Source organism: Lates calcarifer, linkage group LG12 (genome assembly GCF_001640805.2).
Source record: "Lates calcarifer isolate ASB-BC8 linkage group LG12, TLL_Latcal_v3, whole genome shotgun sequence".
Taxonomy (NCBI): Eukaryota; Metazoa; Chordata; class Actinopteri; family Centropomidae; genus Lates; species Lates calcarifer.
In genome coordinates this window covers 26,537,092-26,678,336 of record NC_066844.1, presented here as the reverse complement: position 1 = coordinate 26,678,336, position 141,245 = coordinate 26,537,092, and the positions used below count along the sequence as shown (strand labels likewise).

Here is a 141,245-nt window from a genome sequence, read left to right as displayed (position 1 = left end):
GCGTCAAAAACGGTCAAAAAATGTCATGGTATAGTATGGCGTCAAAAACGGTCAAAAAATGTCATAGTATAGTATGGCGTCAAAAACGGTCAAAAAATGTCATAGTATAGTATGGCGTCAAAAACAAAAAATGTCATAGTATAGTATGGCGTCAAAAAACATGAAAAAATGTCATAGTATAGTATGGCGTCAAAAAACATGAAAAAATGTCATAGTATAGTATGGCGTCAAAAAACATGAAAAAATGTCATAGTATAGTATGTCGTCAAAAAACGATGTCAAAAAAATGTCAGTATAGTATGTCGTCAAAAACGGTCAAAAAATGTCATAGTATAGTAAGGCAAAAATGGAATTGAAGCTTTTGATAGTTTCTGTGATTAACATGTTCTTTCTCTGCAGGAGGAGGAGGAGCAGGAGACCACATCACCTGAAGAGGATATCAAAAGTAGTTTAAAGTTGTTAAGAGATAAGATATTTAGAGATGTATAAGACTTAAATAAGCATATCTCTGTATGTGTTCAGTATTGCATTAACTATGAGGTGAGAACAAAACACACAGTGTTTCCAAGTGGTAAAACGTTTAACATTATCTTTGGTGTGGTTTGTTACATGTTGTCTAAAACAGAATTAATAAAGTTTTGTAGTTTAAATCTTGAGTTGAGTTTTTCTATTTTACATTTGATATAAAACTGATGGGTTGCTAAAGAAGCTGTAATCCAAACCCTAACTGACAGTGGCTGAGAGCTGTAACCCTAGCCCTAACCTCCAGCTTTTTTTTGTCACTTGTAGCCAGAGGTTAGGGTTAGGGTTACTGGTTTTAGCCACTGTTGGCCAGTGGTTAGGGTTAGGTTTTTTTTTTTTTAACCACTTTTAACCAAAGGTTAGGGTTACTAGTTTTAGCCACTGTTGGCTAGAGGATATGGTTACAGTTTCTTTGACCATTTGTAACCAGAGGTTAGGGTTAGGGTTTTTAACCACTGTTGGCTAGCGGCTAGGTTTAGGGTCTTTTGAATCATTTGCAGCCAGAGGTTAGGGTTAGGGATACTGTAACCTGTAAAACAAGTGGCTAAAAGCCGTAATGCCAACCAGCTAAAATTGGCCAAAAAAAATGGTCAAAAAATGTCATAATATACTAAGGCATCAAAAAATGTCATAGTATAGTAAGGTGTCAAAAATCATCAAAAAATGTAAGGCGTCAAAAATGGTCAAAAAATGTCAGAGTAATGTCGAAAAAAAAAAGATTTAAAAAAGCCATAGTATGTTATGAAAAATGTCTGTGTATTGTGTCATTAAAAATATCACAGGATATTATGTTGTTAAGAAAATGCCATAGCATAGTATGGTGTGAAAAATAGATTCAGTGACAGGAGTTTCAAGCTAATGGTAATACTAATGCTTGCTGCTAGTGGTGTTTAATATTAAACATTTGTTAAATGTTGTCTGGAATAAAATCATTCACACATCTTCCTAAACTTATGAGTTGCATTTATCATGATTCTTGTGTTTTCAACTTTTTTTTTTTTTTTTGAGACCTAAATCGAAACATTTTGAAAATATATTTGTTAAGGTTTTATATTAATTTTTTAATGGTTTTCATACTTAACTTTTAAAAGGTTTTACACTTGTTAATCAGACATATTTTTTGACTGACAGACTGAAAAGAATAAAATAACACTGACCTTCTGGAAATGTCTTCACGTCTGTCGCTTCTCTCTGTGACTTAATGGTTAAAATTTGGATCCTATAGAAAAAAACACAACAAACATTAATGTAAAGAATATGAAATTAACATCAAAATAAAAACACAGAGACTTTCTGGGTAGTCAACTTCAAAAAATGCCTCAGTCACAAAAACACAAACACACTCTTACCCACACGACTAACGGCTAAAATGGGATTAAATTATATCATTATAAAGTAATGCTAATACTAACGCTTGCCGCTAGTGCTAGCGCTCTTTGATAATGTTAATGTTAAACTAGCCGCTAACTGTTTGCCTTATCTTCTTGCCACAGGTGTGTTCAGCGTCCAGTCTCACTCGTGTTTGACTTGACTTTGTTTTTCCACCTCTCTACGCTCCTCCCAGTAGCTCATGACCAATTAGGAGACACTTCAGACCAGTGACGACATACATCAGCTAACACTGGCAGAAAAACGCTGATTGGCCGGCCAATTCTTTCAATTCAACCACCTCTAATTGGTCTTAATATACATCTGCCATAGAGACGTATTAAAAGATCTGGCATGGATATACTGTTAGAGCTGAATACCGGATCAAAAACGGCGCCCATTCAGTCCTATCAGAGTTGCTCGCCTGGTGACATGTGATCCCTCATAATACACCAATGTCTATCTGTGACCCCCCATCATAAGTTATGGCCTAAATGCAGACATGAGGAAGGAGCAGTATTTTTTAGTATAAGTATTTTTCTCTTCTCAGATTGTTTTAAGGATTTTTTTTAGATCAGGAGAAGTAGAAGCACACACCCTGCTGTCACACTCCAACTAAAACCACTACTAGTAAAGGTAAAAATGTATAATTGACTGTATGAACATACTTAACACATTTGAACTTTCTCAACATGTTCTATGGCAGAAAAAGCACTCTTACATCCAAATAATAACAAACACAGCTACAGAAGTCATGCAATAATGTTTAAATAAGCATACGTACTTTACATTTTAAGCTAATTTAGTCCAGTTGACTCAGATGTTTAACTGTATCCTGACTGAAAATCACTAAATCAATGCTTACTGAGCAGAGACGGACACACTGACACTGAGCCACTCCAACTAAATGTGGGATTTTCTCTAAGCTGTGTCTGAATCTTTACATCCACATGACCCTGATTGTGGTTAAAAAGTTATGAATTCTGGACAAAAATAGAAAATAAATTCTGGGGAATTTCATCAGTCACCTTTTCCTCTGTGTGGGACTCTACCGCCTTCAGCAGCTAAGGAACTAGAGTGAACTTCTTCCCCTATTTTTTTCTGTGGGAGGCAGTAGTTCACATTTACATCTGTATCATACTCAGATATGAAAATGTAACCTTTTAACATTTACATTCAGTGCTGCTGTCCCCCCTGCAGGCAAATAAATGTTTCACTCTCAGCTAAAAAATAGACTATATCACCAAACCACAAACGTGAAGAGGAGGTGTGAAATTAACAGCCTACATGTGGAGTTTTGTGGCTGGGCTGAATAAAGGTCAGGGGCTGTCTCGCTGCTGGAGCCGTTTTTTTCATGGCTTCCTGCCAAAACATCCCACCCTCTCTTCTTTATCTCACATCCTACTCACTCTCACTCCTCGATTCTCTGCCTTTGTCACTTTGTCTGCGTGTGTTTTGTGTGTGCATTTTTTCCTCTTATGTTCAAGAAAAAGGTGTAAATGTCACAGGAAAGTCACTTCTCGTACCCATCTGAAAGCAGATCAGCATCAACCACAGACTTGATTCAGCATTCTGCAACATACAACTATAAAATATTTAAGGAACTATGCTATACTTTTCCACATAAACGCTCATGTAGAATTAGATTTCTGATCTTGTGCTTTTCCCACCACTTCCTTTTTAAGTTGGGCTTTTGTTGAGACTTCCATCTGCTTTTGCACAGACATGCAAATTTACATGAGAAACAGAAAGGTAAACAAGAGAGGAAAAAAACGGAATAGAAGAATGTCTGTGGCTTTCTCTGACGCTTGGTGCACTACATGTAACTTCAATCCATGTACTATAATCCAGCCTGTTCCTCCCAGAGTCTTCTCCAGTCGTTCTGTTTGGTTGACTGGCCTTATCTCTACAGCACATTCCCTCTCAAAACACAGATAACTGCCAACAATGAAAACTAACACACTTTATTAGAGAGTTTTTTTTTTAGTCTGTGTTGTCTACAGCTGCTCACATCGGTCAAACCACGACATTATGAGAAGCTTTTATTGAGCACCAAGAGCTGTTTTTAAACTGAATGAAACACACTGTAAAAAATGGCTGGTCAGGAGGAACGGAGTCGGACAGGCCTCGTGTACGCAGTGACTGCTTCCTCGGAGGCAACATCACTAGTGTGACAATATATATGTAGCTCACTAAAGCTAAAGTGTTAAAGTTATTGTTTTATCTTTGCTGTGTTGGAGTTTGGACTGCTGTAACTGAGCAGGAACAATACCTGGCAACCACGACTAACACATGGCTGACAACAGTGATTTGAAGAGCACCTGTAGCTACTACTTCAAAAAAGTCACCTGATAAACTTGAAGGGTTGTGAGATGATTAATGGGAGAGGAAAAACAAAGCTCTGATTCACATATTTTTGGACTTTTTTTCTAATCACTGATCTTTTATTAGATATCGGACCATTTGAACTTTTATTGAAATGAAACCATGTGAGAGGTTTGGAGAGAAAAGTCACTCTGATGAAGCTTTTAACAATCAGACATTCTGATATTCGACCCTGTGGACAGACTGGTTTTTGTAAGACGTCAGAAGCCAAACAGGTTGGAAACTACTGGTTTAATATTAAACAATGTGTCGTATTTAAAAGTTTCTTTGCTATCTAAAAACTCTGCACAGCTAACACCCAGTGAGATTGGAGAGCTATGGCAGGAAGCCTCCTGTCAGCTGACTTACGTGCCAACATACATTCATACACTCTACATTGTTCTGATGTTGTAGTGCTGCTCATGTTGTTGTGTTGTCTGTGATGTCGTCTAATATTCAGCAGCTTTCCCACATCCAATCATTCTATCTACTGTAATGATGATCAGCTGCTTCTCTGTTAAACTTTATTTCTTTTGATTGTTTTAATCAAAACATTGTAAGCATTTGGTCACTGTGTTCTGATTTAATAAGTGTGTCATACATCAATAATAATTCATTAATAAGTCATTTACTGATTGTAAACATGTATGTACTGATATCCATGCACTAACGTTCAGTTATGAATTTAGCATGTTTCAGATGAACTCTAATGTTTCAGATGAACTCTAATGTTTCAGATGAACTCTAATGTACCTGTATCTCACCATCCCTGCTCCATGACAGTCGCACTCAGGTGATTGACTCTGAAATCCTGCGAGAAAAAACAACAAAAACTAACAGAGCAGATTAAACTACAGAGTCACCAGCCTGCACCTGCAGAATAACTCTATTTAATCCGTATGAATATTAGCTGCTGGCTTTTAAACGCGTGCACTGGGCTCAGTTACTCATACCCCAGAGAGGTTTCATGATACAGCTTTTCTAGGAACTAACACGGTTACACCTTTAAATACCCCCTCCCTTCACTTCAGCCTTTACTCTCTGCGGTTGCGCGTCAGCGCTCATTGGCTGCTGGAGATAATCGGTCAACAGAGGACCGGAGGGAGACAGGAGGGCACAGGGCAGCATGTTTACAGCTGCGTACAGTCTGTAAACCATCGACCCGCTTTACTTAATTTCATCGGACGCGTGAAACTCGTCTGAAGGACGTCGACGATCATGTTTCTGCGCCGCGCAGGGAGTGTGTGTGCAGCGGCTCTGGATCGGGCTCTCAGCTCACCGGGCTCCAAAGCAAACAGACTGAGGCACGTCACTTTGACATTACGCAAAGGCCACACGTATCAGTGTCGCCGGTCTGTGTGTGTGTCTGTCGGAGTTGTCGATTCAACACTTGCGCACCTGGAAAAGCAACACCCGGACCCACCTCCCGTGCAGACCTGGGAGTCGTCTGGTTTTGTAATCACGGACTGGAGACACTTGGACCGGGTGGCCTCTGTAGCGGTGAATCTCGCTCCGAGCGCGCAGAGAGACGGCGGGTGTTCAGATAACATCAGGCCGCCGCTCGCTCAGGCACAAAGTAGGAGGAGGAGGGGGGAGCCGGGGGGTGGTGTTCTGTTTACAGGTAACTGGGGAGTTTCCAGTCTCTGCTGCACCGGGACCATGAACATCAGAGCTTTGTCCACCGCTCCTGCCGCGAAGAAGAGCGACGCCGCCGAGGAGCAGACCACCGCCGGCAACAAAGGGGTAATCACACTGTTCAGCTCAAGTGTTTGTCTAACTCCCAGTGACCGGTTCATTAGAGCACACAGGTCCGAGTCCGTGTCAGCGCGCGCACACACACACACACCACACACACACACACACAGGCGCGTTCAACTGGTGGTGAACACGCGGGTGTGTATGTGTGTGTGTGTGTGTGTGTGCGTGCGTGCAGGTGGCGCCAGGGTCGAAAACAAAACCAGAGAACTACAGAAAGCTGTGGCCCGGCTCTCTTCAGGCTCAGCCTTCGTGCACGCAGCCGGGCTCGTTATACAACAGAGCAGGACGCGCGCTGCCGCGTGGGCTGTCGACATTTTACAGGGAATTCACAGCAGTCCGTGCATAACTGATCTGTGTGAGTGTGAACCTGCAGGAGAGCTGAGACAGCACGTGCTGACTCACACTCACTCTCACACACACACACACACACCTGACTGTGTCACTCTGTTCAGCTCCTTCAGCGAAAGTGAAGGAGAGACTGAGTCAGTGTGTGTGTGTGTGTGTGTGTGTGTAGGATGTAAACTGAGCAGTCTTGCAGTGAACTGTTCTTAGACGACACAACAAACACCGCGTGCTCGCCCCGAGCTTCACTGAATTACACCGTTATTACCTAGAAGAGGCTGTACTCAGGCACAGCGGTGCTCTCAGCTAAATGCTAACATTAGCATGTAGCAGGTATCCTGTTCATCAACTTCAGATTAAAGTTTCTGACAGTCAGTGGATGTTTCAGTCTGCAAAGTGACCAACATTAACATCTATAACAACCCTGACCCCTGACCCTGACCTCTGACCTCTGACCAGGCTGGTACCAAGAGGTTAACCTTAACTAATAACCTCCAGTCGATGGCAAAGTCAAACACTGCGGCACATAAAAGCTAAATATACATGTTTGACATTTAAAAACAAAACAAATTTAATGGATCCTCATGAAAATGTTAATGTAGTTTTTTTTGTTTATGTCTAAACATGAATATCGTCCAAATATTTTTGTTATATGACTTTAATAATTCTGAGACATCTATTAAAAACACATGTGAAGCTCATTTTAAATCTTAAAATGGATCACAGCCTAGATTCATCCTGTGCTTCTTCTCATGTAAATATAAATTAGAATCCTGTCTGCAGACAAACAAACTGATTCAGGTTGATCGTCTCTTCTGCAGAGAGCAAATTAAAAGTTCCTTAATCAGAGAATAAATGAAACTGATGCAGACAGACTCGTATTCACTGTTTGTTTCTGTTGGAGCCTCTGACAGGAGGGATTCACGGCCTCATTATTTCCCGCTCTGTCTGCGTGCACGTGAGTGTGTCTTTGTCTGTCTGCACGTCTGCATGTGTTTTCATGTCTCTGAAAAGCTGTTATCAGACACAGCAGTCCCACTGTTCCCCTCCCATACACCCACCCTGGCACAACTCCCTTTGGCCGCTCGCTCACATGACCCTCCCATGCTGCTGCCTGCCTTTACTTTTAGCTCGGCCTGACTGGCCTCTGAAAAGCAAAGGCCTGCTCCCTCGCCCACTCAGGCCTTTCTATTGTCCATTGTCGGCAGGCCAGCGAATACGTCACCAAGACCGGGGGCTTCTCCCGGAGCGCTCAGACTGACATTTAGCAAAACAGATCGCAACAAGGGGAAAAGATGTCGTTTTCTTCTTCATTGTCTCGGCCTCTTGATGAATTGTCTGAGGCCCACAGGGGAAGAAGAGATGCACATTAACAACACTCCTGTCTTTCCTGTCGTCTTTCATTTTCTGCTGCATTATAATCAGTCTACTTCCTGCTCTCATCACTGCCTAAAATAAGAACATGTCTGTTAAAGAGGTCACTGTCGACTGTAGTCTTTGCTCTTAATAAGTTGTCTCAGCTTCGTAGGCACTATGTCAATAGTTTGTCTTAAAATAGATCAATTCCATGCAGGCCCAGGCCATTTCCTGTTTTCTCAGAGAGCTTGTGTTTCCTCTCGGCTGAGGAGATATTTGAATAACAAGGCTACAAACGGACACGATGCCCTGCTGCCAGCCGCTCATCACAAAGGAAAAAAATAGAGAATTGGCAATAAAACTGAGATGGTCTTTATTTTCACTCCGTGTGCTCATCATAACCTGAAGAGGATCCATAAAAGAGGCTTTGTTGTAACTGCATCACCACAGATTAGTGGTGGTTAGAGCAAGCGATCAGTACACCTGGCAACAGTAACGGTCTCTAAAACGTTGAACCTGTTTGCTCCAGGTTGTGAGTTTGAAACCAGCGCAGCAGCTGATCTGTGCTTCAGACCGACACTGTGTCAGAGGTCGTCGTCATGGCTGCGTTTCAATAAGAAAGATGAACAAAAAGTCGACTTCTTGTGTAAAGCTTGAGGCTCTGAATTAGCATATTTCAATATGCTGAAGTCTAATGTTTTATTTTAAGCTATGAAACGAGCTCTTCAGGACATGCAGAGCTTTCTTTTTCCCCTGTGACTGATCGATCGGTTGAAGAGAAGGTATGATAAAGATGTTCCTTCGGTTGACCACAGTCCTACTGAAAAACCTGCTGCACAGGTTCCACTGCATCAAACATGACTGCTGCTGTAAAATCCAGCGCCTGCAGGCTGTTGTCAGACGGTGAATGAAGTTTATTTACATCCTCTAAACACACTGTAGTTTTTCTCTGCTCTCTCAGCTGCTGTGAGTCACATATCGACACCATCAGAGCTCTGAAGCAGCTCTGTTGTCTGCTGTGGTCGTCGTATGTTGTAGTTCACTAATCTCTTTTATTACCAGCACACGCTGCAGTGACCTGCCTGCTCCCTGCTACATGTCAGACGGCTGGATTGTGTTGATGCTTGTTCATCTCGGAGAGTGGTGTGTGTGTTTGTGCACTTATGAGAGGCTCTTTGTGTGTTTAAGGGAGTGTGACTGTCTTTGTTTGTGTGTGTGTGAGATGATGTTAACTACCTCAGCCACGCAGCAGCAGCAGCAGCAGCAGTCTGTTTAACCAGTCGTCTCAGCTGCTCCATGAATAGAGGAAGCTCATGAAAGTTTAGTTTGACCTACTTGGATGACCCTGACTTTGAAACAGATGACGCACAATCACAACACACTGCTTTTTTTCCCATGTTATGATGATACATTCATTTCTATTTATGGCCTAGAAAGGAAAAAAAAGGATGTTTGTAGCTCAGTTTGAACAAAGTGTCTCCTGCAGAGAAATCTGGCCTCACTTTTTTACAAAAATGAAACTTTTAGATTCTGTTCATCTGTGAAATGAGCAGAGCTTCAGTAGAAGTCAATTATCAATCTAAAACTTGAATTGCTCTATATAGTATATCTATATATTCTCATTCTATATTTTAAATAGAGTATGTAGGTTTTGGACTATTGAGTGAATCTGTCCTGTTAATTCACTTCCTCTCTGTCAGTCATATCTGTATTTCTTCTGAATGTACAATCCGTCCTCTGACTGTCATCCTCTCCTCCTCTGTGACTGATTCTCAGCTCAGTCCTCCATTTCATTTTATCCTGTTCACTCCTGCTATTTTATTCTCTCTGTTCAGGACGAGCAGAATTTAAAGGAGGCCTCTTCTACATCCACGTCTACAGAAAAGGCCCCGGGGGAGCCCGAGCCGGAGGGAGAGAAACCCACCAAGACCCAGCAGCTAAAGAAAGTCTTCAAGGAGTATGGAGCGGTGGGAGTTTGCTTTCACATCGGGATCTCCCTCATGTCTCTGGGAATGTTCTACCTCCTTATATCCAGGTAACGGAACCTTGTTCTACAGGAGCGGCTGCAGATTAGGGACTGACCAAACTGCTAAATATCTAAATATGAATGAAATCAGCCGGTGTACGTGACACATGGAAATAACACAACTGTTGATTCGTTAATCTCACACATCACATTTTTTGAGTTTCTCGGTCCAAACACTGAAGGCCATGGTTTAAATTACTGATTTAATCTGAAGCAAAGTTCAGTTTGTTGTTTGCTGCCCCGACAGTGACGTGATCCACTAGAGAGAAGACGTCTCACTCTGTCAGATTTGTCAGAACTAAAGAAACACTGTTCATTCACAGCAGTGTTACACAGTGGAGGTTCAAACTGTCTACTGACAACATCATGCAGAGAGCACACAAACTGCCAACAGCCAAATTTAATGTAGCTGTCATCTAGTTAAAGACAGAATTAACAGTGAAAGTGACAGCTGATATGACGCCAACAAACAACGCTCAGCACCAGCTGACATGAGGAGCTGCAGCTGAGAGGTTTCTACACTGCTCTCTGCCTCCTGTGTGTTTAAACTCCCCAATTAATATTTCACTCTCACACACTAATGTTCACTGACTTATGCAGTGTACAGGCCAGTCAACTTAAAGGAGAGGAGGAGGACAAAACACAGCAGAGTACAGAAATGGAAGCATCAGTTTTCATCAGTCTAATGAAATGCATCTGGATCGGCCTGGTTCTGATCCTCTGGGTCAGATTAAAGTAATGACTCAGGATCAGCAGATGCCTGCCCTGTATTAAAGGACTGAGAATGACATCAAGGCCAAAACAAGCTTTCTTGGGAATGAAAGAATCATTGTAGATTTAAGTGAGTTATTCATTAATCAAGAAAATGATCAGCAGCTTAACTGATAATGAAAAGAGAATCAAAGAGTAACCTTGTAAAAAAAATGAGGTGCTTAGTCATTTTAAGGAGAAAGTCTCTGCACACAAGGAGGAAAGATTTCTCTGTTGATCATAAACCAGATCAGAGCTTGTTGATCACACCGTCCAAATGTTTCCCTAAATGAAGAGTAGGAAATAAAAGTCAATGAGGGCTGAGAGAGAGAGAGAGAGAGAGAGAGAGAGAGAGTGCAGGACGTCGCGGCGGCAGACAGATTAAAAAATAACTGTGGAAAGCGATCAGACATCACTTAGAGATACTATCTAACACTGTGAGAGCGTGAGTGGAACATTTCCTCTAAACCTAAAGACGTGCACAGGAAATGACTGACCCAGGGGCAGCTTTTACACCCAGGAATGCAAAATGTCTGCTGCAGATTGGCAGCAAATGGGACCAGTTATATGCTCTAGAAAATTTCCACTCAGTCAGCCGTGTTGTAGCGGCCCTGCTGTTGTTGAAATACGACTACTGCCTGAACACTAAAATCATGTGGAGCTCTTGAATAAAACATGAGGTCATTTTCTCGACTTGCAACTGCTTTTCAGACTTTTAACTTTTGCATAATTTGACATTTTCACACTATTTCCTGTGTTTTGTAACCTTCTGTTGATGCTGATCGACAGAGAGAAGCCAAAAGCAGCACAGCACACCCAGGGTTTTGGCCAGAGTTTCAGTTTCAGGCCCGTGTTCGTCGCTCTGGCCTCGTGCCAGGGTCTTGAATACCAGAGAGACTTGGCAGAGATTATCTGACAGCTTGGAGATTTCCTCCTATGGCTGATAATGACCCTTGAACTGAAAACTGACTCTGCAGCCAGCAACTATTGAGCATTATCACTGTGTGGCCACAGAGCCCAGGCATGTGGCCCACTAATTCAGTGCTGTGTGCTGGGTAAACAGTTGTCGGGTGCAGATGGATCCTTATATTTAGCTGACTAAAGTTTGCTGAGCACAACTGAGCTGTTAATTTGAGAGAGAGAGGGGCTGTATTGACTGAAACAGCTCTAGACCTCGTGTTTTCACATGCTTTGCATATTTATTCCCTGCAATAGTTCAGATGAAAATACCACAACTGTACAAAACTGCCCGCCAAAGGCAGCGTTACATGAAGCTCTTTGTTTCAATTTCACACACTTCAACTCACAGTGCTTCTTATGCTAATGTGATCAGTGTAAATGGGTCAAAAGGCTGTAAAAAATACATTATGAAACATTGATTGTACACAGCTCCCTCTGGTGGAGATAAAGGTGAACTGCTAGAGAGGAACTCTGCTTGTTTCCTTTATTTTAAATCTCTTGAAATCTTGACAGGATGCATTTTGAGCACTGCAAGTTATATTATTATTATTATTATTATCTACTGGTTTTGTATGTGTTATTTTATCTTTTATTTATATCTTTAGTCTGTTAGTTTAATATCATTTTAACTATTGTTTTATTTTTTATGAAATTAATCAATAATCCTAATTCTATCCACCGATTTATCCACTCACATCCAGATGATAACTGATAGGTGGAGCTGAGGTCAGACAGACACCTGGTTAACACACACTGCGTACAGTGAGCGGTCTCCATTCTTTTAATAAAACTGGAGGATGTGAGTGATTGCCTGATATGTGAATTCAATGCACTTCTAACCAGTTCTCTGTGTCATTTGTCTCCGCAGTGGGATCGATATGGCAGCCATGCTGTGCAAACTGGGCTTCAGCGAGGCGGTCGTTCGCTCTAAAATGGCGGCAGGAACGAGCACGTTCGTCCTGGCCTACGCCATCCACAAACTATTCGCTCCGGTTCGCATCAGCATCACTCTGGTGTCTGTGCCTCTCATCGTGCGCTACTTCAGAAAGACTGGTCTCTTTAAACCGCCTACACCTGCACCCTGATGACCCTCCTCTGTTCCTCCGCTGCTTCATTACGACACAAACATCCAGACTGTTAATGGTCATAATTAAAATGTCTGTATATATAATTACACATTTGCCTTCAGCTACAAACGCCTCATCTTCTCTCGTTGCATTTGTGAATTCAGGGAAAATCTTTCCTACATTAGTTCCAGTTGTGACAGAATCAAACGTGAAAATGTTTCTGTATAATTTAAAAATAAGGAGTGAACTGGCTCTACTACTGTGTTTGGAGTTGTGTGTTAAATGTGTATTCACGAAGGGGTGGAAATTATTTCTAAACAATCTGAAGTGTGATCAGGGATTTTAAGTTTTAGTCCTGAGCTCTTTCAGTGGGCAGGTTTTTCTCTTAATGCTGTGAAGGTTCCCCACAGGGACGAGTGGAAAAAGCTGATCTCTCCTCTGCTGCTCCCCGAGAGCTGACGAGGCCATGTTCTGGTGTTATGTGAATCAGCAGAATAATTCAGGTTCTCTCTGTCTCCTACCTCTGTCCTCCCTCCACACTCAGCCCCGACTCTTTCTCTCCTCTCCCTCTGTATTTTCTGCTGTTGTTTTGCTGCCCTCCTTATTTTCCCTCTCAACATCTCTCCTGGCATCCATTTTCCTCCTGTCCCTTCGCTGTTGTTCCTCTCCTCCATTTTCTCTCTCTCGTGCTCTCTAATTTTGCAAATGCCACTGCCCAAGCAGTAATTGCAAGCACATTAATCTCAGAGTGGAGCTGAGTGTAGTTCACTGCGAGCTTTGGATGAAGACTGTTGGTTTTTGAGGGTTTTGTTCTGATTGGACCTTATTTAACTATTAAAGTTTCTCTTTTATATTTGGTGTGTTTTTGTCATGAGTCAGTCACATTCTATCACGTCACTTTATTTGGACCCATTTTAGTATAAAGTTGCTATGGATGGATCAAATGACTGCACACCAGAAAACTCTTTTCAACTAATACTCCTGCTGTACATCATACTGATGACTCTGTGTATGAACAAACAACTGTTAACAAGTCAGATCTACCAACTTCAGGGAAAAAAAATCCACTTGGAAACAGCAGAGAAGCTATAACCACAAATCTGACAGTAGAAGTTTTGAAATTATTATTGAATAACTGTTTATTTCCACAGTAGAGGAAGTTCTTCAACAACCACTTTGATATTATTACAGATTTCAGCTTTTTAATTTAACTGATTTCTATCCGTGAGGGAACACATTTAGAAAAGCAAGAACTTCGCTCTTACAGATTTGTATTATATTGCAGCATCACCTGTCATTAATACATGCAGAGGGATGTGCGGAAAGAGGAAAAGGCTGCACTTCCTCTTTTCTACCACACTGAGGAGCTCCTGAACTAAAAACACAGCGCTGTTTGTCTCCCTATCCTCTGGTATGACCATATCACACAGCTCTCATCTCTCATAAGACTGAACGTCTTTGTGCTCAGAACGTCTCCAAGACAGATTCCAGCTTTACATCAGGAGAGGGAGCATCACTCCTCACGCGTCGCACAGATACGACAACATGAAGTGTTGTCCAACGTGACAGATCAGGCGTTTACAAAAAAACGATAAACGTCTGCGTGCAAATTCAGTGAATTCAAAAATTGTTCAGACTCTGGATAATACTTCTAATACGTCTAAGGCCTTCATAAGGAGTTAGGTCATCACACAATGAGCAGTTTACTCTTCATAAGAATTCATCACTCCTCGCTGTGTTTTATCACAGCAGGTCTGGTGCCATCTCTCTCTCTCTTTCCTCCTGTCCTCCCTCTCTACTTCCTTTAAGGTTTGACGGGTCAGCCAGCACAGCAAGGAAGCCTCAGCTGGTGTTGTTTCCCTGAAGATGTGCAGTGTATTGAATGGTAGCTGCCTTGTACAAGACCTGATCTTTTCTCTCTGTGTGTGTGTGTGTGTGTGTGTTTCTTGGCCCGGTAAATAATTCAGCCAGGGGAGGTGTGAACTAAGAGAGAACTAAGAGTGCATGGTGGTCTGTGCCAGATATCAACCCCGGTTTTTCAGGAATAGGAGCTTTGGCAGCACTGTGATATGAACTGATACAAACCGATCTCTCTCTCTCACACACACACACACACACACACACCGAGGTAGAAGGAAGAAGCCTGGGCCTCATTAGCCATGATGAGGACAGGGAGCTGCCATCGCCTCTCCATCCCCTGCATGTCCCCCATGGCTAGGAACAAATTGGTGACAGCGCTCCCAGCCACTCTGTCGGGCTACCTGCGATGCACTGGGCTCTGTCAGGCTCCTTCTCCTTCCACACTGCTGTGCATTTGCGTATTAAGAGTGTATGTGTGTGTGTGTGTGTGTGTGTGTAGAGAGAAATGTGGACACACGAGAGAGGAAGAAGAGAGGGCAGATCAGCTCCTCGGTTACATCCCCACCGTCGCCTTTTCCTCGGCCCACAACTGAGTCGTGAAACGTGTGAACACTTCATCTGTTTGGGCTTCCAGGTTTGATGAAGGGCCACCCCCACCCTCCCCTCTCCTCCTCCCCTTCCCTCCCAATGTGGTGGGTTCAAGGGGGTTCAAATCCCTGCCTCAGCTCCTGACTTGTGCCTGCTGTACCTTTTATTAAAGTCAGATACACCGTCAGCGTCGCCTCTGTCAGAGCGGCACACAGAGCGAATCCATTACGGGTGTATATTCACACACAGGCTGCTTTTCTGACACAAGAGTTGGAAGGCATGTGTGTATAGTAGTTGCAAAGTGCTGATGCATGCAGTGATATATAAACATATGGCAACAGCACATACCATCTCTCTTGCACACACACACCTGATACACACACTCAGACTCACTTCCTGACAAGCTGCCTTTTTTCCGCCCCTCGCGCCGTCTTTTATTTAATTTCTTCGTCCTTATTATTTCGTACTATTTCCTCTCCATCATTTTCTTCACCTGCTCATTATCTCTCCCTTATTACCTTTCTCGCACCGTCTCCCCGTCTCCTGACCTGCTCGGTAAACTTGTTAGCCCACCGGAGTGTCAGTGTCAGACGGAGAGGCACCTATTCCGTCAACCTCGCAGCTTCAAAGACATCCTGTGAATTTCTTTACAGGAAGGCCTGGCATAAAGTTTCAAGGTGTACGCAATCACACACACTGCGTACACAGACACACTCTCTCTCTCGGCTGCTCTCCCTCTTTCTTTCTTTGCTTTAAGCCCCTTTTCTTTATATTTTTTGGCCACTCCTCTCCTTCTCCCCCTGCTCACTCTCTCTGGAGCATCTCTTTCCTTTAGCTCTCTTCTCCTCCCCCCTCTCCCCCTCTCCCCCCTCCTCTCTCTCCCCTCTCCCGGTCTCTGAGTTAAGTTTAGCAGATGCACCTGATGGCAGCATCATCCTGGAGCACCTGTCAGCTGTCTGCCTTCATCACGGCTCCTCTGCTGCCACAGGGGCCACGGGGAAGTAAACCTGGAGACAGTCGCTACTATCAACAGCTGCATCTTATTATTTTAAACACCGGTGCCAGTCAATTTCCACCAGAGATGCATTCATTTATTTATTTCTTTTTTTTTTCTTTGTGTGTGTGTGCCTCCTCCTCATTCTCATTGCTCCTCAGGATTCAGAAGCTCAGCTGTTAAACGCTAGCAATTATAATTGAGCAGAGAGGGAGACGGAGAGACAGAGTTTATCTAGCCTGTGACAGAGAGGAGGAGGGAGAGGAAGGCAGCAGGCACAAGTTGTCAAAGTGTTTCTGGCAGCTGTGGATTATGTTTTTCACTGTTACTGTAACTTAGCTGAATGTCTGTCTAACAGGCAGCTCGGTCACTCAAGTTTGCACTTTGTTAATGCAATACTTCAGAATACCTGATGCAGTGTAACCTCAACATGTAACAGTTCTTCCTCCTTTCTCAGGCCACAGCTCCTTTCCTCAGTCAAACTGTCGTCAGTGGATCTGCAGTAATGTTTTTTAAAAAGTACAGACATACTGGCCATGAAATATTGATTTTGCTGAGGGCTGGATGGAATTTGTTTCCACAAAAGGTTTCCTGGTGAATATTTACTCATGCTAAACATAAAACATATCCAGTGGTAGACGCCAGCCTCAATGCAGAATGAAATACAGCCAGATCTGCTACATCTGGTGATTTCATATGGTTGTGTTTCCATCCACACATGCTGGTGTATAATCCTGCCATCCTACAGTGGCATCACATATAACTGGTAGTCGAGGTGCTAGTTATCTTATATCTCATTTGTTTACTTGCATTAAAAAAGATTCTCATCCAAACACAAGCGTTTGTAGATGTTTTCAGTCCTGTGCCTTCTGGTCTGTCTCACTCTGTCTTCTTGAATACTGCATATACACACTGTGTGACACAGTGATTTAGAAACAGGGAGCCAGGAAATGCATTTTCTAACTCGTTCCACCACTAAAATCTCTTGTTAACAATTATGTCGTATTGTTGGTTGAAAGCACGTTTTGTTTCGTTTACACCTGTTGTGCTGTGTCTACACACAGCTATGGCAAGTGTGTTAGGTCAAATTTGAGCTAGAAAGAAGCTCCAAACTCCAGCACGGGGTCACCACGTCTTTAGAGCGCAGTGATGACGCTGGTGAATAAAACATTATGATAATGGAGAAAGGTGACGGTCAAAAGTGTGAAAATAAGTTGATGTCAGCTCATACTGATCAGGGCAAAGGTTGTTTGAAGCGGCTGCTACGTCAGGTCGGTTTATAGCATCTTGTTCAACAAGTTTATAACTGTCCCCAATTACCTGGACACCACAGCACTGATCAGCAGAACACCAATAGCATAATGGCTTGCAGTAAAACCAGCTATAATCCCAAATGGATCCTGGTATGGCATCTCAAACAATATTTCAGAACCAAAGAGTCGGGATGATCAGTCATCATGAGTACGCTGCACTCTGAGAGAGGAATGAACCAAAACTACAGCAAGTGCAGACACAGCGTCGTGAGCCATTACTGAGCCGCCAATTACAGATCGAAGTCTGTTTGCCTCTACACACTTCATAATGAATGCATCTCATAAATCCTCCCTAAACGATTCCTCCTTAAATGATTCCCACAGCTCAGACTGTCTGCTCAGTGGAGGGTGCCCATGGATCAAACCATTAACGGGGAACCAGGCCGAGGTGACGAGTGGAGGGCAACAAGCTCAGGCCCCATATCATCACCCCGCCCCGAACCACCACCCTTTACAAACCTAATAGAAAGAAAACAGACAGACAATTTCTTTCAATTAGCCCGCACTGGCCGGCCCAATAAATTTTAGTTTGTTCCTCGAGACGTAAGGGCCCTGTTGCATGTCCTGCTGAAAATGAAGACTAATGGGCTATTGTGGAGCTGCTGAGCGCTTGATTTCGTGCCACTACACCACTGCCACTCGCCAGCTCTCCTTTTTACTCCCCAGCCTCGCATTTTCTCGCCTTCCCTCCTTCCTCCAGCTTAACTGGGATCAGTGCTGACCAGGCACAACACAAATGTTTAATACATTTATTCACCACTTGGATTCATTTTCTGTTTTAAGCATTATTCCTGAGCAGTTAGGCGGAGCTATTCATCACTGCTTGACAACAGCCATGAACGTAACCATCGTTCTCCCTCGGTGTCAGCTGAAGTGATGGCCTGCAGAGTACGACTCAGCTGCCGACTGAAACTCCTCAAGTTTTTTTTTTTTTTTTTTTGAATATACAGCATGTTTTATGATTTCACAGCTGTAATTTAAATAGAAATTTTGTCGGGGCTTTCAGAATGGGCCAGTGAGTAGTTAAATATTTTTAAGACTCCTATTTTTCTGTGTCACTGCCAGAGAACGATGGAGGGAACATTCACATCCTTTACTAAAGTAAAAGCACAGGTACAAGTCCCGCAAACAAGATTTTACTGTTTTGTTTGTAATCTGAAAAGTAACCAGGTGGTTAAAGCTGTCAAAAAATGTAGTGGAGTAAAAGTACAAACTGCTGAGTAAATGTACTCTCTTGTGGACTTTCCTGATCAGTTTCAGTGAGAGCGAGAAAAGATGAACATGAACTGGTGGAAGCCACTTTTCCTTTTCGAAAAAACGGACATAACAGCAAAGCCGATAACAACAATAAAGATGAATAATATGAGTTCTATTTGCCATCAAACGCTGATGTATTGGAGATCCTCAGGCCACCTCCGGCTGATGAGGGGAGAAACAAAGTTGCTTTGTCATATGGAGAAATATTAACTACAAGTGTAAAGGGGGCAAGGAGACATTGATTTTACAATTTGGGACTCAATCAAAAAGAATTATGGATGGCAATACTACTGTGATTTGCCTGTGCTGCTCATTAAACTTAACATCCATGGTGTACGTCTCCCCCCCGGCAATGCAGGAATAAGATTTACAGGAGTAGGTTAAATACAGTTCAATACCATGGAGAGGAGAAGTCACATGATGAGCTGGAGGATACAACGCAGGAGAAGGAAGGGAGAAGGAGGAGAGAGGAACCGAGGGGAAGAGGAAGTGAAACAGAGAGGGAGGAGAAGGAAAAAGGAAAGGAAGGATGCACACAAATAGAGAGGCAGAGAGAGAGAAAGAAAGAGAAAGTCCATTATTATAGCCTGAACAGATAAACTATGCATCAAAGTGTGGCGTTTATTGAAAAAACATTTTTATGTGTGCTTTGAGGGCATGAAAATGAGAGCCCTGTGTTCAAACACATCAATACGACACTGCAGCAACCAATGTATTTTTTTCTTTTTCTTTTTTTGCCTCTTTTCTTCTTTTCCCCAAGATTCCCAATCAGATCTTGTGGCTCCCTGCAGGCTTTTATGCCAGCCACAAATGGTGCGACTGCCAGACTGACAAACACGCAATCACTCAGAGAGGAGAGAGGGAAAAAAAAAACACTGCCTCTCTCTCCCAGCCTTCTATCACAGAGGCCCTTTTAATAAGCCCATGAAAAAGAGCAAGTAATCCTTTGATTTCATTAAATGCCCTCATCACACCTGGAGATAATTCCATTATGATTGTGGCAATAAAATGAGGTTTTCATCAAGACCCGCAGACAGAAGGAGGAAAAGCTATTATTCCTCTCATATTCAGATATGACGTTGCCTCTAATATTATGATATTAGGCTATTTGGCAGAATTTATGACACTCAAGTCAATCCATAATGCTGGGAGAGAGTTTCCCCACTGACAAAACCAGACACTTTTAACGTGCTTCACGCTGAACCTGCAGAGGAATAATCATCTGTGGTGTTGAAAATCACCCAAGAACACAGAAACTGCAGCATTTGTTGCCACTTTATACAGAATTATCACATCGATTAGGATGCAGGCAGAGAGAAAGCAACATTAGTTCATTTAATATCTCCTTCTCCTCCCCCCTTCACACCTGTGGTTTTACCTTGTCTTAATACGTCTAAAGCAGGTGCTGAATTTGCAAACAAATACAACACCTGTAAAACTAAAGGTGTAAAACTCTTCCCCTTACAGAGCATCACTTCACCTCTCTTCACACTTCTGGATAATAATATTCTATTACATTTTAAATACAGAAGGAGAATGATTTGTTTAAAATTAAAGCTGAAAAACACAAAAATTGACATATTGTCTGCTGGTAAAGTTGTTACCTACACATCCAGCAGGCACAGAGCTACATTAGCATTCATTTAAAATTATATTTCAGGCCACCTGAGAAATATAGGATAATTAAGAAGTTAATATTCGCTCTCCTTTGAGCTGCTCGATGCTCCACTACATTCACCTGCAAGTCACTAACTTTCTGTGTCAGCCCTGTGGTGTTAGCCTGATAATCTGATTAAACTACATACTGTTCTGCTTCATTATTCATTCTGACATCACGTTCATCATGATTAACATTTTGCTGTTGATCAACAAAACATGGAGATTTATTATTTCTGTATGTCGACCTGTATAGCGACATTAATTTACTCCTCCATTGTTTCCATTTTGGTGTTAATGTTTCTGGGACCAGGAAGGTGACGCCCCCATTTCTAATCATGCCGACAAAGCTTTGATTGCCTTGGTTGTTTTTCCCATAAAATTAAAAACATCTCCAGTATGCTTTAATTTGGCCTTCATCGGGGCACGACTGCTGGAAACGCTGGTGAATAAAACAGGGTGTTTTATTGTTGATGGACTTGTAGTGAAGCTGACACTGTTCTCCACTTTGCTTTGTGTGTGTTCTCAAAGTAAGAAAACAGGCGTTAATGTGGCTGAGACAAATCTGAGATATGGACGACAGGGTGGAGGTCTGGAACCAGGCCAGTTGTGTGCAGGTATTGTACAGTGGGTTTATTACTGCTTTACTTGGCTGAAAACAGCAGTAAGAGCAGAGTTAGTGAGCCAAAAAAATCTACATAATGAGTTTAAATACGCACCACAGTCGGGTAATAATTCTCTGTAGGTTCGTCACTATGAGCAACACCCTTCATCCACTGTCAATATTAACATATTGATTAGTGCAGCACTGGCAGGTTTAAATAGATAATAATATACATTTCAAAAATAATAATGTTAATAAAATGGAAAGTTGGTTATTGTGATGAGACAATATTCAGGTATTCCAGGTTTATTTTCTCCTTGGTTTGGATGGAACACAAACCTACAGAAAACCAGGTCTAACCTATAAAACATTATAGAGAGAGAGAAATAAAGAGAGCAAGAGGAGAGAGTTTTTTTACAAAGTGTACCCAAACAGAACTTCAGCGCTGCCACAGTTCTGTCAGTTGGCAGCGTGGAGGTACAGTATAGGGCTCTCTACAGAACTTATATTATTGTTACAAAAATTCCAGCACAGCAAAGAAAATGTGACAAAGGAGAAGTGGTGAGGATACTGTGTGCTGTCTGGAGGAATTGGAAGCTATGTGTTTTTGGCATTCATGTCACAGCCCTTTTGAAAAATGCATCAAAGCAATTGCAGAACTCGTGGGACTGGGTTTGGGCACACAAAGTCATGACCATCATCCAAACCTCACTGGTGAGGATGGAAGGGAGCTGCTGCTCATAGTGGAGGGTTTGAAAGGCGCCTCTGTGCCACTTAATAATAAAAACAAGGGCCCTGCCAGACCATGCTAACACAGATTCCTGTAATTTCTGTGGATGTGCCTGTTTAGATGTAAAGTGTGTGTGTGTGTGTGTGTTTGCTCACTGCGCCACAGTGTACAGAAATAATTTGTCAGCGGCGGTGACTGGTATTTTTCATGCCTCTTGAAAAACTTGGAAACAGATTGTGTTGTTTTTCATGCTTACATTCACACATGGCTATTAGCTGAAATGCCTTCTGCTTTAAGAGCAACTCTCTCTTCCACCTTCTGCTCAGAGAAATCACAAATAACGATGGCCACAGTCTAACCATGACTTTCTTACATCTGCACTAATTGTTAGGAATTGAAATGAGATCACTCACAGATGGATAATTCCCCACAGATGTCGCGCTCTCCACTCATCTCCTACTTTGTAATTCTTGGCTAAGACTTCTCTGAAAAGAAAAAGAAGTTCATCTCTCGGCATAGTTAAAGAAGCAGAGCTCCTATCCTGATCCTGGAGGCAGCACCTCAGTGCACATGAGGTGTTTTCTTGTGAAGGTGATTATAATCAAAGCCTGGCTGATTCTGGGTTTTTGATGTGGTTATTGTTATTTGATCCCATAAATAAAACACCAGGACTGCAACTTACATCGTTTGTCGCCAATTATTTATTTTCAATTTTCTGACTCTTTTTTGAAACCACACCATGTCAGGAAACTGTTTCATAAAACAGGTCAAATATTCAAATGACTTATTTTCCCTGAATAATTTCAGCTCTAATGTTGATTCCTTTTTTAACATAAACACTAATGTAAACACACCTGATCAACATCCCTTAGATCTGGTTGCTTTCTGGAGGACCTATACATCAACAGCAGTATATCTGGGATACAATCAGCCATGTTGATTTATCAGCCAGACTCTGATTATAATGAACTGGGTCCTGGCAGGACACTGTGTCACGTTTTGCTCCTCAGGCCATCAAACCCACCACACGTCACTAGTCTGATGGTCTATTAAAAGGCCTTTGTGCTCACCCTGACTCTGTAACACTGTCTGCCATGACTGCTGCTGCTTTTAACAAAGCCCCACGCCTCTGCTCTGTTTATACGAACCCTACACTCTTTGTTTTCAAGGTAAACCCACTGGAGGGTTTCACAATGATCCCTGCATGTTATTTATCACGTTGTCGTTCCATACGGTAATTTAAGCAAACTGCCATAAGGTGTTGTGCATATCCACATCCATCTCTACATCCATTGCCACATGCATATTGTGTAACCGATGCCGTGTGCAGCCACAGAAAGATGCTGAAATTGTTCTGTATCTATCATGCTCAGTGGAAGGTTATTGACTTCATTCTAAAGCTGAATAAAACATGAAAAGCAAGATAAAACAATGTTCATTCCAAACAACAAGTTTTGCATTTGTGAAATATGTTAACTTACAGTGTTTCCTCTATTATTCTTTATGTATGGACTGTTTGTGTTGCTGTGTTTTGTCTAAACATGCGGGAGAATGAAAAGTGCAAAATCCTCACAACTGAATCTTGTTAACTGACACTGTTAATTACAGCTTTGGCACATGAAGCTCCTGATATTATAAGTGAAATAACAAACACCTTACACCAGACAGAATGTGCTCCTGCAGTGAGAGGAGGAGAAAGAAGATGACTCTGTGTGACTCTTTAAATCCATAATGTTAGGGACATTTACGCTTTTCACGAGGATAAGGTAAAGTGTCTCTTACTGAGAATCAATCACAAGGTTTAAACACTGCTTTGAGCTGCCGCCAGTTTTATATCTTGAGTGTGATTTACATGCATCAGGAGAGGGGGCCTGTCTCACCCTCTTATGAGGACTAGAATTTAATATTGGTACCCCTGGTCCTGTATCTGATAACTGCAGATAGAGGTCAAAAATCAAAATAAACACTGTCACAGTCAATCTCTGTACGATCATGAACCACAGTCGCAGGGAGAGAAATCAGTGGCACAGCCATCTATTATTCGGAGGCTATCCTGGTGGGATCACATGTCGGGTCACCACTTTTTTGTACATGGGAGGAGACAGAGTTGGACGAGGCTCCTGTACTCCCTGGATGTATCAGACCTTTGCCACTGAGAGGACTCAGGACTACGCAGCACTCTCTAGGGAATAAAAGAAAAACTTGTTGAAAATTTATAGGAGTTCTGAGTGTGTGTGTCTAGATGTGGTGGATCTCTGAGAGACAGCAGGTTACATGACCTCACTGTAAAGAGGTGAGCTCTTATCCCAGTGTGTATATTTGCATTGAGGGATAACTCCAGTATTTTTGAACATGGGCCTTATCTTCCCATGTTTCTGGGTGTAAAAGATTGATTGTAAATCCTTTTGTTTAACCAGAAATATCACTGTGTATCACTACCAGACCAGTTTGTATGTGTTATGTTGTGGAACTTTAACTTATGTAAATGATCTGAAAAGAAAAAAAAAGACATCAGGTACAAATGCTAAAAATGCAACAGCTGCCTTTTTGGCCACCTGGGGGCAGTAAAAACAAGCAACACTGACATCTTTCAAACAAACAACTGCTTATTTACTCACTACGAGCGATACCTTTCACTCTACTGTCACTTACCCAACTACTAGTATTATAATATTCCATCCAGTTAAAAAGCAGAGACTGGGAGATAAATTCAAAAAACGACCAAAATCAAAAACAGAAATTTCACCAATTCTCCTTGGTATGCTTGCGCACAGTTTTAGGTGGCAGGTAGGTGGTTCACAGTTGTTCTGTGGATTTAGTCTGACTCAGTGTCTTCTGTCTCTTCATGTAATCCCAGACTGATTTAATGATGTTGACATCAGAGCTCTGTGGAGGCTGTACCACCTGTTGCAGGATAGTACTTCATGACTGAATCTGTGTGTTTTGGATGGTTGTCTTACAAACATTTGACACCGATCAGATTCCTCCCTGATGGATAAGAATCTAATCATCTGAAGTACTGTATACACTCAGTACTGTATATATAAAAGAAGATTATAGCTGCTTTAAGAAGACAAACAAAGACACGAGGTGACGTGTTTGTTTCCAAAAGTGTATATGCTGCATTCAAGTGTAGGGATGTAGAGGTGGTGTGTTTGGGGGTGGGGTCAGGAGTGGAGACAGGCCCAGCCTACTGTATTCATTCTTACAAAGAAAACCTCATTAAAGCCACTCTTCCTCTTAGCTACATCACCAGTGGGAAACAGATTTGGATATTGCTCTCTTACCGTCTTTTCTTTTAAACACTCGGCCAGCAATCAGTTAGGGGGGAACAATGGAGGAGACTGATGAGGGAGGGGGAGCACATATTGACTTTTTCTCTCTCCTCTCTCGTCTTAATGCATCTCATCCCCCCCCCCATCCTCTTTTGTTGAAAACCTTTCCTTCCCCATCAACCTTCATCAATCTCTCTATCCTTGCTGGGTGAAAAATTGCACCCATTACCCTTGTCATGTGGTATACAGAAATAGCATTCTCTCCACTGACAAATGTCAGGTAAAACAACTTATGGCGACTCACAAGACTGTAGGACGCAGGCACCGCAGCATTAATCACTCCCAAATATTGGACAACTCTGATATAGTAAATACAATTCAAAAGTCGAGGACACTGGGGCACATCCCAAATAATGCAGGTGGTGCAAACTCTACACATGGATGAAGGATTTGTTATCCTCATTAAACTCTGAAATACTGATCTCACAAACCGCTAAAAGAGATGACAATGTGTTTAGTATTTAACCAGATAAATTAAGTTTAGCCTAACCTCACTACAGGGTCCTGTCCTGTGGTATTTAACCTCTTTGCACTGTCGGCATCATTTGTTTTATTCCATACGTCATCATTCAAGTTCATGTCATTCAAAGTTTAAGTTGTGGTTTAGCAAGACTATAAGTCTTCAAGCCACAAGAGCAGCTCTCTGAGGCTGTCAACATGCTAACATGCTAACATTGATTATAATACCAAAGTACTGGACGAACTGACATTTTGACCTGATGGTGGCGCTGGAAGTAAAATTCAGGGGATCACCAAAGTTCTTACAAGTCATCCTGAGGGGATCAAGAATGTTGGTACCAAAATTCATGCCAATCCTTTTTTTATTTTACTCAAAACACTATTTCAAAGTCATCAGGACACATCGTCTAGGAACCAAAATGTCTGTACAAAATGTCCGTCCGGTGCATCTGGCACATGTTAAAAAGTTTGGCTAGATATGTGAAAACTGCAACTGCTGGTGGCGATGAAAAAAGTCAGAGGATCACCAGAGTCACTAAGATTCATCATCTGAACACCATGGAAATGTACAGAACTGCTGAAACCTCTCGACCGGTGGTGGTGAGCGGTGACTCTACAGACTCGTGTTTCTGTCCCCAGAGTCACGGCACCAGCATTTCTAAAAATTAAACCACTTTGCCTCCTCCACTTAAGCATGATGAATGTGAGAACACAACAGGTACTTTAAGTAAGGAATAGTAATGACCTGTGCTTTTTGCCCAGCGTAGCATTTTGGTGTTAATTACATTAGGTTGCAAAGTGTTGTTAAGGAACCTGAAAGGTCTGCAGGCGCTGCATCACTGACTAATCAATTGCCATTATCATGCCTGAGACAAAGGTCTCAGCCCAAGGGACACGTTAGACGCCGCTATTACTTTCCTCTTTACACTGAACGAGACGCTCTCAAAAAGAAGCAATGTTTAATGCCCACAGGGGGACGATTTTAAAGTTTTAGAGTGATGGCTATCCATGAAAACGGTGGCTCGTCATTTTAAAAACAACACTGTAACATGAAACTATCCAGCACAATGGCTGAGGTGTGGGTGTGAGGTCTAAATATGAACCCATTACAGGAGCTGGCTGCTCCACTGCTGCACCTCCAGGAGGAAATGTTTGGAAAATATCTGTCTGTATCTGTTGTGTCAGTAAAAATCTAACTTTCAATACCTGCAGTTTGGTTGTTGTATAACAACACACTTCAGCACCCGGTGAACCTCAGTGGAAACTTACAGTGTCCTCAACTGATGTGATTATGAGGATTAGGACTGTCTCTCCCTCTCTCCTCCCTTCTGTCTCTCCCCTCTCACCCTCTCATTTATCCAGTGGGAGGGAGGGAGCAGTGGGGACAGATTGGCAACAGGTTTCACTGTTGCACTGACTAACACTTTGTACTTGCAGCTAACAAACAGCTCTTTCTGTAAGTCTGCACAGACACAGTCACTCACATGGAAACTGGCAGACTTTAGCTGTCGGCTTTTCTTTTTACATGGTTTAGTTTTTATTTGGTGGATTTGTTTTCAGAAGAACAATAAAGATGATTAAGACCATGATTCAACATGCGAAGAAACACCCAGGGGTAGGTAGCATCATATTCATACATCCACTGAGCTTTATGATTACTTCTATGACTGTTTAACATATACTGACTTCTACACAAAGCCTAATAAAGTAACTGTGATATTTGGTATATGCTACAGTATATGTTGGTATGTAACAGTCGTGATTGTGTACAGGTTTACTGGGATGTTTGGTACTAGAAGCAAAGCTTTTCACATTAGAAAATATTCATTATTACTATTAGAAAATAGATATTTTTTAAATATATGAAAATAAAGAAAGAAATTTTTAAAAATCAAACAGAGAATTGAGCAACATTAGGTGGAAAATATGCTACAAGCAACGTGAGAGCATGCTGTTGTTGATCAGACCAGACCAGATCCTCAAAACCATTTAGAAGACAGAACTTAAAATATGTGGTGAAACACTAATCTAATTTTAACACCTGAGCCAGTTCTACTCACAGAATAATGACAGAGAGATTCAGCTGAAAGCTCAGAGAGCCTCTGTTACATGTGACATTAGAAAAATGTTAATTTCTATTCTGATCACTGGCTTAATGAAACAAGTACTGAGACTGCACATAATTACTTTGTATCACTGGTTGTTAATTTGTTTTACTATTATCATAATAAAATGAAAGAAAGAAAGAAAGAAGAAGAAAGAAAGAAAGAAAGAAAGAAAGAAAGAAAGAAAGAAAGAAAGAAAGGCACAGAAGCTGCTTGTTTTTTTCCTCTGTTGCCTCAGAGCTTTGCAGAGGGTGACCCAAATTCGAGGATTGACGGGGGTTGGTTTGGCAGTGCACCAGAAAAGTAATAAGGGCAGCAACAGTATCGAACTCTAGTGAGAATAAAACACTTCCTGTATCAGTCAGGCTGAATGGTGAAAGGTGGAACACACACTGTGTGGCAAGTTATGGAGATATCAGGACTGAGGAGTGGACAGCTCCCTACAGCTCCCTGTGTGTGTGTGTGTGTGTGTGTGTGTGTGTGTGTGTGTGTGTGTGTGTGTGTGTGCACATGGCTGTTTGTGTTATGATCGCAGTGAATGATCTGCAGCCATTGTGTGTGTTTGCATGTTCATGTCGAGACAGAAAATGAGGTGTGCACTGTGTGTGTGAACTTTTTCCTAAGGTTAACTTGTCATAGTTGAGAAGTTCACAGTGAAGCTTCTTGGAAAAGAAGAATTCAGCAAAAATAAAACCAAAGCTGGGTGAGCACACGGTACCGAACATGACTGAGCAACCCAGAGATTACATCTGTACACAACTAAACTGCAACAGCAAATATGTTCTGTATTAACGTAATCTGGTTGCAATTAGTTTCTGCTAACATACTGAGGATAATATGTTAATCCATGTAACTGGCTAGTACTGCAATGTGTTACAACTGCACCCAGACAAAAATATTCACAGACAACGTATTTATTTTCTGCCATAATATTCAATTCTGCAGTGTAATATCCATTTTAGTGACAACAGCATCATAAATCTTTTTATGGTTTGGTTTGGGCACTAACAACACGTGGTTAAAGTTAGGGAAAGATTAATGACTGGTTTAGTGCTGAGAAGTTAAACAGTGAGCTCAGACACAACATGTTTGTTACATTTAACAAAAACCACAACCTTTCCCAAACTTTAATCCAAAGCACTTCTGTTGCCTCAACCTAACCACAGACTGGACAGTCGGTGCAAACCCAGGACTCTGGTGTGTCGTCCACCATCCACCTCAACCACCTCCTGCTGAGTCTGCTGCCATTAATGTGCAGCTTCTTTCAGAGAAGAAACACTGACTCTGAATATGATCCAGTCTGTGATTAGGTTTTCTACAAAAACATTTTCTTTTATAATTCTAAACGTGATATCTCAAGGTTTTGGGCTGTTGATAGAACGAAACATGGAATCTGAAAACGTCTGCAGACTTTGGTCTTCAGTGTTACTGGTATGTTTCCCTAATTTATACACAAAAATTAAAAAGGAAAAAAAAGTAATTTTTGTTCCTGCAGCTGTAAATAACTGGAGCTGAGATGATTAGTTGACTAATTAGTCATTCAAGGGTAAATTAAGTACCTTAACTACCTTGATACTTGGTTTATTGTTTCCAGCACAAATGCTAATTCCACTTCTCAAACATGAGAAGCTTATGTGTTTTTACTGTTTCATAGGATTGTGCTGTAAACTGAAAATCTTGTTCTGGATTGGTAGTTGGACACTGGAATTTCTGGACAACAATTCCTCAATTCATTGAGAAAATAATCTGCAGATTAGCATAAATATCATTGTTGGTGTTGGGTCTATTTATTATCCACACAATACTGATAGTACATTCACTCAGCTGTTCACTGTCAAACTGCATTCTGGACTCCTGGACATCTGATTAGTGGAGGCTGAGTCAGGGAGTCCACAGTTGTTAGACAGTTTTGTGCTGAGTGTTTTCCAGTGTGTGGGGATATTTTCATCATGTCTGTACAGTTGCTTTAAGGTGGTGAATATCAAGGTTTCATCACCAGACATTCTCCTAATCAACAACAAGGCAACACAATCAGACAGTAGACAGATGTCTAGATACAGCTGAGTAGAGACATCCTTCAGTTCAACCTGATCAAACTGTCATCTCTCTACAGCTTGACTGGATCTGTGTGGGCTGAGAACAGCTGTTCGTCAGTGGTGTGACTCTCTGCCTCTCCGTCTCATACACAGAGTATCACATAGAGGAGACAGGAAATGCGTATATGGCAGTCGGTGCAGTGTTGATGAATAGATGATGCGTGGTGAGAGGATTGTCGCACCTAAGCTTTGGGTGTTTCAGATGACATATCACATTATCCCCCTGTCCCCTCCAATGTGCTTCTCTATTTTAATTCCTGTCATCATCATCACTCAGAAGAACATCAAATAAAAGAGTATGTGTGTGCACATTCATGCCTGTGTGTCTGAGTCTGCAGACTGGGTGTGTAAGCTCATCTCTGTGCAGATTTGTGCGAGTAAATGTGTTTAAGTGTCTGGCAGTCAGGGTGTGTGTGTGTGTGTGTGTGTGATGGTCGCTCAGTCTGACAGGTATTATACTGTAGTGCTGAGGAGGAGAGGCTGGCACACACTGACACACTGCAGCTCTCTCTTCCACCGCGTCCTTGCCCGTTCAACCCAGGCTGACAGCGAGCTGCCTCACACATGGCCTGGGCCTCATGCATATGGAGGAGGGCAGTGAGAGGGAAAAACAAGAATAACAACTACCCATGTTTGTGTGTATATGTGTGTGTATTTCACACCGGTGAATGTTCTTGGTACATATCACGGCCCATCACTTGATAGAGTATGTTTGTTTACCTTCCTATGTCTCTGTGGTCTGGGATTAATGCATTCCTCCTCTCTCCTCCTCTCCTCAGTTAATCCCTCAGTTTTTCTTCACCACTGTGGGCCTGACAGGGGCCATACTCTACCTGATCCGTCTGGCTAAAGGGCCTCATGTCACGTAAGTCTTTCTGTTGTTTGTCTACACTTAGAACCACTGTCCTCCATCTTGCCTCTGATGAAAGTTGGTTTCTGGTCTCACTAAGCTTAGAGGAATCCTTTATCTCCACTCATTAGTTATTATTTAAGAGCAATGCATCAAACATTAAGGCAGTAGGATTCTCATTTTTAGCCAGAGCTGTCCATCTCTGTAACCTGAGATTATCACCTGTAACTTTAATAACAAGGCCAAAAAACTGGGCTGTTTGTCAGAGAAGAAGCACCACTAACACCACTCTGAAATAGCAAGGCAGCCACACTTTACCCTAACCTTTATCAAGTGTATCAGCTACCAACAGAATGTAATCAAAACTTCATGTTACGCTGCTCATCTCATTTTTTACAGGTTTGAACTATGGGGTGTGAGTATTTATTTGGATATCAACAAAGACTCATAATTACAGTACAATCAGATTTCAGATCATTTCTCAGCCCATGGATCATTTGTTTTTTGGTGCAACATATTTCAGTTAAAAATCAAACGTCTTAATAAATATTAATAAATATGTCAGTGATAAGTTCAACCTGCTGATTTAATGGTTGGGCTCCATTACAAATGTGGAAAGTGAAACCTGGCGGAAACTGGATTCAGATTTGCTGAAATGTTATCCATCACCCATCCATACGAGTGCACTGAATAGACGCTACAATCAAAACAAAGCTTTTCTGATAGCTGCATGTTAAATCAAAATTTACAACAAAAGCAGCTGGCTGTATTAAACAGTCATATTTCAGAATGACAATTTGCACCAGCCAACACTGAACTCACACACTGCTGCTCTCATACAGTACATGTGCACTGCTCGTGTCCTATTTTAGGCCACACAGAACCACTTGTTCTGAGGGTCAGCCATAAAGCCTGACCTCATCACCAGCTGGTGATGAGAGCTGTGGTCAGCGGCCGCCTCTCTCTCAGAGACTGCCTAGTGTTTGTGGTAATGGAGAGGGAGAGAGAGAGAGAGAGAGAGAGAGAGAGAGAGAGAGAGAGAGAGTGGGGTTGGGGGGGGGGGCTCACATGCTAGCTCCCTCAGTCTCTTTGTTTGTGGTTTGGTGGCGTGACGTGCTGCCACAAGAGGAGGAGGAGGGAGGAGGAGGAGGAGGGATGGACAGTCGCAGTGGAGTGCTGTGAAATCCAGACTTTGGTTAATGAACAGAGGAGCACTGCCAAGTCACTGGGCTGACTTCACCTCATCTCATAATCACCTCTTTTTTTCTCCTCATCTTTTGTCTCCATCCGGCGTCTATGTATTTATCTCCTTTTGTCTTTGCCCTTCTGTTCCTTTTTTCCTCTTTCTCCTCCCCATATCTTCTTTTTCTCTTCACCTGCTCTTTGCCTCTCTCTCTCTCTCTGTCCTCTCCCTCTCCCTCTTTCTTCTCCATGCCCTGAATCTTTCCATGTTCGTAGCCTCTGGGACAGGAAGAACAACCCAGAGCCCTGGAACAAACTGGACCCAACCTACCAGTACAAGGTGATTATTCCCATCACACACCGAGCGGCCGCCTCCCTGCCCACACCAATCAAGTCTGCCAGAATACTTATCCAGACAAGAGCAGCATCGTTTCACTGAGTCACTGAAAACCTCACATCCATCATCAGCTTAAAACCTCACCAAAATAGATTTAAGTGAACCAGTGCTGGCAAAATAATGTCAGATCGACATGGATGCTTCTTGGCTTTCTTCACATCTGTTCAAACAAAGGAAAACAAAGAGTCTTTCAAAAACAAATTAAGGCAGATGGAACCGGGAGCTTTTAGTAGTTGGTGGTAATTTGCCTTACCTCTTGAACAAGGCCAGAGCCCCAGACAAACTAATGAAAATATTAACAACCCTGACCCAAAATAGAGCAGAAAAACAACCAACTGACAGGCCCCAGAAGAGGAGACCTGGGTGATGTGTTTTTCAGAGAAAAGAGCATTTTCTGAGGGTTTCAAGGCTGCGTTGCTTGCCAGAGGAATGAAAGTCGCAGCAGACAAAAGGTCAGGACACGGCATGTTTAATTCTCGATAGCGAGGCAAAGGTCTCACATCGAAATTCCACTGAAGTCCAAACAATGATCGTAATGAGGGAGTGGGGGGGGAGGGGGAGAGGAGTGTGGGGGTGGTGGTGGGGGGTGGTGGGGGGTGTTTAATGGCAGACCAATCAAGAAAAATAGACGGGGAGAAAATAATCACTGCTGGCGTAAAAATGTGTGTTTCATGGTTGGAGGACAGTGATGTATGCAGAACACATGCATGCAGTCACACAGTATATATATATATATTATCCACAACACACACAAACTGAAAAAAGACAACAGCAAAAGCAAGACAAGAATCTGCTAAATAAATAAGCTGGAGAGAATCACAGTAAACCAGTGTGTTTGGGTGCATCCAAGAGGAAAAATCCTTACCCCGTTTTCTTTTTTTTTCAGCGTGCTCTCTTAAAGACAGCACTGATTAATTTAAGCAAAACAGATTTAAATGTATTCCTCCTGCCTTCTGCAGTTTGTGGCCATCCAAACGGACTACAAGAACCTGAAGAAAGAGGGCCCTGACTTCTAAAGGTCCTCCAGGGGCACCGAGTTTGGCAGGACCTCCTGCTGTCGCCTCGCTGATGTGAGACGTCTTCCTGTACATTTCACCTCCTGCTCTGCTACAGCAGCTCTGAATTAACTCTGTAACCTCGTGAATAAAGACGAATAAAGATCACACAGGACAAACGCCTGGTTCTTCAGCGTATGATCATATACAGGGTGTTTATGTGCTGCCCATTTTCATTTGGGTGTTAATCACCATAAAACATTTTCCTTTGGGCTGCAGTAATAATGATGATCATCTGTGTTGACATGTTTCTGCTCTTTCCTGTATGAACCCCTCAGCTGGAAGGTCAAAGGTCAGGGTCTGACACTAAAGAGCAATTTTAATGCTGCTGGTGATCCACAGCTTCTTTTTTATAAGTTGCACTAATCAATATTTTTATATTAGCAATGGATCAAATTACTACAGTGATGTGAAATGGATTGCTACAGAGAATTATTACCTGACTCTGCTGTTCCCCTGAGCTCTAGATTGCAGCTGCAGTCGCAGCCACCAGCAAAAAAAAGCCCTGATAAACTGACTGTACGCTACCTGTCCACCACCAACAGGCAGACGCACAACGTTAGCGACTAGCTGGTAAACCATGGAGGATCATTTAACTGCTTGGTTGATCCAGTGCGTCATCACGTCACATCAAAAAGTGACCAGGGCAACAAAAAACTGAAGAATAACCAGCATTTACCATCACATCTACAACAACAACAGCATGTGTATATCAGACACAAACCTCCCCTTGTTTGGGTAAAAGAAGATTATAAAATAATACCAAGGACCACAACACACACAGAAGAGTAAACACACTGGCTTTACAACAGAGACATGAAGGAGAATCTAAGTCTCGTAGGTTCTTAAAAGTTAAAGTTATGGACAGAGTCAGTTCAGGGGTTGTTAAGTTCATGTATTAGATGAAACAGTAGAGAACATCCAGGGTTTCCTGGTGAAGGACGACCTCTGCTTATTATGCCACCCATGTTGCTAAACTAATAGAAGTGTGTGACATTACTATGCATACTATGAAAAGCCAATATTTGTGGTTGACTGTGTTAATGAACTCAAAAACTGAACCCTTGCTTTTAATTTCCAAGGGAGGAACATTATTTACTGAGCTTATCACATCACAAATCCAACACTGCTGGGACAAGCAAGTCACACATGCTGAGATATGAAGTCGCAGATGAAGAGGACCAAAATAGAAATTAATCATGAGAGATGAATATTCGTGTGGGTCATAGGGCTCTTTTCAACCAGTGTTCAGTCCCAGGAAGACGCGGTCCGAGGAGACAAATCACTCAACTGTTTGATCACTCCTCGTCTGGAAAGACCAAAACATTATTTTCACTTAGGTGCAGAACAGGAAAATGACAAGACTCAGAATCAGTAGTTTCTCCAAATATGCCTCCTACTGGCATAATGTTCCCATGACGGAGCGTCCTATTGAATGATGAATGTGTGTGTGTGTGTGTGTGTGTTCACTCAGTATCACTGGACACCCGACAACAACATAATATCCCACACTAATGGTGCACAAGCTGACTGAATGTCGGTCCCCTGAGTTCTCCTAATATACTCCTTAATAGACAATCTATGTTCCAGACCCTGCATGGGTTCGTTTATGTGTGTGTGTGTCTGCTGCCTTTAAACAGCAATATGCTTCCTGTAACAGTGCGGTGACCTGCCCAGTGGGTATTGTCTGTTGCTGGGTGGTGATTTGTGTGTGTGTATGTGTGTGTCAGATGCACAAACCTGCTGACAGGTAATCAGCCGGGCCAAAGCATCACACTGGGGCATAATCACAAGGTCACACACACACGTACACACACAGAGGGGGGATAGTTATTATAGAAGCTGAACAGCTTCACAGGTCGTTGTGATTGCACTGCCTCACTGTGTTAGTATCAGCGCAAAACTTTAAGGCACACTAACAGATCACTGTCAAACTATTTATTAATTAGGATAAATACAGAGAGATTAAGTCTCTTATGTTGCCTCTTTTTATGTCATTCAGTCACTATTTATTTTCCAGCACCTAAAATATGATGTTTTCTAAAACCTGAACACTGTCCCTTCTCAAATGTCTGTTCTGAGCCTTCTTTAATTTAATAACATGTTGTCCTTGCCTGCTTTTAGTCATTTTTCCAGCCACTACTACTAAAATAGGCCTATCGAGCTGAATTACTACATTCATATGGCTTCAGCAGTTAGCAACTGTGTCAACAAACCCACACAGTCCTCCTCCTCCTCAAAAAAAAAACAAAAACAAAACAAAACCAAAAAACAGCAAACACTACGGCAGACACGCAATCCCAATCAGGCCTCAGTAGGCGATGAAGTATGGCAGTGTGTGATTAAGATCTCAGCTTTACAAACACAGGTTGTGTTTGTCAGTTTTCCACCTCAGAAGCTGAAGTGAGAGCACTTCCTCAACACACAGATACTTGAGCACTTGTCAGTTAAGAAGCAGAAGGGGAGGCGGGGGGGGGGGGATTGAAAGAGTCCATCTCCTCGATTACATCCTCTCTGACGAGCAAGAGTAGATATTTTTAGACGAGGATTAATTTTAATGGTTGAGATAAGAAGTGAGTCGTGGGCGGAGGAGAGACGAATAAATAAGTAAATAGGACATGCTGCAAAACAGGAGGCAGCGGTGGCAGTGCCGGGGTGGAGTGGCTGTTGTTGCGAGGCCCTGGGCAGATCCACTGATGCAGTGGAGATAGTGAGGCCCTTTCATCCCTTAATGTTTTCTCCCTGAGCTGGAGCATCAAAATCAATAAGAGCAGACCAGTGTTTGTCCATAACTCCAAATGGAGCGACCTTTCACACAGCTGCTGCTTCCCCCCTCATTACCTTCACTAGTTTGTCTTTCCCCATTAAATTTTGTATGAAAAAGTTGAAACCCATGTGCTGCAAATTCAAAAAATGTAACTCTATTTTACTGCAGAACAATGAGAAGAAAAGCTTCTGTAAGTAAAACAGAGAAATACCTTGGTTTAGCATGTTTCAGCAGAGGTAATTTGATTCGCATGATATCAACATAACTCCTCTGACATTTTCATTTTCACTATCCCAAGAGACAGAGGAACCATCAGGAGCCATAACAGTGGAGTTTCATTTTCATTTGCAGGACACTTCCTTCTTTAGAAACGTCCAAGGGGCGTCCTGGTGACTAGAGGATTTACACACTGACCATGTAATCACAGCGTCCTCTACAGAGCAGAACTGAAAGCAGAACTCACCACCAGCGGTTCCAGATGTGAGAAAACCTTGTTCAAAATCCCTAACTTCTAAAGGCAAAAATCCAGCCCTGGAGCGCAGCCTTTTCCAACAGTATGTCGTGTGGCTCGCTTCATATGTCGAGATAAGCACAGCACTTTAAAGGCAATCAAATATCAGCACTAAACAAACACAGTTTCCCAGAAGCCCTAAACCTAAACACTGACTAAACGTCACAGCTCGACAAAAGAGGCGTCACAATACATTCACACACACCACAGCAAGAAGAACTCATGTTCTCAACTTTCTGATGAATCTGTAAATATTTATTCAGGCAGGTTCTTGCTAAACTTTTCTGTCCACGAGGGAAAGAAGTAACTTGATTTCTGATGTTCCACTGGCAGGGAGGGACACCCCAGCAAAGATTTGTTTACTGTCCCAATGCAGATGTTCTGAACATGATTTTTATTTTATTCATCTGGAGAGAATTCAAAGTGAAGTTTCTTCCAAAAATTTCAACAAACTGCATCTTTGATGTGATATATCAGCTGATTCTGTTTCAGTTTCAAGTATGCTGTTGTAAAATGATGAAACTAATAGATGAGAGCATAACAGACTTAAAACAGCTTTATTTTGATCCCACATCTCAGGTGCTGTGGCCATATGGCTACGTGGTTTTGTTTCTGTGTTGTAAGAATACTGCCAAGTTTTAGTTAAGAGGTTCTATTCAAAATTCATAAAAGTCTGCTGAGGTGACCGGTACAGATTTCTACAGCACAACACAAGTGAACACAGCTGGAGAGAGAGAACAGACAACAGAACATCCCACTAAAAATATGGCAGCGTACAAGCTAACATCCACATCCTGCCCATATGAATTCCTAAATATGCCAGCGGCATGTTTATAATATACAGCATGAGAATAGCTCACACTGTGTGAAAAGCAGGACAAAGAATTATGCTGCATTGGCAGTCTCATCGCTTCAGGAGCGAGGAGAGTTTCCATTGAGTTAGAGCAGGTGAAAAAAAAAACAGGTTTCAATTATTGGCTCCCTGCTGGAGGTTTACTGCAGGTGGGGGGGGGAGTGTTTGTTTACTTAGAGTACAGGTAAAAGAAGAAAATCTGTGTGTAAAATAGGTAAAACTGACTCTTTCAGACACATATGCACAATCTCACCCACTACATTAACACACACACACACACACACACACAGCTTCCTGGATTGCAGATCTGGGACACTGTTAGACAATTAATTGATGATGGAAAGATTTCCTTGTCCTCCTGAGAATCATCTGAGTGTCATTAATCCAGCTGAGCCCAGATACAAAGAGACAAACATTTCCTCTCTGCCAAATGAAAAAATCTGTATTACTGTAGGAGCTGAAGGACACTGACACAGTTCTATACCTGAAGAAAATACAATATATGATTGAAATAAAAGCATTAAAATGACCCATCCCTACAACATTACACTTGTCACAGCAGTAAAAGCACAGGTGTTAATTACATTAAGAGTGGATCTGTTTTATTCAAACGTCCCACAGAGTCATGACAGAGTGAAGGGGATCCAGCATGAACAACACCACCACCCTCAAACTGAAGCAGCCAAATGGAATTCAGCCATCTTTCATTTTATTATTCACACCTTTGCTTTTCTCACATGTCGAAATGTCGTCTATGAAAAAGGCCAAAACTGAAAACATATAAAGGCCTATCAGAGCTGCCGCAGCTCAGACTCACCGACTCACCTGAACCTTTTTTAATTCCTGATATTTCAAAACTTTCCTCAATGAACATCAGAGATGAACTCTGTTTGCTGATGACTTCTCAGGCTTTTTAACTGATGTACAGTTCAGCATTGCTCTTGAACTGGCTGGGACTGATCCCGTCAGTTTGAGCCGCTGACCATCACTCAGTTACACACTACTAGAGAAGATCAACCCAAATTACAAAGTGCAACAACAGGTGTTTGGAGTGCAGAGTGAATGAAAGAGGCACTGTTCTCTTCAAGTCAGTGTACCATCAAAATGACCATGAAGCTGTTACTCTGAGGTAAAATAGTTACTCTACTTCAAAGCCGATGCATCTTTTCAAGGAAGCAATAACACATTCATCCACTAACAAATAAAAGGTTAAATTAATAAGCAACACACCACTTCAACACATTCATTGGTTCTGTCATTGAAGCCTTACATGCTCCTTACAGCTGCAGTGATCGCTGTTCAAATAAAGTTATACAGGCTGACTGTAAATCAGTCTGCAGTCCCATGATAAACCTACATACGTGATTTTACCTGCGTGAGCAGACATGAGAAATCACATTATCTTATTACTTAATGGAGTCTGGTGACTTCCCGTCACAGCTTCAAACAGAATAGTGAAAACTCTGTGTGTGAGCAGGGTCTTTAACACTGAGTGTTTTTGTCTTTTATTAATGTGAAATGTCACAATTTTTCTCCACTCCCAGATTTTTTCCACCATTTGATCCATTGCTTTAATTTTGGTATGCCTCACTGTGCAGGATCTGGCTGCCTGTTTGTGCAGTAGATACAGTAAAGTGTTGTGTTTTATTATTATTTTGTTATTAGCAGTAGAAGCAGCAGCAGGTGCAGTAGTATGAAGGGATTAGAAATAGGATTAAGATTATAGTACAGACAGACAACAGCCACACACACTGAAGTGATGTCTCTTGGACTATGAGGGGCACTCATGTTTCATTATGAGGTAATTACAGCGCATTATTGTGGCTTGAATGTCTAACTATGCCTGGGTACATCATCCAGGCAGACAGGTCCTCCTGTCTATATTTAGATGGTTCCTCTGTCAGATCAACTTCTGCCAGGTTTAATTATGACAGGTATCGAAGTGACAGAGGTACATGCGTGCATACTGTATCTACACACACACACACACACACACACACACACAGATAAGACGGAGTGAAGATACATTTCTAATTAATTGCTGACATTGTCATTTATCCCTCTCCTCATTAAACAGACATGATTTATTGTCAGATCGGATACCAGGGGAACTGAATTTTATCATCTTTTTCATTTGAAACTGAGAGTGTGTGAGTGTGTGTGTGTTTCTGCAGCAGCACAGGGCAGATCAGAGGGGAGTTTTAAGGCTTTGATATATGACCAGCATTATGAGGAAATGTACCAGATGGGTAATACTGTGTACAATTATGACAATTATAACTGAAGAGTACTTTTTCATTGCACTTTTTCTTGCTCATGGACCTATTCATTTTACAGAGTGATTTTACAATCCGTTCTGCTGCTAAAAGATATCGCTCATCTGCGTTGCTTCTGAGGAACAGGGGAAAAAACTGTGTTAACGTCACCACAGGGTGAAGGGAAAGCTCCATTATATAGAATGACCGACTAAAAAAGTCACAGTTCCCCACCTGAGTCCATTTTAATGCAACTCCAACAATGCTGCTTCTGAACGTTGCTCACATGTTCATTCACATATGTACTGTAGCTTTTCAAAGCAGTCTCCATCACCCATTATAACACTAATCACGGATTTGTTTAAGCATTGTTCCCACCCGGATATAAAACGCTCTGTATCAGATGCACAGGGACAATACTGGTCTCAGTATGAATGACGGATAAAGATATTATGAAGAAGATTATATTCAAGTCTTCATGTCAGCAAAGACCATTTTAGCTTAAACAGCGTTTGGTGAAGAAATTCAATGAAGGAATCATTCAATAATGATGCTATTGACACCATTAACTGGCAGAAGTGGCCAGTTGTGTGCAACAGACTTCGTTACCCTACACCTGACCAGTCTATATTTGTTGTAGACGTATTATAGATATTGTAAATGACCTCTGAGAGGCTGCTGCTACATTAATACTGATGCATACTTACAATAAAACGCCCAAATTTTCCAGTAAACAATAAAAGAGCTGCAACAATTAGTCAATAAACCGATTAGTGGATTGACAGAAGGCAACACCTAAACCCAGTTACCATTCGTCACTGTGAATATGTCTCGTTAGCCACGATTCACCTAGTGCTCCACCAAAGGTGTTACTGCACACAAATTTCACATAGAAACAACTGAACAGGCTCCAATAATATGGAGTTGATGTGTGGCATCTGGACTCTGTCAACCCTTCACGCGTACACCGACCTCAGCACATCAGCGATTGTTACAGAGCTGGATGCATATGTGCAGACATGCCAATATTAAACTCCCCCATCAAGTGTGCATTAGCTGTGAGGCCCAGTGCCAGCTTAAATCTACTACTACAAACCCTGCAGCGCCAACTGCCGTGTGGCCCTTCCCCAACACGGCACCTCATCCTGTCTAGTATTTGGTGATTTGAGCTGGATACATTTAAACGCAGCATTACACTTGATATTGCAGCAGCAGGCCAAAACATTGCAACAGATAATCATTTATTTATGCATGTTAAAATTCTTTTTTTAAAAACTGTCCTGGAGCAACCCTCTTATGAAATGTTATGTGGCATTGATGAGCAGCAGAAAAACAGCAGTTCACTGATATAATATTAAGGTTCAGAATGAATGTGGCTGCAGCAGCAGAGAAATAAGAATTAATTTCAAGTCTGACACAAAGACAAAAACAGTAAAACAAGTGATCATATAAACACATTGCTTTCAATAGAAATAATTCTCTAGAGTGCCCCATGAAGCCAGTATTACAGGAAACCTGCATGTGAATGGGCTGTTTGCAAGAATCTCCTTTGAGTCTCTAAAGTTATTATACATTATTACTTGACACATGGTTTACAGCAAACCAATACAAACAGCAGCAGCAGCGAGGGGATTACTCCACAATTCAGCCCATTAACGCCCTGTACTGCAACATTTATATAAACTTCACAACTGAATTTACAGGATAAATCAGGCCCCAACCAACCAAAGCAAACAGCCCTACACCTCGACGAGAGACTATTTCAACATGAAACAAAAGCAGATACCGCACAGACATTTGTCAGCAGCATAACAAACATACAACCAGCAGATACCGACACGCCACATCACCGTTAAAGGTAAACAGATCACAACAGGTACGTTAGCATAAGTAGCAGTCACTTACCTTGATGTATAGTGATCCCTGGCATCTTAGCAGACAGTAAATCCTCTGTGTCCTAGTTGCTTCAAGTTGTCCTGGTCCAGTTCAGCTCCTCCAGGCCGCTGATCACCGATTAGCCGATTAGCACCAGCAGCTAACAGCAGCAGGAAGCGGCGCAATATTTCCTCCACAAAGCCGTGACACACATTAAACTACATGATCAGACTGTTGGCAGGTTAGTCTGTTCATGTCATCGTACACGTGCAGTAAAAGCAGCGGTGGTGGTGGTTGTAGTGTGGTAGTGTCCGAAGCGGTGCTACAGCAGCTAGCTACCGGCTACACTGAGAGGCAAACAGAGGGCAAGGTTAACAGAGGTTTAAATAGCCCGCCCTGTTAGAAAGGGTGCGTTGGATTTATGTCACAGCGAGTAGATTAGGTCACGTGTGACTCAAGCACCGCCAGCAAGAAGCAGCTCTTCACTACCTGGCAAGACTCTATTGTGGTTTTCTAGTCAGCTGGAAGGACGATTTATTACAGCAAACAAACAAACAAACAAACAACAACAACAACAACAACTAAAAAAAACAAAAAACTAAATCTTTTATTCCTGCTTCTCAGACCGTTATTGACTGAAAAACATTTCTAAATAGCAGTAGAGAAACCAATACTAACACTGAAAAATACTACATTAGAGAACATAATCAAAAACAGATATTCAGAATTTATTTAATTAAGGTTTATTTAGTGAGTAGTAAAAGAATAACGGTGTATGAATTGTACTCTTGTAAGTACAAAATATAAATAAAACTCATGTAAGTACCTAAAACAATTACTTAAATATAGATCTCAAGTACAGTAAAAGTACTTACCTATGTTTCCCAACTACAAGATATGTCTTAAATAATATGTGTTGAATTTTATTTATTTATTTTTCTTTTACTTTTCTCTGTCACCGTCGGATTGGACACGTTTTCTTATCTATACCCTGCCAGATAAACTATAACCCCACCACAACTCCTCTAACAGCCATTCTACTAATAAGTACTGTACATATCTAGCTATTCATTTCTTACTGCACTCACAATTTTAAACAATCTATCACAAATAATACATTCTGACAGAATAACATCCCCCCATACACTTTTCTTTAAACTTTGCTTGTGTGCAACACATAATGTATATCAGTTATACTGAAATCAGTTACACCACACAAATTATGTTTGCATTATTAGATTTTATTAGGACTCAGCTAATAAAAATGTTCTGTAAAAGACAGTTAGTTCAAACTTGATGTACAATAGCTGGCAACATATCAGAGATGAAAACAGACAAACAGTGGATTTATCAACACTGTAGTAAAATACTTATCGGTATGTTTTGGCAAAGTCTACTCTATTGGCTGTCAAAAACATGTGACGTGGATAATTCATATTACTCCGTTCACTTTAGAAGCTGTGTTTTGTGCAAAGTAAGAGAGTACCGAACTATTTCTAACATCTTTTTTCTTGATTGTGCTGCAGGACCATTTCACACACACACAAAAAAAATCTTTCTTCCTCACTGATGCAGTGATAATGACAACAGTGCCAATCTGTGAACCAGACAGGCAACAAAATACTCTGAAAATGTTTTATCAAATCCAGCTGCTTCATAGTTTCCATCTTTGAACACAGTGGTGAAATAAATGACACTTTCATCAGACAGACTGCATTACAAATCTTCTTTCTTCTAGAGCAAATTACATTGGTAGAAGTATTGGAAATCTTATAATATATGTATGTGAAAGGAGGTCAGTTATTTCATTAATTCCTCTTAAATAATAGAGAAGTATATACTCTTTGTAAACGCATTTAAAGGAAAGTATGAAGTAATCCAGGATGACGTTCCTGTTGTTATTATTCCATTGTTTTTGTTATTATTCCATTTGGTTATTTATCTGTTATAACAACATATAAAGCAATTAAAATCTGACATCTATGATATGCTGGAAGAAAAAAAAAAGATGGTGCAATCACAACAGTGTCAAAAGACAACAACATACTATGTTAGATTTTCCACACAGGGTGGACGTATTATATTGTAATGCAATCCGATACAAACTCCAAATGAATTCTACTTTTTGAGGCTCATGATATTTGAATTTGTTTACACGGTGTGTGAAATTTATATGACCACAGTTTGTAGTGTTGGACTATAGTATAACAAAATGTTAAGCTTATTAAGTCCATCTCCTGTATAATCAGACCTGGACCCTCCAGTTTGGAGACAAGCTGCACAAATCTCTACTAAATTAAAGGGCCAACACCACGTTTGGTAGAACAGCCCCTCACATCGTAAAGCTTCCTTGTGTACCTGGTTTCATTAACAGAAAATGAGAATAGAAAACTACCATGCACACATCTCTATGTGAATATAATAATCCACATTAGTGACTTTAGTTAAGACTTTACAACATTAAGACTCTTCAGTGTAACTTATTATAATATCTAATTATACATTAATTAAGTCACAGAGTCTGTGACACCAATAACTGTTGGTCGTGTTATTTTTTCCTCCCACACTCACATTAAAGAAATGGTGTAAAAACAACTGAGGCAGATCTTTACACATACAATAGAAAATAGGTTCTTTAGCTCTAAAAAAAAAAAAAACTCTGTTATATTTTATTGTTTCTTTACCTCGATATGGAGGCCATGTTTTTACAAGAATAGATTGATTAATGACTGCAAAGAAGTATAAAAATGGTTTCACAGATCTGATCTGATTGGAAAAAAAGATTAATCCCAATTTACAGGCACCCACCACATTTAACTCCCATGTGACATTTTCCCTCTCCTCACACCCTTCTGCTCAGCCAGCTCTCCACCACCTGGCCTTCAGCCCCCTCACTCCACTCTGACTGGTCTAATGGTCGTGGAAGCCTGGCATGGGGAAGGGCCTGGCAAAAGCTTCAACACGGTGGCGCAGTTCAGCGATGCGAGCCACAGTCTCTGGGTCCTGAAGAAGGAAGTTCTTGAAGTCCTGGAGCTTTGCTGGAGAAGACAACGGCAGAGAGAGGGAGAGAGCTCAGCTTTCCATTTTTAGCTTTCTTTGTTTTATCACCGCAGGGCCTTTTTTACTCAACACCTTAACAGAGCACACAGCATATCGTACCTTTGGTGCTTTCTCATGCAGAGTTTCAAGCTGTGACTTGAACAAAAAGACCAAAATATTGAGACATATGTTCTTGCCAGGCTACACTGTTATCTGTCTACCTTCTCACATTAGACTTACTTGTCTTTTTCTTGACATCCAAGGCGATCTTGAAGCCCTCGTCCATGAACTCAACAACTTGCACAAAGTCAGCTTCTTTGAACTGTCTGGAGGTCAGGGCTGGAGCACCTGGGACAGAGAACAACACAAACCCTGCAGCTTGAAATAAAAAGTAAAAACTGGCAAATTCTTCCTTTATTTTCAGTTCAACTGTCTATTATTTCTCACTTTTTTTCTACTGAGGAAACGTATGGTCTTTAGAAAAAAGCAGAACCCTGGAGCGTCTTGAAATTTTTAATCTATACAGACTCCAGATGTGTCAAACCTACACACAGATGCTGACAGACGATGGGTCACGAAGGAGAGGGTAATAAGTGCAGAGCATTGTTCTGTATGTAAAATACCTCGCCTTGAGATAATGCTAAAAATGTGGCAGTGTGGATGTGGAGCTCTTGAACTTCCTGGAAGATGATTAAAAAGCCAAACATGCTTAATTAATCATGATTTGCTCGTCGCTTGTGGCTTAATTGGTGGCTGACTAATTTCCATATGCAGAACTACATGATGAAAAACTAAGTAAAGCAGATCAAGTGAAGAGGAGGTTATCTGCAAAGTAATTCTGACAAAGACACTCACCGTGTATTTATATAGAACACAAAACGCTGGACAGCTGGACAACATCCTACGACTGATCATCCTGAGTGAGTGAGGATCATTTACAGGTTTTCTGACATTTAAAATAAATCAGCACCATCTCCTTGTTTCTGATCGTGCCCTTAAAAAGTATGACAAGAGCTTGACTGAGCTGAGCTAAATGTAGTGTAATGTGAAGCTGTTCCTCACCTAGCCTGAGGCCACCAGGAGTCAGGGCGCTCTTGTCCCCAGGGCAGGTGTTCTTATTGGCAGTGATTGACACGAGCTCCAGCACTCTTTCGGCTCGAGCTCCGTCAATGCCCTTAGGCCGCAGGTCTACCAGGACCAGGTGGTTGTCGGTCCCACCTGAAATATTCAGCATTCCAGGTAAGAACTTTTGAAGAGGAGGAAAGTCTGAGGCTTTGCGGATGTAAATATGGTCCTTTGGTCAGATCATCGCAACTTTAGTTTAAGGTGGACGAGGTAATGCTACAAAGTTTGATACATTAAAGATGTGCAACTGAAAGGTAATGATGAAGCCAAAATACTTCTGGGTAGTGTGTTGTCAGGGTCTCAAACGCTTCACATCTTCCTCTTTCTCATGCATTTGTCCATGTTCATATGTATATCTAATCTGAGCACTGTATTTCTAAGTTTTACTTCACTGAAATGTGTGTACTTTAACGTCTCACAGTAGTCTGAAATGAAAGCATCAGATTTTGACTCATCCAGCAGCTGAACACAGTCATGTCATTCTTTCTAAGATGGAAATGAAACTTTGTTCAGAGAGTTCATCCCAACACTGTTGCAGAAGTTCCTGCGAATGTGTTGCACTTGAGGTTTTCTTTGTTTTCACCTTCTGTCCAGTTCAGTCATCCTAAACCAGCTCCATGGGGTTTAAGTCCTGAGACTGAGCTGGTCTTCCATCATGTGAATCCACTGTCTAGTTCTTGTCTTCTCAAGTTTTGGGTCATTATCCTGCTGTAGGATGAACCCCTGAACAACCAGTCTGTCTGCCTTGTTACTTTTTCTAACTATTCACAGTACTACTTCCTTCAGTCCAGTATTGTCCTGAAAATGAAGTTAGCTGCTGTATTAGCCTGCACTAGCTTTAGCTGGGTGTACCTGATGAACTATAGCTGAAAATGCCTAAATCTTCTATTAGCATTTATTGTAAACAGCTTCCTTGACATCTACAGAGGGATTAGAAAAACAGGGCGTATGCATGCACACAATGCAGTGTAAGCACAGGACAAGTCTGTATTTTCGAGGCTATCAACTGAAGGCTATACATCAAAAAAGAGCTGAGGCCAGCGTATTAAATGCAGTACAAGATTCAAGTATTCGCTCACAACCAGAAAGTGACCACTTTCATCTGGTTTCATTTTCTTGACTGACGAGGCGGTTGCACTGACATTAGCTCATTTGCATATCATGAATTTAAATGCATTTGTCCCCCCCCCCCGCCGCCACACATTTTGTATCCTGTGACAGGACATTTCTCTTTATTGACGTGTGTTTTTAACGTTTCTCTCTGCTGTTTGCTGAGCCTGTGTCTCACAAAAACAACAACAACAACAACAACAAAAAAACAAAGTGGTTAAATACAAGTTGGATTACCTGAAACCAGGGTGTAGCCTTTGCTAAGAAGAGCTGCAGCCATAGCCTTGGCGTTCTTCAGCACCTGGGCGATATACTCCTTGAACATGGGGGACTGTGCCTGGTCACACACACAAATGACAGAAAGAGCTGAGCTGGAAACAAACAAGTTAGCTTTGTTTTTCATTTTGGGGTCAAGAAATGGTTCAAGAAATATCAAGAAAACTGTTTACTACAACATCAACATACCATGTTGTCGTTTTTTAAACTCCAAAGTCTATTTCATTTGCATCTTTGGATAGAAATATTTAATATTTTCCTCTGATAACTGATCAAATAACCTGAAAAAATGACGAGAAGTACAGTAGGCATGAGAGATCGCCTTTTCATCCCCTTTACTGGATTAAATTTCAATAGCTTTCTAGCACAGCGTTAAGATCCAGACACTTGAGAAAGAGAAGAAGCAGATGCCCACAGTAGCTTAGGGAACAAGCTCCTGAGTCAAGTTGTGCCAAAGCATCCCAGTGGTAAGATTTAGTTTCACTGTAAAATTTGATTCACCAGTTATCAGCTTCTTATTAGGAAATAACAGAGCAGGGTAATGAAGTGTTACATCAATACAAATAAAGTTAGTTAGTTTTGCATTAAGAATTGGGTGTTTGTGTGTTGTGCTGACCTGTCTGAGTGCCACAGCCACACCAGCGATGGCATGGTTATGAGGTCCACCCTGCAGGGAGGGGAAGACAGAGAAGTTGACCTTGTCCTCGAGGTCGTACATGATCTCCTTCCCCTTCTTGTCCACTGAGCGAACACCCTTGCGATAGAAGATGAGGCCAGCCCTGGATAAAACACAATAATTCACTGACACTGGCATTTTTACCATTTTATTTTTCTCTAAAAAAATAACAAGGTTAAATCTGTGGTAATTTGATTTGCCCCTACCCCTGCCTCCTGTGTGAAACACAGGACGTCCTTCTTACCTGGCTCCTCGCAGGGATTTGTGTGTGGTGGAGGTGACCAGGTCAGCGTGTTCAAACGGAGAGGGGATGGCTTTAGCTGCTACCAGACCACTGATATGAGCCATGTCAGCAAGCATGTAGGCCTTAATGTCAGTGCACAGCTGAGAGAGAAAGCATGTAAAGGAAGGAAGAAACACAAAATTAGGATTCAAATTTACACCACGTGTCAGGGAAATTTAGGTTCTAATTCAGTTTCAGTGGAGAGCAGGCAGTCAAGCCTTGGAGATAGTGAGTCATTTTTTTGTTAGAGACAGGGAGTTTGGTGCCTTCAGTCTTATCCTCAGCAAGTGAGACAAAGTTGGACTGAAGTCAGGTGACTAACTTGGCTGGCTAACAACAATCCACAGTTTGGCCATGAAAACTCTGCACAAAAAGGGACCTTGCACAAACAGAAAGAAACCCAGCTGACAATCAGCACTTTAGCCTCACTCTAATGTCCTGAAGAGTGAAAACATGTCCCTGCCTAAATATTTATGCACTTCACTGTATTTGCCTATGCATTATTTTGCTATACAGATTTCCAACAGAAATTATTATATTGAATTAAACTGCACAATTCAACTTGCCTCAATCTGTGTCATCAGTGACCCTACAGTGCTTTTTATTTGACTGCACTCTGTGTCTGCTGAAATGTGAGATTAAAAAAATGTGAGATGAGAAAAATGTAAGATACAATCTCTTTGCACTAATGCATTTACATTTTCCCCCATGGTTAAGATTTGATAACGAACTCTACATCTGTTAGCAGTACCTATCTGCTCAAAGGCCAGATATTGCAAATGGGAGCTGGTGTAATTACACTCTTCTGCAGTCTTCAGAGGCCAGAAATATTACAGCATAATTCAATAAATCCTGCTGTCTCTTGCCAGCATTTATTGAAAAAGGCACAAACAATAAATAGCTCGCTAACATGCAAATGACTCGCTGGCGAATGATCAGAGCAGTAAACAATCTTTTTAGTGCTCCAATTAATATGCATTATCATGACAATCTCCCTTCCTCTCATATCTAAACTGGATCAGCACATGTTTATTAGATTAAAAGGCAGGGGAGATGGCAGGGTTACTGGAGGGGGTAAAGAACACAAGAGGGTGATGTGCAGTAGCTGATGAACGCTGATAGTGAAACAAATTTCAGATGGGGGACAAAAAACAAACACGCCTGCTTCAGTCTAGGTAACACAACACTGAAAATCTGGAGAGAAGCCCGGCCCAGCAGATTCTGCCATAAAACAGTGAACAGTTCCACAGAGACATGCCAGGGGAAAAATATGGCCCCACTTCAGGCCTAGAGGCAAAGTAGTTATGGTGCTTAATAAAAACACAGCTCTGTAATGGTGGGACACTCCATCTGATGGTACTAGCTAAAGTGGAGCTCTGCAACAAAGGGAAGCAGCCATGGAGTGAATGAAGTGAGTCAGCGGGTGGGTATAACAAAAACAGATAAAGGGGCCTCTTGTGCACTGTCAAAGAGAGCAGTGAAGTGTGCGGTTAGAAGTTGGTGCTGTGTATGTGAGTCAGTGCGAGTGTCCACGTTTAGTTCGGTTGAGTAGGCAAGAGAGGAAGACAGCATCTGCGTTGTTGTGTGTGAAGGTGAAGGAGCCTAAAAACTGGCTTGTGTTTGGAAATTGTTGGAGTTTAAAAGTGAAGGCTTGGTGTTTAGATCAGACAGAAACCTCTAATCAGGGACAGAAATTAGAGAGGATATGTTTGGAGGTAACCCTAGCTAAGGGAGGCTGGTGATATCCCAATGGAAAAGGCTGACTGAGTTTTAAATGAGAGAACAAAGCTGGTCTGTCCTTCATAACGTAGGACGAGAGACGCTGCAGGAGCAGAGGGTGAGATGGGTGAGTTTTGAATATACAGAGTTCTCCATGCACCTTCTTGATGCGGGCGTAGTCAATGAGGCGGGCATAGGCGCTGGTGCCAGCAATGATGAGCTTGGGCCGGAACAGCTTGGCCGTCATATCCATCTGGTCGTAGTCTATGAGTCCTGTTGCGGTCTGCAGAGAGGCAGAGAGGGAGACAGATTGAGGAGGGAGGGAAGAGGCAGAGCGAGAGGAAAGAATACAGGATGTGGAGGAGGAATATGAGAATATTAGAGGGAGAGTAAGGGTCAGGAGGAAAAAAAAAAAAGAACATGAGAGGATGAAAAAAAAGTCATATCTTGAGGATCAAGAGAAAACATATCAACACGAAAGAGAGATTTTTTTTTTCCATTTGAAGCTCATTTGAAGCAGCTGCATTTGAAGTACTTTGGCTACCTTAAAAAGGGAAGGAATATATCTAAGGGAGACATTTCAACCTATCATAAAATGGAAGGTGATGGAGCAATTGCAGTAATGCACCCCTACTTATCCTAATTCAACCTTTCAGGGATCTACTCAACTGGTGTGATGAGGTAGAACAGATTAGAGGTTGGTTTGGAGACTTTTCCTGTTCTTTCCATTGAACTGAGCAATTTCAAAAACATGTTAGACAATCTATTGTTCAGTGGGTGTACTTCAGTCGTGTGAAATGGAGTCAGGCTGGATGAGTCAAATGATCAGTGTGTCCTGTGGCTGAGTTTAAAGTTTCCCCCCTCTCCATCTCCTCCGAGCACCAGAAAAGAGAGACGATGCAGGAGAGAGCGAGAGAGCACGATGGAGCAGAAAAACAAAGTGAGAGACAAAAAGGATGGAGAATAAGGGAGACACAGACAAGAGACAGAGGAGAGAAAAGGAGGGGGAAAGCTTTATTTAGACAACCTGATAATCTCCCATCTCCAGAGCACATCTATGGATGGCCCCTCACTCCATCAAGCTGCTCATTGTGAAGACAGAGCCAGTGGTGCTGGCCAGCCTGTCGATTTCCCATTATCTCTCTCGCAGAGGGGTCCTGCCAGCCCATACATCAGCAGGTCTGGACATGCAGACTCTCATGGTCATCCATCAGCCACTACCAACACCACCACACAACTATGACCCGAGGAATAAAACACTACACACTAATATCCACCGACTATCTTATCTATATGTTAACTTGAAAAATGACTCATCACATCTGAGAGGCCCTGGTAGCACAGATGCAGGTGGAAAGCAGCGCTCCGACTCTTTCATGTAGTTTACTAATAAGACTGTTAGAAAAGTGGCCAAACATCAGACAGAACACTTGAGTTTGAGTCCCTGTGTTGGCAAGCACCTGCCAGCAAGCATGTGATGGGCTGATGTTTCTGTGAGTTAGACACTGAACCCCCACACACTCTGCCTCATGTCCTCCCTCTGGGAGCAGGAAAGGAAACAGGATCTCCTACAATCAGATCACACTTTTCTCTCTCTGTTATTAATCTGTTATTTTGGAGGAAAGACCAGGTCAAAAAGATTTGTCTTTTAAATATAGATACTGCTTATTGAAGAACTGTATTTTCCGGTTATTCTTTCTTGTTATTTTAGTCGACAACTGCAACAAAAATAGTAGTTAATAAAAATGTTTTGGATCAAAAATAACCAATGTGTTTTTGCTAAGGTCTTTACATTTTATACCTACTGATGAAGCTGACTGAAATTGTTGCGTAATGTACTGACAGGAATAACATGACAGGAATATAAAAAGACAGAGGTATGGCTACAGTCTTTTCCTTATCCAGCCTGTCTCCCATTAAATGTTACAGTAAATGGACTTAAGAGAATGCAGTTTGGAGCAAACACCTCATACACAACAAACTGAACAATAGATTATTTTGCAAACATTCAGTCAAGTGTGATTTGTCAATGAATATCAGCACAGGCCTTATACAGAGAGCTGCAGCAGAACAAGCAGAGCTTTGCTGACATCTGAGAAGACGGCAGCAGCCCTGACACACGTACAGATTCATTCATGTACTGGTCAGTTCATGCAGTCAATCACAGAGAACAACTTTACTCTGAACAACACGTCTGTGATTGACATTAAAGAACAGAATTATCAGAATTTAGAAAAGCTCCTCTCATCTGACACCAGAGGAGGATCAAATATTTATGACATAATATTCATTAAGTATTTTCAAATATTATTTAATCTGCATCTGCAGCACAGCTTTAAAACTATACCATGCTTTTATTACTGTTATCTCTGGTATGAGACAGTCCACTAGTTACTTGTTAGTTGATATCAGTAGTAGTAGAGGACTCTACTTACATTTAGCTTGTAGGGCATGGACTCAAAATAGATTGAGGTTGCAGAGATCCTTTTTACATCAGACATGTAGCCATGGGTCAGACTGTGGTTGCAAAGAGAAACATGTAAACAGACGGAGAAACAGCCACTCAGTTACATTACCCTGAAACCAACTTGATTTATGACAGATTGACAAATGTTCAGGAAAAAAAAACATTCTGTAGGACCTGACGAATACTGACACACTAGAAAAGTGTGAGATTAAAAGAAAATAAGTGACAAGGCAGTGACTAAAAATAAAAACAAAGCCACATTGACTACTGACTGTCCTCCGTCAGGGCAGGTCCAGGCCCATGATGCGGTCGTGGGGGTTGAGCACGGCGGTGTAGACGGCAAAGTTAGCGGGTGAGCCAGAGTATGGTTGGACGTTGACGCCCCACAGAGCTGGGTCCAGGTCAAAGGCCTCCAAGGCTCGCTTCTGACACAACAGCTCGATTTGGTCGACCACTTCTGCCCCGCCGTAGTATCTGTGTGGATCACAGGTGTTTAAGAGAAGGAAAGAAATGGAAAGATGATCTTCTATGAATGAAAAAGACACTCAGGCCATTTACACTAACAGATGCATCACTCCTGTAAATAACCTGCTGGATTAAGTACAGTTATGAATCCAACTTTAATCACAACAATGCTGGTTACTCTTCATGGCAGCGTTGGTCACAAAAATCTAAAGCAATCAGGAAAAATGTTGACCCGTCATCAGATCTGGGACATCTCGGGTGAAAACGCTCATCAAAGCTCTTCAGTGGAATTACAGATGAAGGAGCAACAGATGGCTACTGTACAAACCACTCATTCACTGAGATCATCCTTTTTGGTTCATTACATTAAAGTGTAAAACAGCAGATGAGGAGGATGTGGGGAAAAAATAAAAACAAAACATATTCATACAGAGGGAGATTTATGGTTGGTTGTTTTCCAGGAATCAAATGCATCAAATGAGGAGCATTTCAACATATAACAGGTCTCTGTTTGCTGCTGATAAATGTGAATTATTCAAAGAAAATAACAGAGAGCACGAAGTATCAGCCTGGTACCAAATTCTTCCAATGAATCCCCTCAGGAATCGTCTTTGGCGTGGTGGAGGCCGTGGATTATTTGCTGTGTGGTTGGCATGTACTGTACAATAATAAGGCAAGCTAGAGAACACAGCACAACCAGTGTGTGTCTGTGTGTGTCTACTTGTGAATGTTTGTGACAAATATCCTAAAGCAGAGAGTATCAACAGTGTTAATAAGCAGGGATGTGGCTGAATAAACACTCACCTTCTCCCTGGGTAGCCTTCAGAGTATTTGTTGTTCAGACAGGAGCCCTGAGCTTCCAGAGCTGCTCGACTGCAGAAATTCTGTGGTGGGAACACACACACACACACACACACACACACTCAGATCAATGGTGCGAGTGGACAGAAGGGACAAGGACGGCAAATTAAAGTCTGTTAAGTGATAGTGAGAAATCCCCCTCCGGCTAAAGGCAATCATTACAGTATTGAACCTCTGGACTTCCATAGACTAACACTCTGCACTTCACAATGCTTATCGCCTCGCTCCTGCAGGACACAAGATAATGTAATAAACTTTTCTGCACATGCTGAGATACATTGGTGTGGCCTTTTTTAATCATTTTGAAATGCGTTTTCCAAGAAAAATACATTTTCAGGAGTATGGTTTGCTGCTAAAGAGAACAATTACCCAAAAAAGTTTTCCTTAACATCTTTCCCATGTGTTAGAAGATAAAAAAGACACGTTAGCTAATATAACTAATATAAGACACTGACACATTTATTAGCCTGATTTCAGTAAACTCATTCCTTGGATTTATTCCACTGGATTTTCTGTGCCACAGTAGAGCTGGACCAACAGAGTCGTAATCCTATTTTTGTATTTATACTAGAGTTACAATGAGTTGATTAATAATTTCAGTGCTTTTTATTTATTTTTAAATATTCTAAACAAATGTGATGATATGATAGTAAACCTGAATACATGAGGGTTTTTGATTACTGGTCGGAAAAAACAAGCTATTTGAAGTCATGGTTATAAGTCGTGGTTGTAGAGACCTGTGTGGTCATTTTTTCACTGTTCTCTGACATTTTAAAGACCAAATAATTAATCTAGAGAGTAATCAGTAAATTAATCAGTAATGAAAATTATTGTTAATTGTAACACTAATTTCCGTTACAACTTTCTGTTTATCTTGTAATTGCCAATTTCCCACCTACAGCTTCTATCACACCCCTCTGATTAAAACAATACTACTGAAATTCCTCTCCTGGGGTTTCCTCCTTTTTCTTCTTTGTGGAGGAAAGAATTTTCATTTGTTCAAAAATTATCTGAACATAGAAATTTATGCTGGAGATGAAAAGAGGTTGTAAACTCGTGCCCAAACCTTCCTGCCACACTGACCGTCCTCTCCTCTCTTCATGGATTTTATACAAACAGTTACAGGACATTGTACAAAATATTATAATACAGCATTGTGGGAAAGGCTCAGATTCAGATTAGGGACACAAATAAAAAGTGATTGGGACTGTGTAGGACAATGTAAGTGATATTGGACTATAGGAATAAGCTTGACACTCGTGTTTATCATCACACTGGCCAGTAACAGGGTCTGACACAAAGCTCACACCTACAGTCTCCACTCTCAGTGGAGTGGTGGTGGTGGGGGGTGTGTGTGTGTATGTGTTTTTATGCTAATGCTTCAGCTGGGAGCAAAGAGAAGATCAAGGGAGATAACAGCTCCAGTAACAGCTTTCTGTGGAGTCTGTCTGTCATGCTGACGACTGTGCATATATTAGAAAAGGAAATGCATCTGCTTCTCAGTGTCTTGAAATGTGTGTGTGTGTGTGTGTGTGTGTGTGTGTGTGTGTGTGTGTGTGTGTACAGACAAGAGAAAATGTATGTCTGTACTGTGATGTGGCCCGCAGAGTGAGGTGGGGAGGAGGCAGAATGAAGATATCAGCTTTATCTCACACTAGAGTGGTCAGGCTTTGTGCTGAGAGGGGGCTGATATACTCCACTGAATAACTACTGTTGCGAGGAAGAAACAGGAGGAGAAGGAAAGAACAACACACACACACACACACACACACACTAACAAAAACCCTTGTCTGCTCTTTTGAATGGTAAAAATCTTCCATTTCACTCGATCCAGCCTTGGAGTGAAAACAAAGAGTTACACAAATGTGCTGTAAGTCATTCAAGCCTTTTTTGGAATGACTTACAGCACACAGTGCACAGTTAGAATAGAGAATAGAGAGGTCGATTTGAACTTTTTAAAAATACCACGCGTGTTAGTGTGAGCTCATGATATCGGTTTTATCGTTTGTATGTTTGAGCCAGTCAGTCTCACTGAGAAGTTTAAAAAACAGGACATTCAGAGCTGTGAACTGTTAAAACACAGAACAACAACATGATTCAGGAATAAAGAATAAACTGCAGTGCATACCATTTGTTATCCAAGAAGGGCTGAATCAAGGATAACTAGATACCAGATGACGTGTCAGGTTTTTAATGACCTGAGTCTCTTGGATTGGAGATGAAATATTTTCAGGTATCTGCAGCCAAGTCCAGCTGTGCTTAATTCAGCCCTTCTTGTATAACCATAACCTGCATGACTGAAAGTCTTCACAGATATATCATTCCTTGTACTTTATGTGCTGCTTGATAAACCTCTGATAATGACTCTTTCTGCCAATATATATAAAAACAACAGATATCCATCAGGTTAGCAAGTCTTTCCTTAAAAACTTACCCACTCAATCAATACAATATGGTATAAATATATATTATATTCTACTAAAGGCTGACTGAATGAAAAATGTTGTAATTCAAGGTATCTGCCAACATGTCGGCTCCATGCCAACATTTTTAAGGCACTGGCCAAATGATGTCCTTCACTGACAAATCAAGAGGTTCAAGGAAACATGTTACAGTGCCCAGACATCTGCTAATCCTTTGGCCTACAAGTTTTTAATGTCCATCCAGTGTAAACACAAACGTCCTGAGGAAGCCAGTTGATTTATACATTCACTCACTCTCTCCCCCTCTGCCCACTGTCAATTGTTCAGTTAAGCACATATGTGTAATTTAAAAAATAATATTAGTTATTTATTTCAAAGGTGTTTTACCTCAGATGCAATGAGCTCTAAGCCACGGCACTGCCTGTCCTTCTCTCTCTGCAGCAGATCCCACATCTCAGGGTCGTCCTGAGCCAGACTCTCCTGGCCTGTCCATGGACGATCTTCATCCACTGTTCTGGTGGCGGCGTGGGACTGTTGCCCACGAACACTGAGACGAACCGGGGTTCTCTGGCACAGTGGCTGTGGTCAGAGGAGAAGGTGGAGGGTTGAGGGTTTGACGAAAGAAGGGGGACAAAGACAAAGGAGAAGGATCAGTACATTAACTTTATGCATATCTCAGAGTTATCGTAAACATGTTGGGTCATTGCACTAAAATTGGTCTCATGAGGACTGATATAAATTGCCAAGTTATGGGGAGATTTTTTTTTCAGCCAAATCTGCAGATTGTGCTCTTTTACCAAAATCTCTAAGTGCTGCACCTGCAAGATTTTTGGTGTCATGAGAAACATTAAGTGAGATAAATTCTCGTGTTTTAAACGAGGACCCGTTGAGGGAGGAAAAAATGAAAACAGGGTGCGTAATGTGAATGTGAAGATGAAAGTAGTTGGGGCTTTTCCCTGTAAGAAAACGACACATGACTAGAAACAGTTCACATACAAAATAATTTCCCATACTTGATGTGACATCCCTGATTTGTCCTATATAAATGTCTCCTGCCCGCCTCTGTTCCTCACACACTCTAATATGTAGCCTGGTATAATTAGAAGCTGGCGTGTTTGCATGATATCAATAATCAGCATGGTTGTTCAATTATGCCTCCATCAGCACTTCTACAAACTGAGGGACCGACTTTTACGGCCTCAGTGTACCAAAGGAGGCACATAGAGAACAGATTCAGCACTTCCTGCTTATCTAATCTGGACTGGGGCTGGGGCGAGTTCTTCTTCTGCTGCTGCATTGCCTGATCATGTGAATGTGCAGAGTCCATATAATTTTCATCAACTCTGTCTCTTTTTTTTTGACTGAGTTAAACATGAATCCTAGTATATATACTGAGCTGGCTCTTCTGCACTTTGCCTGGCTTGGTATTACATGCAGTAGATGCTGAGCTGAGATAATAATAAATTCTTACAGCTGTGTGTGTGCCCTTCAGTGCACAAGTCTCCTTCATAAACCCCCATCATCAGGGAGAACACTCAGAGGTTAAAAAAAATCCTTGACAGGTTGATTGCACTCAGAACAAACTGGCTCTCTCTCATCATTTAATCAACAATATGATGATGACTCTGCTTTGAGATCAATCCCACCATTGCCAACCTATAGTTATCATCTGTACAGGTGTGCTGGGGTGTGAGGGACAACCTCCCTTTAATAGCACCATTAAAAAGCAATTAACACAATGCTTAGGACTGGCTGAGGACACCCATAAGACAAAAAAAATGCAATTTACGCTTGTTCCATGTGGTGTAAAAAAAAATGTTTGAGCACTTAATCTTTTGTAGTGGCTTTACTGCACTGTAAATCTAACAAAGAAAGTAACTATGTAGTTTTAAGACAAAAAATAATGAATGTTAATGCTGGCAGTGGTAGTGACCATACAAAAACAGTTTGGAAGAACCCTTTATTCTCAGAAGCGGTTTGAAGATAGTTTATCTACTCCATCGCTGTTTGTCCCATCCTCTCCACCCTGCCTCTTCCTCTGCTCCCTCGGGTGGCAGAGGAGACACGCGGTGACACACCAGGGGAGGCGGCTGGCACATTAATGGCGATTTCTAACAATCTCTACCTTGGCCTTCTGTCACCAGTGGCAGTGGTGACGGTGGAGAAAGGGAGAGGGCCCCCCCTCAGGGCTCTGGAAGAGATGAGGGCCTGGGGAGACAGGCTGGGCTGCCTCTGAGGACACGCTTTGCACTGAGAAATCACACGGGTCATTAAATCTTGACGGGAACTGTCCTTCGCTGTCTGCGTTTCTGCTGGGACACACCAGGGCCAGGGAGAGCAGCCGCAGAAAAATCCAACACGGGGCAACGTTGCCATAGTTATAGCGCAACTGACGACTGCAAAACAGACAGGGGTGCCTCTCCCTCCTCCTCTGCGCCTCCACCTTCATCCCTGCTTTCCTTTTCCCATCCTCCTGTCCCCGTCATGTCACCCTACACTGCTAAGCACACTCAGCCAAGTGGCACTCATGTGGCATTTTTATTAGTTCCTCTTGTCATCCATATCACTTCCAGGCTCTGGGCTTAAACAAACAACGCACAGGTCAGTCCCTGCAGTCTACCTCCCTGCTTTCCTGCCTCATTTCACAGCCCTGATCATTACAGGAGATTAATTAATAAACACAGGATACACTGATCCAAGAAAAGTGAGAGCCAAGAAACAAGCACCAAATATGTCACAGCGGGACTATTTTTAGGCGACAGATTACGCTGTCGTTTGAAGGTGAACTTGATGAAAACTCTGCTGTGAGAAAAGGGGCGGGACAGGCCACGTCAACCTGTGCGCCGAGCACAAAATAATGGCAGAGTCACAGATGCACTGCATCTGCCTGACAATGATAAGGTAATTGTTGGCAGTTTGCCTTTCCTGTCAAACATCTGTGCCCAAAGAACAATGGCAGAGAAGAAGAAACGGGAAGACAGAAAATCATTTCATTAATCCTGGTTCTGTATTATTTTTGCCCATTTCCTGAGGCGGCTCCCGAAGCAAGTCAATTTTACAGATGACTGCTGTCCATCAGCAGCTATACCAAACAACAATCAGCCTGGTAACACAAAGAAAACTGAAGGGACTAGAGAGGAGAAACCGTGAAGAAAAAAAAAGAAGATATGTAAGGTAGGAGAGGAGAAGTGTCAACAGGGCAACGGCATCCGTCAGTCTGACACGCAGTTGCCTCTTTCCCTGTCACTGACTAATAGCTAGGGCTGTCCGTTACAAATTGCCCTGTGATTCAGTCTGGGTGACACTAGACTGAGAAATCTGGATAGGGTGAAGAGGCGTGAAGGGACAGAGGCAGAGTCCAGGGCGACTCCACTCTATTAGGGTCAAAGGGTTGCCAGGGTGACGATCAGAGACTTAGCGATGCCAGCAACGAAGCCAATCTTCAGGAGGTGTAGGCAGCGGAACAAGACATTTACGCTATAATCTTTCCACAACACTTCAAGTAGTAAAGTAGAAGATGGTGAAAGAGCCGGACTCTGGGCTTCCTGACGCCTCAGCGACTCCAGATGCATGCTGTGGATTGTACTTATGACACTGTCGAGGTCAAGCCTGGCTCGTGGCCTTTCCTACACCTGTTCCCACAAACCTCTCACTGTCCCTGTCAAATGCAGTCTGTTCAGTGGAAAACTGAAATATTTAACTGGGTTTTCCTGTATTGTAAAACCTTAGGACCACAAAAAGGCAAATTTGAGCAACCTAAACACAGTGAAGTCAGTCCTAAAACTATCTGAATTATTTATTTGTGAGAATTAAAAACCAAAGAGCAAATTAGTTTATGTTTTTTCTATCCACAGTAACTCAACGGGGCTGTCTGACAGGTGAGGTGAACTGACAGCTGCAACTGATGGTTGATTTCATTGCAAATTAATGCACCGATTAAGTTCTTGATTAATCAATTTATCATTTTTTAAAGTGTCAGAAACTAGAGAAAAATGCCCAGCATAATTTCCCATAGCGTACTGTGACATTTAATTTTAAATCACAGTGATATAAAACAGAGAAAAGCTGCATGTCCTCACATTAGTGAAGCTGGGACCTGCATTATTTTAAAGTCAAATGTGTTATAGTTCATAAAGATGATGAGCAGATGAAAGCAAGAAGTCTTCAAACATCTATGAGGAACATGCAGCAGTAGTGTGATGTGTCCCAGGACAATGGCAGCTGTTTGTTTGTTTGATGTGTTTTGGCTCGACTTGACATGAGGAACACTTGAAATTTTGTAGATAGCGGCTGCTGTATTTCACTGAGTGAGGGTAGCTCCGAGCAACTTATAAACGTCAAGGTTGAGAATTAAAAAAAAGAAGCCATGAGTCAACGCTGACAAACTAGTGTCTGATCTGCTCCTGTTTAATGAATAAAACTGAACTTAAAAAGCTGAGTAATGCCTCTGCTGAGACATTGTTAGGTTACTCCATGTCAAAAGTTGGGGTCTATTAGCAGTAAATTAAATCTTTTGTGGTTTTGGTGTGGGAGGTGATGAAGCCAGACAGGCTGTATTCAGGGTGTCATCTGAACCTCTTTCTGAGCCAGTGTAAAAGTTAGATAAAAACATAATGAAAACTTAGTTCTGGCAGCTATTGAATGTGCCAAAACCACACTGTTGGTTGACGTTAGCAAAACAAATAATAACATAACAAACTGGTTTCTAAAAAAGATTGTGTTGCCTCTGTTATTCCCTTTTTACACCAAATTAGCATGTATGCCAGTAGACGAGTTGCCTCTCTGTCTTCTTTTATTCTTTTTTTTTGTGGTGTGTCACATTCAATGTCACAAATCGGAAAACAGGGTTAGGCAGTTACTTTTTTTATATCTTTTATTTCAGTCTCCTCAAACTCAACGCCAACTGAACGAGTGCTGCTTGAACAGAGACAGACAGAATCTGTGGTGGGATGGCAAAGAGTCACAAAAGTTACTGAGGAGAAAATGATTCATTATATAGCCTCTGTTGACAGTGGGGCCCTGACCGGTCACCACAGCAGAAAAGAGGCGAAATGAGTGTGACCACCTGGGCGTCATGTTTCCATCGCTGCTGATTGGAGCTGGAGCTGATAAAAACCAGTGACTGCTGCAGAGACATTTGACCTGGGAATGAATGCAGACTGTGCCCTTTCCCACTGACGACAAAGACTACATGTTAGTGGGTTTTTTTGTCCGGTGTAAATTGAAGCTTTTATACAGAGTTAACCTCTGTAAGAAAAGTAACAACACTGCAAATCTTTTCCTCTGAAATGATGATGAGTAGGAGTTATTCACCAAACTCCAAAGGGCAGCAGATCTGCTCTCCAACAAACTGCATGTCCTGAAAACTAAACTCTAATCTTTAAATACACAGCACAGAGGAATACAACTATTGTAAGAGTGAGTTTAACTAATGAGCATTTGTTTTTACATTTTCATTTACAATTTATAAGTTACTCAGGTAGAATACAACAAAGATACCCAGTACTTCAACAGGAATAAAATACAGTAAGTCTGAGCTCTTATCACTCTAACTCTCATGTAAAACCAGATGTTTTGTCCAGCATTGATATTTAGTAAAAAACAGAAGATATCATCTTGATAAGTTAATATTTATCAAAAGTTTCCTTGTTACATCACTGGCATGTTGACTTTCCTACTCATCAAGTTATGAAAGACCCAGACCTATGTCATGCCAGTAAATTATTATTAACCAGGAGCTGAAAGCTAATAAACAACTGAAGGTGAGGGAACTTCATCTCAGTGTTGTTACTTTTCTGAAAGGAAAGGACATGTTTGATATTTTTAGCATTTTAGCAATTTAACATGTTTAAGTGTTCACAACAGCAAGCCGTAAAAGGTGATGATGTTTGTGCAGAAATTAATTTGTCTCTATGACCTCTGACCTCTGGTTCTTATAGAAACCAGTGGTTTAAAAAAAGTTTCTGATGGATACAGATGTGGTTTTGAATTCAGGAAATCTTCAAAACGTCAACACATCATATATTTAAAAAGGCCCAATAAATATCCATGCAATTCAAACCTGACAGAAAAATAGCCCACAGAAAACTTGAGAGAGAAATGCTCTAATTAATAAAAGAAAAAATAATGGAGTTAGAAGTAACAGCTGAGAAGCAGTCTTGGTTCTTTGCCCTCTCGCACTGGGAGAAAGATTTTCATAATGGGATTAGAAATGATTCTTAATTCTTAAATTGACTTAACTGGAATCTCAGGAATGTAATACCTGCAGCAACTGGCCCATTTTAGAGCCGACATCTCCATAACCAAATCACCCTCTGTTTTCCACAGATATTAACATCAACAGCAACAGGTGAGCGACTGTTTTAAGATTCAAGCCACATCAGAACTTCCCTGATAACAAGCATCTGCATGGTCCAATCCTAAAACACTGAGGTCAGCAGCTGCAATGAGGACACCACATGCCGTGACCAAAAACACAACAGTCTTGTGAGTCCTGTAGAAATTCAATGAGGAAGCACGTTCGACCAATTAGAAGGAATAGGAAAAGCGTGCGAGCACGTGAACCGCTCAGTGTGATGGGAAACTTCAAACACACTGACAGTGACTTATTAAAACTAGGTCTGAATACATGCCACAGGATTTTGGCACACACTTGGCATAGCCTACTTGTTTCAGAGAAACTACATGAAATTCACACCATCACTCCAAACTGGGTCACTTCATAAAGCTATAAAACAGGCTATTAATAGCCTACAACCAACATTTTCCATCTGACACCACGATCACTCTGAAGTAAAACTAATCCAACAACTTGTTAAATACAAATTCTATCAAATTATGATTTTGTTTTCAAATTCTGAGCTGAAACCAGAGGAACTGTTCACTCATTCAAAATGAATTGTATGTATTATCCTGATAAAAAATAAGATTACATTGTCCTTGCAGCTGCTGTACAGTAATAAATAACCTCAGCGTTGAAGAAGCTGCTGACACTGCTGAGGAATACAACTTATCTGCTGCACAATTACCGCACAGTCGGAGGTTAATATTTGCTTGGTGTTCCCACAGTACATCTGAGCCACATTTAGGACTTTGGACGTTACTGAGGACAAGACCACTCATTTCTAGATAATTATATCATAGTCTGTGAACCTTCTGTTGCATTATCTGCACACGGTTATCAAGACTGAGGCGTTTGACTTGAAAATCTCATGAGTTCAAAAACGTCATGGGAAAATGGAAAATGACGGAAACTGTAGTTTTAGTATCGCAACACTATTTCATCACCTGTTAAATAATCCACGACTGGTGAGTACATGTGAGGTTTATAGTGATTCAGGGGAACCCGGTCCTGCCTGTCTTGTTCTGATCCCACATGATGAAACTGAGCGGTCGCTGTTGCATCATAACGAGCACACAGCTGCAGCCATGTAACACACTGACAGCTACACTGCTAGCTTACCAGCTAGCTAGCAACTGTCAACGTTTCAAAGCTGCAACAGGAGCAGGACAGAAAACACGGCTGGCAGCAAGCTGCTGCAAACAGTCTTCTAATTTCTGTGACAATTACACCGTTTGCTAAAGCAGAAGTTGGCAACTTAACCCTCCACGACTGCAGTACTGACCAACACCGACGCTCAGCTAGCTAACCGCACAGAAACGCCAGCTAAATGAGCCACCTGAAAAACACGGTGAAGGAAAGTGTGACACAGAAATTGTTGCTGATGATGAGCCTACCCGTGTGAGTTGCCTCAGAGCGAAGGACAGCATGTTTCGAGGTGTCAGGCCAGAGGAAGAAGCAGCGCAGCAGGCACACACACGGCTGACAGGCTCTGAGAGAGCTGTTTGAAGTTGTTGGCAACGGCTGGTTACGTTTATCCTGCCGAGTGGGATGATGGGAATCGTAGGCCCAGGGAGCGAGGAAACTACACAAGGCAGGGTTAGAAAGCTACTACTCAGTTCACGAGGTTTCTGAGGCAATTATCTTCTTAAATCATCTTCAATTATTATCTTAAATCACCCATATCTCCATTTTAAAATAATGTGCAGGTTTACAGTGAGTGTTTATCTGTGACAGTTGGGAATGCAGACCACACCTCTCAACTTAAACTTATGATAAAGCTTCCTGATGAACTAAAGACATGCTAAGTTTTGATAATTTCATCAAATTTGTTAAACAACTGAAGGTGAGGGAACTATAAATATAAGGGCTATAAATGCTGTGGTATGTGGCACTGGTTCATACTGTATACCCTATATAAATAAGCAGTATATTGTATGGGGATGTATAGAGTGTTTCAGACAAACTGGTTTGACATTTGCAAGTGTAGTAAATTGTTCATGGACACATAAAACTGCACTTTAATATCCGTGCAGATAAACCTCGAGGAGGGAAGTTACTGAGCACTTTGCACTTCTACACCAGAGCAAGAAGGTTCAGGGTTTTAATCTCCGTCCCTGGTTATTCCTTTGTGGAGTTTGAATGTTTCGTCTTGTGCTCTTTTTACCTCCCAAAACATTAGAAAGCAACTCAGCTCCAGTGTGACTTTAAAATGACAAAAACACAGATATGAGTGTGACTCTGATTCTGTTTGTCAGTCCAGTGAATGCTGAGAATTGCATCACATTCCTCTTTCCCCACAGTAGAAATAAGTGGGGTATTTTTGTGATCTGTCAAAGTGCCAACCAGGTTTGGGTCCAGCTGGGAGCTTTGCTGCACGTTATCCCCCATCTCTCTCTTCTCCTAAAGGTTCTGGGCAAAAAAACATTTGGCGAGTAATATTTTATTTTGGATGTGATATTTTTTTCTGGTTGGTGTTACCTAGTGATTAGATGTTTTATCACAATATTTATTAATGAATGTGTCAACTATTGTGTGCTGTCACTGTCCTTAAGAAAGCTGCCAAGTGGATACTGTCTCAATGTAAATCTGTAATCCAACTGAATTTATATGTATGGATTTAACTGTTGCTAACTACTGTTAGCATGTTCATAGAGATGTACAAATTTCCAGCCAGAGTTTTTCTCTGAAGCTGTTTGAAATCTGACGTTTCAATGGCTTCAAGACCAGTTTTCACGACTGAAAAATACTGTTCTTAACAGACTCCAGTGTCAGTGTTATTATACATATATGTCATGTCCTGTCAAGTGATCCTGCTCTGCTGTGTAGTATAAAGTCTTTAATATGTGCCTCGTCCAGAGTATCGTGTACTTTCTCTCTTAGTTTATTAGATGTTTTTGTTGAAATTCTGGGAATCTCTCCTGGACAAACACACACAGGCATACAAAGACATAATCACAATCACACCCATGCACATCCACAAGGAGTACATCAGGATCCACAACAACTTGTCTGGTGATTCTTCACCAAAGAGAATCTGGGTTGCAGCGACTCCATCCATCTCTGTGTCCCGACTGTCCACGGCAACTTGTGCAAGATGCATGGACCTCCCTGGACCTCCATCTCAATGTCATTGATCAAGAGCATAATACGGTATTGAGCCAGAGAGAGATGAAGATTCAATTAGCACTGACTGTGTGTTATCTAATGAAATTCTGAGCACCATTGTTGTCAGACCAAAAGTGTGGGGATCAAAGAGCGAGAGGGGTGGGGGTGGGTTGGTTCATTTAATAGGGTAGGGTGAGTTTGATTCTTGTTTTCAGATTTAACCTCCAGTGTGGATGCATGGAATATTTTTTTTAGCAACAGTGACACTATCCTGCTTTCTCCTTCCATAAGCTCAGATTTTTGGCATCAAGAAAGCTGTGATAAAGTAAATATTATCAGGTAGCTGAGATTATAACTGTGGCTGCAGAAACACGGCAGTCAATAATATGTGAGGAAGCCACCTGGAGGTTTAGGTGCAACTGAAAGATGTTTGCTCAGGTGCGCAATACTTTCTCTGCTTGCATGATCACACAAACAGAAATCTGTCAGTCATATTAGTTCCAATACAACAGTTATTTTCCTTTCAGTTTCAGGGCATACGTAATTAAAAATCATATCAGATACTTCTCTCGGATTCTATTACTGTACATACCAACTCCCTCAAAAGGAGTCAAACATTATCAGAATCTTGAGGATGTTTCACAGTCGGTTTTTCATGTTCAAATTCAATCCATATCCAAGTTTCCTTTAATGTATTTGAGAAAATTAAAATTACATATCTTCACAGAAAGCTTGGGCATGAATTCCTAATCAGGGTGAAATGTAACTTAATTCATAATAGTGTCTTTGCTGAGTTAGATAACATAAATATGCTGCACAGCTTGTGCCCTGCAATTGTGCTCCTAGCCCTGAACGAACACAGTCACCCAGTAAAAGACAGACAGTTTAAGAGATTTTAATGTGCTTTTTCATACAGTATATTGTATGCATATCCAGCATAGCATTTCTCATACATATAACTCTCTTATATCCAGGGTTTTGAAACGTAGAGCTGAGAGGATGATTAACAGTCAGTCTACCATAACGTTATGTCTGCCATACTGTGATGGCAGAGCACGGCCGCCTCAGAGGCTTCACTTTGTAGTCAGAGGGCATAATACTGATTCCAGCTGTTTTCAACCGAATTCTCCAACTGCAAAAAGTAATAACACTGAGAAACAAATATCTAAAAACAATAAGTGCGCTGAGGTTGAGTACATTATTTACAGAAAAAAATCAAATAAAAACAGAAGTTAACAAATACAAAGTTGGAAAATAAGTCAGAGAAATCAGCCATATCCTAACCATCCATAACTCTGATTATACTTGATTTATATCCACAATTCACAGCAGTTTAGAGGCAAGAAAACTGTCCCCTGCATCTTCACCGTAATCAATATGACTATCATTTCCATCATTATCATTATTATCATCATCATTGTCATTAACATTGTCTCTTTATTCTCCTCTCAGTTCAGTCTCACTTACTTATCCATAGTAAGGGTGCTCACTTTGGAAGTTGTAGTCCGGACACACTTTTTGAACCAGCTTGTAATCGATGCTAAAGAAAGAGATGAAGATGCAGATCACCTTGAAGGGTTTGGCACAGAGCCAGGCAGCGTTGGACTGGGTGTGCTCTGTGAAGCAGGTCTGAGATGGGTCGTACAGGCAGGGTTTAGTCTTCTTGGATCTGTTGGTTTTCTCATACTCCACCCGACAGTTAAAGGTCTTTGTCTCTTTGGGGTCGATGGTGGACTGCTGGGTCTCCTGGAGCTGGACGTCCTGCTGGGTGTGGGGGTGCAGCGGCTGTTGCTGGAGGACTTCGAACTCCACCACTTTGGTCGGCGGCACGATACTGACCGAAACGTTCCCCAGGCTGGACGAGTTGTGACGGAAGTAAACGGTGAACGTCCCATTGATGTGGTCCACGATCTTCCCTGTCACCAACAAGCTGAACTTTGTGGTCTTGACGTTGAAGTAGAAATCTCCCCAGCTGAACATCTTCTTGGTCTTCATGGCTGTCTTTAGTGAGGGCTTGCGCTTAGAGCGGTAGCCTGTCTGATCCAGGAGCAGGGACTGGTTCCGGGTCGAGTCGTATGGGTAGTAACCGTAAGCGGGTGGCTTGGATTTCATGGGTGTCTGGTCGAGGGCAGATGAGAAGATACGTGTTTGGTACGGCTTAACCACTCCTCCTGTCGATCCTCCAACCGTACCTCCACCCATGCCGTATGGAAGAGTCTTCATCACCGACCCCACTGGGCCCAGGTCTGAGAAGTCCACTTGCTTCTCCAACCCTTGGACCTGAGGAGGAAAGAGACAGAGAAGAAGAAGAAAACTTTATTGACAATGTTTCACATATTCATCCATGAAAACAGAAGAATTAAGACTCTTGTAGTATGTAGAAAACAGCATGATATTGATATAGAGCCACAAAGTCCTTGTTGTATGGAGATCAGAGTGGATTTAAGGGCCAGAACATCTCTCTTCATAACCAAGATGTTTTTGTGCCAAAACTTAACCAAACCTCATCCACAGCACTGTAAGATCATAAAATAGATTTCTGACATTGTGAAAGTTTTGGGAGGCGCTGACAAACAAAACAAACAAAACACTTCAATATCTCTTTCTGGAGAGTTTAATTTAGAGGACTTCTTGTCTTCCAGAGTAACACATAAACCCAACTAAACTCATTTTCAGGGATGAAAACACAACGTAAAGCTGGACAAACAGTGTGTTTTTGTTCATCTTGTATGTTACATTACACAGTTAGCCACAACATGTAAAATACAGCATTGTTAATATTAATACAAGCTCTTTATAGGTTAAAATAGATACTGACAGCAACCATGTGGGAAATTGAATCGAACTGTTCTAACTGTGGCCAGACAGAGGCCACAATTCTGACACGCAGAAATCCACCTGAGTGCAGAGGTCATATTACTGATGGTTTCTGAAACAGATCAGGTGTTGGGACTCAAACTGAAAAACTGATCTGGTGCCAGTTAAGATCTGTCTTAATCCATACCGTGTCTGTCCAGCATCAGCCACAGCGCAGCACCCATGGAGCAACTGTAAGGTTCCAGCACTTTGCTAAAGGGCACTTAACAAAAATAGCTGGCATCTTACCAGCCACCTTCCTGCTGCCGGCTTAAAGCTGGAGCACATCCAGCTGTCAGTCCTGTGAGTCAAGCCAGTACTGCAACCAGTTTGTGGCTGCCTTCATTATCTCTAAGCCACACTGAAGAGATCAGAAGCCAAATTAACCAGAAATTTACAGTTCACTTTAATCTTGCAACAGTCTGGACAAAGCCCAACATTAACGAAAATTCCATTATGTCCCATTAAATTTCACACACACATCATTATAATCTTAAATGCTGTATAGGTCACTCTTTTGCAGAGATCTTTTTGCCTCACATGATTTATATTTCTGTGAGCATCCAAGATGTGAGATGTTGCTATGTTTCATCTCTTGAATTCAAGAAAACAAAACCATCTATTTTTATTAACACACTTTAATTTTGTTGTCAGTGTTGCTCTGGAGAGAAAAACAACTCTGCATGTAAGGTAATGGATGTGAGCCTTTGTTTGCTCAGACAGCTTTCTGCCTTTAATCCACAGCCTAGGTGGTTATTCACAGGGCTGATTGACTGGAAATCGTCCTCTGCTCTCTTTCATGTCTCATCAATCACATCACTGCCATGCTCCCATCCATATGCATATATGTACACACACACTTTGTAACACACACACTTAAGCACACAGACACATTCGCACCCATGCAGACTTCAAGCTTAAAGCTGTCATGAAGTGACAGGAAGAAGTATTACAACCATTCGGAGGGGTTACATGTGCTTCCCCTGAGGATGCTTTGGGATGGAGTTTAAAAACTATTCTCCTGGTGGATAAACAAACCAAAAACAAAAAATAAATGAAAAGCCTTTCAAAACAAGCACAGGATCAGATTTTGGTGTCTACCCATGCAAGGACAGTTTCTGTCTCCCTTCATTCCAGGGCAGTGGAGAGGACAGGTTTGTGCCACAGCTCTCCTCATTTTTCATCAATCACTGAACCTAATAACAACTCCACATTGCAATTTGCAGAGGCAACAGTGCAGCACTCAATACAGCTCTTAATGTATTCAGTCATTCAATTAATGTATCCATTTCTGTTGGCCATTCATTAACATGCCTGCAGAGCTGATTTCGAAGTAGATTGATTGAGGAGAAAATAACTGAAAATGTATTGACTACTGGAGGAATGAATTACCAAAAAACGAAAGGTGTTGATAAATGACCAGTGACTGGGATAATGACCCACTGAAGATTTTTAACAAACACTGACTCCCTTTGGTGCCATGACAGGAGGCCTCTGCAGAGGTCTTGCAATTTTAAGTATGAGAACTGGTGATTTGAGCTGACTTTGACAGGTAGGAATAAGCTTCAGTTGACGGCAGAAAAACATCAGAATACATACAGCAACAAACAGAGTGTACAGTGAATGCAAGATGGGAACTTCCTGTGAATGCGCTGTCAGCAGTGCTGTCAGCTAGCTCCATGTGTTGCCATCTGTCAGGCTAACACTCTGCTGGTGCAGTCCTAATCACTTCTCTAGCTGATGGCACGGAGCTCGAACTAGCACCATCATCATAATCCTTAACCATCTTCAGCAGCAACATCACGCCACGAACCTCGACCTAACCTTCGGGGTTAACTGTATGAAGCTCAAAAATGATTTCGTGTTGGGGTCTGAGGTCGGCACGAGTCTATCTAAAGGGGGAATAAGCAACTGTACACAGTCAGCAACTTTAACAAACATCGATTGCGTGGAAAAAGATGAGTATGGAGAGAGGGCTTCTTCTTCTGTGGCACGAAAGTAATAAAATGCCAACAGAAACCAATAAATAGATGGACTTTCTATTAGCATAAATATGAATTTTTTTGTGCCTGACAGTAAATCCATTTAAAGGGTGGGGATTTGTTAGAAGAAATATCAGATATTTTCTCTTGACATGAAATCCATAAGCTATAGACTTTTTGAAAAACAGCGGATGTTTGCTATAAGGTCATATCAGGCTGTCGCAACCAGCGACAGATTGACGGTTTGAAAAATACAGCTTCACCCTTTTCTTCCTCCTCAGCCTCTATTCAGTCCGTTTACAATGAGTGAGGAGTAAGCTGTGCAGCAGTAGCCAGAGGGATGTTGTTGGGGCGATGAAGAGGTGATGAAGTACACACAGGTGCATGAACACAAACAAACAGAAGGTAGACTCAATACATTCACACTCAGTAACTCAGAGGCTCGTAGTTACACTGAAAAAGGAACTTGAACAATAAAATGTGCAAATTATAATGAATCAGTCAGCCTCAAACTAAACATTTTGTTACTACCATGATAATAACATAATAGACATTAGGCTATATCCCTGTTGGATAGGAATCAGCAGCCTTTGTTAGTGGCAGCTGTCTAGGGAAATGAGCATCACATGTTGTTTGAATTGCAAGCATAATGAAAATTAGGCCACTTGCCAAACACTATTTGAAGCAGCCATTTGTATTAATTCTGTTATGATGGTGGAACAAGCCAAAGGTTATCAGTAAAGTAGGTCCTGTCTTGAAACATGTTTTGCTTCTTCCATGTCATTCCTGCTGGATGTCATGACTGTGGTTATTGTGTTGTGTATGTTGCAGTTCATGCTGCGAGAGCTCAGTCTGCAGAGTCTGCAGACATGCTAGCAACTGCGTGTGGCTGCTTAGGCACAGCTGTGCTTTGAGCTAAATGCTAATGTCAACATGCTAACATGCTCATAATGATGATGATGATATCATGCTAATGATTTACAGGTATAATGTTTTCCACTACTCTTAGTTTAGTGTCAACTTGTTGTCTTTAGCTTTGCAGGTATTTTGTCATAAATCAGAGATAAATTCTCTCACTGGTCATAAAGTTATTACAGTTCATCTCAGGTGACATGAATGAATCAGATTCATGCAATATATTCTTCAAAACACAAATGTATACGTCATGGTACACTAGAGAAAAGTCAGGGATCACCACAGCAAGCAGAATACGCTGTCTGGAAACATACATGCCTGTACTGAGTATTGTGCCAAGTCAGTTGGCTTCTAGAGCTGATGTTGAGATATTTAACCTAAAGCCACGTGGCTATAGCGAGGTTAAAAATCTGACTCAATAAACATAAACCAGTCGTGTTGCTGAAAACAGCTTCTAAAATGACCTCCTCCTGACACAGAAAACCAACTTTAAATGTGTGACTTTCAGCTCGGTAAATGTCAGTGAGGATAGCAGAGTTCCCTCTTGTGGCCACTTAGGGCTCCCAGCCTGAAAAGTTCCCCACACAGTGAAGCTTTACTCGTGTCAACATGGCATTAATGTTCCTTCCATTTAGGAATGAGAGTCCTGTTTGGTGGGATGCTGGAGGAAATCATAGAGGGAGATGGAATAAGTATTGTGGTGGACTTATACATATGTATGATGCGGGCAACTCAATAAGAGCACAATCATAGAAAGAACAATCAGATTACAGAGCTCGGGAGATAGAGGGAGATAGTGAGGAAAATGTTATTAGTGGAGAAGTGAGATGAGGAGAGGAGAGAGTAAAGAGATCTTGTACATTTTCTAGAAAAGAGGAACATTAATCATCTTTAACTTCATTTTGAGTTTCATATGAGCAAAAACCATCCTTAAATGCAGCTTTGATGGGAGGCCTATAACCTACCTGGAAGTACACGCAAGAATGAAATGCAGGGATTGTTCGTGAGGAGATTATGAGTGCAGCTCAGACACAGACAGAAATGATGAGACACACCTGCAGGCAGATAGAGAAGGGTTTGGAGAGACAGTGAAAGACAGACGGTGAGAGGCTTCACACTAACTTATTAAGTAAGAGAAGGTCAGATGAGCTCACGAATTGACTGCTGAAGCCTGATACATCACATGCCACCACAATTAAGATCTCCTTTCATCATTAAGGAAGCTCTGGATCAATGGTAGCACCTCTGTCTCTGCTCTCTCCGCCTTTCACACTCCCTCTCTCAGTCTGTCAGGTATCATGTCCTCCGTCTGCAGTTCACTCACTCTCACTTTCATCCATAACTTCCACACCTGCTTGATAGTGAGAGTATTCACAGGAAATGGACCTCGCTTTCCAGCCCACGTGTGACCCCCTCTCCTGCTTCCCGCCCTCCCGCCCTTCCCTCGAGGACTGATGAGAAGATGAGAGCTGCTTGTCTCGGAGCTCTCTCCCGGGCTTGTTCCTTTGTTTAATTGGAATTTTATTGGTGACAATCAATTCATTTCTAAGCGTGCTGCAGGCTGCATTGATCTGCTGTCACAGAGAGGAGTCAAATGTACAGTTCCACTCCCACCGCACTACAAAACCACAGGCTCTGATGCCAGCTACTTTCTGTTTTTGCTGCTTTACAGCTTGTTGTGATTTGAGACAGGCTCACCTCATATTTCCTCTGGAGGAGTGAGAGCAGCTGTAAAGTATTTGTGAGCAGTCGCAGGACACTAATTCAGGGGAAGATGTAGTGAAGCTGAATTCACATCACTTTTACTTTGAAGTCACTGTTTACTTTAAATGCTCCCTCACCGTTCCCGAGAGAGGTAAATGTCATGAATCTGCTTGAGGTGTTGGTGGACCGCAGAACATCTTAAGGTAAAATGTTGCCTCATTGCAGTACTGAACTTCAAAGATTAATTTCATAAAAATTACAGCCACACCATTCATACTGCAGTATGAGCTGTGTTGAAAATCCCTGAGAGTTCAACGCCTTTCATTTCAACAACCATTTCAGGTGTTTAAATGACCCTGAGATCCATGAATAACTTACAATGGCTGAGCAGGTGAAAGAGTCACAGCTCTATTTAGTGAAATCTTTGTTTTGGAGAAGGTTGCTCTACAAGTGATGGACAGTATCTTGGAGTCTTGGATACATTTGATAGTAAAATAAGAGCAGGATCAACAGGTAGACTGTGGTGGTTTTGCTCAGGCTGAGCCTGTTTGCCAGTTGAGCTACATTTCTGCTTTCACCTGGTCATGAGCTCTGGGCACCGAACGAAAGGAGAATTTAATTTAATTGTGGATGCAACCTGCTGAAATCACACTGGTAAAGTTCTGGTAGGCAAAGCGCAAAACCCAAAAGTAGACACAGCATGCAGAGCAGGTGGGTTAAAAAGTTCTTCACTTGGAGCAACCAGAATCAGCAGGCAGCAGGACACTAGCAACAGGTGGTCAAATTAAGGTAACAGGTAGAGTCGGCAGACAGGAGGACTGACATGTAAAGATAAATCTGCCTGAGACCAACAAAGAGCTGCCCTCTTTATATACAGTACTGTCACTGATTACCAGAGACACACAACCAAACGTCCTCTGATTCAGATATTTGTGTCTTCACCCTCATGTACAGGGTGAAGACAGAAGGAGCCTGGAGTGCAGGTGATACCTCCATTGAACAGAGCCAGTTCAGGTGCTCTCCCTGTAGCACCTCAGGACAGACCTGCAGGTCTCATCCCTGGGATTACAAACCCCACCTACCTAATGAACATGGCACGATCCCACTGGAAAGAATGAAAAAAAGAATGTCTGGGATACTTTGCTCAGCTGGTTACCTCTATCACCTGGAGCTGAATGAGCGATGAGAACGGATGGATGGCTGTTTGGAAAGAGCTGTCAACAGACACACTGATGTAATAGAAGCTGAACCTTTCTCTGGTTAAAGGACATTTTGTAATTGTACAAAATACTCATCGCTGCTGTAATAATGGAACTAATCTGTGAGGCAAATAAGTGAGAGAAAGCTGAACTGAACATATTTAGGTGCTGGTAGTGTGGCTCAGATATGTCCAATTTTTTTTACCAGCAGCGACTCCACTCTGTTTTGACAAAGATCATATAACAAAAAAAGGAACTTTTCTTCCTTCTTCCAAAAAAAAAGAAAAATGGAGGAATGAAAATGACATTTAATTACAAAAAGCAAAATAAAGCCAGGAGGAAAGAAGATAAACCAGTAGGGGGAAAAATCGAGAGAGAGAAAGAGAGAGAGAGAAAGAGAGAGAGAGAGGTGGGAGGGGCAGTAAAAGCGATTTCGCAGTCCAGTGGTGTCGCTGGATTATCATGAAAATGAAAGCTACTGAGTCAGGGAGTATCAGGGAGCAAGGAAATGGAGCCGGGACAGATAACACAGTAAGGGAGAAGAAGAAAACGAATAAGAGAACGAGTGTAGAGAAAGCACAGAGGTCTGTAAGACAATATGAGGCGAAAGTGCAGGGAAAGAAAGAAAAGGTAAAAAGACAATATATATACGACACACAGTGAGATTATGAGTGCAATAAGACAAAAATGAGAATCACTTCACCCCATAGAGAATAATCAGAGGTTTCTTGAGAAGTAATATCTGTAATATTGTTTCAAGAAGACCAGCTCAGCTCTGAAATAATTTTAGTCAAAGAAGGGATAAAGCCCTCTTCCCGTGTATCAGGCAAAATTTAAAAAGTATCCTGGTTGATCATGAGCTAAAGTTTCACCTGAAAGAATCTTTATTTTTTGCATAAGCCAACATCTTGTAGCATATAAAGCAAATAAACTATATTAAAGTGTTGTTTGGATCTGACATCTGCTGAAAAGAGAAAGAAGGAGAGGGAGAGAGAGGAAAAAGAAAGAAAGAAGAAGAAGGAAAGAACGATGTGAGACAGTACTCTGCCATCTGATGTCTCCATAAGAGGATTTATGAAGGTATTGTGTGCTGGCTTAAGTGTTATATGCTGACAATATTGCAAAATATTGCAGATGCCACTAAGATTGGACTGAGAGGGAAATGTAGAAATCCTCGGCTGTGGGCAATGGAACAAATGTGCAGAAAGAAAAGTAAAATGTGCTGCACTGAGCACAGTTTAGGTAATTTTCCAGTTTTGTTGCACTGCTTTGGCACAGTGGCTCCACTTTTTAAGGTTCTTTAGGGTTTTTATCTTTTTCTGCATTTAATCAACTAGCATCTTTTTCAACACCCTTGAGTTTGATGACTATCTATTCAGAGAGTTAGATGAGACACCGCCTCACATCGTCTGGTAATGCAGCTACAGCCTGCAGCTGGTTAGCTTAGCTTAGCATACCTATTCCTTTAAACACTGCCCTCTTTTCTTTTTCTTTATTTACCCTGCACACACTGAGACACAGTTTGTGGTGATCACAGTTTGAAATCAGATTCTCACTGCTACCATCACCGTTATTCATTAAAATCACTACAGTTAAATTTTATATATACGTATACACATTAAGGCTGCAGAGAAGTGAGTCACAGCTTTAAAAGGAATAACATCAGCCACAACAATAAACTGGAGGGATGATGAAATAAAGGGAATAAAGGCAGGCCATACACTCACACAGGCTACTACCCTCAGACAACACTGTTTCTGTAAACACCATCTTTTGTAAGTAAAGGTTGGATTATGAGATAATGTGAGATATTAATCCAGGAGCTGCACAATCATCCAGTGAGTACAAACCACCGCCAAATACACGTACAATGCTAACATCACACCGAGCATCACAGCCTGCATTGTGTGTGGGAGTTTTCATTCATGTACATTTAAACAATTCTGCCAGATCCACATCAGTGAAAACATTTTTCATATTCACTGAATCCTGAAACAGCCCAACCACAACCACTCAGACTGCCTCAAACAAAACGATTACAAAAGATTTGATGAGTACGCAAAGATAATTCACAGCCACAACATTAATCTGTATCAACCATTTCAGATCATTAGTTTTTTTATGCATAGTGATAATATTAATCAATTTAAGGGAAAATAGCCAAGAGCTGGATTGACTCCCTGCCCTGCTCTGGGTTAACACTAATGCCTGGTAACGCAGGTTATGTTAATCTCACAGAACATAAAATCTCAGTGATACTGGCCACGCTGGGATTAATGAAGGATAGGTATTTGACTTATAACTGTGGCAGTGGCGTGGGATACTCTTAATATAATGAGATCTGTGGTGGAGCCGCCTAATGTTGAAGTCAGCCAAAAATCTGATACAAGCCAACAGCACAAACCACTGCATAAAACAATCAGTGTTATTAATCCACAAGCCTTAAAGCAGCCGTGCAACCAGCTGAGAGATTAGACAAGACCTGTTGGTGAAGCCATCACTACACCTTGCATGCAGTTAGCAAAAGACCAGAGCAAGTTTAATGTCAGAAATATAAAACTCCCAGCGAGAGGCTCTGCTGTATTTTCAAGTTTTACAGATATATAATTATTAACATTCATTTGATTCCATGAAAAGAAGAATGTGCATCCCACTTTTTAACACTGACAAACAGGCTGAGTCAGCAGTGGTTCATCATGTATGGTTAATATGATGTGAGACAATGAGGTTATAGCCATTCATATAGTTTGCAGACTGAAGACGTAACAGAAACTTTCCAAAGTAAACTGGGAACTGTGGCTCGGTGAGCTACTCGATTCTCCTCAACTGCAGTCTTGCCCTAATCTTATAATCCCTTTTTTAAACCAGTTGCAGAACAGGGCTGTGAAAACACTGTCCTGCAATCAACTTGTCTAACATCTCTGTGCCGTCTGCTCAGAGGCAGACGAGGGAGGAAGCTAATCCAAACAGCAGTATGCTTTATCTATAAAGCCATTAGAAGCTCTCTCTCTCAGGAGCCTGACTTCAGTGGCCATAGATCAGCTGAGTGCAGTAGTCCTCCCTTGTTCCTCCTATCTCACTGATCACATTGGATCAGCACGCCCGAGTGTTTTTGCCCCAGCCGGCTGGGTGGGCAGACGTCCCGCATGTCTTCAGTGATCCCCACAGCAGCACCTGATCAATCAGACCAGGCAGGTCTTAGGGGACCTGTCTGAGAGGGAGGGGAGGGGCACACAGGAGTGGGGAGGCATCGTGGGGGGGGGGGGTGTTTGCATGCGGGGTGAGCAGCAATGCATCAAAAGATGACAACTCCCCCATTCTTCCTAAATAAGGGTGGTGAGACTCTTGCTCTGGCTGTGCCTTAACTTTAATCATGCATCTAAGTAACTGTTGCAGAAGTCTGCTGGAGGGGGGACACAAGAACTGACGTGACGCTCCTGGATTTCTCATTTGTAAACGTGTAAACATATATTTGAGTCAGATTGCAAAAGCACAAAAGCACTTGTTCTCATCACCCCCTCCTCCTCCTCCTCCTCCTCCTCCTCCTCTCTCCCTCTCTCACAGATTTATGTATTAAAAGAGTTTGAATTTCATTGAGGTTAGACTAGGCAGGAGAGGTTCGGGGGAGGTTCAGGGTATCGGGCTCTGGCAGCCTGAACGACGTGTTGAGCAGCTAAGTGACAGTGATTGATGCCCTCTGTATTCTGCAACTTATCAGGCGTATATATACACACACTCGCTCTGCACATAAACAGCAGAAACATTTGAGATAAATAAAGAATCAAATAAACACGAGGACTGGCAAAGAAGAAGAAGAAGTAGTAGGAGGAAAAAAAACCGATCTGCATAATGAATAGACGAGATGGAGGGAAGGAGGGAGAGAAGAGGCAGAGATTCCCAGCGGGTGAAACTGAGCCTGGGAGACGTCAGTTGGGGAGGGATACGGGGACACGCGGGGCCTGTGACGACTCCGACAAGTCACCCAGGCGGCAAAATAAAGCCCGGCTTCCTCAGATTTGTTTCCAGTGCTCATCAGTAGGAGAGCTGGATGACGGATGGACCGGCACTGAGCGCAACGCGAGCGTGTCAAAGTTACTCACCATAATAAAGACCTGCTCTTTTTTCCCCATTTCCTCCTTTTTTTCCAGCCACCTGCAGCCCCACTGACTACAACCCATTTCATTTCATTTCAGTCTGCCTTCGTTTGTGTCTCTGTGCTTTTGCCAAATAACCAGAGTTTGGTTATTGTACATTTCCATGTTTTTTGTTTCAAGTATAAAGCTACAAGAGCTTAATCCATTCCCTTATCCATCCATCCATCCATCCATCCATCCATCCATGGAAAGGTTTTTGATTTGGTTTCCGATGCCTTTCTTTCATCCCTCATCCTCCCCCATCCCTCCTTCATTTCCTCTTAATAATCAATAAGTAAAAAATCATTTCCTTCTTCCTCCTGTCATTCAGTCTCTCAGTTCTTCTTGTGTGACTTTAATTTCTTCCATCCCTTATCCTTAACACCATCCCTCTATTCCTCCTTTCTTTTTCCATTTCCTCATCTTCTATCTTTCCTTCCTTCAGTCGATGGAGAGATCGTTTCTTCCTTCAGTTTGTCATCTCCCCATCCCTCCTCACTTTTTTCCTCCCTCCTGGTATCCTTTCATTTCTCCACCTCTCCATCCACCCATAACATAATGACATGAGCAGAGTTACGACTTCCTTCCTCCACCTCTCCCATCTCTTATTTCCTCATCTTTCCATTCCTCCTCCTCTTATTTCCTTCTTTTCCAGCATGCACACTTCCCTCCTTAAACTTCTCCCACCCCTCATCCTTCGCTCCATTCCTCCATGCTTCCTCCTCTCCCCACTTTTTCCTTTCATCCTGCTGCCAACCTTCCAGATTCTCTCTCCCCAGTTTGGGAGTCAGTCGGCTTTTGGGATGTAATAGGATGATTAGACAAAGATGAAAAGACTAAGCGTTTCCATGTCTGCTCCTCCCCTGCTGTGGAGGATGCTCTCCATGCGTTTGGGGCCTGAGCCGAGCGGGGCCGAGCGAGGCCAAAGTTCAAACCCTACGAGAGGATGTGCGACTCACCAGCTCGGGGCTGATGGCAGAGTTAATTGGAGAGAAAACAGTGGGAGGTGCCGATGAATAAAACCCCTCCGATGCTGGCAGCAGGGCACAGCGACATTCCCCTGTTCACTTCAAGGTTATGCACACACACACACAGACACAAAAACACACACCTGCTACTGAGGCTGCAGTGACAAGGTTGGCGTAGCAGTATTTGCATAGAAAGCACAGGATTAGCTCCGAGTGACTCTGCTCTTTTAGAGCAACTTGATTAAAATGAAGGAGAAATTACAAGATGAGACAAAACATACACATCTGAGCACATAACGTATATAGAACTTTTCTCCTCTCTTGCCTTTCGGATGCCTTTGCCTGTGTATAAATCACCCGGCTTCAAGGACGCAGCATTGGGACCCCTAACTGGGATCTTTCACATCCACCATCTGGACGCAGAAAACCAGAGTGCTGACCAGCGGCCCTGCTCTCATTCTGTTCCTCAGGACGAGCTGCAGAGAGAGGGGCGGGGGGGTGAGGGAGGTGTATACTCTAGATAGAAACCTAATCAATCCAATGACTGCTTAGTGTGTACTGGACTTCATATGAAATCCTCTCTGGAGATGAAGAGGAGTGGAATAGAGCAGAGATGATATTTTGAGAGGGAATGAGAGAGAGAGAGGGTGTTACAGAGAAAAAGGACGAGAGAGAAGCTGTCAGCGTCTCTGCTCATCCAGAACTGTCCGAAGCATTCATTCACACTCTCCCGCCCTCTCTCTTTCCCCTTCGCTCGCCCTCCTCCAGAGACCGTGCTGCTCCATCATTCGACTTGGTTTCACACTCCGAGACCCAATATCAAAGCAGATATGAAGAGAAATGAGAAACACAGGATTGTCTTTCCACAGACAAGTTGTGTCCACTGCAGTTATTTGTGTCATGCTCTCTGATGGTGTAAGTGGACCTATATCTCTCTGGCTGGCTGCACGCTGTCTTTCCATCAGAAAACCTTCCAGAGGACGGCGGTGTTCCTCTCTCTCCCTCTCCACCTGACAGGACAGTCACTCTGTTTCAGCTCAGGTCATCTCACCTGCAGGCTGCTGCCCAGCGGCTGATACACTTGGTCACTGTCAACACCCAGATGTGCACACAGGCGGGTTAAGACACGGACATCATCGCTGACCGCAGATGCCTGCATACATACTATAGAGTCAAACAAACACATCTGTGGATGCCTGAGCTATGCCCCCTGTTAGTTCTGCAGCAAACAGAAACAGATCATCTCAAAGCTCAGAGGCAGTTTTTGTCGAGAGGAAAGATTTAGATCGAATGAGATAAAACAGCCAGATGGTTGTGTCTGTTTTTCATAAACCAGTGACTTAAAAATCAGACAATTACATACCTAAGTTACTTCATCCCAGTGGAATATCCTGTAAATCCAATAATGCTATAAAGCAGTCCTGCTTATTGATGTGCAACATTGTCTGTTATCACAGACTACAACCAGAGCTTATAAGAGATAATCCTGTTTTATTATGACTTGAGTCATTTTTGTAGCTTTGGCTCGTTTCTTTTGGTTATGATGAGACTGTACTCACACGTTAACAGCTGAGAGAAGCCGGACCAATACCAGAATAAATATAAAAGAAAATATAGAAGATATTTGACATTGATAGTGGTCCGATTATCTAATTTACTTTACTTGGAGGTAAAACTGAAAGTTTCACAGGAAGCTGTGTGCACACAGAGCTACGGCAAGTAGAGTGGTCCAAAGATGAAGCAAGAGGTTGGTCAGTAAACTGTGACAGAATTATCCTTTAAATGACTGCGACAGTCTCATCTGTTTATTGTGCAGCCCTGATTTGTGTGACCTCTGCAAACAGAAAACCTCCTAGAGTTTTCTCAGGTACAGTGAGGCTGTGGCAGAAGATTTGTATAAAAGAAAATGTGGCGTGGCGGTGATAGCTACATTCGTATTACTGACCTGCTCTCATTCACACAGCTTGTGTTGATTCAACGGCGATAAAAGGCTCCGGACAGACCGAGACTTGTGACTAATAGTCCAGCAGGATCTGTGGTTCAATTACTGCGTGGGGCAGCTCTCCTCTGTCCCTGGGCTAGACACGTTACTGGAATAGCTTCAGTAAACACACACACACGCAGCCTTTATAAATGTGATGTCACTGACCAAAGGATATCAACACTGATACATTTCTCTCCCTCGTTTTTTCCTTAAAGATATGTCCAGAAGAAACATATTGGAAGATTGGATATTGGCACTATCTAAATGAATGTTTTAAGGCCCCGGGGAGGCAGGGCTCACTGCACCGTCTGGGTCTTTAAAAATCAGGGGACAGCTGATGAAAAGCTCGGCTGAAACAGTTCATCCACAATGAGTGAGAAAACACAGGAAATGAACAGTGACCTGTGAAGTCAATTCCAGCTCTTTCACAGAACTCCTCTGACAGTTAGTGGGTGGAAATCTTTGACCATTTTCAGCTGAATTCATAGTTTCACTCAGCTGGTAACTGGTCTCTTTGTCAATTTGAATCCAAGGACTCATAATGTGCATCTTGTGCAAACAAACTTGATTTACTGAGAGATGCCAATGACATTATATTCTGTGTAGAGCAGCCTCGGTTTGGACAATATGTGCTTAAAAGGCAAACAGCTTATATCAACAGAACCAGCTCGGCCTTGGTACTCACAGTCACAAAAAATGATGGATGCGACAAAAGCATGACTAGAATTTTCTCGTGCTCCCCCGCTGGTCCACCCAGTCTCACAATGACAACAGTGAACCGGCTGACACGCGCACACACACACAAACGCCCACACGGTGTAAACACAAGATGGGTCTAAAGATCTGGCGAGTTTCCAGAGCAGATGGGTGGGTTGGGTATGGGGAGTGGGGGTGAGCCTGGTGGGGAAGGGGGGCAGGAGAGCGTCAATCTGTCATTTCTAACAAGCCAGGAGACTTGGAGCCAGGGCAGGTCACAGACACAGGACACACACACACACACTCACACACCACGTCCGTACGTACGCGTCACATTCCAACTGTGGCATTCCTGCTAATTAGAACACAAATTAATGATCCAAGCAAGTGAGACAGGCTGCCTCTCCCTCCCTCCAGTCAACATTTACCCTTCCTCCTGCTTCCATCTTCCTCTGCTTTGGCTCCACATTCTTTCTGCTCTTCTCCTTCTCTCTTTTGTTTTGCCTTTTATTTCTTAAATCCTTTTTCTTTCACCTCTCTCTGCACATTCTCCTCCTCCAACAAATGCTTGAGGACTGGTGCTCAAATACAATCTTTAGCAATATGTCAATTAAGAAAAACAGGACATACTAAGATTTGTTGGCATCAGACCACAGATGAACCGCAGTGTGTCTAACACTGTAAAACAGGAAATATGTCCAGGAAATCCTGTGGAGCCTTTTACATGATGAAAACTTAGTCATCAATAAAAATCATAGTTAAAATCTTTTCAGGAAATTTAGTCAAGTTGTATCAGACAGATTCAGTTTTTTCTTTCTGTTCTGTTTCTTAACTGTTTCAACAGTAAACTTGAACTTTAATGTAAAACCCATGAGCCTCTTATGTTTAGGCCGCGTGCTGACAAAGGACCGACCACAGACCACAGCCTGCTCAGGGCCGGCGTTGAGCTGCCACACCACATATCTCTGGCTGGCTGGAAACTCTCTCGCTTCCTGGCCAACATCTTTCCAAATTTTATCAAATGACACATTCGGTCTGATAATGATGCAAGAAATCAGTTTGATGATTTTTAATCATAAGCTGGTGAGTAATTTCTGCTGGATTTAACGGGCTGCTCTCCTCAGCGTTCTGACCTGCAGACTGGGTCAGACAGAGTTTGTGATGTTACATAAATGTTATTTCTTCATAAAGGCAGAGTCATAGTAAACTTCAGACTTTTGCTGTGAGACTGAACAACTTCCACATTCACACACAGACTTTAGACCATGAACAACCCAAATACCTGCTTTCTCTGTCTGTGTAAATGTGTTCAGTTGAACTACAGTAATGGCGGCTCTGCTTGAGAGTGTGAAACATCAGTTAGCCACTGGCTAATGTATGCATCCATACATTTGGTAAATCTAGCCATGCAGTTAAATTACATCTTCCTTTGTCTCTCTTTGAAAACCTGGTTTCTTTTGTCTCTCTGACATTATTCTTCCATTAGCATCAGTGTGAAATCAGCCAGTGTATAACATGAAGAAACAGTGAAGAAGTGGCTGTGTTACTTGCAGAATAAGTGCTGTTAGTTCCCTCAGAGCTGCACCGCTGAATAAATTGCTTGTTCTATGAGTGTATTGGTTATTCTTCCAGGGAGAACAGCGATAAATTCTGGGGTAAAGTCAAAGAAAACAACAACAACAACAACAAACTCAATCTGGCCGGGCTCCTCAGCGGTCCAGGACACCTTGCCCACGATGCATCAGTGGAGGGCTGACCTTGAGTGCTAGGCATTAAGGTCAGGAGGCATCATTAGTCCTGCCTCCCCGCTGCAAGGCTAAGAATAGGAACACGTACACAATCACTCACTCATCATCTCCATATATCTTTCTGTTCTTCCTTTTTTTCTTTCTCAGATTCATTATTTTAGGTCAGGGGTTTGCTGGAAAGACTAAAACAATGAAATATTTTAATGTGGTACATGTGGATTAAATAAGCAGCAGAACAGATCTGAACTGAGTATGATTATCTACACTGTCAAAACAACACACAGTGTGAACTGTGTTTAAAGAGTGATCGTCTTATTTGTATGTTTTTCACTCAGGGTGCCTCTTCTAGATGATATCACATGTACAGATGTATTTTTTGATTTTCACTGGTCATATTTCCACGTGCAGCACACACCCATTGTTACTGTTAGATTGCCTCTACATGCCAGATCTTGTTAGAAAAAGTCTTCCTGTGGTAGTTTGTCAGAGACCAGTAAGTACGGCTGCTTTGATTTATTCAAGTAAATAAATGCACTCGGCTCGTCTGAGTAAAATGTGTCAGAAAATTACACCTTACGTGTCGGGGAGAGAACATGTTTTTTTTTCCTAAAGCACATACAAATCACCTGCCAGTAAAAGCCCACACCCTGCATCTCTGTTTCCCTCTCTTCAGTCCCTGTTGGGGCTCCGGCTCACAATCAATACCTTTCACCGCTAAGCCAATCTGCAATAATAAAGGCATTACAGACAGGGAAAAATAACACCAAATCTTATTAAATATGGGGAGATGGTCTCTTCCTTTCTATGTCTTCCTGTCTCTTGTTGCCTAGGTGAGCAGGAAGCCGCTCCATTGGACAGATTGCAGCGGCTGGGTTGATCCCTAAATGTTCTGGGATGATCAACAGGCTCAGGATCAGGGCCGCTATTGTGGGTTACAGGTAGAGTCTGGAGCTTAGCATTCTGCTCACCTTTCCTTCCAGCCATGTATATTTCACAGGATTGTCTTTTATATTCATTCTGTGGCTCAGTGGAGCACTCATCTTTATTTCATTTTGTGGCATTTTTTAATTTTAGCTGAGATTTTTTTCTTTTTGCACCCTCCTCCTCCTCCTCCTCCTCCTCCACTCCCTCCATCCTTCCTGACAACCCCCTCTGCTGACTGAATCAGTAATGACATTATGCATCTTGCACTCTGAAGCTTTCAGCAAAGCAAACACTAACTTCTCTCCATCTGATTTCTGCCTTTACTGCACCAAGCCAGGAAGAGGGAGAGATTCATACTGTGAATGTCCATGTACCAATTATTCTGTCTCACAGTGAGTAAAGATCTACAAACCAGCCGCTGTGGCAACTCTGTCACATTAATGTTCAGTCGCAAATGTAATTTAGAAATTATATTGTTTGGGAAAATTAAAGGACAGGGAGGTCATTTATTAAAGGCTCAGTTCACCCAAATTAAACAAACCAACATACACATTCCTTTAAATTTCTAAACTGTTCTTTGAGGAAAATCTATTTTACTGATTAGGCTGAACTGACTGAAAATCATCAGTGTCTGAGAAGAAGTTTTCACATCCTTCACCTAAGCAAATATCACAGTACCACTTATCATGGATAATTATTACTGACAAATTAACATGTCAGCACCATTTTAATGTTGTAGCTGCCTCAGGTTGAGCTAATGCTTGTAATTCTGGAACTTTTCCCTACAATTGACCATCTGGACAAACTGAACTGCCCAGGTCCAGGTGTACAAAGCTGGAAGAGACTTAGACTTAGAGCTGAGACTGCTGCCAGAGAGCGTTTTACACAGCACTGAATTAAGGGTCTGAATACTTTCGTAAATGAGAGGTTTCAGGTTCTGATTTCTAATGAATTTACACACATTTCTAAAAACATATTTTTACTTATCATTATGGGTTACTGAGTGTAGACTGATGAGCAAAACTGGTATTTTTCTTTTATCAAATTAAAATGAAAACTACAACACAAAGAAGGAGTGCAAAAAATGAAAGGGTCTGAATACTTTCTGAGGCCACTGTATATAGATATTTTAGCAACTACAGCTGTCAAATAAATATAGTGGAGTAAAAAGTAAGATCAGAAGAATAAAGCAGCATAAAATTCAAGGAGAAATTAAAACCATATTGTTATCTTACCCCTTTTGACCCAGAATATTTTAATCTAACACATTTTCATGTCTTATAGAATCATCATGTCTTTTCCCCACTATTCTACACTATCACCTTTCCCAGCAGCCTCTGAACGAATCGGGAGGACGACAGAGCTTTTCAGATCGTCTCATTACAGTTGGCTCAGTCTCAAAGGAACAATTAACCCACAAACACAACACTCTAAACACACTCTGTTAGTTTTGCCAATACACCCTCAAGTCAATACAGCAAACATCTCACTCTTTATTCACACATTTGTTTGTGGTCTTGGTAAAACTGTTCTCAGGCGCTCTGGACTTTCCCAATTAACCGGTAATTGAAAACTAAACAGAACCTGAGCTGTCCTGATAGTGCCAGAATTATTACAAATCCACTCCAAGTCATTTTACTGAGGAAGTGAAGCCAAAACTAAATTTGCACCACTGTGTGTGCAAACTGCCACACTGATCATCCCACAAGTAATGTTTGGAGAATCCTTCAAAATAAAATGCCGCGTGGATTTTTCTCTACAGCTCGACCTTTTACTTTGACGTTAAAGAGAAACTGATAAACCTTTGATTCACCCAAGTGTTATCGAACCTCCAGCTGACGTTTTCTTCATTTTTAAAATCCAGAGTTCAGCTCTCAGTTCTGACTGGGCAAACGACCTTCTAAGCTGTTTTAAAGTACAGGATACACGGGGCGCACCACTAACTCACCTGGCAGAGTGTCTGTTACATATTAAGGCTGAGCCCTCTGCTGCATATCATCCTCTCTCTCCTGTCCCTCTCTACTAAATGATAAAATAAAGCAGAAATTACGAACTAATATTAAAACTGTACTTGGCAGAGGAGCCTTTAGTAGCAAACTGCATTATAGATAAAAAACACAGAGAAAACAAGAGTTCCTCTACCATATAAGAAAGTGAGTGAATTTATCCTACATGACAAAAAAACGACGACCTTATTCCACAGCGCCTCCTTCAGAGGGCATCGACAAACTAACTGAGAAAAAAAAAGCAGATGACTGAATTTAAACTGATGACACACATCACAGACTAAACTGTCAGCTAAGCAGCTCACTGCATAATATTAGTTAAGCCACTTGTGAAGACAAGCTAATTTTACAGAGCCTCACAGAGCTCTACAGGACACACATCTCCTCTCACCACAGCTTGTAACACAATAAAAATGATTGAAAAATCAATTATTTCATCAAGTATCAGAGATTTTAGAGAAAGCAGTGATGGGCTTTGATCGGATTATTGGATTTTAACATCAACTACTGTATATTCTGTATTTACATATAAGTACAACATTTAATATTCATCAAAAAATCTACACATGAATAAACACATGCAGCTCAAATATATGCAAGCACTAATTAGATTTATGAAACTACACAGTCCTTCAAGAATAAGTTCATCTAATCTCCAGCGTCACAGCTTTAAAAACTACATCACTGACGAGACATTTCTAATGTTTCCACACACACACACACACACCTGCACTCTCACTTATGTTTATCTCATACATCAAATCCACTTCACTGACTAATGAAGGGTTTGAAATTTGCACACTGCACCGTAGAGTTATGTCATTAAATTAGCTACCGATTAATTATCCAACATTTTCTGAGGCCAAAAAATAGAAAGATGCAAAATATCATTTTCAAGAACAGTTTAGCAAAAATCCACAATTGCATGTAGATATGAGGAAAGACATCTGAGGCTTAAAGGACTGACATCTCTTTATCTGACATGACATTCAGTCTGATCTATAAAACAAGTATGAAAGTATTTGGCAACAGAATGTAATCTCTACAACACTGGAAATGTGAATGGAAAGGAGACACTGGGGTTTGATATCTCAATAAAGACCAAGAATGAAATCATTAACTAAACCATTTGGCAACAGAATCTAATCTTTGCTACATCAGAACGAGGTAAATGAAAATGGGAGGGTGGGATGATATCTCCACAAAGAACATTTGTTATCACAGATGAAAATCAATTCTAACCAAAATAGAAATCATTTTGGAGGCAACGTGCATAAAGACACCACAGACACCAGCAGTGCTGAAGGTAGACAGGGTACAGAAATATTAATGTGCTCTAAATCTCATGTACAGTTTAAAAAACACGTGTTTAAATTTCAAAACCTTTTGTAATCTAAGTCCTGAAAAAGATAAGAACTGGAGCAGGTGTGTCTCATATAAAAACTGTGGGGAGGACTGTGAATTACACAATTGATACGGGTGACACGGGGGGAGCTCGTGGATTGTGGATTAAACATCAGAGAAAATTACAAAAAACATTTATCAGCAACATTCATTTGTAAATCTCATTTTAATCTCTATCTAGTGGATGTGGCAATCTCCAAATAATGCACATCCAGTTAAACACCAATCGCTTTGGCCTGATGGGATTTTGTAAGATGTGATAAACCTTGAGGCACACAATTACACTGGAACAAAATTTGTGGACACATCATTTTTGATATTACTCTAAGGTTAAGTCCTCAAGTCGATCACAAGAATGATGTTCAGATAGTAAACTACACCATAAATTCTGGGTGTGTGTTGCTCTCGCAGCGGCGGTTTAGTCATTCAAGGTCCACAGAGACTACTGCACAGGTATGAATATACAGTAGTATGTTTTTTTTCTTTTTTTTACCTTTTGGCAGCACTATTTTACAAGGCAACAGGGCACTCAATCATTCACAGATATCTTTTTAATCTTTTTCTTTCTGTCCTTGTGTGCGCATGTGTTTGATTTATGTGGCTCAGCAGGCCAACAGGACACAACGCTGGCCTCTCAATACTCCACTGTCTGATGCAGCAAAGACAGGAGATCACGCCGGCCTCCTTATCTCGACTACAAGAAAACATCCAACTGCACAGAGTGGCAGAGAAAAAATATAGAGGAAATGAATACCTAGAAAACAAGAGGAGTTGGGATAACACGGAGGAGAGGAGGTGAGTGGTGAAGGACAGAGGGGAGAACTGAACCAGACTGAGTCTGGAGCCATGGATGATGTTCAGCAGGTATAATGTTAACCACGGTAATGGTAATCCATCAGATTATAGTTGAAACAGCCCAGTCGACACCAAAGCCCCGAGACACTCTAAAAAACACTGACTAGTCTTTGTTTATCAGAAGCCACATCTACACTGTTAAAAATATCAGCTAAAGGCCAAACTGAAATCACCAGTCAACTTTTTAGAGTCAAAAATCAACATCCAAGTGATTTGAAATGTATCTTTTTAATAGTGACACAGAGACATGGACCTCAGAGAGACTAGTGACTAACCTGTGGAAGCTCATGTCCATCCAAAGAAAGAATAACGATAGATCAGACCATCAGACCTCTGAGTGGGCGGGCCACTGTCTGTTTGACTGACAGCTGAGCGGGGAGGAGAACGATCAAACATGAGCTGGAAACTGTAGTTTACAAGCTGAGGGCTGACAGCATTTTGTTAGCAAACTAAAGAATAATGACAGCATCATTTAACATTTAAACTGTAACACAGGACATGTCTCAGGACTACAGGATCATTGGCTACAAAGCTAATCTGAATTACAGTCCAGAGTCTGACTCTTTGTTGACCTCTGCACTTTATGAATGGCTGACTGCTTGGTTCCAGTCGTCGTTCTTTGTGAGAGTGTATTGTGGGTATTTGTCAGTGTTGCTGTGAGCAGATGACAGAACAGCAACAATCGCTTTTTTCTGTGAATATGTTTCAAATTAAACGATTTGTTTGGTTACAGGCAAATCACTCCTGTCTATGTAGACAAAGAAACAACAGTGATCTCACTAAACAGACTGGGGACATTTTCATGAAACCAAAACTATAAAACACACATTGCTCCCTTTTGGATTCACTTTTTTTTTCTGGAAAAAAAGGGGGACAAGATATAATGTGCAGAGCAGTGTATCCTGTGGCATTTTAAAAACCCACACAATTTTCTTTCAATTTAATTCTGTTCACATAAAAAACATTTACATGGACATTGTGTTTATAACTGAGAGGTTTGTTACACAAAAAAGAATGAAAGAAACAGTGTGGTGAGCACAGAGCTCACAAATTAACTTGATTCACTCAAGCAATTGCTGTTTTTTCACCGCCTGAACTGTGGTTAGTTGAGCTTCATGCATTTACTCATGCAACATATTTCACCCGAGCAGACGTGCACTGAGAGTTTAAGGTTATGCTGTTGCTAACTTCTCTGCCCAAAGTCATGAGGAGAGGAAGAAGTAGTATGATCAGCATTCCCTGGTCGGTCCTTCAGGGATTACACTGTTCTGCCGTTGCCCTCCTTGTTTATGCTGCATTACATTGTTCACACTCTCCTCAGCTGAACACACTGAACACAGCGAGACGTCCGGCCTCTCACTGCTGGAACATATGTGTTTCTCTGTCTGTCGCTCTGTCTGTCACTTCCTACCCCTCATCCTCTGTCTCGTTTGTCTAGGTGCCACATTATGTCACTGTCACTGACTGGTCATGTCGCTACATGCAGTTCAGGGTCTGGTCCAAGTGTTTGCCAAGGGGAGGGTGACATCTGGTGAGCGAAGTGAACTGAGGCTTCAGGAAACTGGCTCCATCTGTGGTTTTCTGACCACGACGCACAGAGAAAAGGCTTTACTTTGAAGGGGGGGTACGAGTATATGTAATCCAGCTGTGACTCAGAGTGAGTGCTATCTTAGGTTAGGTCTGAGAAAAAGAAGTTATTTTAAGTAGTGAGATGATACCACTGGGATTTTGGCTTTCACTAACCCTAGCCTGATTTCTCACACTTCATGTCAGTGTTTCCTTATCAGCTTAAATCTCACAAGCAAAGATATAATAATCCTGAACACCCTCACTGAGAGATGAGTCTGGATCCTTGATGCATCAGTGAACCACGAGACCATACTTCTAGACCATATACACAACTGGCAGCTGCGGCTCAGGAGGGAGAGCGGGTCGTTCACTAATCACAGGGTTGGTGGTTTGATCCCCAGCTCCTCCTCTCCACATGTCGAAATGTCCTTGGGCAAGACGCTGAACGCCAGACCCACCCAGTTTACACGATCAATGGTCAGACCAGCATCTTGTGTAGTAGCTCACGGCCGTCTGTGTGTGGGAGCTAAACTGTTATAAACTGTTTTACTACAGTGGGCAGTGCAGATCTGACTTTGACATGGTCATCGTCGTTTGTTGTGGATCTGATCGTCAGTAAATCCACAGCGAGCCTTGGCAAACCACAGCCAGTGAACACATTTTTTGGGCTGGTTCTACACGGCTTCTCACTTATTAACAACTTCCTCGCTGACAGCTACAGCGCATAAATATAATTCTCACGTTCAGAATCTGTAATAACATCAAAAGCATAAAAGTGGTAAAATGCATGTCAAGGTCCTCTAACACATGCTGACAGTTAAGCTCTGCATGAGGAGTATAATGAAATTTGCCAGTGTGAGACTAGATGTGAGATGATTTTCTGATGTTCCCCTCAGCCCACACAGCCTCAAGTTCAGTTTGCTCTGCACTCCACTCCTTCCCGAGCCCTGACCTAGACTCCCTCCCCAGCAACCGCCTTTGGGCCAACTTGGACCAAGTTAAAGGAGGGAGAGTCTACCCTCACCGCCTCCACACACACCATTCCTTCCCTCTTGCCATCAATCTCCTCATCTCCCCCTTGCTTCTTCGTTGCTTGGGCTAATTAACTAAAAACCAAGCAGAGATTTTATATAATTCAGCAGCGAGAACTGCCATGTCTTGATCCAGAAACACCCAGAGAGAAACATGGTGACTGGAGCCAGAAATCACCAGGAGAGAAAAAAAGGAAAAATAAAATGCGAAACCCCGTCTCCACCAGCACAAGATATCAGCACACGAGGAGCTGGAAGCTGAAACTATGAAATTCTCCTCACATATTTTATTTCTTCAAGGGCTACATTTTAATCAGACACACTGGCAAAGTAGTCGCGGGCCGGGCACGACCAGTATCAAGGCGGGGGAGCAGGGCAGAGGAGGAAGTGGAAAGAGAACACAAGAGGAAGAAATGGGGCGATGGAGTGAAAGATAGAGGTTCGATTGTGAAGGGTTTGACGGGCAGGTGGAGGGTGAGAGAGGTGTAAGATGAAAGACAGCGAGAGAGAAGGACAGGGAAAATAGACTGAGAGAGTCGAGAGAGATCTGTGACCAAATGGTTGTGTGGAGTGCTCGCTTCTCCGCTGAAATCCCCTGACCACTCTCCATTAAGCTGGAGTCCAGGAAACAATATATAAAGAAAGTTTTGACATGGGCAAACAATCTGCAGAAAACAAATCCAAAAAAAAAAACAGCTTCTACAAGCATATTGTCTTGCTTTCATCTCAATAATGCATCCCATGTAGCTCCTGAAATCCTGAGAGGACAAACGGGAATGCAAACAAGACTCTTATTATTACATGTCCTCAACAAAAACACAACATCAAATCCCTGTGATTCTTGTAGGTCCAGGGGATTTCCACAGGATCGTTTATTTATTAAGAGCGTGATTACTGAGGTTCACTGCATACTGAGGCTTACTGTGCCAGGGGGGGGGGCTCAACTCTCGCTGGGTTACCTATGTCTGTTTTTCCTCTCACCCTGCCTCAGTCCTCCAAAAAATTCAATGCATGTCTGAATTTATGCATTACAAGCCATGCTGCAGATATTAAAAAATGATACAAACTAATCCCTCCTCCACAGTCCCATCTGTGACAGGGTCCTCACGCTGGGCTGACCCTGAGCATTCTCTGCCGTCTGCACCATGAGTTATGATATTTGGTGTCGCTCGGATTATACTTTAATATTTCATTACATGCACAAAATCCTTATTCGATGTATGTCCCCCAGGTGTGTCACGATTAATCACGAGATGTTGTGAAAACCCAAGGCTAACTATGTGTGCTACTCTCATATACAAAGAAGAAAATCATACATGTGCATCTCCAGTGTTCATATAGAGGTAATTACAAACTGTGCATGTAAACAGCCACACGCCAACACACATACACATCCTGTCGTTTTTAAAGATTCTGCAACAATGCAGCGCTCTGTTTGAGCCCGTGCTGAGTTCACATGCTTGTCTCCTGCACCAGTGTAACCACAGGTGAACGCATCAGAATACACACTGCCATATCAAATGGCAAAAGTATGAAGCACAGCGTGTTTTCTCCCAGGGGGAGCTGAGACTAGGCAACGCAGTGACCACAGGCAGCGGCGTTATGCCATAACTGGTGGCCCCCGCTGAGAGCCGAGCTACTCATCACGCATGTATGAAACAAACATGCTGCCCATCATCAGGAGCCAAACGTCCCTTCTGATGTGATCTATTTCCAATGCTCGACTCTGCTGCTCGCAGCCAGGAAAAACAGAGAGAGAGAGAGATTAACACACTGCTCACATCATGAAGATGACTGGGGACCTCTCAAAGTAGAGCAATCCAAAGTAGGGCTGACCACTTCACACCCAGAATCCCCCTCTGCGGCTTTGTTTATTAAGTCATGCAAAAGAGGACAACAACAAGAAAACCCTGGTGGAGATTCAGGCAAACTAATGAATACATTACTAAACAAAACAAACAAAAAAAAGAAAATGGCAGCAGTATTTCTGATTGATGATAACTTTTAACTTTGTCAAAGTAATGCCAGAACTGTACTTTTAATACGCTGCTCTGAGAAACTTCTGTTTTCATTTAACAAAAGTCTTCAGTCACACTAACAGCTCTGTGTGGCTGCGTTTGATCGTAATGCTAACGCTAGCACAACAATTCCCTCATAATTACAGTGTTACATTGCTGATGTTTAGCACAGATAATGTCGACCCTGGTCACCATCATAATGTAGCGTGTTAGCTTTCTAATATTTACTAACTTAGCACTAAACACATGGTACATCTGAGTCAGATGGGAATTAGTTTTTGGTTTGGTTTATGACCAAAGTAAGGAAACTATTCTGACCTGATGAAAAGTGAAGGGGGCTGTGTACCAGAATTTCATGACACATCATTTGATAGTTGTTGAGATGTTTCAGTCAAAAGCAGATATGTTAACCTCATTAGGATTTGGAGCCGGTCAAGAGTCATCCTCTGGGGATCATGAATGTCTGTACAAAATTTCATGGAAATCCATCCAGTAGTTGTTCAGATATTTCAGTATGGACCAACCAACGCTCCCATCCCTGGAGCCACATCTTTAGCATGGCTTGAATGAAGCATGGGAACAAATTAAATGAAAATTTTGGATTTAAAGCAGGAACAATCTGATCTAATAATTAGTAAACAAGGTTACAAATCCTACACAGAGAGTAACTCATGAAGAAGCTCAAATATTCAAAACAATGTACTCAACCATTTCTGAGCTGAAGTCAACGTTAACAAAGGTGAGATGATGGATGAGGCTGTGGAGCTGCCCTCTGCAGGTGATGGATGTTTGCCCCCTCTCGCCTGGCAGTGTTACAGGGCCACCACACACCCAGCTCTAACGTCCCTTCATCGGCTTCAGCTAAGTGCTCATCTTCGCCATCATAGCTGCTTTACCGCCCGGTTGTATACATGTACTTATGCGTGTGCTTGTGGATAATTCACTTCATCACATCTCCATTCTATGCATGCATGTCTGTGTCACATATATTTAGTAGGTAATATTTTCAAACTGACTCCTTTTCAGGCGTTATCGTCTCCACAGACAATCCCTGTCTTTCCCCCCCACAACTCGCCTCAGAGAGCAATTTCCCCACAGTCGCTCCATAAGGCTTGGTGAGTCATACACAATACTATTGTAATAATGGTCGCCCATTCATTGAGGTAGGCGTGGAGCATTAAAATGCTGTGTGAGTGTGTGTTCTGCAGTACGGATAGAGCTCAGTTCAAGACAGAAAACAGGCCCAAGAGGAGAAATTATAGAAAGAATAACGTTGTAAAAACCTGGAGTTTTAGAGAATTAGAGTTCCTGTTTGCTCTCGAACAATCTCCATCATCACCACTTCCTCCTCCACCACCCAAACTGGCAGTTACATAGAGAGCATTGACAGGAGGCTGGACGGTGGCTCAGACCAGGAGATGCGAGACTCTCTTGGGGCTGAGGCAGCAGCTGTCCACAGGCCTTCCTCTCCAGATTATCCTGGCAGTGAAACCTGGGTCACATGTTCTGATGTGCAGCCCAGTGTTCTGCTTCTCTCTCTGTCTAACCATGTTTTCACTGTCGCTGTAGAACTAACTTTTCCGACAACAGGTCAGGGATATTTTCTGCTCAAACGCTGCTCCCTTTACTATGTTTGTTTTCACACTAGATATAATGCATGTTTAGAATCAAACTGTGCGACAGATGTTAGATATTGATGCAGCACTTTAACACTTTGGTACTACTATTTCTCCTTGTGTAAAAAAGTCTGAAAACTTCCTCCACAACTGTATTTAAGTTATTATTGGTTAAACAAGCTGAACCAGTGTCATTCTGACATGTTGTGGAGGGTGTGGCAGTTTAAGTCAAGAGAAGGGTCTAAAGGAAACATCAATAATCCTGAGCAGAGCTCTGTAACTTTCACACAGAACCTAAGTGCTAAACATTGTTTGTATATTCATCAGCTGAAGTGTGTCACATCATGATATGGCTGATTAGCACATTTTCCATCCTGCCAGTGTAACATGTAACAGGTTTTACATGCAGGCACCGTTTAGTATCTTTTCTGTTGCTGGAACTTTCAGATTCATTTGTCGACAAAACAGAAAAGAAAAACAGGAGATAAATTCATAAACTTTTAAAGGTAGTAAATCCCTGAGCTAGAAACCAATGGCAACACATTTTGTTGTATCTGAACACTGCCATGATTTTACAGCAGTAAACTGTTACCGTATAAAAAGACATTCTGTTTACCATTTTATATTAAGTTGAGCTTTTTTGGAACAACACAAGAGCCCAGACGAGACAGGAAGGGGGCGTTTTATTCAAGTCGGCTGCTTCTGCTTCAGATTTCCATGTTTTTCTTTCCAACATAAAAAGCTTCAACCAATTGCCAACGTTATTTGCAGTTATGTGAAAGACCACCATCTGGCATTCACAATCCAGTCAATCCAAACCCAGGCAAGACTCTTCTGGCAGCTGGAGGATAGCTTGTAAAATTAAACAGAAAAATTAACTTGATTTTAGACTAAATCCTCATCCTTTCGCACTGCAAGTATCTTCTGCTATTTATACAACATTTATTTCAAAGTACCCATGAAAAACAGCTAAAATGTGCAATATATGGAAAGCAAACACTTAAAGAGATAGTAGGAAGCATTGTAAAATTTTCAAGCCATGTAAAAACAGAGTAGCAGACTGCAGGAAATGAACAATATCATCAATGATCCCCCTGTACAAGGCTGCGTCACAGGAGATGGAACTACCTGTGCTGAGTTTACCTGATTCACAGTTCATCCAGCATTTGTATACAGGGCCTCAGACCTGCTCACCATGTCATCCATCACATTACTGTCTATGATCAGATTATTTACTGACATCTGATCTATGTATGCATTAGAAGAAAGATGTTGATGTCAGTTGATCCAAACGCCTCAGTCCAGACTGACATGTCTCAACAACTACTGGATGGATTTTGCACAGGCATAAAAAGCATGAAATGTAAACCCACCTGACCTAACACAACAGTGCAGTGACACAGACCATCTAAATAATAAAAACCACTATGCAGGTATGATTTTTACTTTTTTTACATTCCCTGACCATCGTTGTTACATTACAGCTGACTGCAGCTATTTTACTACAAATTGTTTCTGTAATTTCTAATTCACAACAATGTCACATGACCAACAGTGTCTCAGATGAAAAGAATCATATAAGGTGTAATTTCAGAATCTGAGCTGCCTGTTTGTTCAGTCTAACTGATGTTGATTTAATATGTGATCGACCACTTCTGATTATCAGAGACTAAGTTGCATTGATAATGAAATTCTGGACTGAATATTTTTATTTTGCCATCAATAAAAGGAAAGCCACTCTTTAGAGGCTTGAAATGCTGCTTCATTCATATTTAATGATCAGGATTATTCTGCATTAATATGTGAAATGTGGAATTGATTTAGACTCACTTCATTGCCATGGATCTAAAAGGTGTTCGTGGTTAAATAAAGTGAAATCAGATCTGGTGTCTTTAATAAGAGTCAACATCAGAAATGTAGCACAGACAGACCTGGTTTTGTCGGGTCAGTGGGCCCGGATTGGGACTAATTTGGGTCTTGATTTTAAGAAGTTTAGGGACCTCATCCTAAAATTAGTTCAGTGACAGTGGAAACACCACAGCCCTCGCTCTCCAGCTGTTCCCTGCCTGATGGAAGAAGTGTGATCTGCCTCAGCTTTTAAACCTTTTTAAGACACAGCTGCTCTGCTTCAGACTGGCTGGATGAAGCTGGATGAAGTGAGTAAATGAGCTAAGGTGTCTGACATCTGTTTTCAGGTGGTTGGATATGAAAGGTCCACTCCCTTCTTATCCTCACCTCATCACCATGTACTTGTTCTTCTCACCTTTATGTGAAACCTGTACTTTTTGGCTCGTACTTTAGAGAGAAACATGAACTGTGCTCCTGCTTCACTCTCCTCGTCTCTCTCTGAGCGAGGCTCCATAGGACCTGACGGAGGAGGAGAGGGGCTGCAGATGATAAGATACAGCTACCTTCAGCTACCCTACACGTGCATGATGTGTATGTTGTTTTCTCTGCACTGAGCGTGACAGAAAATAGAAAACTCTTGAAATGAATTAAGCCTGAAAACTGTAGCGTTACACCGTTTGAATGCAAATTCACATGCTGCAAGGACAGTACCAGACCAGCACAGAAAACACAACACACAAAGACTTCAGCAGTAAAATGTGTGAGTGCTACTGTATACACAATAAAAAACACTGCAGCTCATTATCTGTGGCAGCAAACACAGAGTGAGGATCAGTGGTGGACTGTAACCGAGTACATTTACTTAGTACAACTTTTAGATACTTGTACTTCAGTATTTCTGCTTCATACCTCTACCCCTCTACAGAGGAGAGAGACTGTACATTTTAGTCCATAATATTTATCTCACAGCTCTAGTTACTGGTAACTTCACAGTTTCAGACTTTACATATGATCAGCTTATAAAAAGTGATGTGTTTTTATAAACTAAACTGACAAACTCTATATAAATACTGGCTGGTTAATACTGGCTCAACCCAAACAAACAATGACAATAACTACTACTTTCACATGAATGCATCAGTGGTAGCAATAGAGTATCAGATTATATAATCAAACAGCACTCACAGGAGGAGTTATGAGTAGTTTTACTTTTTCAAGTATTAGTCATTTGCAAATAATACTTACAAAGTATTACTTAAAGAATATGTTCAATGGAAGAGTGTGGTATTTCTACCTTTACTTAAGTAAAGCATCCAAAAACGTATGTATATATATTCACACTATAACACATGTGAATCACAAGCTGTGTATTTGTAAATATTGCACATTACAGCTAGTGTATTGTCTTTCAACAGCATGTCATGTGACTGTTTTGGTCCAATCATGATCGAGTGATGGTGTCTGTGGTTTAATCAGCTCAACGTGAATAACAACCCTGAGGCTGCAGACCCCAGAGGCACATTCACATCAGCGGTGTGACGTGAGAAATAAAGAGCTGTGGACCAAACAGTGGATGTGGAGTGGGATCGTTACAGTGCTAATATTCACACACATAAACACACACATACGTATGTAGAGATAAAGTGAAAAAAACTCATTTACTATGCATGAACAGGAGCTGAATCTCTGACCCAAGGACACCTTTGACATCTGCATATCAAACATGAACAGGTGGCTCCAACAGGAAAAGGCCTGTTGAGCAGTGAGAGCAGCAGCAGCTCTGTCCATGCTCCTCAATGTGTTTCTGCCTTTTTCTTCCTTTGTGCTTTAACACCACAGCCTTATCAATAATTTCAGCCATAATGCTCCCTTTCTTGGAGCTTCAGGTGTAGTCGAGCTGTCAGTCAAACAGAGGGTTGTTTGTAACACCACAGTTTTAATTTTCGTGCCTGCTGTTTTCCTCTATTGTTCTAAGTGGGTAATCTATAAATTGTGGAGGAGTAGTGGGATTATGATGCAGTTTTTAAACATATCTGACTTTATCTCATTAAGTTTGATAAAGAACCTTTTAATTCAATCACCAAAAATGCAATTACATGTTATATGTCAGTGTCTACAGCCCGATATGAGCTCCATTACCTGAACAATGATGACAGATGCTTGTACAAAGCAGAACCTGCACGTCTACAATGACGTCTTATTTCATATTAGTCTAAAATATATGACATCCTCACACATTTAAATTAAATCTCCCTCTCCTTAAGGCTAATACAAAGCCTGGGGTGGAACCATTCACTGCACCAAGCAAGTGATGACTCATTTTAAAAGTAATGGGTTGTCAAAAATGGGGCATAGGGCTGTTGAAAGGGGAGAAAACAAATTAAATAAAAATGGATCGTAGCTTAACCTTAAGCAAACCATGTTAGAATCCATTAAAATACTGTATGAATCTGTGCCATTTTTTAGCTTAAAGAATGCTTTGATCTCTGAGAACAATTTCAGAGGCAATAGATATAGCAGTAATGTGATTGCTTCTGTCATCATGATTCAACAGATTACATATCTAATCGGTTTGTGAAGAGAGAATATAATTTGCACAGATTACAGACCCAGTGGTGCCTCAAGCTTGTTGAAACTGGGCTGTTTGACAGTTTAGATGATCCACGGACGGACAGATGGACAGACAAAAAGACAGCGAGTGGGAGGGAACCCACCAACCACCTGGTTTAATCCACGGTGGAAAAACATCTGATCCTGCTGTTCTGATGGCTCAGATTTATTTTTCTCCTCACAACGGCGTGAATAAGTGCATAACATGTGGGCACGAACATGAAGCATGGAAACACTCGATTGTATTTCTCATACACAGTTTACTGGGACGTACTGAAATGCAAAGATATGCAGAATATGAGAGACATGGCTGCAAAGGAAGTAGGACTATATATAATGAAATTAAAGCGACTCAGTTGCTGGAATATCCCTGGGGTATATAGCTAGTTGTTTTACGGGGGGAGATAAGAGGATTTTGTCAGGTTGAGATGCCGGCTAATGCTATTGTTCCTACTGGGAGCATAAAACAGCAAAGAAGCTTTTCACACATCTTTTCTTCTTTTGTAGTGCTGTTACTGTAGATATCGTTTCAAAGTACAAGGTGGAAAAAAATTTGAATATTGCAGCGTTGGACATCATAGCCAGGAAACACAATTTGTTTTTTTTTTATACCAATGTAAGAACCCACCCACAACATGTTCTCATCCAAACACAAATTCTTTTTTTGGAAGATATTTTGAAAATAATCTATAAATCAAGTTTTACATTTTTAGTGCACATAAACCAGAGAGTTTGGAGAAATAAAAAGCTGCGTAGAAAAAGAGGATTCTCATCCTTCCCTCACAAACACTCACTTATGCACTTACACGTGTACTTAAACAGGCCTCTAAATGACTAAATGACCACTAAGGGTGGGTTTTGTTTGAGAAGACCACCAAATCAAGTTAGAGAGATGGTTAATGTTATCTCCTCCTCTTTCTCCTCTGCTGACTTCTACTTCACTCTGCCCTATTCTCTCTTTCCTCCTTCGTCCTTTCTCCTGTTTACCGCATTTATCACCTGCCTTCACTTCTTCACTGCCTCCTTTACCTCTTCGCTTCTTAATCCCTCAAGCTAATGGTGCTCCCAAGGATGTAACTTGTCAGATTATGTCAGCCAAATCACTGTGTCATCTACACCACACAGTTGGCGAAAACAAACAAGATTCTTATCCTCCTTCACTCCTCAAAAAAAAAGTGCCAAAAAAAAAGATCTAACACATTGACAAATGGCACATTACTGAAGAGCGTGGCTGATATAATCTAATACCAAGTCGATCCTGATACTTGAACCTGAGTTGCTCTTTCATGCAGAAGATGCACAGCAGTTCTACTTTGCAGGAGAAATGATTTGCATTCAATCTCCAGAAGCAGCGTAGGTGTTATTACCTGCCACAATACAACCTAACCCCAATCTGCCAGCAGCCAACAAGGTGTTAAAAAAATCACATGGTAAACACTCCACTGTCACCATTTTTTGTGTTTGGAGAGAACGCCGGCGACTATGAGCCACCAAGCAAATCAGTTAGCAGTGAAGGTTCCCACCCGTCCGTTCACAGTCACACTCTGAACTAAGTGATGATCCTCTGTTATTAAGACTTGTTTTACACTTCAGGGCTGATTTCAGCCTTATAAAAATAGCAGATTAAAATGAGTCTTGTCAAAACCTCAACTAGATTGTACAGTATTTTTTCACAGCTCCATCTGAACACACAGTAAGTGATTTTTAGTGAAAATCAGTGGAGATTAAAAAAAAAGATTCATAAAAGGGAAGAAAGAAAGAGCAAGGAGGAGGAAAATGAAGGTGTCAGAGGTGTGGAGGAGGGAGGAGATGAGGAACATGGTGAAAGGTCATGTTTTTATTCTCTTTCATTTCTTGCTGAGGCCAAAGACACACTGAGTACAGATGGAGTGTATCTGCTGGGACAGACAGTCTCCGATTGTATTCCGCTCTATTGTATTGTAATGTATTGTATTGTGTTGTGTTATGTGTTGAGGTCTAGATATAATATGTACATTATTACTGTCAGAGCAAAGCAATCAGGAAAGCACTCTAATATAATGCGCAAACGGTCAAAATGAGTGAGCGCGCACGTACGCGCACGCACGCATTTAACCACAAATAATCAGCAACTGCAGCAGCAGCAGCCAAACTAGGCGAACAAACTGTTTGCCATAACGATGCCGAGATAATAACAGAAGCCAAGGGCGCGTTTAACTTCTGAAGAAAAATTAGAGGAAGTTGCCGGGAGCGCAAATAGATAAATAGATAAGGAGGGCTGCTTAACTGGGAGTGAAGGGGAAACACAGCAGAGATCTGCGCGTTTGGAGATCGGGCAAAAGTCGCACACGCGTTTATTCTCAACCTGATAAAACACAATCGAGCAGAGGCTGCAGTTTGTTTGCAGCTGTTATGAAGATATAACAACTTTAAATCAAGTTCCAGAGAATGAGGTTTAATGGAGATCCCGAATAAAGAGCAACTATAAAATCAGCAGGTCCTGCAGGGCGGGATTCCGATCATGGTCTTTATGTGAAACAATAAAAACGTTCTTGCGTAAATCTTTTTTTTTTTTTTTTTTTTTTTTTCAGCAGAGTGATTTCTAGAAAACCGAGCCTCTAAAAGAAGAAGGCAGGAGCTTCTCTCCAAACACAGGCGCAGCCCACGTCTCTGCTCCGATATAAACACACACACACACACACACACACAGGTTTTAGTTTAGGTTTGTTCTCAGAATGGTGATAAACTCACCTTCCGTAGGATCCACTGGCAGAGGAGAACTATGGTCCAGCCGAGAACCTGCATGTCACCTTCCTTAGAGCGGACCACCCCGAAAAAAACTACACGTCTCCCCGGCTGAACATAAAAAGACACAGCGCGGAGTCCAGGCAATCCCAAGCGGCAGAGCACAAGTCTCAAAAAGTGTTAGAGAAGCAGAAGAACGCGCTTAAAGTTGTGTGTGTGTTCAGTCTGTGGCACAAAGGGCAAACTTTGAGCGGTGGCTTCAGTTTCTCCGGTCCGCCTCATGAGGCACATCCATGGTGTTTGTCTCCGCTCATACTGGACGGTTTTTTTTTCTTTGCTGAAGTTTGTGCGGAGACGGAGTCAGTTCAGAAGGTGGAGACACAGCGGGGACCTCACTGAGGAGCACCAGCGCTTCTTGTGTTTTGGGGAAACGGACTGGTTGGTTTGGAGAGACGCGATCTCTCTCTCTCTCTCTCTCTCTCTCTCTCTCTCTCCACGCGCGCGTCACGGCGCACACCGGCTCTCGTTTACCGGCAGCCACACTGACCACAACCGCATGTAGATGATTTTGTTCCGCCGGTGTTTGGATGAGGTGACTGTTTACCAAGTCCTCCATCAGACAGGAAGCCATGGATCATGTTTCAGAGTCCTTAAAGACACTGGTTTAAAATATTATCAAACGATTAATTAATGAGTCGACTTCTTTGCAACTACATTGATAATTATTTAGTAAAAATCAACTCTGTTGTTGCTGCTTTTTTGTCATACATGATAATAAAATGAACATGTTCAGGTTTCTGACTGTTGGGTTTGCTGTTGTGCTCTTAAGTGCAATTAAGAGAAAATAATCTGCAGATTCATCATTAATGAAAGTAATAGTTGCAGCTCTGCCACCTCGCAGACATTTTAAATTCTGCTTTGGTCAGTTTCATTTTATATAAAATAGACTTAGTGTTATCATCAGTTATCATTTGCACAAAATCCACCAAATGAATAAATGTAGTGGGAATAATTTCCTGACCTGAAACCACACACACACACACACACACACACACACACACACACACACACACACAGCAGCTTTATAATTCAGAGAGTATGTGTCATTTAACCTATAAGTGACTCTGCCTCACTTGCTTTGTGGCAGCTCAAACTCTCATATACACCAGCAAATGGAAAACAATCATTATCTTACACAGAAACATGAACCCTGACTGCTTCATTCAAGTGACTGTGTGTGATGGAGGCCAACAGCACAAGCTAGCCAGACTATAAATTCCCAGAAAAACAATTTTGAAATATTAATGTTGCATGGATATATTGGGGCAGCGTGGCCCCACATCTCTCCCTGATGGCCAGTCCCAGCTGCTGCCTGCCTGACTGTGCCACCTTTAAAATGAACTGATCTCAGATGCACAGCGTTCGCTCGCCTGTCTCACAAGTTTGTCTGTGTGGAGATCAGCGGATCTGTCGGCCGGATTGTTAGCGTGTCTGTCTGACTGTGTAGCATTGTATAATGCTGTCAGTCAGTCATACATATCTGTGAGTGAGTGGCGGACCTCTCCTCTGTTTAAGCATAATATCTGTCTCGACTTTCTGTCAGTGTGTGATCAAGTATGATCCTTCTTTATAGCTGTCTGTCTGAATGACTGACTGACCAGGTAACTGTCTGCTTGTTTTTCCCAATGCCACTTTGTATACCTGTCTATCTTTCTGTTTTTCCATCTGTTTCTCTACTCTGCACCTTTACCAAATATTTACAGCAAGTATAAAGTACATATTCAGCACACAAACTTTTCCTCTTGTCCTCTCTCTCCTTGGAGAATTAAACTGATTGCATGAGTCTCTCTATGTTCTTTTCTCTCTCTGTGAAAGTCTGCTGTAGAGTGCATCTATCCTGAAACAACAGTTTTTGGCCCTGGGCCCTGAGATACAGACCCAACATTGCTTTTCTTTGGATGCAGGACATCCTTGCTCACCTGTGGCATGTCCTCATACTTGTAGTCTTGCATTGTCAGGGCCGGTGTTTGTGACTGCTGGCCAAAGAGCACATCGTGTTGATGGGCTTAGAGGGGGCGAAGTGAGACTCGCAGATAGAGAGGACTGTCTGCGTAAGATGAGCTGCTTTTTGTCATGTCTGACTCTACATATTGTATATTAGCAATCTGTTCTCAGACTTTGAGATGCAGACTCTCTGCAGTCTGTCTGTGGCTCCCTCTCAGTGTGAGAGTGACACAGCACTGCCTCCCTGCGAGATGCAGAGTCACTGCAGCACTGAGAAGACCTGAGCACAGGCACTGTGTTTTCACCAGGGAGGAAGTACAGTGGTAGGAGGATTAAAAATAGTGCAGGGATAGTTACAGAATGATGTGAGTCTGCAAATGACTGAATGACTGCAGCACAAACAGCTGGTTACAGTCATTTCCAACACCTGTCAAAGCACGTTTTCAACTGTGAAGTCACCTTTGCTCAAAGTATTGTTCAGCCAATGTTAGAATTAAACCACACTCCAAGATCAAGTGATACGTATAAATTAAGTGACAGTGATTGCAGGAGTAGAAAAAGAAAAAGTCACAGGTGACTTGTAGCAGAGTGTGGTGACTGTATTAGCACCTAATAAAAATCAGCATCTTTCCTCAGCCTTAGTCAAAGTGTTTATATGTTTCTGCACCAGACAAATGATGAAGTAATGACATTTTATATCCAAAAGGTCAGAGGCAAACAATCATGGCCTTAAGACTCAGGATGTGGACCCTGGTCTCTGGGGTCAAAGTCTTTTACATCCACCATCCAACTCAACCACCTCCATACAACTATAGCACTTTTCTTCACACATGAAACTGTTGGAAAGTGTCACTTAGGTAGAGGTGACAGTTCCCTTAAAAACACATTTGGTTAAACAAATTAGAGAAACATCATCTCAAAGGAAACCAAGGTGGAATAAACCTATTACAGTGTTTTGTGAGATGAAAAACATTTCTAAGATGGAAACACTAACACTAGTTAATGTTTCCTCCATTATAAAGAATAAAACACTCCGTTACTGTTGGTCTCTGTCAGTCTTACAGCTGCTGTAAATCAGTGTGTTACACCCATTGCTTCATCCTCGACAGACCATGAAACCCTGTCTATCAAACGCAGCAGGTCTCAAAGAATGTGACTATTTCCCATTTCCATCACTGCCCTCCATTCAATCTACTGTCTGTGATTTGTATGGCCACAGCATGCTCTGTCCTCCTGTTTCCCCTAATTTTTTTTTCCACCACTGCTGGAGAAGGGATGCTGGTGTGAGTGCAATTTCTGATCCACATTGGAAGTGGCAGGTGAATTTCGCCCAGCTGCTCCCCTTCTCTGTTCCACTTAGCGGCGACGCTCCTGTTCCAAGTCACTCGGTCACCGCATGGTTATAGTAAATGAATGAACATGCTCTGAGCAAGAGGCGAGTGCATCTACTTTCACAAATATCATCCTCACATCATTATTCCTCTTTTTCCTCCCCAAATGTCAGCAGAAAGTTTCATCATCTCCAAAACTGCACACTTAACGGCTGCTCCTGTTTATCACCTTCAAACAAATTACAAGTATGTATCATTAAAGACAATAAATTACAGTCACGACTAAGTGCATCTAAAAATCCAGAGATATTTAACCATTAAACAGCCTTAAACCACTTCACCATTAATTCTATTTGATGGATTAAGCAAAACGCGGGTGGTGGAGGAGGAGGAGGAGATAAAGAAGGATGAGTGAGGAGGACAACAATGTGAGTATGATGGAGGAGGAAAAAGTAGCTGAAACTGGAAAATGAGAAAATGAGACGAAGAAAGGGGATGGAGAGGACAAATGGGTGGTGGTGGCACAGGAAAAGAAGGTGGTAAAGATGGACTAACACAGAGGAGGAGATGCAGGGAGAAACACAGGGAGGTGAAAAACTTAGAAAGCTGGAGTCTATGCAGTGTCTCACTATGATGCAGGTTTTAAGTTGTAGGTCAGTGTTAAATTTTACAGCTTGAACAGGAGAATAAAGTACTGTACATGACAAAACGCTTAAATAATACCTTAAACTCATGGTAGATATGGTATTGCGAAAGCAGATATTTTGTCAGGAAAAAAATTAAAATCCTAATTTAGCTGATAACAAATGTAATGTACGCAGCATTACCTCTGCTCCAAAACAAATCAGCTGTTGTAAATTACTTGTTTTTGAATATAATTTCTTGGAGTCAGGACTGTTACTGAGTAATCACTGTATTTCTATTCTGTCATTCACATGATTGCAGTGAGCAGACGATTTGCAGTGGAAATTATTTTTGCTAGTTGTGTGTGGGTTTTTAAAACTTGCTATCAACAGTCTGCACAGGTTTCCATGTGGTATCTCTGAATAGGTCCAAAGATATGTTGTGACCCCTTAACACATATTATAAATTTGACTAAAACATGGTGGGAAAAATAGGATGATGAAACAAAGCAGAAGAAGTGGAGGAGTAAAGGTGGAAGGGGCAGGAGGAGGTGGAGGTGCAGAAGAAGAGAAGAATATGACACAAAATCAGCCCAACAAGGTCGACCTAAAGATACAGGGGAGTGCATCTTTGTTCCCAAGGTCCTATGTTAAAATCATCATCTAGATTTTTATTTTTTTTATTGGAACAAGGCTTCAAAACACAACAGATCCATTTGATAAGTTCCCTGAAGTGTAGATGTATTAAGTGCCATAGAGCAGTGCTGCAGAACAGAAAACCTCTTTGACGAGTTCCCACAAAAGCCCATGTCATATTAAGTGGATACAGAGCTCAGGTTTCCGTCATGTGCATGTAATAGAACCATGGAACACGGGAATAAGTGTCTGTATAAGTATGTACTTCATGTTTTAATGCATACTACTGCATTAGAAACACTCCACTGATGAAGCAAGATTGGATCAAATTCACCACCCACTACAGAATAAAGCCCCTTTTCTTCTTAATAAGGTAAAACATTTGTTATAATTATAAGTAATTACAAGCATGCCTAAATGGACAAAGGCAAAATATAATTAGTTGTGCCTTTGACATTTTTTTGAAAGCTGGAATTTTTAATGCTAAAAATAGGAGGCCTCGCAGTCACTGCAAGCATGGCAGCAAAAAGAGAGTGAGAAAAAAGTCAGGATGAATGACAGATTCCTTGCCACTGCATGAAGAGCTCTGGTACATACACAATTACACTGCTCAGCCACACATACACACACACACACACACCTGCTAACACATACATTGAAGCGCCGATCCTGGGGTGTCTAACTCGGAGGTTAAGGAACACAATGACGAGAGGTCACCTGGCAGTAATGGAGCCTTTTGTGTGTGGAAATAGTCATTTCCCTGTGTAGTCTCGGGGTATCACAGCAGTGATATGAAACCCTGTCATTTTGTTTTCCTTTCTAGCGATTTCAGAAAGGAGAACGTGTGGGAAGGATGGAGGGTGAGAGAGGTACAGGAGAAGAGCATGAGCACTGTGCCTGTTGTGGGTGTCAGGACTATGCCATTGTCATTCAAATGTTTTGTTGCAGGAAGGGAATTTGAGAGGAGAATGGGAGATGAGTGCTAATGGGGAGCAAGGGGAGAAGTGGAATAATTGGATTTGATTACGTCCGTCTGTCAGAACACGACAGGACATAATATGCGGCTGGAATTATTTTGACAGTGTCACAATGTGGATGACTCTTTGTGAAGTTGGTCCAATGTGAAGAACTTTTGGAATGAGCATTGTCGCAGATTGGATTTTTAGCAGGGACGGTAATGTCTTTGGTCCAGACAAAAATATCTTCACAGCTACTGGTTAAATTGCCATGAAAATTTGTAGAGACATTTATGGTCCCCAGAGGATGTGCTCTACAGACTTTGATTATCCCCTGACGTTTCCTCTAGCGCCATCAGCAGGTTTTTTTTAATGCTCTTCAGTGCTATCAGCCGTGGGAATGATTGTAATTAATAATTAGCGAATGTTAGCATGCTAACATGCTAAACTTTGATGTTTACATAACATCTGCTTTATATCAGCATGTTAAAACTTTCATTATCAGCCTGTTAGCATTTAGCTTTAAGCACCTTTGGGTCCACAATAAATACAATTGTGGTTGAAATTCTTTGAGGACGTTAAGGCCAAAAACTGAAACACCTCAAAGGCAGCGTTGGCCCTCAGGTGGGCTACAGGCGAGACATGAAATACCGAGACAGGTCCATGAATTTGAAAGCTTAGCAGACAGCATAACACTGCACTGTCATTTGTAATTCTATGAGACAAGATAGTACAACTCTGGAAAGATACTGCAGCTGAAATCATTTTATCTGTTGTGACGACTGCAGCAGGGTCTGCATGTTTTCACAGAGGTAAAGCCGGTCTGAACATGGCCTTAGTTTTGTTAAACTTGAGTTTGTGAGAAAGCATCAGACATCTGCTATTACAGCTTTTGAATATCCTCTTATGTTCTGAATGTTGCCTTGAACCACCACTATTTTCTTCTGACAATAAAACAGAAAAGTATGTAGCAAAAATAGTTTTTCCAATTTACCTTATTTACCACTGATACCACCAGAGGTTGTATAAAAAGGCCTCAGGATGGCCATGAATAATGAAGGCTGATGAGTGGACTACAGATAAGACTTGGATACAAGCTGGGAACTGATCGATTTTGGCCTGGAGGCATGGGTGAATGTGTGTAATGTTGAAAGAGTCTAAACACTCTGTGACCTCAGGTTACATCGCTGATGAGTCCAAATGCATCAGATGGTGTGCAACACCAAACTCACCTGACACCACGCACGTATTCCATCACTTTAGTCACAGTGAGGCTGTACACAAAAAGTCTGATATGTGTAAATAAATCTACAAATCACTTTGATCAAGAACATAATCAGATTCCTCTGTCTGACTCCTCTGTGCACTTCACTTTCTACAGAGCGTGACACTGTGGATAAAACGTCTGGTGCTACAGGATCCTTATAATGGAATGACTTTCCTTCCTACGCACTGAACACACAGACAGACAAACAAACTTTCATTGACACTGGGGCTCAGTTCACCAAATTTCACAGCATGCAAGCTTCCAACACAACAGCACTTCTCGTCATTCATTCTGACATGTTTCACTAATCAAAACAAAGGTAATACTTGTGAAACACACGAGCATGCAAGAGCCCCCAACATTTCCGACTGACAGTCATTTGTGAAACATGACGTTGCCGTCATTTAAAAGCGGTGTGTTAGTAGTGCTATTCACGTCACGATTCACTTAACTGTCAAGACTCAAAAGAGATAAAAATAACTGAGCTAACTTTTGACTGTGAATGTATTTGCATGTTATAATAACTCAGCTGTTAGCAGCAGTTAAAGTTGTCAGGCAAACAGATGTGATGTGTGTCAGATTAAACCCCTTTAACCTAATGTACATGAATATAAATTCTTTGTTAAAGCTACAATTTGCACGTTCTGGAAAACAAGCTAGCACTGGCATGAGACACGAAAACAAAGGCCTTTCCTGCTCTGTTACACTCCCAGCTCTGCACCTGCATCCTTGTTTACAGTCTCAGTGAATGCAGGAATCAGCCGTCGTGAGCTCCCACCCCTTTGGCCTTCTCTGATTGGTTAGACGGATGAGGCTCGCTCAAAATAGGATATTTCGACAAAAAAAATTTGGACAAAAGTTACACACTGTAGCTTTAAATCAACACCACCACAAGCGTAGCATACAGGAGGAGGTGGGGCGGTGACGGAGCAGTGCTGCTGCCATCAGCAGAGTAACAGTGAGAGGTTTCTGGTTATAATAGCTGCACTGTACATCTGTTTGAATATAAACGGAGGTTAACAGTCAGCTGGTAGCAAAGCAGCTGAAGAATGAGCCAGTGATACTGAGGCATGAATAAAGCAGCTGGTGCCAATGAAATGTAACTTCAGTGCTCTGCAGGAACTAACTCCATGCTCCAGAACAACAGTGGTCACAAGCAAACAAGTCATCGGACTTCACGTTCTATATTCACATACAGTAGCACATTTTCATTTGCTTTCTTTACCTGTGCACACAAAAGACTCATTTCTGTGAGTGAGAGCGCCCCGGCCCTCAGTGCTCCACCACATACAAATACAACACACGATCACACAAATGCACAAAACACAGGAAGCATAAAGACTCAAAATAACTGGAGACGCAGTCTGCTGGAGCCGGTTACATGCTGTTGTTGGAGTGTTGTTATATCAGTAACTGTTGGAGATAAAAGCCCCTTTAAGCAACAATGGTTATAAATTACCAAAAATAAACTGGCAGCCAGGAGAGCATAGAGGGCCTGTCAGCACTCTGCAACTCCCCATCTGTCTCTCTCACACACACAGTGTGTATACTGTAACAGCAGCAGCATGCATCTGCTCCCACCTCCCCCAGCCCCCCTCTTCATCCCCACCTTATTAAGATTCATATCCCCGAAAGGTGACTTCTTATTCGGGCACAGTGACAACCCCCCGCCCCTCACCACCCTGCCCCACAAGTTGCCTGGAGGTACAGGCACAGTGACAGGTAGCTCTTCACTCCCCTGGGCCCTGGGCAGGGGTGCAGAGGTGGAGGTGTGTGTGTGTGTGTGCGGGGAGTTCAGGGTGGTATAGGTAACACGGAGCAGGATTATCAAGTCAAAGATGCCCCCTGTAGATAAGAAGTCTCTGGGGAGGAGTGCCTGTCTGAGAGCGCTGGGAGCTGAAGCCTCTCTTTCCCTCTCGCTCGTCCTCTTACTACCTGTGTTGCTCTTGCTCTCTTTCTTTCTGTCTGTCTCTTTTCTCTGCGGGCTTATCTACCTCTCACCTCCTACGGCTTGCCATTCTCTTTATCCTCTGACATGCATTCCCCCTCCTCCTCTCTCTGTGGCACTCCTAACTCTGAGCACTCCCTCTGCACTCTAACAAATGAATCCAGCCACTTGACTCCTGATCCGCCATGCTGTTAAAGCAAATACTCAGTTCCCCACAGCAGCCATATGGGGGGTGCAGAGATTGCACTTATTTTTGTTCCCTTTAGATTGTACCTTTTTGTAAGAGGTTGAAAGTTCCCTCTTTGTTTGTCTTCCGCAGGAGCTTGGCTGCCATTATGTTTGCTTTGTACTTTTCCACCATATTCACTGTGAACCCTTTAATCACACAAAGTCACACACTTTTCCACATCCAAAAGATTTTGTATCTCATGTAGCTTTACATAACCGGCAGACAAAATAAAATCTTGCCTATAATACTAATGCTTGGGCTGTGCCTCTATGTGCTTATCTAACACATAACACATGAATCTGACATTTTGTCGTTTTTCCTTCTCTTACTTGTGTCATTTTGGCCATGATTTCTATCAGTTATGTTAACAGTGTACCTCTGTTGGTTATAATATTATTCTACTCACAGTGACTTTGACCAAGGCTAAGAAATGAGCAGTCAACAATCAGGCAGGCCGTAAACAAGCCAACAGTTTAACCAGATTATCTCCACTTCATTTCTTGGTAAAATTGAAAGTGAGTGTGTTTATAATGTCTATAATCGTCTGTTATTGCACAGGAAAACTCTGTGTGCATGATACAATGAGTCAAAGGTGAAGCAGGACGTTTGTCTGTAAACTGTAGTCGATGGTTATAATGAATGGTTTGGTTACATTTTCTACTGTTCATTCATTTTTAAAGCTCTCTGATCGTCTGGCTTCTCACGTCTTTTACCGATCTGCAAGTCTCCACTTCTCTGTAATTATCTTTGTGAGTGTAATGTAATTATTGCCAGTTGTAATGATGGACAAAACTAAAAAGAACCGGGATGTGTGAAACAAGAACTTTCCCTTAAATAAATTCATCATATTTATTATTTACTGGTCCTTTTCTGTCAGTGACTGTTGTAAGTCTACAACACACAGAGTTCATTTTCACCTCTTGCCTCGATCGAGGTGACCGGGGTTTCCAGGTGCTGCTGCTGGCATCCTGGTCGTCTTAATGGAAGTGGAAATATTCCTATCACTGAAGGGGAGCACTTTATAGTCTGGGTGGCCAGAGATCATTAGTGGTGTCCTGATGTCACAAGTAGGAACTGACAGAGGAAGTGAAAATTTGTCTTGAAGAAGACGTTTAAGTTGCTGAGCCTGAGAGGGATGATCACACGTCCATAGAGTATCCGGGAGTATAAAGACAGTGCACCAGAGTTTTTGTTCATAATTAGCTGATCCCAGTCTGTGATTTACTCGTCACATGCACCTATTCATCAAAGAATAGAACTCATCTCTTAACATTGTTAGGTGTAAATATTCAGTGTCAAATACACTCTATGTCTGATCTCGTCAATATGTGGAAACCCATTTCAGTTCAGAGACTGATATATAAATCTTCCTTTTCATAAAGACTCTTGCAATAAAACTACACTGCACACGCACTTATAAACAGATGCTGCATCTGAGAACAAGGCTCTATAAACTAAAGGACGTACATGCAGAGTATAAGTGAGCTGTATCCTGCTGTATAATGGCACTTTGGAGGAATATGTACCTCCACTGTATAGACACTAATTCCTTGGGAGTGGAGAGTTTGTGACCGGTGCCCAGGGAACTGATGTTGTTGGGGACATTCAGAGAAGAGGAAGGCCAAGCTGAGGGACTGAAGGTTCTGGTTGGTGGCACCCATCAGGTGAGGTGTTTAATGAGGCGGTCCAAGCAGACAGGCAAGGCTAATACCTTCACACCAGGCTGATTAGTGTGAACCTCCCCTAGGCTGCCAGCTAGAAGCAGGTCTAGGTGCCAGCCTGGCCCTCATTATTACTCTTCAAGCAGGGAGGAAAGAGACTATTTTTTAACCTCTTTTTTTCCTACAGTATAAACGTACTACTTCTATACCTCAGGGTTATTTCAGTTTACGTTGGTGTGGCTGACTGGATGCTAGGATTTTATGCTGAAACTTAAAAATACATACTGTACTTACTTACTTACAGTAAAAGTATCATCCTAATCTACCTGTCTGTCCTCACAGCTGGACTGACAGACGAGGTAAAATCATTTATTTAAAACCTTTTTGATCCTTTGGTGTTTTTGCTGTTAAATAAGCTGCTTTAACTTTCAGAGGATTTCAGTGTAAACATATGCCAAGTGAAACCCTCTCTTTACCACACCATAAAACAGGCTGTAGCTATATTTAGGCTATAAAATGGCCTCAGCTCAGGTGAATGGTGAACTGACGTTTTTTAGTCTCAGTTTTTAGAACGTTTACCTTAAAATGTTGTATGTATACTGTTGCTGGAGCTGCAGTACTTTCTCTACTTCATACATACACTCACTGAGCACTTTATTAGGAACATCACACTGACTGTATGGGTCATTTCTTCATGGCATGGCTTTCCACAAGTTGTCTGAAACATTCCTTTGAGATTCTGCTCCATGTTGACATGACTGCATCGAATAACTTCTGCAGATTTGTCAGCTGCACTGGTGACTGGAGAAGTCACAGAAGTTCACTAAACTCACTGTCACGGTCATGAAACCAGTTTGAGACGACTTATGCTTTGTGACGTGGGGCATTATCATGCTAGGAAGTAGCCATTAGAAGATGGTGAATTGTGGCTGGTGGTCAGCAACAAGACTCAGATGATGATTGAGTGGAATCAAGAGGCCCAAAGTGTGCCAAGAAAACATCCCCCATACCATTACTGAACCAGCAGCAGCAGCCTGGACTGTTGACAGAAGGCAGGTTGGCTTCATGCTGTTGAGGCTACAGTCTGACCCTACCATCTGCTGTCTCAGCAGAAATCGAGCTATATCAGACCAGGCTACATTTTTCCAGTCTTCACGTGTCACGTTGAAGAGTGCCTCAGGTCTCTGTTCTTGGCCGACAGGAGTGGAACTCGACGTGGTCTTCAGCCCATCCGTCTTTTTGTTTTTGGCAGTCTTCTGTGTGAACTCCAAAAGCTGCTGTGTGTGAAAATCCCAGGAGATCAGCAGCTTGAGAAAGTCACTGAGATCACATTTTCTTCCCAATCTGATGTTTGATGTGAACATCGACTGATTTAATGCACTGCTGCAACATGATCGACTGATTGGATAAGTGCATGAATTAAGCAGGTGTACAGGTGTTTCTAAGAAAGTGCTCAGTGAGTCTATGATCTTGTACATCTGGTTGTCTGGGAAGCTTTAAATATGCATTGCTACTCTTTTGCCTTTAAGCTCAGAAAAACACAAACTGTTGCTGAAATGTCAGTTCATGAAGTAATATCTGTGCTGCATATTGGTTATTCTAAAATGATCCATCTGGAGTTTATAAAGACATTTTGAGCAGTAGAGCACACCTCACGTCACGACCAACAATAATAAAAAGACAACAGGAAAGTGGAACAGACTAAAGTAAAGAGTTCATGTAACAACAGTTGGTCACTCCGGTAGAACTAATTAACACTTTCAGAGCAGCAGGTTCGACCTCTGCCTGACAGGTCCACATGATAACAACTTCTGTGTAAAGGGCCTCTGGTTTACTAATGTATTGTGGTTGAATAGGGGAAAAAAAAACACCCACTGCACATTTACAACAGAAAATGCAGCTAACGATGATCCAGTGTTTATCTCCTCACTATTTACAACAAAGAGTTTGAGCCCTCAACATTGTATGGCACAAGCAATTAAATGTGTTTGCATGCCACGAGTGGAGAGAAGCCTTTGACTGGAGAAGACATTTTTCACGCCGTCAACTCTACACCACACAGAAGGACCAAAAAAGGAAAGGAAGGAAGAAAACTCTTCTCCATATTTACAATGAAATCTTGTTTTTGTTCCTCTTCTAAAGCCGATAGCTACAGTCAGCTGTCGGCTTCTACCTGAGACACTGTAGTGAGTGTCCATGTCACTGGCAGAGCTTCACACTGCAGGGACCATGAATTTATCATGACACACCTGACATGGAAGCTCAAAATGTCAAAGCTTCCGTTGCTAACTACCAACAGGGCAGCCTTTGAACAGAGCAAGCAATTACACACAGAGACACCACCAACCTACTGACAAACACTCCCCTGCTGCACGCATACACTTCATTAGCATGCACTGTCCAAAGTGAGATGCGATGCTCAGGTCCTGTCCTTCATTCTGAGATGTGGATAGGAACAGGGTAGGGCGGGAGATGGCAGGTTAGCAGGGATGGGCTGGCTATGGCTCTTAATGAGCTCCTTGTTGGCTTCCCACCAGCGCAGAGCTGGGTTCCCCCCTCTCACTGGATTCTGGGAGCTTGTTAAGAGGCATTCCCTTTAAAACAATCATCCTGCAGCAACCATCTCCCTTCTGTCTCTGCGTCTGTATTTCCAACATTACTATAAGTCACGCCTTCTGTTTCCCTCTGCCCCTCTCTCTTTTCTCTCACCCCTCACATCAGCCTCTTTCCCCACGCATCTCGCTACCTCTTCCCTCCGTCCATATCACCTGTTATTCAGGCATTTTGCTCAGTATTCAGATTCCCCTGGAGCAGAGTCAGATGGCAGCAGCGGTGGCTTCCCTGGAGAGCCGATCCACCGTCTGACATGTTTAGAAGGGATCAGAATGACAGGAAGTGGAGAAGGGAGGACAGCAGACTGAAATACAGCGAGAGGCACATACAGCATGCATCTCCACTGCTGAGAGCTGGAGAGACATGGTGATAACGGAGAGAGAAATGTAATAAGAATAAAGCAGAGAATCGTGAAAGGGGTGGCCACTTTTCTGCATTACAGATTTATACTCACAAGCAAACATAGTGCAAAGATTATAGTTACAAATCCCTGTAAAGTACTGATACTTTTTCATGTGGTCTGCTATTTTGCTGTCCCACGGGCACTTGGACCGTAGAGTTAATATCAGTTTGGTCTCTGTGCGTTTAAAGGACAGACTGGTTTGGGACTTGTCAGCTCGGCACGGGGGCTGGAGGTGAGGGAAGGCAGCTAGCCTGCAGCAGAAGAGAGGGGATATGCCCTCTGGTAACTCCAAAGTTGTCTTGTTGACACGTTTTGCCTGGTGAGCCTACATTCAGGAGTGTGTGTGTTTATGCGTGCGTGAACTGTGAGGATGTGTTTTAAGAGGGATTTCAGGACTGCTCCATAAAGTCAACAGGGCTAAACTCGTTGTTTATGGTCAGTTAGTACCTCCAAATACTAAGCTGGCTGCCTGGAAAACAACAAGGTCCTGTCCTCAAGACAAAAGACACTGTGTGGCAGATTCTGAAGTGTTGGAAGGTGCCTCTGACAAAGCTGTGTATTAGTAAAGTAATGAAAGTACTAAGGAATTGATTAGATGTTTCTAATGTGAAAAAATGAAGGCAATCACAGGTCAAGTGAGGGGACAGGAAGTTAAAGTGAGTCAGAGAGCAGGTGAGACACGTGAGAGGAAAGATGGGAGGACAGAAATTAAGTGAGACAGAATTAAATGTAAGTAAAAATCTGTGAAAACAGGTGTCACACTACTGTGTCATGGGTGCTCATCACACCTTCACAAACACATAATCAGAAACAAGTACACGTACACAGACGCAAGATTAAGGTGGATACTGTGGAAAACAATGTGTGGTAGCTTGTGTTTCATTTGCCAAAAGATCCTTCTGTATTTCAAGTTGTTTGGCTGGCTATTAAAGCTGTGGCATCGGCTCCATGAGATGTGTGAGGTTGGGACCATTAACAAGTTTCGGGATGAAAAGTGTTAATGCAGCTCAGCGTTTCTGTTTGACATTAAAGAGCATCTTAACACCATTAGCGTGAAATTGTAGGGATGAAACTAGATGATCACAAAAGTGCCTGACGGTAAAATAAAAGTAATAATGAAATAAAAGTGTGTGTGTGTGTGAGAGAGAGAGACAGCCAAAACTCTACCTAAGCTCACATGTGACCAACTTGCTTATGAGGAGCATTTTAAGAGAGGATAAACATTTAGATCCTTTCAGAGGCTCTGCATGTTTTTTAACATTAAATCTTAATTTCAAAAAGTTAACTAGATAATAAATAAATATAATAAATATGTATAAAGTGAGAGCAAACCTGTGAGGCATGTTTTACACAAGCCACATGGAAACTACAGAGGCATGGTCATCTGTAATATTGTTCTTCAAAGTGCATTGATTTGCTTAAATGTCGTGCAATCTGAATTCCTTCCACTTGGACCTTTTCAGTGGGCCCATCTGACTTCTTTTATTGGATTCATTACATAATATATTAGTATTGGCTCTATGATAATCCCATTGTTGAATTATAAATCCGCTGTGTATTGAATTTGTATTAACTTAAAAATAAACACTTTCCCTCCTCCAGGTTTCACTTTGCCTCTCCTGGAGTTTTTCTATTTTTACCTTATGTTCAGAGGTATTTTAGGGGACTTTTTTAGAGAGCTTGGGTTCAGCTGGAATCTGTTGATGGTGTCTGTGAAGAACGCTGACAAACTGTGGGTGATGTTGGGCTAGTATATACACCTCAGAATGACTTTTAAGGTTTTTAAAAAAAACATATCTTTAAGATTTATAGCTTTAACGTCATCAAACCACCATCAGTCAAGGCAGTGAGGTGAAGATCACTAACAGGCTGATTCTTTCCTTAGATGTGACTACAGTATTCAGTGCAGAGCTGCAATGATTAGTCGGGTAATCCATTAGTTGATCGACGTAAAATAAATTTGCAGCTAATTTGATGAACAACTGTTTTAGTCAGTTTTTCCAACAAAAAAAGTCAAATATTTGCTGGCTCCAGTGAGACATTTGAAGACGTCACTTTGGGTTGTGGGAAATTAAATTTCACTGTTTACTGACATTTTATAGACAAAACGATTAATGAAGAAAACAATCAGCAGATTAATCAATAGTGTGCACACCTGTTAGTTGCTGCTGTAATTCAGTGTGATTATTGAAGGGTGTTAGAGAAAAAAGCAGAGACACAGAAACCAAGAGAGAAGGAAAGAGAAGTGGAAGAACAGGAGAGGAGAGAGGGGACTCCATCGTGCACAGAGCTGATCTGTGTGTGTATATTGTGACGTTTCCAAGTGGTCTCTGATGTAGAGACGGCACACCTGTTTAATGAGCCACTAATGGTGGCGCTAATTGAAGTGGGCTAATTTCATGTCATCATGAACTCGTCATATACGGCACCAAAGGAGTTGGATGTGTGGAGCAGGAAATATTCTGTGATAGCCCCTGGCTTTGAACAGAGGCCAGCCTGATCCCCTATCACCTCCCTGAATCACACAAGCTGCTCTGAGCCCTCGGATTTGAAATGCAGAATTCTTTCGATTGCCATCAAACAACTTATCATTTATTAGAATTTATATGTGGCCTGAGAGGACATTGCTTAAAACGATCGCAGCAATACTCGACTGAGCAGCCGCTCTGTAGCTACGATATAGATTAAATAAATAGGTTTTACGATGTGAGCGTTGTCTTTTTTTCTGCGGCCACACTGCTGTAATGAGCAGTGTTTTGAAGCTTGGCTGAAGGTTTCAGTGGAGTGGTCTGGAGGATTGTAAGGCAGTGGACAGTGGAGAGTTGTAGCTAGGGAGAAGACACAATCCTCTCACACCCCCAGGCTTTTCCATTATCCCACTCTTTCTGGATCATATAACACAGGCTCTGTGTGTGTGTATGTGTGAGTATGAGCAGCCCACTTGTGATGTGCGTGCTCGTGTGCAGTGTATATGGATGTGTGCACGTTTACATCCATCTCACCAAGTCCCTGTTCATTTTTTGTTCTTCCTTCCTCCCCTCTCCCGCCCAGCTCTGTTCCATTAAAGCTTTCTTTTGGTTGCTGTTAATATCTGGTTTGTTCTACCAACTGGGCACGAGGTTTGATATTCATTTGCCAAGTGCCCCGGGTCTCGAGAACTTTGTGGGACGAGAAAAGAGGAGCAGAGAAGGAGCACAGAGGAGTGAGGTGAAAACAGAAAGATAAAGAGAAGCTTTTTATTCATTGTCTGACACCATGCTGTCACACCAGCGGTCTCCCTTTTTACTCTGCACACAGTCAGTCACACAATGTTAGCTACAAAAGAAAACAAGGTGACAGATGTGCTTCAAAACATACTTCAAAGATAGATTTATGGGATAGGAACAAGTCCACAGTCAAAGCCAGTATGAGGCTTTAGCAGCTGAATTAGACAAATCAAGAGGTTATCGTACAAAATCCTTTTAGTCACACTACCAGTCCGGTTCTAGGGATGGTAATGTCAGTCAGACCACCTCTTTGGATTAGAAAGAAATATCTCAACAGCTATGACATGGACTGCCATGAAATGTAGTACAGATATTCATGGTCCCCAGAGGAGAAATCCACCATGCCATCATGATGCTGACATATTTGGCTTTTTGTTAAACATCTTGTCAAGTATTAGATTTATTGCCATGAAATTCAGTTATAGACATCTTTGGTTTCTATCATGGGGCTGACATTTGTGGTTTTGTAATATGTCTCAATAACTACTGGATGGATTGCCATGAAATGTGGTACACACATGCACACTCTCCTCAGGAAGAACTGTAATGACTTTGTTGAGCCTGACTTTGTATATGGTAAAGCCTCACATAGCTGCTGGCATGGCTGTAGACTTCCATACACTGCAGCTCGACAAAGAAACACTCTAACTTTGTGAGACATCTGTTTGATTTGACCAGTTCAGACGGCTGAAGCCTCATATTAGCTTTGGCTTCACTGTGGACAGAATGAGGACTGTGGATCTGTGTCCACATCACTTCAATTTGAATCCTGTTAGAAATAAATCTTTTCACAGCCAGGAAGAAAGACTGCAACCACCAACTCTACCACTGTGAATCTAACATTGTCTATCACCCAGTTTTTATTACATCATCTCCACATGCATGCAGCTTGCATGGACTCCAGCAGGGCCCTGAACAGTTGGTCGACTGTCCGCGACACTATTCTACCTCTAACCCTCCCTCAGTGCGGTCAAACCCTGTGTACTCTACGTGTGTGTTGATAGACAATCCATGTCAGCACCCGTGCCCTGGGTCAGCGCATGCATTCTCTCCCTTACCCACCGCACAGCCGCGCGACTGTCTGCAGCCTCACAAAGCAATGGAGTAATGAGTCCCATGACAGTCCGGTGGAATAGGCTCTGAATAGGTAATGATGGAGTCTGAAGGTGTTGGAAACACTGGCTCTGTCTGATCGGAGGTTATAATGTAGTCTAGGAGCATTCTTCCCTCTGCTTGTCAGGGAGAGTTGTGCTGGCACAATACCTGCTATCTAAAATTTATTGTGTAACACTGCATGCCTGTGTTGGAATCATGTTCCCCACACACTGCCCATCAAATCATATTCTGATCCCTGTCCCTGGTTAATGGTCTATACATACAGTCCTCCCCCATATGTATGCTATACATGCTGCTGGGCTCATAATAGGCCACCATGACTCTTTATATGCAGAGGTGGTGGAGCCCTGACAATCACTAACTGACTGGCTGGACTCAGGCACCTTTGGACTTCTGCTGACACCTCTTGTGTTACATTCAAATAACTTGTGTTAATGTGCTATTTTTTGCAGCTCCAGTGATGCATCTTATTGTGTTTATGTGTGTGTGTGTGTGTGTGGCACAGTCTTTCTGTCCACCTGTCTGTATGTTTTTCTGTCTGTACTCATGTATTTATGTATTTATGCTCAGAGAGAGGCTGCCTAGTAGCGCCTAAGGCATAATTAAAGCCCGAGAGTCCAAGCAGAGGAAAAGTTCCAGGAGGTGAATCAGAAGCAGCAGCGAGTGGCAGACACTGATAGACAGGAGTGGACAGTCATCTGCAGCTCTGGGCCCATAATGCTCTATCCCTCCATCTCATCTGCGGCACTAGACAGAAAGATAGGCCACATATTCCAATTTATGGCTTATCTCGTCATCATCGTTCTTCTCTCTCGTTTTGCTGTCCTTGAGATTTCACCCCTGTCATCCAACTGGTAATCAGAGTTTGGAGAGTTACATTTATTACTGTACAGTCACGTGTCTGTGATTAGCTGCTGCTTGCTTTCTTTCACTTTAGGTCTACTCTGTTACCTTTGGATTACTTTGCCTCCACAATCTATAAGCAATTTCTGTACCTATCGATTACGTGAAAGTAACAATGTACTTCATTATTACATGAAATCCTAAGCAAAATGTCACCTTGGTGATACATTCAGAGAGGCAGAGTGGAAAAGAAAACACAATTATTGGATACGCAACTGTGCTCAACTCATACATTCTGACTCAAGCCATGGAGCCTGTTTTTGAATCACATCTGGAGTTTTTCTTTTTCCTCTTCACATTCAGAGTTTGTCTTTCCAAAAATAAAGCCCCGGTGAAGTCACAAAATATCACAAATTTTTCTGTGCACCTGCGCCAACGATTGGAAAGTTATAAATTATCTGACTTTTATGTGTCTATGTATTATGTATGTAATTACAGCTATAGGCTTTTTTATTGAATCACGTTTCTCAGGCACAGTAACATGCTGCTCTTTAATGCTTATCAAGCGTGTGAACACCTGCTGTAGCTGGGAACGCTGCGCAGAGGTGCTGAGCAGATGAATAAAACAGTTGTTCATCATCAAGAAATATCTCCAACCACGTGCCTGCTTCTTAAACCACCATGTCTCATTTTTATTTCCTCAAGTATTAAATACATTACTGAAACATTTCCTGGATGCACCTTGCCTCTTCCTTCATTAAGTTTCCGTGGAGGTCATGAGCTTCTTATGAGGGGAGTTTAATCAGGACACCGACACAGAGCGGCGAGAAAACCGAAACACCACAATGAGCTTTTTGAGCTTATGTCAGCACAATCAACAAAAGGTATGGCAAGTAATGGAAAGGAGAAGAGGAGAGAGATGGTGAAAGAATGCATGAAAAATACTAGGAGCCTGTCAGCCATAAATCTTACGGCTCCTTCCTCGATCGAGTGGTTGCAGAATGGTTGCGGGGGGCTTTGCCCCTTCCTCCCCATCTGTTAAAAGCCCGTGTGGTGTGGTGATATAGGTGTGAGTGCCAGTGTGTGCATGGACGTAAACGCACACATGCGTGTGTGCTAGGGTTTCGATCTGTCTTAGGCGAGGTTTGCGAGGGCCAGCTGGTGAGGGGACGAAGATTGGCCCCCCATCACACTGTGCAGGGACCCGTTCAGTCACCTCATGCTACTGCTCAAGGATAACAGAGGCAGGGAGCTCACTAAGTGGACAAACTCACTGTGCAACGTCCTTACACCACAGTAAGCAGCAGCACACTGTTTGGGCAACTTGCTTATAGGCTCATGCCTACACATAGATGCTCTTTATCCACTGCCCCCCCACACCACACCACACACACTCCCTCAGTCAGAATACGGACATTTTTCATTGTCAGGAACCTGCTTGAGGAAAAACACCAATGGTAAGGTCTGCTGATTTCAGCAGGATAGGGATTTAACATCATACCTGCATGGCATTGTTAGTGCGAGAGCCTCTTTCCTCTGCTCGATAAAGTCATCCATAAAAATGTAATTATTCTTTTTCTGGGTCCTGGCAGCTGATGTTCAGCTCTAGTGGTGAAGACATCAAAAGGGCAGAGGAGCCCAAATCCCCACAGTGCTTGTAGCGACTGGGGATAAAGCACATTGACCCTGTTCCATTTGTAGATAAGACTCCGGTCAAATACGAGCAGCAACCACCACGGCTGAACGGAGAAGTCAGTGTGAACATGTGTTAAGATACAGGCCCTCTGTGGGCGCTGGAGTTCTTTTAAAGGGACGTCTTTGTGGTGATTTGAAAATTGCTGCACTGCTTTATTCACTCCAGGCTTCAAAATACAGCTGGGTGAAAAATCTATACTGTTGTTTATCAGTTATCAATATCACAATGATACTGCATTATCATACTGCATGACTGTCCTCCAAACCTCTGTCCAAATTAATGATTCAAAGCAAAATGTAATAAAATCTAATGAAATGTTGTTTAATTTTTAGTTTGTAGTGTAATGCATTTTGTGTGTACATTTACCGAAATTCTATATGTTAAACACAAAACCTTTGATATTCAAGTATTTGTTGTTTCAAATATTTTAACTGTTGGCCACTATCTCTCTCTTTCATGGTAAAGTCCTGTATAACAACCTGACTTCCTGCTTTTCTTCTGTGATAATTACAAATTGTCACTCAAAGCTCGTCCCTGAAAACGTCTCACGCGGCCACTAGATATCACTTAACGATAAAACACTGAGGTGTAGCTGTAAGCTCTTGTGCAAACATCACTGCTGCTTATTTTACTGTAAACCAATGATGGACTTTTTCTTCTTGTTTTCAGAACCAAATGCTGAAGTGGCATTTATAAACTATGCTCTCTGTTACTGCTATTGAAATCTTTCTTGTAGTAAGCACCATCCATTTAATAGGGTTTAGAAAGGCAAACTCAATGAGTTATTACTTTGCCATTCTCTGGCCCTCTCCCCTTCCTCTGCAGCGATCCCTCAGCACAGCCCTTGTTAGTCGAGCCCTTATGCATGAGTGCTGACCCTCCTGTGAGGATATGTGGGAAAGAGCGGCCAGAGAAATGATCCCAGTGTCTCCTCTGGATTTTCACAGAGTCATAGCATCTTAATCAACCTGTTTATCTCAAGGCTGAAGTACTTGCACAGCTGTCGTCCCTCTGTGAGTTATGCTCTTCTGCTAAGTTTGAATACTTGATTTTACCCTCTTCATTGTGAGAGAAAAAAAAAGAAATCCCTGCACAATTACTTACACATGCCCTTTCCTGGGCCCATTGTCTGAGGAGAGTTCTGTTCCTTAACCTTTATCCAGTGATGTATGAGCTTAGAGGAGTGGCTGCAGGCCTGCACATCCATAATGTCAGAGAGGAGTCGAGTGAGAGGAGGAGTGAAAAAGCCATAAACAGGACTGTTATCTTTTTAATTGGCTTTAAATAATTAAAAACATTTTTAAACGTGCAGTATCTAATTCTTCTCCATCTAACTTCTCTGATTCAAGCCTCTAATGTGAGAATTTGCTGCTTTTTTCTTTTTCACATTCAATATCTTTGGATTTTAGACAAAACAGGTTGTTTGGAAATGTCACGATGGGTTCCTGGAAACTGTGATAGGCATGATCAATAGATTAATCGATGATGAAGGCTGAGTGACAGGTATATAATATATAATACTGTGGCTAAATGCTGTATACACACAGTATGTATCTGTGGCAAGAAAAGGTAAATCAACTCACTGATATTGCTCTTGTGCGTATGAAATACATCATTCAGTGTAGGGTGGAAAGAGTATGTGAAGCCCTCGGCCGATGGCGTCAACAAAAGCTAATTGGAGTCAGGAGTCTGTAAACCTGCAGTTAATGAAAGAAGACTGCAGGTGTGGGTTAGAGCTACTCTGACTTATAAAAAATAAACATTTTGAGTTTGCTCTTCACAGGAAGCATCTATTGATGTGAACCATGCCTCACAACAAAGAGATCTCAGAGAGAACGCCCGGCGAAGACGACTCCAAAGAATGATCAGTGAGGGGGGACAAATAAGCCCAGAGTAACAACTAAAGGCTTAAAGGAACCACTGGAGGAGGTTAACATCTACCATACACAAATCACAGTGCATGGTTATACGGAGCATGGCGTCCATGACAGGACACCAGAGAATGAGCCACTGCTCTCCAAAAAATCCCATCACTGCATCCCTGAGGGCTGTCAGACTGCACCTTACCACTCCACAGAGAAAATGTTTTCTGGCCTGATGAAACTAAGGCACTATGGTGGAACTGTTTGAAAGCACATGCAGTACTATGGCAGAAAAAGTCACCATATACCAGGATGAAAACATCATCTCACCAGTGAGATGAGGTACAGTGTAGGGAGCATCACATTTTGAACCTTCTTTAGGCCTGGACAGCTTGACATTATGGAGAGGAAAGAGAATATCCAAGTTTATCAAGGAGTCTTAGAGGATAATGTCAGACTGGCTGTCCACCAGCTGAAGCTCAGGAGAAACTGGGTGATGCAGCAGGACAGTGACCTTAAACACTGCAGTACATGGACTACAGAATGACTTCAAATAAAGAAGATCCACCTTCTGGAGAAGTCCAGTCAAAGCCCAGACCTTATCCTGACAGAGTTTCTGTGGAATGACCTTACAAGAAACCCTCCACACTGAGACATCCGAAGAATATGGCTGAGCTAAAGCAGTTCAGTCAAAATCCTGAAGGTTGTGCAAATCTGATTCGCAGCTACAGAAAGTGCCTGTTATTACTGGGGTGTGTTCAGTAAAGATGCTAACTGGCTTTAATCCTGTGGCTAATCAGTGTATATCACACTGATTACACCTCCAGGTGTAATACAGTTCAACAGCAGCACAACCACAGCTTCCACAGTGATCAGTCTCTCCATCTAGATGATCATCTACCTATAGCTGCCATGGTATGGAGAGTGTACCCTCACACACTCTGCTATAAGATAGACAAGTGAACTCTTCACACTAACTAAATAATGCCTGTATTTCCTACATTTCCTGACTCTGCACAGTGTTCTGTATCAACAATGTTTGTTTTGTCATAACCACAAAGATGCATGTGTGGATACTGTCTCCGAAATTTGTGTTTTTCTTGCCAAGATACATAACTACTCACCTACCAGGCAAGTATACATCCGCAGCTATAATAGAGGCTTATCATTTGGAGGCAATTTCACACCATTCCGCCCCTAATTGAACAGTCTGTTTGTTACACTTCCATTTTCCCCTCTCCGCCCTCTTGGCGAGCCTGTGGGACAGGCCTGAGAAATGACACTCTCCGCGTCTCATTGAGCATCCTCGAGCTCAAACAAAGCTCATAGAGCCGCGCACAGAAGCCACGCATGGCCGCCTTGACTCATTGCTTCTACTTTGTCTGCTTGTGAAGTAACGCGGCAGGAAGAGAGAGGGATTGGCTGGGTTCGGCTTGAGGAGAGTCTTTCTACATTGGTTGTTAGGGCCGTGTTGCCAACTGCATTTGTTTTTTTGAGAATTTGTGGCGACAAAATAAAAGTTCAAATAAGATAATGTTTGACGTGTACCATCCTCCCACCCTCTGTCCTTTTGTATGTCTCACTAAAGTTCAGTGTTTCTACTTCATAAGAAAGATGCTCCCAGATGTATCAATTCAAAGACTGAGTGAGATGACTGCAGTCAGTGACCCCTTGTTCGTTAACCGAATTAATATCCCTCTAATTGGGATAAGGCTGAGCGTTCGTCAGCTTGAGAGGAGAGAGGCAGAAAGTCACAAAAATACTTAATTGGACTACTGATTGGCCAGTGCTAATTGAAGGCGAGCAGAGAGGAAGCGAAGAAGTGGGAAAAAGCAGAGCACAGGGAGGCACGAAGGGAAACAGGGGGCTGCTGGTGATGGGAACGGTACGACACTTCTGTATAGTGTGAGATGTTGTTCCAATTAAAGCCACTGAGGATCTGTCTTTCTGTTTGCCTCTCGCTCTCCCGATATCTCTCTGCTTGTTAATTACTGGTGGGAGTTTTGAACAATCTGCTTCTGAAAACAAAGTGTCTGCTAAAAAAAAAAAAAAGAACAAAACAGATTTCATGTAGATATGCTTTTGGGGTCTGTGGTGAGGGGAGGGAGGGAAAATGCACAAATGTTAGTTCAAACTTTCTGCCGCTGAGAGGTGATGACGCTGATTATGATGACAACGCTGAGAGGGAGGAGGCTGCTGATGAGGACAGTGACAGTGCTGTCAGAGAGCCCTGCTTCTTTTTTCACAACTGCAACAAATTGTCTCTCCAGAAATTAGCCTGCATCACGACAGAAAGCCACGCTCCTGTTTCTGAAGTTACACTGGGAAAAAGTTAAAACAAGAGAACTAAAGACAATCTGGCCTAATTATATAGTTTATTCATCATATACAACCCATACTTTTTTAAAAGGAAGAATTAAATATTCATCATAGTGTGCGTTTACTATTTTTTGGCCACTTGGAGGCAGTAGAAACAAGTTATATGCAAGTTATAGGCTCATAAAACCTTTAAAACCCACTGGACTTGATCGCCACCAGGTTTAAAACAACAGTGCTTTTGACACTACAGTGATGGCCTGACAATACTACACATGTAAACATTCAGATCAGGTTCCTGGTTGGGTAGTAACAAAAACATACTGTTTGATATACACTGACGGTGTGTGACAGATGTACCACTCATGTCCTTACAAGACTAAAAGAATTACAAACCTAGCAGTGATAGGAGTCTATTTTTGTGTTAGCAGCTCACCATCATTAATCTTTTACCACCATCTGTTGACAGTGTGGAGATGGTGCCAATTATACAGAAGTCACTACGGCTAATGTCAGGATACGATGATGAAGATAAAAATTAGACCTTAAGATTTGATGATTAAAATCACAGCTTGGATGGAAATGTGCAGAGAGACTGTGTGCTCCGTCCCTGCCTCTTGTTTTTTAATTCCACTGCCTCTCCATGTGTATCTACAGTATGTTGTTAACCTTATGAAACCTGCCACTGGTCCTTTTCCAACAGCTCTGGATCTCACAAAAGACCTTTCCAATAACAGACCATTTCATATAATGAGCCCATTGGCCTCCTTACCCCAACTTGTCCCACTCCTCCTTCCAGCTAACCCATCCTCATTTTGACCTCACCCCTTTTCTCCTCATCTCACCCCATCTCTCACTCTCTCCATCTCCTTCAACACCTCCTTCCTCTTCTTTCCTCCCCAGTCCTTCACACCCTCCTTCCCTTGTTTCAGAGGCTGTCTGGTGTATGATGAAGTGCACATATTGAGAGACTCTGGTTCCCATCTTCATTTCCTTTTATCTCCCCCGTTTGCAGTGTCAGTGTTATTAATGCAGGCCCCGGGTCCACAAAAGGGAGAGAGACCAAGCAAAGAGAGCGAGAGAACAGAGAGAGAGAGAGAGAGAGAAGAAGGACTAGAGAAAGACAAAAAGGTGGCACATGGACTTCCAGCAGCAGTAAATACACAAGTAGGAGTAGGAGAGAAGGAAGAGGTGTGTCACGGTGTGATTTATTACACAGATTTCATTAGGCAGCAAACAAAAGGTCAGGGAACCTTAAGGTGGGCCATGGCAAATGATGGAAAATGCAAACAGTCGTAAGTATTCTTAGATACAATTAACCTTTTCCTTCTCTCAGGGCTCCTCTCTCTGCCTCCCTCGTTTCCTTCCTCTCACTCTGCAGCCCTGGGTGAAGCAGGTTTCATGGACTGGGGCTGTCAGCAGCTGCTGTTCCCTGACACTTATTAGACTGTAATCTTACAGTTTTCGGATTTCTCTCCTCTTCCACTTCTTTTTTTTTTTTTTTCTCCATTTGTTCCATTCTCTCACTCAACGACTGGGCTTGGCACTGCGAAGTGACCTGTGCTATGGCGTGGGATATTTTTCTCATGCTAATTTGCAGACAAATCAGAAGCTGTCCGTTCTTTCAGAACAGCAAGACCAATTTCAAAACTCCTGTAAAGTCGCTTGTGAAGTGTAACTTGTACAGTACATTTGCCACATTCAGACGCTATTGTGGTCTGTTGCATTGTAGGTTTGTATTTCAAAATGTCAAAGGCTCTGATTGTTTTCTAAAATATATTAAATTCAGCTCAGTGGTACGCTGCTGCTCTGATTATGGGCCTCTTGCATTTGAGGAACTTGACATGAATGTGCTCTTTGGGGAACAATGCCATGGAATTGGAAAATACAACCCTTGTTGCTTTGAAATGTTAACTCTTTTTGTGTGTTTTCATTCAATATTTTCCTCTAAGAACAGTGAGTATATTTTTTATACCCACATTTAGTCAAAAGAAACCAAAACCTCACTAACACTAAATCTAAAAAGGTCAGTGTAACTGGTCATTTTTAATCCAGGAACATGCATCTTTATTAGACCCACACTTACTTCTGTCTAAACAAAAGATTATTCGTCATATTACAAATGATTTATTAGATGTTTAACTGTTTGAGTGTTAAGGGTCTACTTAACAAGTGAGAACCCACTGATTGAGAATTCTTTGCCTTTGCTCTTAACTTTTAAAGTCGTCTACTAGAGTGAGTGAACAGGCAATCTACCAAGACCTTGAAGTTTGGAATGCAAGATGGAGCCCTCCTCACTATCCCATCCTCCCCAGAGGCCCGAGTAACAAGTTAGAGGCCTCGTAATACATCAACTAGAGAAGTCACATGCCTGCACAAACAGTTACAGGATGAAACAACCACAGGGCAGTAAACAGGCTGGAGGAAATGTACTGGTGCCATTCAGAGATAATCATTCAGCCAGTCTTTGTGGTGCTTCATATGAAATTCCTGGTGTTAAATACTTGGACACTTTATTTATTGAGGTACAGGTGACCAGGTTTTAATGATGTACATGCAGGACAAGCTATCAAGATTTCAAGGATATCACATTTCATTTCAGGGCAGTTTAGGGCACTTGGCATTTTATGTTGACAAGACAGTTGGTGAGGACAGGATGGTTTATGGACCGTTATGATAGAGAGATATATTTTAGTGGTTTTGGCAAAGCAGTAGAAGTGGTGGTGATGGCACCAGAAAATCTGATCAAGAGGCAACACAGAGATCAAATGTTGGATTTTATACTTAAAATCATAAATGACAGGGACACTATGGTAATATTATAAACAGATAAAGTGCAGACAAATGGTGTCTGTCTATATGTACACGAATATCTGTTTCAGAGTTTTAGGGTTAAGACAGCACTGAGGTTAGACTGCAGACTATTATTTGATCTAAGAAGAAAAACAATGCGATTCAGATTAAGACTTATCCTAAGTGAAAAATTTGTAACACACCTCACAATCTCTATCCAAAGCCTCAGTGTGGAGGTGACGGGAGAATTATAATATCTGCACTTTCATTAACCTTAACTACATTTTTCACCTGAGCCAGACCAAGAGTTTTAGTGTGCTTAAACCAAACCACCTTACCCATCATTACTGTGACATAACCACCTTACCTAAACTTAACCACACTGCAGCTAAATGCACAGAAATGACAGGAAATGAAATTTTAAAAAATGTCATCACTGAACATGTTTCCATTGTCCAGTGTTTTGCTTTTTTGTCTGATCGTACAGTGCGTTTACAGTTAGTGCCCTTAAGATATGTTCCCATTTCATTCACACAGCCTTTACTTACATTTTCATTAACATCAGCCACTAAATTTCACTCCAGTAAATTTCAAAAATAGATGGGTCCTGCAGAGACATCTTACACTACCTGCATTTAAACTCGCTTATAACTGACAGGTTGCTGCAGATGAAAGAAAAACAGTGTTTCAAAATGTTTTATATGCCTTCAACATAAATTTTTACCCGAGCAGTTCCATTGTTCAAAGTCAATTCCAACTGTGCCACAAATTTCCATAAGGCACGGCTTTTGTAGCAGTGATTTACTGGTTGCTATGGCAACTCTCGTGTTAATCAAGGAGCTAATCAGTGATGTGTTATCTTTGCTCACTGTTTTTGCAGAAAAAAGTGGAGCTGTAACCGTTGAACAAAAGCTATAACACCCTTGGCAGCATTTACTGTTATTGTGGATAATTAAAGACGCTGATGAAAACTGTCAGCACTTCAGAACTATTGATCACTCTCAGGAGGACATTATGAATTGTTGATGCAAGTTACTGGAGAGCCATGATATTAATCAGGGCAGAGAAAACAGAGATATCTCTGGACAAACACAAAAATATATCCCTGTAAATCTGGAATCAGACAGAATGGACAACACAAAGATATCCACAGTGTGTGTTACAGAAAAGCCTAAAGGTGGATAAGGCAACCAGACCATTGGAATCCTCATTATTCATAAATGGAGGACTGATGATGTGCTGGTTTCCCACTGATCCAGGACCCACCACACCTAAAAGGCAGTCTGTTGAACTCCACACTGCAGAAAGCCTGCGGGTTTACAGGGTTATGGATGGTCTTAAACGTCCTGCTGTGAGGCTGTTCTCTGCAAGCAGATGCTGAGGTAACCACTAACTGGCCGCTTAGATGAACATTTGTGCTAGGCAGCCTCTGAAGCACCGCACTGATATCATAACACCACCTGTTCTCTCCAGATCCTAAAGAAGCAAAGTGAGTTTGTCTGTCGCAGCCTCTCTCACCTCTCTGACTCACTCGCACTTCTTCAGTCTTCCTTCTCCAACCTTCGAAACTTTGAAACTCCCTAGTTCACACTCTGTACTTCAGTTTCTCATGTTGTTTGCTTTTTTTTTTTTTTTTTGCAAATAAGCAAATAAATAGTGAGCGAGTGAGACACAGAGCACACTGTCTCAACATCCCAAAACACACACCTCATTTACATTTAACCACTTCAGGCCAAGAGGATACACACATCAAAAAAGCAAAGTGTAAATGTCTCCGAGAGGCATCTGAACTAAAATCTGATCGACAAAATCACACACACACACACACCCCTAAGAAAGACTGCCCTTATAACACTGCCCCAATGATCATACATCTATTCCACAGCACACACATATGTTATAATCGTCACTTCAAACCAACACATAAACACACACTTCATTTAATTTACACCTCTAACCTGCAAAGTTTCACTTTTTGTTTGCTGGTGTGTTGTCATTACAGGTAAGTGTGTTTGCTGTGAGCATCTGATTTAATTTGCTGTGATATTTAAGTGAGAATTATGAAGCAAAAATGGAAAGAGAGTTGCCTGTGGTTGTTGACCACAGAGTTACTGCAGCAGTGCGACTGAAGTTAAAAGTTCTCGTGCCAACCCAACAGCTACATCACCAGTGTTAATTATCATATTCCTAAAGACGCCCTCTCATAAAGTTTTGATGTGACATCAGATGTAGTCTGAGCACCTCTTTACTTTGTGCTGGCTGACTTTCTCTCTATGCAGCGAAACATGAACAGTGACAGTTGTGAGGTCTTGAACAATCTAAATGGTGCGTTTGGATTAATCCAGTATTATTTTGATTTTGAGACACACAGACACTCTTTGGGATTTAACTGTTAATCAAAGATTATCTTTGACCTTAAATGAGTCTGAGATGACAGATCTGTTCTTTTATTTTCCAAACAGATGACAGATGGAGATGGCATGACATCCTTTGTGATCAGTTTGGTTATGTACTAGCTGATTGTCAAAACAACAGTTTCAGACATTTCACTGTGTGAAATAACACATTTACTGTGTCACATTACTGTTCTCCAGCCTCACGTCAAATCCCACAAGTCTCAGTCTTTTCTCTCCTTTTATTATGCTATGCCATCTCACTCTGAAAGCTAGTAATTGTCTTGTGATGGTTGTCAGATTTACACCACTTGCATCTAGTCATTATGCACAATCTAGAGAAAAAAACATTGCTGTTACTTTTTAAGAAAATCTCCAAAGAACGTAAAATGTGAATGTTAGCACATTAAGTCAAAACTTAAAACACACAAAATGTCTTTGTATGAGCTCGTTACAGAACTGATGTGTTTTACAAACAACAAACAGAGAGACAGAGGAGCAGGCTGAGTGCAAACCAGCACAATTCACAGCTAGATCTGATTCACGGTAAAGAAGTTAACTCTAATAAAGTAGTGTTAACATAAGGAGGGAGGTAAGGTGCTGCAGGTAAACTGTGAGTGCATTCTCACACCCTAGATCCAGAGACAGTGGTCTCCTGCAAAATGTCACAAAATGTCTGCGCTTTCAGTTGTTGTTTAAAAAAGTTCCCTTCCTCTCTCACACACATATAGTTGGTGTATGCATATCTGTGCTTATTTGTGTCTGTGCGGCAGCAGCAGTGACTTGTCAGCGACAGGGCGACAGATGGGAGTGTGTCCATCTGTGTTTTTGTAAATGCACAAATGGAGGGTGTGTGTGTATGTGTGTGTGTGTGTTTTGTGTTTGAAGCAGTGCAGTGAAGTGCTAGGTGACCTTTCGGGTGGTGTAGAGGTGGCATCACTGTGACAGTGTGACAGAGCGGGCCTCAGCCTTCCTGTAATGGATGAGCACTCTCAAGGTGAACACCTCTCCTTCCTCTCTTTTCTCCTCTCCTTTCATCCTACACGTCCTCTTTTCCACTGAGACTTGCCGCATGTGGCCTATCTCTCCTTTGGTTGTTTTTGACCCACTGTGTGTGAGTGATGCTCTCCTGTTTCTTGGTGTTTCTGCAGTGTTTTTGTATCATAAAAAAGACAAGAGCAATTCTTATCCCAAAGTAACACTGGGTAGTTTTTAAAAAAGTAGTTTAACAGATCACCGTCTGTACTTAGGGTTTGACAAAAATTAATTCAGTAGAAAAAGAAAAAAGAAAATACTGTACTTTAGACCTCCCACATGATCACTTCATTATCAGTTACACTAAATTACTACCTATTCTGTTATATCCCATAGAGCTTATCCTGTCAATTGAATTTCTATAGTGCTCCAACAGTCTAGCTGACACTGCCCTTTCAAAGAGGGGATTTATGATAATGATGTTGAAAAGGCACACACTAATCCCTCAGAGAGTGGAGGTGGAGATGGGGGTTTGGGGGTGGGGGTGTACAATCTGTTCGTGTTATTGATCTAAGCTGAGGGGACACGGATGGCAGGTCACAGCAACATACTTGCATGGTATTGATGGGTGGGTAAGCAGCCGGCCACCCACATCTCTGAGAAATGGACCCTGCTGTTCGTCCTTTAGACCGAGCAGACTGTGGGAGACGGTTTTCTTCTAGCCTGGAGACACAGGCACCGGCAGTGGGCGAGAGGTACGATGATCAAACTCCAACTACAACAGATATCTGAACCCCCATTTCTAAGCTTCACTTCTTCATACGTATCAAAACACATCGGGCTTCTAGTTCTACCTGAACATTAACATTTGCTTATGGGCCTAAACTGCCTCAGTCAAGTCCAAGACAAATTCAAAACTATGTGCAATCAAACTTGTAGACATGGTCCAGAATACTGTTTGTTAAAATGTAGTAGAGCGCCGTTCAAGTCCAGTTCAAGCCAATTAAAGCAACACTTACCATACTGTGTGTTCTTTGGCTCATCAATGCAGAAAGACTGGTGGCCATCAAACATGTATATACAGGTTTAACCCAGGGGTTAGCCAGTGCAGAGTATCTGCTAATACAGAGTACCAATTCAAAACTGCTGCTGTCCTTTCTGGAAAAAAAATATCCTTCACTGCGTAGAACTCAGTGGAGTCTTTTCATGTAAGGGATTGTTGTAGCGCTAGCTGACATCATGCAGCGACTTAGCGATGGGCGGAAACACTGACTTTTCAAATTTACTGTGCATTGGTTGCATCATGCTGCACACACTCAGTATCAGTACCAACACACAGAATCACATCCAGAGTTTAAACACGGCATTAATTTGGAGTTGAAGGCCATAGAAATTTGAAAGATATTCATTACACTTTTAAATGAATTTCATCTTTGTGTGCTGGAAAAAGAAACAAGGACGCGACTTGCGTGTCCTCGGTAGCAGTTGTAGTCAAAGGTGTAAACAGAGAAGGTAAAATTTAGGCAGAGAGAAAACTGTACTCACAAATAATGATGAATAACTACATGAGAAACATCCCTTTCATATTAACAGCATGTGACAAATATCTGATCTCTTTAACTGCGATGTAACTTTATATCTGACACATTCATTGTATGTAGGTTGGAAGGATGTGTTTGTCTGCATTAAACTATAAAGGGATTTTTGACTGAAGTGACCACAGTGAGCTCAGCCCAGCTGTGAGGTTCAGCACAAAATGACCATTTTATAAGCTTCATGTCACTTCAGCACATCACTCACAGCTAATTGAATATGCAGCAGCTTTGACTTAATTGTCCAATATGTTACTGTAAACAAGTCTAATGAGATTAACATTTACACACACTGATATGAGAAATTTGTTATACATATGTGCACTGTAGTCACTGAGTTAATTGTCAGATCATTAAACGTTAATGACATGATTAGGGCGGCGCTCTCGCTGGTTCAGCACAGCACATGAGCCCTTGCCCTGAACTGGGAAACAGCGGAGCGATTCAAAGAAGATTGCATTTGTGACAAACACCATTCCCAACTCATCCATCATGCTTGCCAAACTTAGACATTCATTATAAAGTTTGCCGATGGATGCAGCCCGTTCTGCTCGGCCATTCATTTTTTAGACCTCTCTCTCTCTCCTTCTCGCTCACTCCATCCCCTCCCTCCGTCTCCATCTTTTTACCTCTCACTCTCTCTTTTGCGTTCTCTCTGTGTGTGCGTGTACAGCGCGGTGTGAATGAGTTTCTCTTGTTCCTTCTCTCCTACTGTGGACTGAAAGATGCTGAGCAGCAGTGTAACAAAGGAGGCAGTGCATTAATTAAACACAGCAATTTGCTTTCCTCTCCTTTTTGTTGTGGGGACAGCGCCACTAAGATTGATGAGGCTCTGTCTGATACACAAGAAGCCCACTACATCTATATCTGAGGCTGATTGTGATGGAACACCCATTAAATGGCCAGTATGTATTAAGACGTCAACTTTTGTATAATAAACCGTGTTGGTCTGTTTATTCATATTTTATTTAATTTATTAATCGTTCTTTTTTTTCCCCTCTTTTGCATGTAAGCATATTTATTTGCCAAGCTGCAGTCACACTAATAGCAGCTTTGCATGCACTGCTACAGCGTTAAGTGTCTCCAGAGCAGAATCCAAGAAAGGTGAAGGAAGGACAAGAGAGAAGAAAATCAGTTAAAGTGCCTTGGTGAAACTACAGGTACAATGTTAACTCGCTGAGTGCCCCTCTCCAAAATCTGAACTTCACCTTCAGTCTATCTTCTTTGTTCACTAATCCTTGTGGTTAAGTAAATGTGACACTGCTGCCTTGTGCAAACATTCACACATTGTACAAGTGTGAATATCTCTTTGTGTTGTCCACGTCCTCGCAGACATTATAATGTTATAATTTAAAACATGGAGGAAAAAAGAGTGCGACATTGGGATGGTTAATTGTAGATAAAGGGAGGAGAGACGGTGTTCAAGTGCTAAAAACTGCCTTGGAAGAACAAAAGGAGCCCTCGAGGGTCCTCTTATCACCACACAGCTCTTCATAGGTTTCACATTGTAGGGCTGTAATGATCATTTAATGAAGGTTCACATCCATTACAGCACGCTATTAAATGTTTCTCTTTTGGTCCTACAGGTCCAATGTCCCAAGTGAAGAGGCAGAAATGTGTCATTGCCCTCTCTGTTTGACAGAGATCACACCTGTGGCAGTGCACTGACACGCCCTCAAGTACACCTACAAACTGGGACCGCACACTTTTCTTCTTGGACCATTTCTCTCTTCCTCTCTGCTCTACTCGTAGACGGCTGCAGTGAAACTCCAACTAACCAGATCACAGAGCGCTCAGCCTTTTATTGACGCTCGTAGCACAAACTGACTACACAGACTGGAGGAACTGTCAGGGTACAGTATCTGGGAGGCAAATGTGACAGAGCTGATGTCAAGCAACATCCTGCAAAACCCTCTTCAGGTCTACACAAGTCACACAAAATTGCGCTGAAAGGTGACGAGTTTTCAACAACCAATGCGGCAAGGTGAGAAATGAAACTACTGGAAGTCAGTGAGATTTTCAGGGAGTGTCTAGATATTCATTAAAAAGACAGATAACGATATATCGGCAAACTTTCATTTTTTGACAAAGCATAAACAAATATTTCAGTCAGGATCACTCAAATCTCCTTTATGAAGAATTGTGAGGAAGATATGTACTGAGCAAGACGTGTTAAAAAAACTGAAAAAAAGAAACATCTTTTCCATCCCTAAAGCAATTTCTTGTTCATCAGCAGACATCTACAGTGTGTGTATATATTATACTTTTTACTTTTAAATATGTAATTGGTGACAGTGTAATTAGTCACACCAAAAGCAATGCAACATCTGTGATTATCTATAATTAAAATAACTTGAGAGGTGACAGTAGAGTTCTACCCTCTTCTGAGTCACTTTAGTATCACATTAATTCCGATGCAGTTATCTCCGATTTTCAGCAAACACCCACCTCTTTCTGTGTAGTGCTGTGCCTCGCCCCTTCATTCCTTCATTATACTGTATTTCTCTTCTGTCCCTCTCTCACCTCTGGCCTCCCCTCGGTGCCGCAGCCTCTTGCCTCTTCACTCTAATTGATAGGAGCAGACTTAGTTAAGATGTCACCTGAACACATCCACAGCCCTCAGACATGGCGACAGCCCACCACTGACAGCCCACCCCATGCCACACATGGACTAACTGATGGTTAAATTGGTGTTGTAGGAGGGTCAGGAGTGCCTGCGGGCCTCAGGGAACATTTGACCCTTCCTGTCACACACTCGCAAACTCGTACACACTCCCCACCCTTCAGCTGGTAAAACCGAAGCCCTGCTATCCATTTACTCCCACTGCAGCTCAGTTAACACATACAGGCAGCAGTGCAGCCACTACAGGCTCTTCAAGTATGCACATAATTACACATATGCACATGCACACACGGCTCATCAGAAGCATGTATTGTGACTGATAATTGCTTCCCCAGCTTTGACCCTGCTGTCATGATCAATGAGTGTGACCAGGTGATTAGACGAAACACGCACCCAAAGCCATTGATTAGAGACATCCATTCCATAGGATATAGATTTATGAGCCCCTCCACTGCACAATGAGTCAACCCGATGGGATTTCTTGTGTAAAGGTTACAAAAGGGTAGAGAATCTCCTCCTAAAGGATTTTCATTTCTAACAGGATAGAAGTGACCTTTTCAAGAAACTTTGTCAGAATAGTGAGGGATGCAGTAATTGCAGAGCGTGCATCTTTAAAATTCAGAGTATAGATTCCTTTGTTTTGACAGAGGGATTGCCACATACATTTTATCTTGATTGAAAAACAAGTAATTATGCCTTCTCTGATGAGACATGGTCTCAAAGTTGGCAGAGGGCCCTTTCATGTACACTAACCGTCACTGGGAGAAAAACACAAGTCCAACTACTGCGCTAGTTTCACACAGTGTAGTATTCTTAAGAGTTACTGCAGAACAACAAATATCAAAACTGCTGTAAACGTCTCTGTAATAAATAGACATAAAACTCACCTACTTGGAAAAGATGAGTTTTAAGCATTTCAGATCTCAAGTCATACGACTGAATTAGACGGGATCAATACTCTACAGTTGTTATAGCTGCATGCAGCGAAATCAATGGACTGAAATAGAATTGTTTTTGTTGTGTGTGTGTGTAGATGATGCTGTATCTGGAGAGTCATTAAAGTCTCTGTGTCTATCTGTGTGTGTGTGTGTGTGTGTGTGTGTACAGTATGTAGAGCAGGAACAGGTTCAATAGGACCAGACTGCAGAATGGATGTGAATCTATTTCTTTTTCAGTCGCCAGAGGACAAATTCATAAAAAGAAGGTTGCTTTTTTATATATGCTTGGTCTTAAACTTGACCTCACCTTACCTAACTCACTTAAAACATAAAACATGTTTGCATACTAAAAAAATCCTTCCAAAGTATTTTCTTTTTTCAGTAGCTAACTTTGTTCAGTATGCAAATGCAGGTATAAACAGCAAAATGCAAAAAACAAAGTAATAATCAGCAGATTTCTTCACATCACATAATTTGACTACAATACAGTTATTTAATTTTCTGTTCTGGCAGTGTTCTAGTTGTTTATTTACAGTGCAGCCTCAGCTGATATTTCAGTTTGTTCACTGCTGTCAGGACGTCAGGTCAGAGTAAAGACCACACCGAGCTGGACATGTGTCACTTATGAAATAACTTACAATCCATTCTACAGTTCTGTGGGAAGGAGGGGATCTCCTTTACATAATCTGAAGAAACACATCCCAACAATATTTCAGTGGATAAAAAGCTGGCAACAAGCCTGGCCTGTTGTGCCCTGCTGTTCACCTGGTGATCAGCAAAAGTGTATCTCTGGAAACTCGCTGTCAGGCAGAATAGATTGTACTTAATTTCCAATAAGGTGCTTAAGAGCGATCCCTAATCACGCCTTTAATTAGAATCCCTTGGTCATTAAGGAGAGATAATTCAGTGAAAAATACCTCTGCTCTCTGTGGGAGCAGACGGACTAACGGTCTGCTCTGTACACAGGCCAAATCCTCTCCTCTGTGCAGGATATGTCACAGAGGATCTGCTCTGTGCAGGTTAAAAATTAGGTTTCATGCATCTGCTTTCACAAGACATTCAGCAAAATAGAATTGCTGTTTCACTGTTGAGCAAGGAGACTTATGTAGAGTTCACATTTTAAACTATCTTTGACCTTCCACATTCTGCAGAGGCCAGCAACAACAGACCAACCAGACACAACCAGTGACAACGTACAGGCTGAAAAACTAACAGTAAACTATTTTAATGCGAGTTAAAAGCCCTTTTCTCCCAATCAGCTTCTTCCTATGAGTGATGGAGTCTCACTTTAACACACACTTTGCAGGGCAGGAATCATTTAGCAGTATTTCAGATCAAACTGTGATGACAGCAGAGGGTTTGCCAATGAAATCTAATCAAACCACATCCACTCAATCCCCATGAATCAGATCAGCTGGGATTTTTAGTTGTTGTCTTGTTTCCTGTTTTCTTTGTTGACCACAGAGTAAGATCGAGTGTAACACTCCAACATGTTCCTGCACGCTATAAAAAACATCTCTTAGCGTGGTGCATTTACTACCTCCAGTCTCAGTCTAGAGGAACAACTCAGCGAACTTCCACTGTGTGCTCTGTTATTTTTGTGTTATGTATTATCTCTATCACTCGTGTGTCACTTGTTTTCTCTGTTACATTCTCCATGTTTGTCTTGTTTATGTGTGTGTGTGTCTGAGATTCAATCTGTGCATGTGTGTGTGGATATATGGTGGCGTTTGGTTAATAATCTCCTGACCATTTCATTACAGTAATCAGGGCTGGGATCGGCAGCGGTGGCAGGATGACTTAGAGCTCAGGGCCTCGCCTCATTAACTCCCTGTGACCGACGAGCGACGCCCTCGCAACAAATTGGAATTGCCTCAGCGGCCAGGCTCAGACTCTTCAGGCTCTTCTGCAGCGAGTCCAGGGAAAGTAAATTTATAAGTTATATCTCCTCCTCTAGTCTGACAATCATACCTGGAGATCCACAGTCTGACTCCTTTATTTTTGACTTGGACTTCAGAAGAGAAAGTTTTCTTGTATTTATCAAAAATCCCTACAACTGCACCTTACATTAAACTGACTCCTTTCACCTCTAATCCTATCCCACACTGTTAAACCAAAGTTAACAGTAACTTTGTTTCTGCTCCTTTATTTACTGTTTTCAATTCATCTTCTCATATGTCAGGTACTAAATATACTGTCTTCTTTACAGTGAACGGGCTCTTGCCTCCAATAACCCAGTGACAGCTACTTAGAAAAAGAAGGATGAAAACAAATGTGGGTTTACAACTTCCTGGAAAGTCTGCTCTGCAGTGGAGTGTTTTTAAAAACTCATTAAACACTTGCACATGCTTCTCTTACGCCTGACCCAAAATTCAGAGAGCTGTGGAAGAGGGGGGTGCTGACAGTGTGTGTGTGCAATCACTTACTGTAAATTTGTTCCTGTATATGAAACATTTCTGGAAATGTGCTATGTGCTAGTGTGATGGTTTTTTTGTGTGTGTGTGTTCCCACATGGCTTCAAATCCAGACATCTGACGGTATCTAGACGTAGTGCCCACAGCCTGAGTAATGACCCGCTGTCATCTCCATGCCCTCTGATTCCCCCTCTTAATCAGCCCCCTCCATGTGCAGTCATAGAATTTAATTAGCTGCCCACCAATGTTATTATTAAAACTAATCATAAGCATCCCTACCAGACTCGGATTTTTATGCAACAATAACAAGTGAAGACAAAAAGAAAGATCTTTATGTAACTTCAGAGTCCAGTCATCATAAAAGCTGCCTTCCTGGAAAACTCTGGGCGGGGGGCCTCTTCACCATGACAGCTCAAAGTTAAGATCCTTGCTCTGCGTCCCTCTGTTGGAACTAAATAACCTCCATATTTCCCTGTGTGGCTGACACTAATGGGAACCACACTGTGCTGCACAACTCACCGCCCTGCCTGCACGCACTCACTGATGCTCAACCCTCTGATCGGGTTGGTGACTGAGGTCATCTTTTCCTGCACTGACCACAAGTTGTGGAGAAAAAACTTCAATAACCTGCTGGGCTAATGCAATTAGTAGCCAACAACCATATCACTTACAGAAGCAATGAGTGCAGCCCAGAGGGAATGAGCGCTGCTCGGGTCTGCGTGTGATAAACAATGAGGTCTTCACAAAAAGGGAATAAGGAAGAACAGAGGAGGGAGGGGGGTAAGGAGTAATGTTGATGCAGCCTTGGTG

The 141,245-nt window shown here is 42.0% G+C and overlaps 4 protein-coding genes across 5 annotated transcripts; 2 read left to right on the top strand and 2 right to left on the bottom strand.

Moving 5' to 3' along the window:
• The first annotated feature begins 5,292 nt into the window (after positions 1 to 5,292).
• Positions 5,293 to 13,366, top strand: fam210b (family with sequence similarity 210 member B). Its single transcript, XM_018678904.2, has 3 exons — positions 5,293 to 5,997; positions 9,546 to 9,745; positions 12,315 to 13,366. Exons 1-3 carry the CDS (start codon positions 5,473 to 5,475, stop codon positions 12,529 to 12,531), a joined length of 942 nt encoding a protein of 313 aa, XP_018534420.1. The 5' UTR covers positions 5,293 to 5,472; the 3' UTR covers positions 12,532 to 13,366.
• Positions 13,367 to 26,689: 13,323 nt separating this feature from the next.
• Positions 26,690 to 33,102, top strand: LOC108884818 (NDUFA4 mitochondrial complex associated like 2). Its single transcript, XM_018678905.2, has 4 exons — positions 26,690 to 26,924; positions 30,290 to 30,375; positions 31,819 to 31,882; positions 32,899 to 33,102. The coding sequence occupies exons 1-4, from the start codon at positions 26,883 to 26,885 to the stop codon at positions 32,953 to 32,955; spliced, it is 249 nt and encodes an 82-aa protein (XP_018534421.1). The 5' UTR covers positions 26,690 to 26,882; the 3' UTR covers positions 32,956 to 33,102.
• Positions 33,103 to 42,475: 9,373 nt separating this feature from the next.
• Positions 42,476 to 63,594, bottom strand: shmt2 (serine hydroxymethyltransferase 2 (mitochondrial)). Its single transcript, XM_018678907.2, is given in 13 exon segments — positions 42,476 to 44,293; positions 44,535 to 44,642; positions 45,357 to 45,512; positions 46,767 to 46,866; positions 47,422 to 47,584; positions 47,726 to 47,865; positions 49,644 to 49,766; positions 51,919 to 52,000; positions 52,223 to 52,236; positions 52,238 to 52,424; positions 53,220 to 53,299; positions 56,087 to 56,278; positions 63,437 to 63,594. Coding segments are annotated over 13 exon segments (1,506 nt in total). The 5' UTR covers positions 63,470 to 63,594; the 3' UTR covers positions 42,476 to 44,165.
• Positions 63,595 to 66,026: 2,432 nt separating this feature from the next.
• Positions 66,027 to 137,020, bottom strand: LOC108884820 (neurexophilin-4). Of its 2 annotated transcripts, none has more exons than XM_051074754.1 (2): positions 136,909 to 137,020; positions 66,027 to 67,427 (listed from the first exon to the last, which is right to left on the bottom strand). In XM_051074754.1, exon 2 carries the CDS (start codon positions 67,368 to 67,370, stop codon positions 66,615 to 66,617), a length of 756 nt encoding a protein of 251 aa, XP_050930711.1. In that variant the 5' UTR covers positions 67,371 to 67,427; positions 136,909 to 137,020; the 3' UTR covers positions 66,027 to 66,614. The 2 variants fall into 2 exon arrangements, with proteins under 2 accessions (XP_050930711.1, XP_018534424.1); XM_018678908.2 differs by lacking the exon at positions 136,909 to 137,020 and adding an exon at positions 101,944 to 102,467.
• Positions 137,021 to 141,245: the final 4,225 nt, after the last annotated feature.

What these genes read in the sequence shown, in the direction of transcription:
- LOC108884820 (XM_018678908.2), bottom strand. Translation starts at nt 101,997, where the DNA reads ATGCAGGTTCTCGGCTGGACCATAGTTCTCCTCTGCCAGTGGATCCTA. An exon ending in GCCAGTGGATCCTACGGAAG is followed by an intron (nt 67,428 to 101,943) that starts GTGAGTTTATCA and finishes TTTCCTCCTCAG; the next exon opens with GTCCAAGGGTTGGAGAAGCA.
- LOC108884818 (XM_018678905.2), top strand. Translation starts at nt 26,883, where the DNA reads ATGATTAAGACCATGATTCAACATGCGAAGAAACACCCAGGG. An exon ending in ATGCGAAGAAACACCCAGGG is followed by an intron (nt 26,925 to 30,289) that starts GTAGGTAGCATC and finishes TCCTCTCCTCAG; the next exon opens with TTAATCCCTCAGTTTTTCTT. An exon ending in GCTAAAGGGCCTCATGTCAC is followed by an intron (nt 30,376 to 31,818) that starts GTAAGTCTTTCT and finishes CCATGTTCGTAG; the next exon opens with CCTCTGGGACAGGAAGAACA.
- fam210b (XM_018678904.2), top strand. Translation starts at nt 5,473, where the DNA reads ATGTTTCTGCGCCGCGCAGGGAGTGTGTGTGCAGCGGCTCTGGATCGG. An exon ending in CCACCGCCGGCAACAAAGGG is followed by an intron (nt 5,998 to 9,545) that starts GTAATCACACTG and finishes CTCTCTGTTCAG; the next exon opens with GACGAGCAGAATTTAAAGGA. An exon ending in TTCTACCTCCTTATATCCAG is followed by an intron (nt 9,746 to 12,314) that starts GTAACGGAACCT and finishes TTGTCTCCGCAG; the next exon opens with TGGGATCGATATGGCAGCCA.